Source organism: Budorcas taxicolor, chromosome 8, assembly GCF_023091745.1.
Source record: "Budorcas taxicolor isolate Tak-1 chromosome 8, Takin1.1, whole genome shotgun sequence".
NCBI lineage: Eukaryota > Metazoa > Chordata > Mammalia > Artiodactyla > Bovidae > Budorcas > Budorcas taxicolor.
The window spans coordinates 106,927,439-107,065,000 of NC_068917.1; the positions used below are offsets into that span (position 1 = coordinate 106,927,439).

Below are 137,562 nucleotides of genomic sequence, written 5' to 3' on the forward strand. Positions count from 1 at the left end.
AAACTTGCCCTCTTGCTACCTTCTCCTTCATCTAGCAGCAGATCCTGAAGTTGTCTAGCTTTACCTACCTGCTTCCCTCAGCTCTGACACTATGAGTAAAGACATTAGGGCCATAGACATATATGTGGCCAGATGGACCTCTGGCTCCTCACTCTGCCAATATCCAAGCTGCCTTAGTCCACTGTTTTGGGTCCCTTCAAAGGCAATAGGACATCTGCTTATTATCTTGGAGCTTCACATGGTGAACCTCAGGTAGCTGTGGGTCCAAATTTTTCCTCTACCACTTACTAGCTATGCAAATTTGAACAAGTAACTTGGCCTTTCTAAGCCCATTTACAAAGGTATGTTTTTAAGCTTAAAATTCCACTGGGAGGGGGAACCCTCACAACCAATGGCCTACAGTCCCGGAGTCAGACCCAGGAATTTCAGAACCAACAGTTCCAGAAACTCTTTCTTGTTCTTTTTCAGAGAACAAATTTGGGACCGCAGGCAGCAGTTGCCAGGAGTTCCCAGACCCCTGGGGTTGGACTGAGTGGGGAGATGGCTAGTTCAAGACACAAGAAGTCACAACCTGTCCTGGAGTTCGTAGAGCAGGCCAATCAGTTCAGTTCAGTTCAGTCACTCAGTCGTGTCCGACTCTTGGCGACCCCATGAATCACAGCGTGCCAGGCCTCCCTGTCCATCACCAACTCCCGGAGTTTATTCAAACTCACGTCTATCGAGTTGGTGATGCCATCCAGGCATCTCATCCTCTGTTGTCCCCTTCTCTTCCTGCCTTCAATCCCTCCCAGCATCAGAGTCTTTTCCAATGAGTCAACTCTTTGCATGAGGTGGCCAAAGTACTGGAGTTTCAGCTTTAGCATCAGTCCTTCCAATGAACACCCAGGACTGACTGGCCTGAAATTCATACCGCAAGTAGGTAAGAGACAAAAACCTCTGGATTCAGAACAGATCCACAAGGACTTGGGCCTAGAAAAGATGTGCTTTATAAGGTCAGAGGGCTCCTTCTTCACCATCATTCTGACTGCAGTCATCTCCCTGGGGCAGACTCTGAGCCTGGTACTCTGAGCCCACACACTGCATCCCAGCCTCCATCAGAAGCGAGTAGCAGTATCCCCATTGTATTTATTTCCTGTGGCTGTTGTAACAAATTACCACCAGTTCCTGGTTTAAGACAACACTAGGTCTTCCCTGGAGATCCAGTGGTTGAGACTCCATTCTTCCACTGCAAGGGGTGTGGGTTTGATCAGCGAAGTGAGATCCTGAATGCAATGCTGCTTGGCCAAAACAAAACACAACAAAACAAAACAAAACAAACAAACCTAAAATGACACTAACTTGTTCTTCCAAAGAGAGGTCAAAATCAGTCTCACCTCGCTAAAGTCAGAGTGTCGGCAGGGCAGGTTTCTTGGGCAGGCTCTCAGGGAGAATCCATTTCCTTGCCTTTTTTTCAGTTTCTAAATGGCCACCTGTGTTCCTGGGCTCATGGTCCTCTCCTCCATCTTCGAACTGCATCACTGCAACCTCTGCTTCCATCATCACACCTTTTCCTCTCCTATGTCAAATCTCCCTCTGCCTCCCTCTTACATGGACCCTTGCGATTACATGGGGCCCACCTAGATGATCGAGGATAACCTCTCCATTTAAATGCCCTAAATAAGCACATCTCTCTTTGCCACAGAAAGTAACATTTACACATAAATCAGAGTAACTCTGGGAGCCATTACTCAGCCTACCACACCCATAGACTGGGAACTTGGGTTCTGAAAGGTGAAATCACCTGCCCGTGACCACACAGGATGTGGAATTTGATGCCAGGAGATCTGGGGCCTGACAAAGCCCTCTTGCAGCCAGGCGAGTGTTATTCCTTGCAGGGGTACCAGGATTGGAGAGGGGCATACAGAGTCCCATGGGAAGGGCTGGGGTTTGGGGGGATACTGGCTGCTTCAGAGGTCAAGTGGAGGCCAGGGCTCTGGCCTCTGGACTCTTTAAGCTGGGGAGGGGACACAAGCAGCTAAGAGCAAGATCCAGTAAAAATCTGTAGACTCAACAGCCCCCAACCCATTTCTAGAAGATCCCTGGACATGGCTGGACAAAGCAGGACTTTTCAAACTCTTCTTTCTGCAGAGAAAGCCTGGGGATGGAGGAAGTGGGCACTGGGGCTGGTAGTGGGGCCCTCTCCTCTCTGCCCTCTTCATGTGTTTTTGCTTCTAATACCCACTGCCCTTGGCTCCTGCACCAGCCTCGTGTGCACAGGTAGGAAGCGACTGTGAAGTCACTGCCTTTTCCCTGTCCCCAGACCTTGTCTAAAGAGTGACAACTTGAAGGCCCTGTCCGCTTGCCCTGAGCGGAGACAACTCTAAGTGGAACTTACACTCCAGTGTCCCCGGTGGGATCAGGCTGCAGCTGTCCTCCTAGGACTCCGCCTGAAATCACCTCCTGCTTGTGTTCCTCACCTTTGCTTCTGATTCACCCGCTGCTTTACCAGCCTCCCTGCACACTGCTTCAATGAATCACCTGCACACACATCCTCGTCTCAGAGCCAGTTTCTGGGATCCGCCCTAAGATAGGCCACCTCTGTGCGCGCGCGCGTGTTTGTAATTTTATTTACTTATTTAGTTTTGGTCGCACTGGGTCTTCATTGCTGCTCAGGCTTTTCTCTAGTTTCAGCCAGCGGTGGCTACCCTTCGGGCCATGCGCAGGCTTCTCACTGTGGTGGTTTCCCTTATTGTGGAGCACGGGCTATAGGCTGCAAGGGCTCTGTAGTTGTGGTTCCTGGGCTCTAGAGCTCAGGCTCGATAGCTGTGGCTCACAGGCTCAGTTGCTCTGAGGCATGTGTCAACTTCCTAGACCAGGGATCGAACCCTTGCTTCCTGCACTGGTGGGCAGATTCTTTACCACTGAACCACCAGGGAAGCCCCCTCTCTGTGTTTTCAAACATTCATGCACGTTGTGCATTCTGTCTCATAACATACCTGCATATTTTAAATATTCTTATATAAGTTTCAGGGGTACAGCATTATTAAAACCTATATATACCTGTGCATTTTGATCTAAAGATGTTATCTATAACCTTCAGGGAAGGTGTTCCAAGACATGAGTGTGGCTCCAGTGCCCCTGCAACACGCTTTGTGTGACCCAGGTTGAGCCACGGGAGGCCAGGGAAGATGTGATGTCCTGGGTGCCTCCATCTGTCCCACCCAACCCTCTCTCCACATCAAGCCCAGCCACACAGGCAGGCCACATAGCACGCTGGATCCTAACCTTGTTCAGATCTCTTTATTGAAAAATTAAAGTCATAAGCTCTGTATATAAATACACTGACACCGCTGGTCACCTGCAAGGCCTCTGGGATAGGCTGGGGGTGCAGTGGGAAGCTGGGGTCTTGTGATCCCCAGGGGTGTGGGATGGAAATAAATAATAAATACCATGGAGGATGAGGAGCTAGGAGGAACAGGGGTGTGAATGGGGGTGCTCGATGCTTATTTGTGGCACTGAAGGTCCCGCAAGAGGCCCCCCGGGTTGGGGGCCGTGTCCACGAATTCTGTGACTTCATTCCAGACAAAGACTCCGGCATCGGGGGATAGGCCAGGTCCTAGCTGGCCAGGGAGCACTAAACCCAGAGTTACAGGCCCTGGGAGGCTTCAGGTGAAGACACAGGTGCTCCACCCTTCCCTTTTCTTTCTCCCCTTCCTGAGGTTTCACGCTTGTATTGAGCGCCCACTGTATACCAGGCATTGCATTATACCCTGACTTGACCTTCTGTTTGCCTCGCCCAGCTCTCTTCTCCCGGTTCTGGTCCAAAGGGCCAGTGTGGAATGGGGGGAGGGATGTCTTCCTGCTACCCTGGCCATGCAGCTCCAGCCCCCGAAGGAGCTCAATAGTGCCAGGAGGGAGGAGGGACCAGGGCTAGGGACTGGGCAGAGATGGGAGGCCCTCCGGCCTCGGCCCCTAGAGCAGCACGTTGAACTCGGTGACCAGAAAGTCGATGTAGTCGCGCTCCTTGGTCTTGAAGGCCTCCGCGATGATGCGCGCAGCCTCCCGGTGCTCCTTGCCCCGAAGCGTCACCCCGTTCACTTCCAGGATCACATGTCCCACCTTGAGCTGCCCGCAGTTGTGGGCTGAGCCGCCTCGCTGCAGGAGTGAGACACAGGACGTGTAACCTGGGACACCCCAGGGCTGGCCTGGACTGCCCCCCACTGCCAACCAGGGAGCCACAGTCTGTGTGTCCACGGCCCTGATGAGGAAAACTGAGGCTCGGCGAGAGCCAAGTGCTATGAGCCTGGGGCTGCCTGTGGGTGCCGGGTTGCCTCTGGGCATGGCAAACCCCTGGGGAGGCTGAGAGAGGGACCCTTGGGGTAGGGAGAGATGATCAAGCCGGTCCCTGGGGACGTACCTGAATTGTGACGATCCTAGGCAGAGGCTGGCGGGTGTTGGCACCACCCTCGATGGCAATGCCCAGGGTGGCCGCACTTTTCTTCACGCGGATGAGGGTGGACGTGGGCTCCAAGAGCCCGGGCTGCAGGTATGAGGAAGGAAAGTAGCGGCAGGCCTTCTTGTGGGGTGGGCCTGGCCTGGGGGCTGGCCTGGCTATGACAGGCCCCTAGGTCAGCCAGACGCAGACTCCAGCCCTTTGCTGGGAGCGTGCTGTGTGCTAGCACTGAGCACAGAGCTTGGTGCGCCCAGCTGTCTAATTCTGAGGCTCAGGAGGGTAAGCAGCTGCCCCAAGGCTGCTAGAGGTGGCCTCAGGACTTGAATCTGGCCTGATTGCCTCACCTCCACCCTACACTGGAAGGGAGCGTAACGATCCGTGAGAACAACCATCAGCACCTGGCCTGTCTGCATCAATGGCAGAACGGCGGCCTTCAGACTCTGAACACAGAGGTCTCTCCGGACACCCACATCCGCCCAGTGACGGGGGTGCTCAGCACCTCCCTTGCGGTCACTTGCCAAGCTGAACCCTGGTCGGGACTTCCTGTTGTTCACCCCCAACCAGACTTCCCCCCGCCTGCCTTCTGCACACCCCCCGTCTCACTTACAGGTTTGGTGGCCCCCTCGGCGGGCCTCTCGTTCCGAGGTGTCTCCTTGCCACTCCTGCTCCTGGCGGGCGCCGTCTGTCTGCCTCGGCCGGGGGCGCTGGCCTCGGCCTCACCGGCGTCCACGCCACTGTCCTCGCTCAGGGTCTGCCCGCTATCTGAGAGCTGGGAGAGCGTGGAGGCGGCTGTGGTGGGGACAGGAGGAGAGGGATGTGTAGAGCTGGGGTCAGTAAGGGCTTCCTGGAGGAGCTGAGGGGCAAGTCAGAAGGCTGGGCGGGGGATTCCCTGGGCAGAGCATCCTGCCACCCTCCACCTATTGAGACCTGCCCTTCCAACGGGGTCTGGCTCCAAGGCTGCCAATTCCAGGATGTCTGCCTTGACAGCCTCTGGCAAAATGGTTAAAAAAAAAAAAGTCAGGAGGCAAATCCAGCCCACAGATACGGGTTTTTTTGTTTGTTTTAACTCTTAGTGTTGTCAATATTTAATGATGGACCAACACATTCAAATTTCACATAAAAATGGAATTTTAAGCTTCTTGGGGGGAAAAAAAGGAAGGTCTGGAAAAAAAAAAAAGGAAGGTCTGCCATGCCTGGTCTGTGCCCTGGCTGACCCCACCTGGCCTGAGCTAAGGGGTGGGCACATGCCCTCTGGTGCGACAGTCAAACCCAATCCACTCCTCTAGGTATGTAACGGCTTGGCCCCTGAGTCTGAGACACTCTGGGGTCTGGCAGGTGGGGTCTGAATCCCCTCTGACCAGCTGGGCAATCCTGGGTGAGTTACACAGCCTCTCTGAACCCCAGTGTTCTGGTTCCAACCCAGGGGCAATGATGCCTATCCCATGGATTATCATAAACACTAACAGACAGGACATATGGGGTGAACAGGCTTATGCTAGCCTGCCTGGCTCCACAATCACTGCGTCTCCATCTCTTTCGTCTGTAAAATGGGGGTGATAACAGTACCAGCCTCACAGAGCTGTTGAGAGAACTGAGTGAGTTACTAACACAGGCACGTTCCCAAGAACAGTGTCCTTGGCTCACGGAGAGTGTGGCACACCTGCCAGCTTTATCATCATGTGTGTGCGGCTCAGTGCCAGGTCCAGGGCCATCTATCTGACATGACAGCTTGGGTTTCCCACCCCCCACCCCCCCGCCACCTTCTGCCTTAGCAGCCTTCCCTCAATGAGCTACTAAATGCAGGCACCCCGCCTTCCGCATCCTAGTCCGTCCCTTACTGGCATACCACAGGCGCTCAGCAAATGTCCCCTGACCTGGCTGGCCACCCACCCTCCTTGGCCACGGCAGTCCTACGTGTCACCTTAGCCACGAGATGGCAGCAGAATCCAACAAAACGGACCCAACTCACGACCAGGAGGGAGGGGACGCAGGCCTCGCGGTGGGCTCAGGCTCACAGGGTGGAAACCAGCTCTCCCTTCCTGCCACCTCCCCAGTTGGACATCCTCTGAAAACCCCGGGGCTACAGCCCCGGGCTGGCCTCCCAGGTGTCTGGAAGGTGGACCCTGCACTCTGACCCTGCATCCCCGAGCCAGGAGACCTCCAGGGGTCCAGAGGTGACAATTTCAATGTCCACCTGTCCCTCGGCACCAGCTCTGGGGGACAGAGATCACAAAGCCACTCCTGCCATGAACAGGCTCCGTCTTCTTGGGGAGACCGGTAGGTCGGTGCAGGGTGACCAGGTCCTAGACGAGAAATCCCACCCTCACAGCCAGCTGGCAGAAGCAACAGTTACAGAACTGTTCCAGCCCCCATGGGACAGCCCAGCAGCCCACCCACAGTCAGACAGCCAGTGACAGCAGAGCTGGGACTCACATTCCAGCCTCTGCCTCCAAAGCCCCTCCGGGTGGGCTCGGGGCCCTGTTCCCCGGCTCCCCTGACCTTTAATGGGGGAGGACTGGGTTCGAAGGCCTCCCACTGGGAGAGCACCTGGCCCCACCTGAGCTGTGTCAATGAGCAGATCAATCCCCCAGTGGGACACCCCTAAGGTGACGCAGCGGCCCCCCGAGCCCAGCCCACCGGGGCCTGCGGTACTCACTGCGTGTTTGGGGCAGCGCCCTCACTTCATTCACGTCTGGCTCACTGTCCGGGCGGTGCACCTCCACCAGGACAAAATGCTGGTTCGTGCCCGCCTGGTCTGGGCGGCTGGAGGGGGAGGGTGGGGAAAGGCCACCGCCAGCCAACGTGGCCTCTGCGGGGGCGCTTTTCAGGTGCGGGGGTGACTGGACCCGCGGGAAGGGGCCGATGGGGTGCTGGTTGACCAGGGCCAGGTGGGTGTCCAGCGGCCTCTTGGAGCCGGGGTTGGCCGGGGAGATGGAGGCGTAGACAGGGGAGGAGGGCGAGTCCTGTGCTGTGGGGGCCTCCGGCACAGGAGCGGTACCCGCGGGCGGGCTCCTGTTCCGCGGAGCTGAGAAGATGATGCCCGAGTGGGAAGACGCGGAGGAAGGCGGCTGGCGGTCCTCTCTGTCTGGCTTCCTCGGCTGGATGAGGAGGTGGTCGTGGCCTTGGGTCAGAGGGGGCGGGGGAGGCGGCGGCTTGTAGCTAGGCAGCCCCTTGGAGGTGGACTTGACATCATCCTGCCAAAAGACCCAACAGGAATAGAAGGAGTCAGAGCCCATTGTGGCCGTTAGAGGGGAGACCTGAGCGCCCCAGTGCACCGGACCCCGGCTGGAATTCTGTCCTTGCTCTATCAGCTCCTGGCCACGCTGCTCTGAATAATGCAACACCTGAGTGGAAAACTTCTCCTAGCATCTGAGCAGCTGATAAGCATCGGGATCTTGTCTCTGGGGATGGCATCGTTACCTTCGGGAACTGAAGTTCTTGGCATCGGCCAGGGCTTGTCACAGGGAACCGGACTTAATTAGAGGTGGGATGCAAAGATGAAAACAGAAGAGGCCTCTCTGGCTTTTCTCTCTAGGGGATTAGCATGGCTCCTGGAGCCTGGAGATGGGACAGGACTGATGGGAGAGGATGGGTAGAAGGTGGACAGAGGTGGGCCAGGCTGCTGTGTGGCCCTGGGCAGGGCACAGCACTTCTCTGAGTGCACCTCGGGGCCATGGAGGAAACGACCTACTCAGCAGAGTCGTGGGGAGGTGAGCAGTAGCGCGTGTGCTGCACTAGCAAGGGGCTTGAGATCCAGCAGGTGCATGGTGAGCGGAAGACTCTGTCGTCACTGTGCCCCTCCCTGTGCCAGCATCCAGCACTGGCATGGCTCTGTTCCCAATGTTTTACTTAGAATAATTGATTTTCCCCTTGTTGCGGGCTTAGGGGTGGTACACTATTATTACACCCCATTTTACAGATGGGGAAGCTGAGGCACAGAGCAGTTGAGAAAGTTGCCCAAAGTCACACAGTCAGCGGCACAGGGTGGGATTTGGACCCGGCAGTCTGGCTTCAGAGCCCAGGCCATTCGAAAGCCACGTGAGTCAGATCACAAAGCAGACTCTCCGGATTGCTGCTGAGTGCGCATGGGCGTGAGATCACGTTTCACCCCCCCTTTCCCAGCGCAGTCACAGGGCCTTCTTGAGGAGAGCTCTCGTCACACACTTCATGCTTCAGTCCTTGCTATGATAACGTTCAGATAACGTATCAAAAGTAACACCAACTCAGCAAACAGTCAAACAGCCTGACAGCCCTGCCTCAAAATCCTGGAACTCGCTGAGAGCTGAGGGCTTCAGTCCCCTCCATGTGGTCTCACCAGGGAGCCAGCCCCCAGGGGCCTGAAAATACAGCGAGACCCAGGAGGGGGAAAATACAATGACAGGGTCTTCCCAGAGGGGGGTCTCACCAGGGAAACGTCTGAGAGGGTGTTCACATTGCCCTGGACGGCCTCCCCGGTCTCCTCCAGGTCCAGAGTGTTCTAGAACAGAGAAGAAAGCCCCGTGAGCAAATACACATTGAGGGGGAAAACCACTTTGCTGTCTAGGACACAGAACTCTGCAGGCCCTAAGACACCTTCGTGGGGCTTCTGTGTTTCCTGACAAGCCCCACTCCGTGGGAACTTACATGGTAAAACGAATGATGATTTTCCTGCCTTTCACTTTGAAATCAATTTCAAGCAGTTCAATTTCTTGGAGACTTTCCAGGCCTCCCCGGAACTACGTAGAAACGCTGCGGGGTGGCTTTGGCCTTGACTGGCAATCCCTGAAGCTCAGCCCACGCTCAACAGGCTCAACTCCTCAACCCGAGGGTTCTCTCTCCACGATTCCCCAGGGAGGTGTGAAAACGGCAAGTGAGGGGCGGATGGGGAAGGTCTCTAGCTCTTTTTAATTAATCAGTTACTCGCTTATTTTGGCTGCACTGGGTCTTAGCTGTCGCATGCGGGATCTTTCATTGTTGTGCCCAGGCTTCCTTCTAGTTGTGGCTGGCGGGCTTAGTTGCTCCCTAGCAGGCATGTAACATTTTAGTTCCCCGAACAGGGATTGAACCCGTGTCCCCTACACTGGAAGGTGGATTCTTAACCACTGGACGACCAGGGAAGTCCTTCTCTCTCTGTTTTAATTTCAAGGGTTTTCATGGTGTATCCTGGGGGAGGGGGGAAGGGTTATGGTTTCAGTGGCGCTTATTTTGCAAAGATGCTCATTTCTTCCTTCTTTTCCTAACTAACCAGATGCCTAATGCTTCCTCAAGTGACACTGAGCTGCCGTAAGGCCATGGATAGACACCCCACACCAGGAGGTTGAGCAGAGCTCTTCTTTAAACTCCTGAGGGGGCTCCTGAGGGCTCCGCAGTCACTTCTCTCCACACCACAGGACTCAGGATGACAACAAACTTCCCTGACCATCACCCAGGTCAAGTCTCAAGTTTAGGGATTAATCCTGAGCAGTCTCAGTGCTCCTGACTGAGGGCCTGGGGACTTAGAGGAAGTGAGACACCTCCCCTGCCTTCAGTAGCTTAGAGATGGTGTGTGTGCTCAGTTGCTCAGTCGTGCATGACTCTTTGTGACCCCAGGGACTGTAACTCGCCAGGTTCCTCTGTCCATAGGATTTTCCAGGCAAGAATACTGGAGTGGGTTGCTGTGTCCTACTCCAGAGGATCTTCCCAACTCAGGGATCAAACTCGAGTCTCTTGTATCTCCTGCACTGGCAGGCAGATTCTTTACCACTGCCCCACCTGGGAAGCCCTAGAGACAGCAGAGTCGACAAAAATAAGCCAGGAGGAGGCTGCACAGGGTGAGGAAACACAGTTATATAATGCAGCTAAGGAAGGGTCATCCAGGAAGTCTTCCTGGAGGAAGGAGCACAGGTTAAAGCTGGGCAAAGGAAAGAATGATGGGTGTTTCAGAGGGAGGGATGTGCATAAAGCTGGGAGGACAGAGGATGCTTGAGAATCTTCAGGGGTTCTACAGCAGTCAAGAGCTGCTTAGACCTAAGCCTGAGGACAGTGGGTTGCCATGGAGATGTAGTCAGGTCTGCCTTGGAAGAAGATCCCCTTTGCTCACTTCCTTTCGAGTCATGCTAGAGCTGTGCAGGCATGTCAGGGTTTTTATACTGGCTCTTCCTTCTGTCTGGAACATTCTTCCCCAGAACTATCTGCAAAGCGAGCTCTGTTTGTTCACCTCCTTCAAGACCTTACTCAAATATCACCTCCACAAAAAGATCTACTCCGACAGTTCAGTTCAGTTCAGTCGCTCAGTCATGTCTGACTCTTTGCAACCCCATGAATCGCAGCACGCCAGGCCTCCCTGTCCCACCTAAAATCACAACCTTCACCCCTGCCCTGCTTTATTTTTCTCCTTTGCACTGATCACACTGTTCCTTACCAGCAGCCAGGATGTAATCTTGAAACACAAGTCAGATGATGTCTCACGCCAGCTCATAACCCTCCAGGCTCTTTCCATCTTAAGTGGAGGAAATTCCAAACTGCATTCACTGGGTGCAATGAATTCTGGGCCCTTTCTCGCTACTCTTGCAGCAGGATGGGATGGTTCCTGCCTCAGGGCCTTCGCACTCGCTGCTCTGCCAGCACAGCGCTCCTGGTTCACTCCCTCATTTTAGGCCTTGGTGAGGCTTTCTTTGACCAGCCCTGTTTCAAACAGCACCCCCTCCACCCCCACAACTCTGTCTAACCCTTGACCCTGCTTCATTTTTCTGTGTAAGATTTAGCACCACCTGATGGGGTACTATTGATTTGCTCATTGTATGTCTTCCTACTAGTTTAACTCCTCAGAGGCAGGACTTGTGACCACCTGGTCCCTACTGTATTCAGGATAGTGTATTCAGGATAGTGACTGCTTGATAAATATTTATTGAGCAAACTAATTAATCCATGAATGAATTGATGGGTGAATGAATTAATCAATGACTCTGGCTGTTATGGGGAGGAGGCCTGAGTAGACATAGAATCGAGCTAGGCTGCTACCATAGGTCATGGAGAGCAGCGATGATGGTTTGAATGCAAGTGAAGGTATAATGAGAGTGAAGGTGTAGAGGGATGGGAGGAGCCCCCTGACTCCATACCCCCAGAGCAGAGGCTGCCAGGTCACTCCATACTGATCCTTGTCTCAAATAAGCCTCCTGAAGCCTTGAGTACTCTGGGCAGGCACCATGGGAACCCACCGGCCAGCAAGACGCTCTGCCCTCCCAAGCATGAGCCTTTCTCACCCAGGACGCCTCATCTGGTCTTGTGACGCCTCTGGGGCAGTGTCAGGCCAGGTCAACTGCCTTTTACCAGCAAACCTGAGCTTGTGCAAACATCCTGACATCTCCTGCCCACCCCACTCTGATCTCTCACATACCACTTCACAGGAAGATGTTCTTGACGGCCTCGGTGATACAAGGACAGGGGGCACCCTTGAGGAGGGGAGAGCTGCTCCTTCCCACCTTGATCAGAGGCACCAGTTCTGGCTTCTCTGAGATCACTCCCAGCTCTGCCACTCAGCTGAGTGACGGTGGACAACCCACTGGACTGCTCTGTGCCTCAGTGTCCTCATCTGTAAGGCGGGGAAACAGCAGTCCCTCCCTCATGGAGTTGATTCATTAACACTTGAAAAGTGCTCAAACAGAGCCTGGCACAGTATCTGAAGGGAAGTGACTGTCACACTAGAACCCTGGGGTCTTATAAATCTGCCCCAGGAACTGAATGGCTGCACATGCCCTGGCCTAGGTGAACACTTCGATGGAAGGAAACAGTGGTCCTCCGATACACCCCCTCCCCCAAAACCGTAATGTGTCCAGTGCTCCCAGGAATCAGTCCGCCTGGGCAAACAGGCCATCTAGGGTGAAGGTGAATGGCAAGGCAGGCAGGTTACATGCAAAGACTTCCCAAGACTGGGCAGTCATTGCCTTGGCCTCAGCAGGAGGCCCCGAGGAGGTCAGAGACCTGGGAGGTGTCTATAGCAAGGATGAGAGGGGCCTCCATCACCTGAAATGTAACTAGCTACTGCCGCCTGCCCCCAAAACTCAGCCTGCAGACACCCTGGGGGCTTAGATGACAGTCCATGGTTGGACCAAAGATATGGGATTCTGTCCTGTTCTGGTATCAGGAGCTTTGAACATTCATTTAGTTGATCAACAAGCATTTAACAGGCAGCCTTGACTTATGAGGAAAGCTCATGGGGATAAAAGATGAGCAGGTCCCCGTGTTCCCAACACCCACCAGAGGGCCACGCACACAGGAGCTGCACACAAACTCTTGTTCGGAATCACTGATGGAAGCTGGCGTTGTGATAGGGCCAAAGGGAGGGAGCAAGGAAAGGACCCGGAGTCTGATAACACAAGCACGTCTTCGCCCAGCACTACAGGGCGGGTGTGACTTTTTCTTAGAAAGGGCATGGGAGAACTCCAAACTGTGGCAGGCCTTGCTGCATGCTAGACCCCTGCTGGGCATTTTATTTACATGGTCTCACTGATTCTCCTTATGACCCTGTAAGGTAGGCACTCTGATTGTCCCGGCTCACAATTTTTACACTTAAGCTCAGAGAGAGCAGTGACTTGTCCAAGGCAACAGGACTATTCTACAGCAGATTAGGTTTCTAACCCACATCAGGGTGACCCCAAAGCCCATGCAACCTTAGCGGGACCCCAGAATTAGATGCTGTAAGAACCAAGGGACTCCAGGAGGAGGACCCTCTCTGAAACAAGAAAGAACAAGGCCATCGCTGGCCCCAGACCTCAGCCACTCCCTGTTATTAATGACATCCTGGAGCCAAGATGGAAGGCAGGGATAGACGGGCGGGAGGGTGAGGGTGGAGTGTGGACAGGCGTCCAGCCCTGGGAGGAAGGCCTGAAGTGGAGCAAACGGCAGACGGGTTGGAGCCTAGCCTTGCCAGACTCCATCTGCCGAATCCAGACGCTCAGGAGCCCCGAGTCCCCGAGCCACGTTCCTTGTGCGTCTGAAATAGCTGCAGACAGCAGGCTAAGAACCTGGGGGATGCGTCAGCAGAAACGCTTCCGGGACAGGCTTCGAGAAGAGGATCAAGGTCAGAGCTCACGCAGGAGCCGGCCGGAGCATCTTGGCCTTCTTCCCATCCCCCTCTCAGCCCCAGCTGCTCAGTGGTTGGGGGTTGGGGGGGCTCCTCCTGCACCCACGGAGGCCAGAGACGAGCTGAGGGTTTAGATCTGGCAGCTCAGTTAATCCTGCCCGGTGGGACTCTTTTTCATCAGTTCTACAGCTGAGGTGACTGAGGCCCAGAAACGGAAGGCCACTTGCCCAAGGTCACACAGCAATGACAGAGCAGAAAGCTGAACCCTATTCAAGGTCTGAGTCTGTCATCCAGAGGACTTCCCACAAGAGCCGGGATGCCCTCAGGACCTGCGGCGGTGGCTCCCTCACCCCCTTCTTCCTCAAATCTGTGGCGGTTCAGGAAATCTCCCTTTCAGAGAGAACTCGTTATTTTTATTTTTTTGTCTGAGTTGGCCCAATCAGGGTTCTAGATATTCCAGGGTCTGGTTTGGGGGCACTGTGGGGCAAAAATGAAATGAAATCACGAGGGGCCATCACCCGAGCTGGCCTCTGCCAGATGGACTCATGGTTCTGGAAACAGAGGCCCAAAAGGCCTTGGGTGGCCCAGGTACCACCCCCAGCAGAAGGAGGCTCTCTGCTCCCCGCCCCCTCCTCCCCTCTCTCTCCCCTCCCCACTCAGCCCCTTTCCTGGGCTCCGCTGCCCCACCCTCTCATTACAAGGGGAGGGCTCTTACATAAAGAGCTCTTTGTTCAGCTCTTTGTTCCTCTGGCTTCTTTACTCTGAAGTCTGGACAACAGGCTCCCCAACACCTCTGCCCCCCACCCCTGCCGAATGCACCGGAGGCCCAAGGCTGGGAGTGCCCTCCTCTCTCTGTCTCTGGAAAATTGAGGCAGGGAGTCCCAGCGGCTTCTGGAAGGTCGCAGCAGGGCGGGGCGGGTGGGGGGGGGGCTGCTGAGCGGAAGAGGGCCATGGGAGAGAGACAAACTACAGAGGGGGGTGAGCATCAGAGAGGACAAAGAAGGGAGGAGACGGGGAGAAAAGACCAAGAAGAGGAGGCCAAAGGGAGGAAGAGGAGGAAAAGCCAGAGGCGGTCGCCCTGCCGGAGCTGGAGAAGAGGAGCTTGTCGGCCCAGCCACGATGTGGGCAGTGGGGGCAGGAGTGGCCGCAGCCGGCGGAGCCAGAGAGTCCTGGCATTCTTGGGGGGCAGAGGAGGGGGCTGCCCAGAGTGAAGGGGACAGGTCTGGGGATCCAAAAGGATCGAGGGGTGGACCCCGGGCGCTGGCTGTGCTGATGGAGACCCATCGATCGAACAGCCCCCAGCCTCTCTGAGCACTGGCCTGGGTGGAAGTCTGGATGCTGGAGGGAAGGGCAGAGATAGGGCAGGGAGAGGACCGGTCCCCACACTCACAGAGGGCTGGGAGCCCGCGCTCACCAACCAGGCTGAGGCCGTGGGGACCGGCATGGGGTCTTTGAGCAGCTGGCCCACTGCTGCTACCATGTTCGGCCACCAAAGCACAGAAGCAGAAAGGGCCCAGGGAAGCCAGTGCACAAAGTCCTCCTGAGACGAGGGTGTCCCTCGTCCCAGCACAGCCCAGGCTTCCTTCTACCCCTTTGCATCTCCCTCCCAACGCTCTTAAGAAAAGGATGTCATTCAGCGGACAGAGGGCATGAAGCAAGAGTCTCCAGGTCAGGCCCAGAAATGGAAAGCAGGGCTTCAGGAAGGAGTCTGAACTTGCTTGGAGGAAAACCCTGGATCCTTTATTTTCATTAACCTCTAACTGAAATGTAGCATCTCCTTCCATTATGAGTGGAGGCAACACAGCCTTGTGGAATCAGCAGTGCCTGGGACACTGTCACAGCTCTTTCGTATCCCACTGCAGATGCCGGAAAGTCCCATTTATGTTCATCACGTCCTCATAATTGCAGCTGTTACCGACGTGCCATCAGACCTTGTCATGGGGCATACTAAGAAAAAACCACACCTTTCAATATTTCTTCCCATCTTTGAAAACAGCATTTTATGATGTTTCCTTTGTCATTCTACATGTGTTCTTTTTAAACATTTAAAACTGTTACTGTGAGAAAGGTCCCCAGGGCTTTGCCAGCCTGCCAGAGGGGTCCATGGCACAGAAAAGGTGAACCGCCCTCCACCAGTCCTAAAGCAGCGTTTAGTCTATCTCTCCTAGGTGGTAGCTGGAAAAACGCAGGCTCCGAGGGGAGCAGGGGCTGGCCACGTTCCAGCAGGCTCTGACCTCCATGGACCTGGTTTTGTTTTCTGGAAGCAGTTCCCAGCACCCCCAGTCCCCACACAGAGGGGAGGATGCGCCTCAATGCACCGGCTTGGAGGAAGGGTCCTTGTTTCACACACCGGCCCAGGCAAAGCTGCACCCACCCAGAGGGTTACTAACATCCTCTGCTGAATCTACGGTTCTGGGGAGGTAAGGGGCATTGCTGAGGTCTCTCGGAAGGGAATGGGATGTTCTACTCAAGGGAAAAGACTAATTCCAGCTTCACCGTGTCCCTGTCTGTGCACGGGGCAGCTTCCTTGGAGGGGGGCTATAGACAGCACGTCTGTGTGAATGAAAACATTGCTGCCGTAGCAGTAAACAAAGGATGCGGCGGCCACCAAGCCACCACACTAGAGCTGTGGGCCCCGAGGGAACTCAGGGTGAGAAAATACAGGATACTGGCCCCAGAGAGCTGAGGTGCATAGCCAAGGAATGGTTTCAGTGAGCCCAGACTCTTGCATCTTCCCATATACAGAAAAGCATCAAATTCCTTGAGATACCTGGTTTTCTTTAACGAACAGTAATCTCTTGAGGGTCTGACTGCCTGATTTTTGTTGCAAAAACTCCTATATATCCTGGCTCCTCTGGCCCTTGCCTCTTTGGAGCAGTCTCCTGAGTTTTCTGAGATGTTATGTCCTCAGTTCTCTCCACCAAGTAAAACACAACTCTCAACTTCTAGGCTGTGAATATTTTTAAAGTTGATATCATATAAATAAGGAGCAACAGTGACTGGGCTCCATAGATGGGCTCCTTCCTGCTCCTCCACTAGGGAGGGGTCTGCCTAGCAGAGGACCTAACCCAACGAGGTTGGACCAGAGGCCGATTGCACTAGGTGGGATGTCAACCTCTCATCACTTGCTCCCTCTTTCTGGGAAGGGGTGCTTTAACAGTCAGGGGTCTCTGCAGCAGGAGGCATCCCAAAACAGGCTGGAGCTTCTCCATCCTCCTCTGGCCCCAGCTGAGCAGGAAGGCATGGAGGCCAAGGGGAAGAGACTGGCGCTACCAAGGGCTGACAGCCACGCCCATACCTCCTTTATGCCTTATTGCAGGGGAGACGGCAATGGCCTTTAGAGGCAGTGACCCCAGCCCAAGCATCCTTTGACAAGATGGGGAGCCCCTTTCGAGACACATCAGGGGTCTGGAGGGCAAATCCAGGAGGAGGAAGGCTCTGGTTAAGGCTCTCAGCAGGGCAAGTTCCCCTGCGCCCTGACCTCAATGACATCTACCTGGTGGGCACAAGGTTGGCCTTGGCCTCTCAACCGCTTTCCCTCTGCAGTTCTCTGCAGTGCCCTTTGCCAACCCTAATTTCCTTCCTTCCTTCCTTCTTTTATTTTGCTGAGCTGGGTCTTAGTTGAGGCATGTGGGATCCTGACTTGCAGCACGCAAACTCTTAGTTGCAGCAATGTGGGATCTAGTTCCTTGACCAGGAGTCAAACCCAGGTCTGCTGCATTGGAAGCTTGGTGTCTTAGTCCGTGGACCACCAGGGAAGTCCTTGCTGGCCTTTAGAGTATCAACAGAACCAACTTCTGAGTATTCCACACCCTGGATCTCACTTGATCTCCACAGCAACCCACAGATGGCTGATCTTATCAGCCAACTGTACAGATGCAGGAGCTGAGGCTTCAAAAGCTTAAGTCACCTGCCCAAGGTGACGCGGCTACCAGTTGGGAGATCCAACCCTAGTGTGTGAGATTCCAGAGGCTGTTCATTTAAGCCCCTCTGCCTCAGGCCTCCTTGCACCAGATGAGGAATTCAAGAAATGTCAGGCAGCCCTTTCTTCTTTCACAAAGCTCTCCTGGCCGACATCTTTATGGGAGGGTGATGATACTGTCTGGAGGCAGCAGAAAACTCCCAGGGCTGACTATCTATTAGACAAATGGAAACTAAACACAATTTGTTGAAGCGGGAGGCTGCATCTGATTTCCTCTGATCGATTGTGTCTGGTTTGAGGGAAAACGGCTGCAGAAGGAGCCGTGTTGAACCTGGGATGGATAACCCGTGCAGCGCAACCCAGGGACTCTGGGCTAAATGGGAACTGGCTCCAACTGGGGCATCCGTCTGGGGCAACTGGGTCACAAGAGCCGGCGCCTGCCACCCTGCCCGTCTGAGCGCCAGAGCAGAGGACAGTTTCCTATGACAGAGGAGGTAACTGTTTAGGAGGCTGGAAAGGGAGACGGTGATCCTGAGTGACCAGGGAGTGAGGTTTCATTCCAGTTCCTGCTTCGCATTTCCTTGGCCTCCACCCTGTCCCAGGCCCTGGGCTGGCACTGGGGACACAGACAGGAGAAAGCTGAGGTCCCTGCTGGTGGACCCCACCAGCTCTCCTTGTGTGCCGAAGAAAACATTCAGCAAGAGGTTAAAGCAACGGGGTGGGCATTTTAATGGAGACATGAAAAATGCGTGTGTTTCCTGGGTGAAATAATTTTTGCGCATGAGCAAGAAATGTTGTGAGTTGATGTCCATCTAGATCGTGGGGGTTGTCTGTTACTCAGCATCTCTGCAGCAAAAGCTCACTCATACATGGTGGTTTTGTGGGCTAGTGCTGGGCACGTAGTAGGGAATAAGTGAATGTCATTTCGACCCCTTAGGAAGAGGTTCCTTAGGAGGAATGATGCAACCCTTGTTCAAAAACAGGGAAGCAGTGGGAACACAGGGCAGCCATTCCTTGTACTGCCTCCCCTGGAATATTTTCTAGACTCTCTCGACAGAGAGGACTCTCAGGGTTGGAGGAGCTTTGGGAGCCTACCTGGCTTGTACAGATGGGAAGACAGGCTGGTGGTGGGTGAGGGGCTTTCCCAAGGGTGCCACTGCATGGTGGGGACAGGGCAGAGGAAGGGTGTGGGCTCCTACCTCCAGGATGGGTCTGGTGCCCTGCATTCCCACACAGAGGGGCTTCCAGGAGGAGGTGTCTGTCCTGTGGCTTCGCATGCAGGCAGCGTGGGGCGTCTAGCCTGAGACCTGCTGTGTGTGTTTGGAGGGAGGGGGTTCCCAAGAGACACTGAGGCCACGGTTGACCAGGCAGCAGGAAGAGCTGGCCCCTGTAGAGCCTGTTATCACATCTCTTAGCAACTCGGGCTGCACAAGCTCCCCAGCACCTGCCTGGGGATGAACCTGTTTTTGGTTCAAACCCACACTCGTCCACTCTCCACCAGCAGCGGCATCCAGGTACAACTAAGGCAGACCAGTCAGACCATGTCGGCCCCTGTTCCAACTTGCCAACAGCTCCCATCACACTCAGACACAAACTCCAAGTCCGCAGCACTAATCCGCCACTGCCCCTCCCCTCACTTACTGCTCCAGTGGTTGGCTTCGTGGACTTTGCTCAGACACTCTGGGTACCACCTCAAAGCCTTTGCACTTGCTGTTCCTTCTACTAGAAATGCTCTTCCCCCAGCTGTGGGCAGGACCATCTTCCTTCCCTCTTTCAGGTCCCATTCAGGTGTCACTTCCTGACCACGCCCCTTTCCTGTTTCATATTCTCTCCTCAGCACTTCTCACCACTTGGCACGCTGCGTGTTTCAGTTCTTTATCTGGTTTAGTCTGTCACTCCTGCTCCACTCTAAATCCCACAATGGAAAGGATTTCTGTGTTGCTCACCACTGTATTCCCAGCACTGCAACTGTGCAGACCCTGGAGCAATCACTCAATCGAAATTTGCTAACAGAACAAAAGGGAGATAAGGAGGAAGAGAGTAGAAACAGAGATGGATCGATAGATTGATAGGCAGATGATGCTTAACAAGGATCCGGTTGAGCTCCTTCAGGGAAGAATCCCAACCAGAGTGCAGTGTTAACAGCACCAGCTCAGAGGTAAGCAGGCCCGGGTTGGAATCCACACTCTACCGTTCGCTAGCTTAGCAACCTTGAGAAAGTCACTTCTCCCTGAGCCTCAGTCCTCTTCTCTGTAAAATGGAAATCATGGCAGTACTTGCCACATCTAGTTACCGAGAGGACCAAAGAAGATATGCTTGGAAAGCATTATCACCATGCTATGGAGACTCCTGACATATGCCAGCTACCATTATTATTAAGAAAGGCCCAAATTATTAATGTGGACCAGGCTCTATGCAGAGCACTAGGGAATCAATGGTGACTTCAGACACAGTTGCGCCCTCAAGCAGCCCATGGTCGAGGGGGTAACTGACCAGGCTGGTAAATATTATTAAAATATAATGACACAGGAGCCATAAGAGCAGGAAGCCCTGGGGGCTGAAGGATCCAGACACTCAAAGTCACCCACCTCGAGAGGATCAGGGAAGTCTGCTTGGAAGAAGAGGGATGCAAGCGAAGGGCTGAAGCACACACAAGAGACAGCCATGCCATATGAAGTGGGAAGCACATTCCAGACAGACTGTGTGGCACAGGCAAAGGCCAAGAGGTCTCTTGACAGCTCCAGAGCACAGAGCTGTCATCCTCGTTTATAAAACTGAGCTCAGGGAGGTGCAATCATTTCCTGAGGTCACACAGCAAGGAACTGGCAGAGCTGGGGTCTGAACCACTGCAGAGCCTGAAAGCCCTGATGGACGGGCAACTAGGAGAGACAGAGAACACCAAGAAGAACCTGGTCTCCCCGCTGGGCTGGGTGTTGGCACAAAGGAGTGAGGGAAGGGCCACAGCCCCCTGCCTCCACCCCAGCTAAAGGATTCCCAGAGCCCCACTCGGCAAGAAGGACGGTACCTCCATCAGGTCTATAAGCCACAGCAGCCGCTCCTGGGGAGGAAGGGTGGGCAAAAGGCAAAAAGAAAAATACATCAAATAAACATAAGGGATGGACTGGGCACAGCAAACCCCCTTCACACACACACTCACACACTTACACTCACACTCACAGTCACACACACACACACACACACACACACACACAGCAAAACAAGCAAAAAACTTTTCTCTTCACGTGGACTGCTTTGGGCAGGAATAAAGGAGGGATGAGGAAGACCCCACAGGGACAGTCAGCATGGCTTCATTCTAACTGCTTCCTAGAAGGAAACCAAGAAAGAACACTGTCCTTGAGAAGGGCCCTCAGGAGATGGCCTGCCCCCTGGGGGCAACCCTGGGAGTCTCCAGCAGGTGAAGCTAGGATCATTATTCCCACTTGGCAGATGGGAAAACTGAGGATAAGCAAAGGGAAGTGGCTTGTCCAAGGTCACATCTGTGGTTGAAAGGCAGAGCCTGAAGGAGTATCTTGTTAGAAAGCCTCCATCAGAGAAGACCCGGATTCCAGGGAAGCCCAGGCCCCATGTTGGCAGAGAAACTCAGCGCCTGTGAACAGGAGCCCAGGGCTGTGCGTGTGGAAGATGCCCAGCGCGGGATGACGTTTGGAAGGGGAATGGCAGAACCTCAGCCCCGCGCTTTCCAGAAGACCTCAAGTGTCTGCAAGGCCCTGGATACAGGGTGGTTACCCCAGCCAGGCTGGGAAATGGGGAAGAACAGATGCTTCCTCTGCCCTCCGAGTGTGGGCAGCATGTCTGGGAGGTTGCTTGTCCTTTACTCTCCCAACAAGCTGGGGAAAGGAGCATTGCTGCCCCAGTGCAAGGAGGGAGAGCCAGGCGCCGTGGAGGGAGGTGCCTTTCCACGCCGCCTCTCCTGCCTGCACATGGCTCTCTTAGCACCCACCTCCCAGAGCTCGTCCTGACCTTGGTCAGTCCTGATTTGACATACCTGTGCTCTCCAGGAGGTCTCAGACTCATCAGTTCAGTTCACCCGCTCAATTGTATCTGACTCTCTGTGACCCCATGGACTGCAGCACGCCAGGCCTCCCTGTCCATCACCAACTCCCAGAGTTTACTCAGACTCATAGTTATTCACATTTCAGAAGCTGGGAGACCCTTTCCATCTGTCCTACAAACTTTCTGCTCAAAATCATCCTGTAGCTTTTAAGAGCTGTGCCTTTCCCAGGGTGTTCCAATCTGGAGGGAAGGTGTCTTTGACAAGGCAGGGTCAACTGCCACAGCGGGGCCTCAGATGGTCAGGGACAGTGCCTTCCAGGTACAGGAGAGACCCAGGCACTGAGCTGGGGCTGGGACCCCTGCCCTGAGCCCTTCCTGGGGATACACCTCCAAGTCCTGCAGCCTGGCCTGCCCTCGGGGCTTCGGGCTGCTGTGGCCAGAGTCACCAAGGACCTCAGGTCATTCTACCCACAGGGAAACCAAGGCCCAGAGAAGCTGGGCTTAAACCTAAGCCCCTTACCTCCCAGGCTAGAACACACCCCATCCCACCCACTGGATCTCTCATCCTCGCTTCTAAAGGGATCATCCCAGAATTGCAGTATGCAACCCCCTAAGTTTTAGAGCAGTGATTTGTGGCTCCTGAAGCCCCACGTGGACATGCTTAAGCCAATCTCAGTGGAGCTGGACGCAGAGAGAAATGAACCGTCGGGCCAGGGCTCCGCAGCCTGAAGCCAGCTCGTCACCCGTGTGTGCTGTGTGCCACATCAGAGCCAAACACGCAGCCCCAGGTGGGGACAGCCTCCTCCCTGCCCCAGAAATGGTCTGCAGCCGTGTCCAGAGCCTGGAGGAATGGGCAGCAGCTTCCTAGCCACCCCAGGAAGGATGAGGACTCGGGGGATGAAGGTGACTCAGGATGGTAGGGACAGGAGGTAGAGGAATAGAAGTTTCCCCAGAAGCTCAGATCCCCAGAGCTTTAAGAGAAAAAAAAAGCTACATTGGGAGCTGAAGCCCACAAAGCGGGCATGCTGCGGGGCTGTCTCCTGGTGCCTGTGAGCGCACCTGTGCCTGCTGACCACCTGTATCTGCAGGTGGCCATCATCGCATGTCCTCCTCCTCCGACAGGACAACCAACACTGTCTAATAGAGATTTCCCCTGTGAGAGCTCCCAGTTCAGTGTCGGAAGTCACGGTGGTTAGAGCACTAGACCTCCTCCTCCCCTTCCACAGGAGAGAGGTGCTGAATGACTGACCGGCATGGAAGCAGAGGACGGAGCCGAGCCGGCCCTCCTGACCTCCAGCTCTGACTTTTCCCACGGCACCGGTCTCGGTAACTGGCTGTGTCCTGTGATGGATAATAAGGCACTTCCGCTGCCCTTTCCTCCCCAAAGCCTCCCAGGGTTCATCTGCCTCTGAGCATCCTGGGGGCACAGTCACACCCTGAGGTGGCCCAGATGCCTTTCTGGGGGCTGGTGAGTCTGGGAGAAAGTCAGGCTGGGTTCCAGGGCCCCAGAGAATCAGGAGTGAGTGTCTCAGGGAAGATCCCAGTCACCACGACCATTACCGTGAATGAGACCACCAGCGTGATGTCTCATGGGATCCTCCCGCTACTGGTTCTGTTTGTCTTGTTAAGAAAAATGTTAGTTGCTCAGCCGTGTCCGACTCTTTTTGACCCCATGGACTACAGCCCAGCAGGCTACTCTGTCCTTGGAACTCTCCAGGCAAGAATATTGGAGTGGGTTGCTATTCCCTTCTCCAGGGGATTGAGCCTGGGTTTTACACATTGAAGGGAGATTCTCTACCATCTGAGCTACCAAGGAGGCCCATTTATCTCATTACCTGCATTTTCCGCCTTTCTTCCCCAGCCCACCCGCCTGCATCCCATCCCACAGCCTGCGAGCCCCTGAGGCAGGGTCAATCCATCTTGTTCCATTGTGTCTGAGAGCCCATGCCTAGCACACAGGAGGCACCCAGCAATCAGGAGGTTTTCACAGGTGAAGAAACCGAGGTTCTGAAAGGGAAGGCCCGGAGCTGGCCAGGAGTCCCGTCCCAGCAGAGACTCCCAGGGCTGGATTCAAACCCAGATGGGCCTTAACTCCCTTGCTGTCTGTAAGGTGAGGCATGGGGCAGGGGCTGCTCACCCTGGCCGAGCTGACGGTGGTGGAGGTGCCGTGGCTGCCTGTGGACGAGCCCGTGTCGCTGTAGGAGACCGTGGAGTAGGTGTCCCCGGCTGCAGGACCCGGGGGCTGCCGCGCCTTCATGGACTCAATCTCCCGTCTCAGCACCAGATGGTCGAAGCGGTCCAGGTCTTGGGGGGAGATGGTGCCTCTCACCTCAGAGAGGAGCGAGAACTGGAGGCCGGGACAAGCCGGGCACTCAGCAGGGAGCTCCACCGGCAGGCGCGACAGCCCTCTGCCACCCCAGATGCAGGCGTGCATGCTAAGTCGCTTTAGTCGTGTCCGACTCAATGGACTGTGGCCCACCAGGCTCCTCTGTCCATGGGATTCTCCAGGCATGAACACTGGAGTGGGTTGCCATGCCCTTCTCCAGGGGATCTTCTCAACCCAGGGATCGAACCCACATCTCCTGGGTCTCCTGCATTGGCAGGTGGGTTTTTTACCACTAGCACCGCCTGGGAAACCCCTGCTACCCCAAACAACCTTCGTGCAAACTTGGCCACTGCCCACCCCTCCTTAACCCTCCGTGGCTCACCACTGTCCTAGGACAAATTCCAAACCCCTAGATGCCGGGCCCAGCGTCATCAACCCCTGCTCCTTGCTCACTTCTTCTTCCCTAACATCTCACCCTTCATGTCCAGCTCCAAGTCCCTGAACAGGAAGCCCTTGCCTGTCCCTTCCTGTTTCTTCTTTTCAAACTGACTTCCCTCTGTTAAGTCTTCCCAAAGGTAACCACTCCCAGTGGATTTAATCACTTCTTCTTGGTGCAGCTTTTGAATCTCAAACAGGCTTCTCCACTAGAGCAGCGTTCTCAAAGAGGGTAGCATGGTTTGGTCACTTGGGGGCTTGTGAAATATGCGGAGTTATCCAGCCTGGGGTGTGGCCTGGGCATTGCTTTTTAAGAGCAATCCAGACGATTCTAAATCTACACCCAGCATAAAAAGCTGCTACAGTGGGACCCCAAACACAAGGCATGTGGACTGTTCCCTTGAGAGTCTGAGGGGTTCGGGGGTGGGGGCTGGGGGTGGGGGTCTGTCTCGGTTACCAGTCTCTGCCCAGGCTTCAGGCTGGGTCTGACTCTTTGTGGGTTCTCAGTAAAGGAGTGGGGTTCAGAGGGAGGCAGGGAAGGATGTAGAAGCCCCGGGGAGCTGAAGCCAGGCCCCTCCAGCCCCGCCTTGCCCGAGGAGACACGGGTCACCTTGGCGTGGGTGTTGAGCAGCTCGAACAGGGCCATGACTAGGGCTTCCACCGATACGTTGCCGCCGCGGTACTCCTCCAGGTAGTAGGCCATGGTGGCACGCTCCTGCTCGGTCAGCAGGTGCCGCGCCTGCTCCTCCAGCAGCACCCGTGTCTGGTTCCCCAGGCTGCTCAGGGTCACCTGGGAGCCGGCTGGCCCCTTGTAAAACCCCAGCTGAAAGACAGTGAGGCAGAGGCCCCGGGGGTGCCGGTCTGCTCTGGAAGCCGAGCCGGCTACCACCCTGCAGACAGGTGGGGGGGCCCCTCTGAGGTCTCTGCCCAAGGGTAAAGCCGCAGGTGTTCCTGGACGTTTCTCAGGGCACCGGGTCTCAGTTGCTTGTAGCTGCAAAGTGCTTTTCTGGCTCACGTGGCACTTTTACACGTGTTGTCTCATCAGAGCCCCATGACCATTCAGGGTCAGGCAGTATTATTATGGTTCCCATTTTACTGTTTAGGTTGCTGTCTCTCTCTGGGTACATTGGGGATAATAGTAATGTGATTTCTGAAATGTGGCTCAGACCTGCATGCACACCACGCCTCCCAGCATGGCCTCCACCACCATCAGCCGTGTCTAAGAGGCCACCCGGTCTCCCTGCTTGTCCCCTCTGCCTCTCCCTGTCGCCTATACAGAGCTGCTGAGGTGACCTCATGAAAACATAGATCTCATGTTGCACCCCTGGTGAAGACTTTCAGTGGCACCCCATCATTTCGGCTTAGCAGCCAAACCTCTTCCCCAGCCCACTAAGTCCTATGGGATCTGATGATCCCACCAACAAGTCGTGCGTGGCGCTGCCCCCGGGCCCTGGCACGTGCTGTGCCCTCTGACTGCATCCTCCCCTCCGGCTCCTGCCTAGACTCTGATCTCACTCACCTCCACTTCATGTTCAGCTTACAGCCCAGACACTGTGTTGCCACTTGGAGAGCCTTCGCCCTCTCCCTCTGCCCTCCCCGCACCTAAACATCTGCCCTTCTCTCTCCTAGGGCCCGCACCGCTCTTGGAAGGCATTGAACGCCTTTGATGATGAGATGCGCATGCAGGCTCGCTTTGCTTTGATGTGCCTCTCCGTCACTGGGCGTAACCCCCACCGGGGAGGGGACGTGATTTGTGCTGTTCGTACCGCTAACTCCGGGATCCAGGGTGCTGCCTGGAACATGGTGGCCTGGAATCTTCCCACAAGTGTGGGAAGGAGGCTACGCAGGCAGTTGGCAGGCTGCCCACCCTGCTGGGCCCAGAGCTCCCCACTCAGCACCAGTGAAGAAGCCAAAGATACCCGCAGACAGAGAGCAGCCTACCTTGTTGGTCCCTTCTGCTGTGAGATCCCCGGGAAACCTACGAAGAAAGACAAGCACATGTCTGAGCAGTTCAAGCAGGCATGGGCCAGGGGATGGCTGCTTTGCAGGGAGAGGAATGAAACTGGGAGAACCATGGGCTGTGCTCACCGGGGCCTCTCAAGGGAGTATCAGGCCCTGGACAGATGGGCAGTTTCTGAACTCCTGACCAACCATGTGGATGGCACTTCTAAAACCAGGCAAGGTGGTCTGCTGAGTTGTTTCACGCCCTATAGGGCCAAGTCAGGTGACACACAGAGGAGAGACTAAATAGTAAGTGCCACGTGGTCTCGGGGTCAGGCCAGCCCAGGGAGGGTGAGGACGGGGCACCTGGAGATGTTAAGAAACAGCTTGCAGGTGCAGCTCTCTTCCAGGCTGTTTCCATGGAAAATAATGTGGTCTCAGGCTTCCAGAATCCCTGATTTTCAAGAAGCAGCCAGAAATCCAGGTGTCCACCCCACCCCCACCCATGGGAAACCCGATGTCTTTTTAAATGTTGGTAACTAATTTTTAAAAATTACTGTACTGGGAAGGTGAAAGGAAGAGAGGAAGGAGGGGATGAAGAAAGGGAGAAAGAGACGCCCTGGGTGTGTTTGGCTTGGGGTCACCAGTCAGTCTGAGGTTTCAGATGGAAATCCAAAGGTGACACTTTACCTTATTAGCAGCTATGCAGCCACCTGGCAACTGTCTCACATTATGACTCCCAAGACCCTTTCACACAAGTCACTCATGGGATCCCCATCCACACATCTGGAATGGGGACCGCAGTTAGGATTCCCACTTTTCAGACAAAGCAAGTAAGGGCCAAAAAGGAAGTTATGAGATTTACTAAACAGCAAGTAAAGAGTGAGAGAACTGGCTGCTGCGGTCCAGCTCTCCAAGGAAAACCGAGGCCAGAAGAGCAAAGGGGATGCACCCCCGGTCAGGCCCCGCAAACAGGAGGGACCCTGGGGTGGGACTTCAGGCTCAGGGAACTGGGGCAGTCCTCACAGATCGCGCACAGAGCATGGTGCGGGGGTGAAAGGGGCTGTTACTGGCTTTCAGGGACGGCCCTGGGGTCCTGGGGCTCCGAGTGAGAGCGCAGCACGGCCGCACCCCGCGCAGTTGGCGGCAGCGTCTCCGATCCGGGAACTGGCGATCCACTTGGTCTCGTCCACGGTGGTGCGGGCGTGGGGCAGCCTCCCGACGTCCTTCACGGTCAGGATGAGATGCTGGGATGACTTGAGCAGCCTGACCGCCTCATCGTGCAGGATGTTGAGAAAGCTCCGCCCATTCACCTCCAGGATCTGGTCCCCAACCTGCCAAGCCCACAACACAACACAGTCACCTGGGCTGTCTGCGGGACACTGACTCATGCCAGGGGGTTCAGAGTCCAGATCGCAATTTTCCTCCTGGGTAGCCTAGGAAGGAGGTCACCAAGGCTCAGACAGGCTATGTGGGTGCTTGAGGGTCACACAGCAAGAGACTCAAAGAGGTTATGTGAATACCTGAGGGTCATACAGCAAATCAATGGCAGAACCAACCATCCAATCTGGATCCTCAGCCCATGACCCTGTCACTAGAAAGGGCCACCTCCCTCAACCGAACAAGGGCTTTGAGGGGTGGAGTTCCCGAGGGTGTCCTTATCTAGAAAACAAAAGCCATTTCAGAGGCCTGGATGCAGGTGGAATTAGGGGTAGATGAGATGTGAAGGTACTGTTCCCATAATTTTCCTTTTACACTTCTACACCATTAAGTTTGTTACCTTAAACATGCATTCTCACATTGCCTTAGTGTAAACATCATTTTAATTTACTTAAGAGAAATCAGTAAATGAGAAAACTAGCCTACTGATAAAGGAATAATATATTGCTTGGATTTTTAGGACAAGAAGGTGATTTTATTTGGTAATGGAAGAATATATTTTTTAATGAAAGGATGAAAAAATAGAAGAAGAAAAAACTAGCCTTCCAATAAACATAACTATGTGACAAGACCAGAAGGGGTTGTCCAGGAAGCTGTTGCAGGGTCAGCTGGGGCACTTTCAAACTCAGACGGTTTGGTGCTTTTTTTACGTTAATTGATGGGTGACCAGAGGGGGCTACCCAGGGTCACAGCCCACCGTGGTGTTGAAGGGCAGCCCTATAACACCAATTATTTCTGGCCCCTCTTCCTTCTTCCCTGCATCCCAGTCTGCTGATGGCACATGGTCACCCCTAGGGGTGTTTTCCAGCATTTTTAAAAGCAGAACTTGGAAAAGGTGAGCCAAACACTAATTTGGGGAAAAAAAAAGAGAAGAAAAGATATGGTGATGAGCCTAAGAATCAAAACCCTGGTCCCCAGTTTCCTGTTTTTTCTTTAACCCTTCACCTGCAACCGGGGAGTTTCCAGAATAGAAAGTGGTTATAAATTCAGTCTTTCCGTCTCTCCTCTGCTCCAGTGTTTATGTGTTCAGAGAAGGCCCTTTGCCTCCACGACCCATCCAACACTTCCTGCATACTTCCTGTGTGCCAGGCTCTGGGCTGGGACACGGAGCCAAGACAGACAGACCTCTCCTGCTCACATGCTGCTCAGCGGGCTCTACCTTGTGCGATGAGTGGATTTTCCCGCCAGCTTCTCCACACCTGGTCTCCAAGGCCCAGCACACACTGGGAATTCAATAAAAATTAATCCAATGAATGAAGAGTCAGATACCAGTCCCCCCCAGTCCTAGCTCCAGGACCATTTCTGCTGCAGCTCAGGGGGGGCCAACACATGACACCAGCCTGAAGCCCCAGATTTCAAGCCACTTCTGACCGGATGCTGACTGCATGCCAAGTACCTTGTTTGCCCCTTTACATAGCTTTCCCTATTTAATATCCTCCGCATTCGGCCAAGTAGGGATCATTTGCTCTGCATCTGACCAGAGAAAAGACAGAGACTCAGACAGGTTAAGGAAATAGTTTGTGGTTACTAGTGAAGAGGACAGCAGGGTAGAAACACAAGTCAGGCTCCAAGGTCCTAACGCTATCTGCTATTGGGCTGCTGTCAGGCTTCAAATCCAGCGTGCTCAAAGCCCCCACCCTGCTGTTCCTCCCTAGCTCTGCCTGCAGCATACAGCTCTGAAAATCCACCCTCATCATCAGCTCTGCCTTTGTCCCCCCAATACCAGAGACCCAGGTTTGATCCCTGGGATGGGAAGATCCCCAGTGGCAACCCACTCCAGTATTCTTGCCTGGAGAATTTCATGGACTGAGAATCTTGGCAAGCTACAGTTAATGGGATTGCAAAGAGACGGACATGACTGAGCGACTAACACACACACACACACACACACACACACACAAACACTCTCTCTCTCTCTCTCTCTCTCTCCAGGAAGTCTCACCTTCCTCCCCCTCCATCAGTTCCCTAACCTGCGCCCCCACCTGCTCACTCCTGGGGTCCTGGGCTGGCATTCTCCTCCGTGCATTAACTTCTAAACTGGCCCCAGACCTGGCACCGGGTTACTGTTTATTCCTCCTGGCTTAAAAACCTGAATGACCCCTGTAACCCAGCAGGTGGCATAACCCTATGGTTAAAGGTTTCAAAGACCATCAGACTTGGGTAGACACTCTGGCTTTGCTACTTTCATGCCACTTGAACTCAAGCAAATCCCCCAATAAACTTTTTTTTTTAATCAATTGAAAGAACACATTCATTTTATTAAGGTATTTTTCTGTTACTTTAGGAGAGGAAAAAAAAAAAAGCTTTCAAATAGTGGCCTGGTTTCAAAATTCATTGTTTTGGGTTTTATTTCACACTATTTCAGCCCTGCTTCTTGGGAATAAATCTATAGCAAAATCTCAGAAGATCTATTACCTCCTATGGAGGCAGAAAAAAAAGTAAAACTGTAGGTCAGGTTCGAGAGGAGTTTGGGTTATACCAGCTTATTATTAGAGGCTTATTTAAATTTTTCTCAGGAAATTACTTTCCAAATTACATGTAGGAGCACATTTTCCACTGTTACTAAGAACAGGGGACAAAAACCCATTAAACTTTTGTCGCTTAGTTTTCTTGCACATAAAGAGGGAATCCTAGCCCAGTCCTCCAAATTTCTATAGTCATCAGCGTCATCAGTCATCAGCGTCGGTTTTCAATGCCAGCAGCAATACTCACAATTTTCTCTCTTTCCATATCTTGGAGCTCCCCAGTCGAAAAATCCCTGAGAACTTGTGTGTCCTAAGTCACTTCAGTCGTGTCCGACTCTTTGCAACCCCACGGACTGTAGCCTGCTGGGCTCCTCTGTCTATGGAACTCTCCAGGCAAGAATACTGCAGTGGGTTGCCATTTCCTACTCCAGGGGATCTTCCCAACCCAGGGACTGAACCGGTGCCTCTTACACCTCCTGCTGGTGGGTTCTTCACCACTAGCGCTGCCTGGGAAGCTTAGGTAGCCTCAGTTGGTCTCCTTGTAAAGAGCTTAAGGGAAGACCCAATGTCTGATTTGAGGCTCGGCACACAGTAAGTGCTCAATAAGTGCTTATATACAGGAGGTGTGGGTTTTGCCTCTTCGCTCTGTGCTTCTCTCCCAGCTGGTGTTCCCTGATGCTGAGAAGCAAAGCTGTGTTAAAGAGGACCTTCGCAGGCAGGCACTAGGGCCTTACTGGGAGCGGACTGCAATGCCAGCCCCCTCCAGCCCACTGTTCTGGGTCCCCACGTTTCCCTGAGTAGCGGCTGCACCTCTCCCCTCTGCCCCCAGCTCCCCCTTCCCCACAGCTCTGAGCTGGAGCCAGGCTGCACTCTCCCCTCTGCCCCCAGCTCCCCCTTCCCCACAGCTCTGAGCTGGAGCCAGGCTGCACTCTCCCCTCTGCCCCCAGCTCCCCCTTCCCCACAGCTCTGAGCTGGAGCCAGGCTGTACTCTTCATCTGCTGAAGTGCTCTGTTTGCTTAAGTATCCCTCTCAATAGCTCTGGCTTTTGTTAAGCTAAGGGAATCAATTTTAATCTTTCCCACACACTTTATTTCATCTCAGCAGTTTAATTAAAGGAAGTAGCATCTGAGAGACCAGATATATGCGAGCATCCTTTGTGAGCAAACCCCTCCCTACAGGTCTAGGCCCCGGGGGCAAACAACTCAATTCCACAAACAGATACCTGGCCCTTTACAGTGAGGAATATCCCAGATATTGCATGGGACTTGAGTACACTAAATCAAGTATTCGTTGTTTAACTGGAACTCAGATTTACATAGTGGCATGTGTTTTTATTAGCTAAAACTGGCAGCGCTGGGTTGGTATCAGTCTCCTCTGGAGGCAATGCTTCTTGGTGGGGGCGGGGGTGAGCTGATTTAGTGCTATGGTTTCCAACTTCAGTTACCTTCCCTTGCCCTGGGCCGGGCACCTGTCATTTGTTCAGTCCTGTGAATCACCAGTGGACAGGTACTCCAGCTTCCTTGTAAGAATTAGTAGCCGGCAAATCGAAGGTCTGCTGTGGTAATCACATGCCTGTTGAATAAATCCCTACCCAGTCTGTGCGTCAGCATGGGGATCATGTGCGATCCACCGGGGAACAGATGTGAAGCAGGAGTCACTCTCTGCCGCTGCTGCTGCTAAGTCGCTTCAGTCGTGTCTGACTCTGTGCGACCCCATAGGTGGCAGCCCACCAGGCTCCACTGTCCCTGGGATTCTCCAGGCAAGAACACTGGAGTGGGTTGCCATTTCCTTCTCCCGTGCATAAAAGTGAAAAAAGTGAAAGTGAAGTCACTCAGTCATGTCTGACTCTTCGCGACCCCATGGACTGCAGCCCACCAGTCTCCTCCGCCCATGGGATCTTCCAGGCTAGAGTACTGGAGTGGGTTGCCATTGCCTTCTCCAGTCACTCTCTGAAAACCCTGATTTAACGGGGGTACATGAGCCTGTCCTTCCCATCTCTTCCTCTCTTCTCCTATCTTTCTTCAGTGAGTGAAAGTCACTCAGTCGTGTCTTACTCTTTGCAACCCCATAGAATAGTCCATGAAATTCTCCAGGCCAGAATACTGGAGTGGGGTGCCTTGCCCTCTTCCAGGGGATCTTCCAAACCCAGGGATCGAACCCAGGTCTCCAACATTGCAGGTGGATTCTTTACCATCTGGGTCACCAAACCAAAACTCTAGATGGGGCTGTCTCCACACAGCCCTTCTTGGCATCTGAGTTGGTCTGAGTGACTCCCATTTCTGTGTCCAGCTCTCTCTCATTCCTTGTACTTGTTGGAAAGCTTCCCAAGGCCTGCGAGCCCGTGTCAGAAGAGGCATCTGCATGTTAAATGCCATTTAAAGTTCACCAGCCACTTTCAAATAAATCCAGCGTCTCCCTGTTGACCCCAGCAGCCCCAGGCCAGCAGGCTCTGCAGTCTTGTCCCCGCGCTGCAGCCGAAAGATACCCGTCGCCCTGAAGCCAGGCAGCCAGGACTCAGTGGCCGTGTGGCCCTGCCCAGCTCAAGAACACTCCGAGTCTCTCTCCTGCTCTGTACAAGGCACACGAGACTGCCTGTAATCCCCAGGTCACTGAGAAGCAAGTGGGACCCCTTGGCATAGGGCCTGACATGAGAGAGGCTTTCGAGAGCTTTTCATCCGCTTTCTTTCCAAACGGCAGGGACAGGTCAACATGTCAGCTGGCTCAAGGTCACCGTCACGTGAACAGCGAGCCAGCATTTGGGCCCAGCCTCTCTTGTATTCTCCCTCAACCCCAAGGCACTTTTATCCCCACGCAGTGTCTGGCACACAGGAGATGTTTGTGGGGAAGGGATGGCAGAGACCCCTCCTCCCTATTCTCCCAGGCTTACTTCCACTCGTTTCCCCTTTTCCTTTGGTTTGTGCGATGTGAAGTACAGGTGGAGTGTTTAAAGGTCTTCACCTAGCGCTTCCCCTAAAGCCCACCCTTCCAGCCAACCCCCCGCCCAACCCCACACTGCCGCCCCAGGCAACAAAAATCCCAGCTAAGAGTTCTATATGTTCAGTCATTGGAATGTTCCTCTCCTTCCCACGAAAGCCAGCTCTGAGTTAGACAGCCGGGGGCTGGGGGGTGGAGGGGTGGGGTGGTAATCAAGGCAAAAGGTAAAGACAGGCAGTGACTGTCAGGCCTTCAGGGTCCCCTACAGATGGGGAGACTGCCCGGACAGGCAGCACGGGGACCTGTCTAGGGGACGCAGAGCGAGGCAACAGCCAAGCCCAGACCCTGAGGCTGATTAACCAAGGAAACAGCACCCACCCAGAGCTGTCAGGACACGACCCGTTAGAGGAGGGAGAGTGTGATCGAGTGTCTAATATTGCTCAGCTTGCAGACGGGCGCCGATGGGGAGGACGTGGAAGGATAAACGAATAAAGGAGGCTTTATTTTATTTGTCACCACGGGCGTCCTATTCATCACCAGTGACGGAGGAGTGGAGGGCGGACCGCGGGAGTGCCCTTCATTTTAAGGCAGAGCAAAGACTCCTCCATCATCCACAGCCCATCGAGTGACAGGCTCAGGTTCAGGACGCTCTGTGGAGAGTGGGAAGGGACTTTAACAAGGACAGGACACTGATTTTCCCTGAACTTGGCCAGCCAACCACCAGGAAGCAGGAATTCATTTCCCCTGGGTCTGCAGTTCTTGGAGCAGCAGAAAGTGCTCAAGTCAGGCTTGGGAGTGAGCCAGCCTTGGTAAACAGTTCCCTGTTACTCCCTGAGAGACCGGGAGAAAATAATGTTACATCTCCAAGCCTTTCTTCCCTTAAAACAAAAATAAGACCACCACTCACTAGAGTGTTACATCGTCTAAATGAGATGCCATCTGCTATGTGGTTACTGAACACAGATTCAGGAGTCTTGTCCTCCGGGTCTAATTCCAGCTGCCACTTCCTAGCTGTGTGACCTTGGGTGATTTCCCTACCCTCTCAGTGACTCAGTTACCTTCTCTGGAAAACGGGTTAAGCATCAGTGCCTACCTCATTGTCTGAGGGTTAAAAATGAGTCCATGCACTCTCCGCTGTAGCCCCAGCACCTAAAATAGCCCTTGGCACGTGCAAGGTCTCCAGTGAATATTCGTGGAATGAACGACTATAGAGCAAGTAACAGTGTCCAGGATGCAGCAAGTGCTCAATAAATGTTAGCTGCGTTCTTGAAAACCATGCTAACCCTTAAGGGACCCCCTGGTCACTCACCAACCAAATCTTGCAATTCTGCCTCCTCAGAGCCTCTTAAAGCCACACCACCTGCCTTTCCACCTGCCCTCTCCCTGGCCCTGCCCTCCATCTCAGCACTCACATGGACTGACCACACCCATGAGGCATACACTCATATCCCCATCTTACAGGTGAGGAGACTGAGGTCAGGAAGTGAAGTGAGACGAGCTGGCATTTGGCCGACGTTCTGCCAGCCTGCCAAGCCCCTGCTCTGACCAGTACTGGCTCCTCCTTGAAGAAAAGCCGGCCTACCCATCCACCTCTGATATGATCCTCAGCCCCGGGGCATCCTGCCATGCATACCGTCTGTGCTCTGTTCATGCTTGGTGAAGGGAACAAATGAGCCCACAGAACCCAGGGCAGGGTGGCAGCGGGGCTACGCTCCTGCATCAGAGGGAGTTGGGGCAGAGACCTGCCAACAGCTTGACCCCTGTGCTGAGCTGGGTGGGTGGGAATCTTCCCTCTCCGGACACGCACAGCCCTCGCTGGGCCAGGGCCCGAAAGGAAGCTGACTTCAGGCCCTTTTTCCCCACCTTCCCAAGGTTTTATTGAAATGGATTTTGCGGCTTCCAATGAGGACTCTGCTGATTGTACTATCACCGCAGTGAAAATTCAAATTCCACTGGAGAGTTTTATTGCAATTATGAATCTTTAATGGTCTTCCATATCAGGTATGAAACTTTAATGGGCTTGTTTTCTTTTTTTTTTTGGTACAAGTGAGCAATGCAGTTTTAATGAGACACCAGTAGCTTTTTCCAACAGTTCAGAAGTCAGTAAACCTTGCCTGTATTTAATAAAAAAGATCAAGGTAAATGCTCAGAAGGTTCCTGGAGGAACCAAGGTGGGGGTAAGAGCTGGGTTTGGGTGAGCTCAGCACACACCCTCTCGGGTTCAGGGTTAGGGTTGGGGCTCTCACAAGTCAGAACTCCCTCAGAGACGCCACGGATGGAACTGGCAGATGGTGCATCCTCACCTCCTTGTGGTTCCTCCTTCTTACACGGTGCATCCATTGTCAGTCCTTGCTTATTATTTTCAGGACACAAAATGAAATGTAAAACGCGCTGTGCTCAGTCGTGTCCAGCTCTTTGCGACCTCATGGTCTGCAGCCTGCCATGGGATTTTCCAACCCTTGCATATCCTGCATTGGCAGTGGACTCTTTACCACTGCGTCACCTGGGCTTCCCTTTCAGAACAAGAGCAGTCCTCAGGGAAGGGCTGTTCTAACCCCAGGTCATCAATGGAAAAACTGAGGCCCAGAGAGGGGAAAGGACATGCCCAAGATCACACTCTGAGTCCATGTCAGAGCAAGGGCAAAGAAGTCACTCCTGAGTCCTTCTCACAGGAGAGTCTGGCTTCCAGATAAACACATCAGAGCAATGACAAAGGTCAAACTCAGGAGAAAGAACAGCTACCAAAACCCCCTGAGCACCTCGCTTAGGCCAGCTACCTCGTACGATTTGACTCTGCACTTAGAAAGCACCAATCGAGGCATGCACGGGTATAGCCTGTTCTAAACCAGGGCCATGAAACTCAGAGAAATGAAGTCCCTTGCCCAGGGACACCCATCAGGATTTGAGTCCACAGCAGGATTTGAACCCGGTCCAACTGCTAGGCTGAGCCTGAGACTTATATTTGCCTGTGCAACATTTCAACTCAGATGACGCAAAGGCATTGGAAACCAGCACTGCCCAAGCCCTTTCTGCAATAGCAGCTCCACAGTCTTCATCGTGGTTTGAGCCCATGCTGGGCTGTGAGCATTGAGCTCTGAACCAGAGTACTGCATTCCGCTAGCATGGCACGTGCGAGGCACCATTCCAAGGCCTGACAGCATCAGTGACCTTGTGAATAAACAATCAAATCAATGGACAAGCAAATAAACAAACAGGCAAGCTAGTCCCCTTGCCCCTTCCAGCTTCTGCAGACGGGCAGGAGACATTTTCCATTTATGTAAAGGTCTGGTTTGACAAGGCCGGACTGTGTAGAGAGGCTGGGTACCTGCAGCCCAGCTCTGGGCATTGCAGTGGGGAAAGAATGTCCAATTTTTTCAATCACAAGGAAGGCAAAGAATTAAAAACACAAGGCGCAATTTACTTTTGGCTGGAGTTTCACTCTGGGGAATAGTGCACGTCTATCCAGCTCTTCATTTTGGAAGAGTAAAAACTGGGATGATGGGAAGAGGAGAGATGTTAGGAGTTGGAGGCTTCCTGGTAAATCAGGGTAAAGCTGGCCTGGGCTAGCTCGCCCATCTGCTTTGGGCTGCTCCACAGACCTGTAAGAATCAGTGAGTTCTCAAGTTCAAGAACACAGCCTTCACACACAGAGTGGCCAATCAGGAAATGAAATCTCATTTAAAATGGTGACAGAAGAGAGAAAATATTTAGGAAGAAACTTAACAGGAAATGTGCAACACATACGTGAAGAAAACTGTACATTCAAAATGACTCAACAAATAGGAAAAAAAAGATGCCCTGCTGTTGGAAAGGATTCGGCATCATTAAGATGTCAATTCTGTCTCGTTTGAAAATTCACCATTATCCCCTTAAAAACACCAACGGCTTTTGTTAGATAAGCTGACACAAAGGTCCATGTGGAAAACTAAAATCGCACATAGAGGAACCCCCTGTGTATATTGCTAAGTGGAGGAAGCCAATCGGAAAAGACTACATATTATATGATTCCAACTGCATGACATTCGGGAGGAGGTGAAACTATGGAGACAGCAAAAAGATCAGTGGTTGCCAGGGGTTTGGCGAAGGAGGGAGGGATGAGCAGGCAGAATGCAGAGGATGAAACTATCCCATATGATACTGTAATGGTGGGTACATTTCATTATACATTTGTCCAAACTCATAAAATGTACAAAACCAATGGTGAAACCTAATATAAACTATGGATTTTAGTTAATAATTATGTGGCTCATCAATGCAATAAATGCAATTTATGAACACTAATGAAAGATGTTAATAATAACAGGAAATCATGTGTGGAAAGGGTGAAGGGAGAAGGGATATATGAGAACTCTATATTTTCTGCCTGATTTTTTTATTAACCTAAAATCACTCTAAAATGAATCTATTAACTTTTTAATAATAGTTTTTAATTAAAATCAAACTGCAAGAATAGTTATGAAAACCCTGAGATCGAACTGCTGCAGGGAGAAGTCCTAGATACTAAATCCTGTTCTAAAGCCTCTATATGAACGATGGGGGACCGATCCATCAGAAAACAGATGGACATACAGGGGAACAGACTAGAAGTCAGTCCAAGGACACACAGAGAAGTGCAGTATATGATAGAGAAGCCATCACAAATCACTGTGGTAAAGACGTGCTTTGTAATACACAGCGTTTGGATAACTACGTAGCCATTTGGAAAGACATAAGATTGAATCCATATCATACACAGCACACAAGAATAAATCAGATCGACATTCGGCTCAGGGCCAACATGTTGATCAGAGATTTAAAAAGAAAAAATGTATTTACAGGTATTCAAAGAAAAAATGGATAAACTAACTGCTCTATATTAAAAAATATTTTCTAAGGAGAACTCAGATTCAACAGAAGGAAGAACTGGTAACCAAACTAAATGATAATCACAAACTTGGACATAGGGGGAAAAATACTCTGTAAGCAGTGTTGAAAGAAAATGACAATCGAGGAGAAAACATTTGTAATATTTTTCACCGATAAAGGGCTAGCAAGTCCTGATATATAAAGAGTTCTTCAGTTTAGGGGAAAAAATCCCAAATCTTGACAACAGAAGGATAATAAAAGACACGACCACAAAACCATTTTTATGTTACAAAAAGACATAACATGGCCCATAAACTTACTAAAAGATGTTCAGTTTCACTCATAAGAAGAAAATCACAGGTTAAGCTACATCAAGATACACTTTCTCACCTATCAGATTGGAAACAATAAGCAACTGGACAGCGCCTGTCGGTCATGCTTGGACAGGTCTGCTGGGAACTCAGGAGGGAGCAAGGCTTCCGTCCACTTCTACAGTGAACGAGATTTTGCAATATTGAGCAAACTATGTATGTATTTACCTGTTGACACAGAAATCTCACTTCTAGAAATTTACCCTGAAGATACACTTCCCAAAGTGATAAAATACATATGCACAGGCATTCACTGCATTATTGTTTGCAACTGGAAGATGCTGAAAGCAGCCTGAGTGCTCAGAGGACAGCGGGTGCATTAAAGCACAGCACAGCCACAGAAACAGAGTCCTACGCAGCTGTGTAAGAAAATGACGAAGATTTCTGCGCACTGACATGTAGTGATTCCCAGGATACTAAATTTTATAAATTAAGTGAAAAAGAGTATCTATTGCACACTGCCTTCTCTATAAGAAAGGCAAAAGAACGTATACATGTCCTTGCTTATTCTTAAAAAAAGAAACAGAAATAGGTCAGAAACTAGCTCATTTAGTTGTCTTGCAAGGCGTGGTGGGGCGGGGGTGGGCAGAAGGGATATGAGGGAGAGGTAATACTCTGAGTATGCTTTTTTGGTAAAGTTTTGATGTTTTTGTTACTCAAAAAGTAAAATTAAAACAATCAAGATGCCAGTATCTTCAGTCCAAATCCTTCTCATAGAGCCATCTTTCTTGTTCTCTCATGATTCTCTCCCCCACTTTTAGGACCTCTTGTGATTACACTGCCCCGCCCCCCAGAAAATCTAGAAATCTCCCCATGTCAAAGTCAGCTGATTAGCAACCTTAATTCCATCTGTAAGTTTAACTCCCCTTTGTTATGGAACCTAACATATTCACAGGTCCTGGGGATTAGGATGTAGACCTCTCTGGAACTCACTATCCTGCCTACCATATGTTGTTCAGTCGCTCAGTCGTGTCTGACTCTGTGTGACCCCATGGACTGTAGCACGCCAGGCTTCCCTGTCCTTCACCACCTCCCAGAGCTTGCTCAAAGTCATGTCGGTCAAACCATCCAACCATCTCTTCCTCTGTCACCCGCTTCTCCTCCTGCCTTCCATCTTTCTCAGCATCAGGGTCTTTTCTAATGAGTTGGCTCTTTGCATCAAGTACCCAAAGTATTGGAGCTTCAGCTTCAGCATCAGTCCTTCCAATGAATATTCAGAACTGATTTCCTTTAGGATTGGTTGACTTGATCTCCTTGCAGTCCAAGGGACTCTCAAGAGTCTTCTCCGACACCACAGTACAAAAGCATCAATTCTTCGATGCTCAGCCTTCTTTATAGTCCAACTCTCACATCCAAACATGACCACTGGAGAAACTATAGCCTTGACTAGATGGACCTTTGCCTACCACATGGGTGGCCCCAAATCTGGCGGCAATCACAGCTGTCCAGAAAGAACCACAGCACGCCACCTGTAAGCATAACACTCGGGGAGGACAGACCCACAACTGTCACTTGAGTTTTCCCCTTAGTGTGGATCTTCCGGCATTTTCTACAGTGAACATGCTTTACTTTCAAATTCAGGTTTTTAGATGATATCTTAAAATTGCCCATCTCACATGTCTTCCAGTGTGTTAAAGAGACTGGGAAGGAATATGCCAAAATGTTCACAGGTGCTGCCTCTGTGTGGTGAATTCCAAGCAATTTTAATTTCAAGCTCTTTAGGAATTTCCTGTGCCTTCTGGATTGCATGTGAAGACTATACTGTTGAGGCTAAAGAAAAAGTATTCTAAAAAGAAATGTAAAAATTTGCTGGGAGACATGATATAACGCTAACATCTCCCTCGACATTTGGTGGTTTGGGGAAGAACAGGCCTAGGCCCTTGGCAGATCTGCTGTGCCACCCTGGAGAAGAATGTTTTTTATACCAGCCAGTCCAATCCTTGTCTCTTAGTAATTCAGGATAAGTCATTCCTGTCCCCCACTGGGCTCAGCAGCTTGCTGACACCTATGGGCTGAGAGATGATTTAAGCTCTTCTGGAGGGATCCTCAGAGGTTTTTCTCAACTGATGCTCCTTTTAAAACATTATTTCAACTGGAAACAACTAAATGCCTGACTTCAAGGGAATGGTTAGGTGAATTATAATTCAGCCAGAAGACGGAGTATTATCATGCAGTTATTACAAACTGCACTTATGAGAAGTTTTTATTACGTGGAAAAACACAAGTGAAAATGTGGGATGCAAAATAGTATATATTGTATAATGTCAATCGTGTAATAGTGTACAGAGGAGGGGATGAAAGAAGCTACATCAAGGTGCTAACAGATGGAGACGACTCACACGTCTATCAACTCACAAGTGGACAAACAAAATATGGTATAGCCACACAGCAGAATATTGCACTATAAAGAGGAATTTACTGCTACATGTTACAACATTGTGCTGAGTGAAAGGAGCCAGACATCAAGGCCTCATATTCTACGATTCACTGATATGAGGTGTCCCAAACAGGCAAATCTATAGAGACAGAAATGGGGAGTGGCTGTTTAAAGGGTATAGGAATGTGGCCAGTGGGGGGAGTGTGAAGACATGTTTTGAAATTAGATGATGATGGCAGTTGTGCAATCTTATGAATATACTTCACTGATTTATGTACTTTAAAAGGGCAACTTTTATGATACATGAATTATATGTTAAAAAAAAAACAATGTTAACAAAGGTTGTCTTTGGAAGGTAGGATGTCCGAGTCCTTTTGAGTGTATATTATGGATTGAATCTATTACTTTAATAGCTGGAAAAAATGAAAAGAAACAAAGTCCCCCAAACGGTGTGAGTTAACAGCCCTGGTGCACAGTCCCACCCAGGCCGCTGGACTCCCCAGCCCCTGAAAGCTTTGGCCTCCCTCTGTCTGCCTTGACAGCAAACAGCTCCTTGATTCTGGAGTTAATGCAGTCAGTCCAAGGACTGTGTGTCCCTCTAGGTCTGTCAGCCACCAGTGCGGTCTGGGAAAAGCCAGGGCATCCTTCGCCACCCCAGGCCCCCTCGCCCTGCCTCTCCTCTTGATCAGCCCCCAGGTTCTCCTCTGCAGACCTGTGCCCCCAGCCCAAGCCTCTGTGTTCTAGCTTCTGCTCGGCCTGCCCTGAAGTTCTGTTCCTTCACTGCTATGCCTGGTATAACTGCCCACAGCCAACACCCCAGCCAGACTACACAAGGGCCGAAAGCACCTGTCTTTTGGTCCCTGCTTCCTGGTCAGGCACACACACACATGGGTAGCAAATCTCTAGTGAAGGCCCAGCTTAGGGAGCGACTTCCTCTCTGCAGCCACACTGACCCTCCTCCCCTGGGCTGATGGCTCCCTTCAGAGGTCCCAGCCCAGGCAGGGTGGTACAGTGGTTACTGCAAGGATTCTCAACCAGCCCTGTCTGGATTCAAGTCCTGGCTCTACCACTTCCTGGCTGCGTGACCTTGGCCAAGTCATTTAACCTCTCGGAGCCTCAAATCTGGGACCAAGGACAAAAACCCTTATTTCAAAGCTTAAATCCGATCATTGGCATCCGTAGAAGAGAAGAGAGATGGAGACATGTAGGGAAGAAGACCAAGTGAGGACGGAGGGAGACACTGGAGCAATGCTGCCACAAGCCAGGGAATGCTAGGGATGCCAGGAGCTGGCACAGGCAAGGAGAGATTTGCCCCTAGAGCCTTCAGAAGAAGCATGACCCTGTCGACACCTTGATTTGAGTTGTTTTAAGCCACTAAATGATCAGGGCTTCCCTCATAGTTCAGTTGGTAAAGAATCTGCCTGCAATGCAGGAGACCCCGATTCGGTTCCTGGGTCAGGAAGATCTGCTGGAGAAGGGATACGCTACCCACTCCAGTATTGTTGGTCTTCCCTGTGGCTCAGCTGGAAAAGAATCTGCCTGCAATGCGGGGGAGCTGGGTTCAAATCCTGGGTTGGGAAGATTCCCCTGGAGAAGGAAAAAGCTACCCACTCCAGTATTCTGGCCTGGAGAATTCCAAGGACTGAATAGTCCATGGGGACACAAAGAGTCGGACACGACTGAGCAACTTTCAGTTATCACTGATGAAGCCACTAAAGTTGACAATCATTCGCTATCACAGCCCTAGGAAATGAAAACAGGAAGTAAGCTATTCACCCTCCCTTGAACCTGCCTTCTGTTGTTGTTCAATCGCTAAGTCGTGTCTGGCTCTTTGGGACCCCCAGGGACTGCAGCATGCCACGCTTCCCTGTCCATCACTATCTCCTAGAGTTTGCTCAAACTCATGTCCATTGAGTCAGTAATGCCACCCAACCATCTCATCCTCTGTTGTCCCCCTTTCCTCCTGAGACTGGGTCATAAAAAGAATATAGCTCTACCTGCCTCTCTCTGGGACCCATGACTTCAGAAGCCCCTTCTAAGCCGCCATGCTTAGAAGAAGCCTGAGCTAGCTCTGTGAGAAGATGGCCCCAGCCAGCAGCCAATGTCAGCCTCCAGACACGAGACAAAACGAGCCTCCCAGTGGCTCCAGCTGCAGCCTGAAGGGTCATGGAGCCGAGACAAGCCGCCCTGCTTTGCCTGGTCCACTTCTTGACTTAGTGGACCCACAGCAAGGCAGAGTAGAATCCGGGGCTATTACATACATCTCGGTTCAGGAGTTGTTATGCAGCCATAATAATGGTATTAATAGCACTTGCGGAATCGTTATCTGCACTTGACAAGGTCCCTGACCATTCGTATGCACCGTCAAGTGCCGGAAGCACTGCCCAGCCATGTTTACTGACCTCTCTCAAAGTGTGTGTCCTATCCTACAGCAGGGAAATGCTGCTGAAATGCTCATTGATCACTGTTTCCCCTGCAAAAAGGGAGAATAGGCTGACCTTCGATCCAGCAACCCATGCACATCCGGGATTGTCGTTTAGCTGCTAAGTCGTGATGTCTGACTCTTTGTGACCCCATGGACTGTAGCCTGCCAGGCTCCTCTGTCCATGGGATTTCCCAGGCAAGAATAGTGGAGTGGGTTGCCGTTTCCTTCTCCAGGGGATCTGCCCAACCCAGGGAGCAAACCTGCATCTCCTGCATTGGCAGCAGATTCTTTACCACTGAGTCACCAGGGAGGCCCACACATCCTCAATATGCATCCTCGCTTGGCATGGCCACAGGTGGAGCCAGAGGGCAACTGCTGACCCCCTGTGCTGGTTAGTGACCACCCAGCGTCTCAGGCTCTTCCCTTGGCCACTTGGGATGAAGGATGAGAAGGAAAGCCAGCCCTTGCTGACCGTCTCCCTCCTGTGGACAGCGTGGTTCACAGGGCTGTGGGAGCCTGAATGAATGCTATCACCTTTTCCTGTGACCAGGGTAAATGACAGCTGGGCTCCTGCTCCAAGTGGCCTCCCTGTAGAAACTGTTACTCTTTTTGGCAGTAGCCTGCCTGGCAGCAATTACCACCCTGGCAGGGGCCCCTTTTAAAAGTCAGGCAGTAGGACTAAGCAACTTGAACACTTGCAATGTACTGAACCTCCACTCAGAGGCCAGTTCACAAGCTCGGCTAAGAGAACAACCACGGAAGGCCTGAGAATGTGGTCCAGCCGGCAGGGGTTGGGGCAAGTAGGGGTGGGCTGGGGGGACGCTTAAACCGGGCCCAGCCTGTGCTGGGATTCTCAGGAAAGAAACCATCTTCTGGCTTCTTGGAAAGGTGTTCATCATCAGGACAGGTTCCAGCTACTGGAGAGTTTCAGATGCTGTCAGGGACCAGTCTCGTCCACCAGCACACACACTGGTGTGGATACTGACGATCACTCACACAACCAGAGCCATCATTTGGGGAGGGCTTTTCCTGTGCCGGGCACTGGACTTTCTAGCACTAGCTCATTGTGTCCTGACAATATAGGACCCAGGGCACAGGTGGTGGCGGTACAGGTATCATTATTTTTAAAAAATGATTTTTAGAGAACCTGGAATCTATGGAAAGCACAACTTCTCTCCCACAGTCCTTGGAAGGGAAGCAAGATGCCAGTTCAGAAGTTCATGGCTCATGGACTCCTGGGCAGGGAGAGAGGTGGCCACTCCACCCCAGGGAGGGGCAGCCCCCAGGGACACAGAAGGCCCTGCTCCAGCGAGGGGCTCTGGGAAGGAGCCACAGCCAGTCTTCTAAGGTGGAGCTCGGCAGTGACGTGAGAGTGTGATCCCACCCTTCGCTGAAAGAGCGGGGGACTGTCCAGACCCCCAGCAACCAGGGGCTGCTCTGCCATGATTCCTCGCAAGCAGGCTCCGTGCCGGGCCAGGGCTGGCAGGTCAGCGAGGAACTGAAGGAACTGCCTGAGCTTATGCCATCCTGGAAGGGCAACACCCAATTGCCCCTTCACCCGGGAGACAGGCCCCACAGTGGAAACGCCATGGATGGGCATTAGAGCTGAGAGCCAGGCTCGTGACCTTGGCTGTCCCCTTCTGGACATACGACCTTGGGCAAATCACTCCCACTTTCTGATTCTCATTTTCTCATCCATATACAGAATCAAAGTTATTTATATTAAACAGTCTTATACTGAAACCAGACAGAATTTTCTTAAAAGCCAGCACATTGTGAATACCTTTATCTGTATGAAGTGTCTCTATAGAGATTCTCTGGCTACATCCTCACAAGTTCCTAAAGGTACTATTTTCCCAGTTTTACAGATGGGGAAACTGAGTCCGTGCAGATACAGCTGGTTATTTTGATTCCAAAATGTATGCGTTTAACCACCACGTGACACAGCCTGCTATGGCTCACAGGGCCTGGCACAGTGGGTATGAGAAGCGGCAGCCATCGTTATGAGCTTTCTCCAGATAATACTTTCTTGCCGGAGGACAGCTTTAGTCATAAATTCTTATTTAGATCATCTTAAAAGTTGAGCTGGGCCAGTGCTCTCACGTGGAGGTGGCACATGCCCAATCATCCGGGCCCCAGACCCCCCTTCCGCCCACAGCAGATGCTACTGCGAGAGCCTTAGCTAAGTCCTCTCTCTGGCACAGCCCAGTTGCTCACACAAGCACAAGCGCTTTTGCAACCACACTAAATTGGTGGTGCTGGCATACACAATGGAGATTATCTGCTGCCCTTGGGAGTGGAAAAAGCACTGAATGCAGAAGCACAGAAATATGGACAAAGCCTTTCTCAACATACAATTTTAAAAACCACGTTACCAATCGGAGACATTCACCCAGTTGGCAGCTGAGGTGAACACGTGACCTTGGAGAGCCCTGCATTTGAACCGCCAACTCTCTGCCAGCTAAGAACACACTTTGGGGCAAGCTGTTTAAACTCACTGAGCCTTAGTCTCTTCATCCATAAAATGGGGATGATGACAATCAATACCTCTGCGTGGGGCTGAGATGAGGACAGAACGAGATGATTCTCGCCGCCCCCCTCCCCACTCTCCCTCCGCCCCGGCTCCCAGACAGGACTGGGCTGGGAGTGGTCAGTGACTACTAGGGCTTTTGTGCTGTGGCAATTATGCAGATTTCAGGAATATCACTGGCAGTGTGTGGACATGACCACTCACAGCACATATACAACTTGGTTTATATATGTGGGGCTTCCCTGGAGGCTCAGTTGGTCAAGAATCCACCTGCAAGGCAGGAGACCTAGGTTCAATCCCTGGGTTGGGAAGGGAGGGCATGGAAACCCACTCAAGTATTCTTGCCTGGAAAACCCAATGGACAGAGGAGCCTGGCGGACAGCAGTCCATGGGGTCGCAAAGAGTCAGATACAACTGAGCAACTAAACACACTAATGACTCACCTCCAGGGGGCAGTAAGCTCAGGATGCCCAGTTGTGAGAAACGTTTTGCAAGGGGATGAACTTCTAAGCCTCGTAAGAGCCACTGGAGCTGGCCAGAGGAGGAGTTGTGAGGGGAGGAAGCGATGAGAACTGGATTTCTGTGACTAAGCTCCAGAGCCACCTGAGTCTTCAACCCCAGCTCCTCCACCTACCTAGCTGTGTGACCTCGGGCATATTGCTTAATCTCTTTGGGTCTTGGGTGCCCATCTCTAAAATGAGGATGATTCTGCTCCCTCCTCACAGGGTGCTGGGAGAATGAAATGACTCAAAGCAGGAGCAGCCTTCACTGAGCACCCTGGTTGACACAGAGGGAGCACTCCCCAAATGCTCATGATTCCTATGAGTATTACTGTCAATCAGAAATAGGAGACGACTCCTCTGCCCTAACTTATTTCCTTCTATGGTTATTTTCCCCTATCATTATCATTACTACCCTCACACTGCCATAGCTTCTGCTATTTCCACCACACTTCTACTTTAACATATTCTGAAATGCCAGGAGAATCCTCCAGGCTCCAAATTCAAAAGCAGAGTGTGCAGAAACCCCCAGCAGGTGTCACAACTGTGCTGACGGTAGAGAACCCGAACAGAAGCAGGGAAGACTGACGGCCTGGCTGCCAAGGATCGTCAGGCTGCTTGTTTCTTTCCATCACAGAAGCTCAGGGGTTTAGAATCTTGTGGCTAACGGGGGAGGCCTTAGAGCCAATCCCCACCCAGTTTCACCACTTCCTTGCTGTATGATCTTGAGCAAGTGATGACCTCTCTCAGCCTCAGTTTGCTCATCTTCAATTAATGGTACAGCATCTATGTCAAGAATTGTTTAGGGATTCATTAAGGTGGAACCAAAAAAGCTCTTAGCAGGGTGCCAGCCTGGAATGATCACTCAGTGGACGCACGCTGTCACCATTTCTGTCACCGATGCTCAGCCAGCTCATCACCTGGGGCACCAGGAGTCTTCACTGCCCTTTGTAGCCCACTCCCACCCTCCCCATTCAACACGAGTTCCATGCAGAGCACACAGGGGACACAGATCCAGGCTCTGCATCGCACACACCTCGTTCTGGCCCCCAGATCACCAGTATGTGATGCCCTCCTGAATGCCCACGGCGCTCTAACCACAGGAAAGACTCCGAGGGCCCTGGGGTGCCTGAGGAGGGACACGGCTGCCCACCCTCCCTGCCACTCAGCCGGCAAGTCTCTCTCCAAACTCCGGTCAAGGTGAGAAAATGGACACGCTCAGGAGGCATTCTGTCATTTCTCCTTTGTTTTGTCTCTCTCTAGCCGCATCAGGAGAACACTATAGGTACTAAATCGCAGTAGTGAAAAATGATCAGGAGATGGCCAAGACACATTTTTTTTTTGCTACATTTTGTGCTTCGACTTTTGAGGAAGGCTTTCTATGACACTCTGAAGTGGCAACAACTTAGTCCAAATCTTATTAATCAGAGATGAAAGGTTTTGAACTGAGAAAGGAAGCACTTTTCTAAAAAGTTGGTGGTTGGATCATAAAAGGAACAAAATGACCAAGGGCCCCCAAGTCACTGTGTGCACAACAGGTCAGGGAGAAAGGGGTCTGGAAGGACATGCCAGCTGCTGACAGTTGTCACATCCTGGGCTGGCAGGGGCAGGGGAGGAAGGAGGGTCACTGCAAACCCGAGTCTGCCTGCGTATCATCGGACTCCTTCACAACCAGCAAGTGTTACATTTACAATTAGAAACAAGTTAAGATTTTTTTCTCAATACTTATTACACTTGGCTAACTTGATATCTGCCAGGAATCTCCACTGTGAATGTAACAATTTTCCCCTTTATTATTACAAAATACATTGATAGAGGTACTTTGAAATCATGCAAAACATCCTGTTTCTGCTATTTAGCATCCTTTGGTGCACCTTGCCTACAGCACTGTAATAGAATGCTCTAACTGTGATTTTCTCTTCCTTTATTCCTGCTATGCTTTTTCATGGCAATGTGTCTTTAAGCAGGAGTTGTCACTTCTCCCCCCTTGTTTGATTTATCCTGTTCTTTACGTAATTACGTTAGTATGGATCCCTGGATATTTACTTCGCCTTTGGCTATGGGTGCTTTCAGGCTGACTCTGTACACATATGGTAGGCTGATTGACTGATTGATTGGGTAGTACATCTTTATTTTCTGGTCCTAAAAGATACCCCAGGGTGCTCTGCCCTAGACCTGGAATCAATGATTCCTACAAAGAGCCCTGGTTTGTTTCATTTGGAGAATAGTATTTAGAAACTAAGATCTCAGTACTAGCTGTACCCATTTTTATTGGGTACATCCCCCATCAATGGATCGAGTAAGGAATTATATGTACATGTATTAACTCATGCATACATACACAGCTGTATTGGTTTCTGCATCTATTTATCTGTGTATATACATATACAGATTTTTTTCTTTTTTGTGAATGAGTCCGAATTGACATCTCCGATAAGTCCAGCACCACGGGGTTTATTCTATTTGCAACCCTTTCCTTCCTTGTGACTTTCTTTAAAAGTAATAACCTGGCTCTCATTATCTAAAATGTACTAATTTTTAAAAACCTGTACAAATGAAGTAGTTTCAGAATTCCTAATCCATTCCCCTTCGAGGCAAAGAAATTTGCCAACTGGAATACAGTGTCTGAGGGCAGTTCTTCTTGTCTTTGCCTTATAGTATCAGTTGAAATGATGTTTCTCAAAATCACTTCGGTCAGCTTCCTCCTTCTCCACCCCCTTTCAGGGTGGCTACAGGAATCGTTTGTAATACAGTTAGATTTGTTTGTCTTCATTTGTCTCAGTCTGCACTCCATCTATCCTCCAATAACCAGGTTGAGTTTTTAAAAATTTTATATACAGCAACATCACTCTGTGTACAGTTCTATGGGTTTTGACAAGTGCACAGATTCATGTGTCCATCACTACATGCAACCAGTTTTCCATACAAAACCATTTCCCAGGTCTTCTGCCCATTTTGGAAGTTCTTTATACATTCTCAATGCAAGTCCTTTGTCAGGAATGTAATTAGAAAATACTGACTTCTCCAAGTCTGTGGTGTGTCTTTTCATTCTCTTAAGAATGTGTCTTTTGCAGAGCAATGTTTTTAACTTTCATAAAGCCCATTTTGTCAATTTTTTTCTTTTATGGCCCATGCTTTTGGTGTCTCATCTAAAAACTCTTTGCCTAATGCGAGGCCCCACAGATTTTCTCCTGTGTATTCCTGTAGCAGCAGTGCAGGGTTTATTTTACCTTTAGGGCCATGATGTATTTTGAGTTCATTTTCATAGAAGATGTGAGGTTGAGGCTCATTTGTTGGCGTGTAAATGCTCACCTGTTCCAGCACCATGTTGAAAGAACCTTCCTTCCTTTCTCCACTGAATCCCCTTTCCACTTTTGCCAGTCATCGGTTCAGTATGCAGAGGGGGGTTTATTTCTGAACGCTCTGCTCCGGTCCACCAGTCTACACGGACGTCCTTTCACGAGCACCGCACCTTCTTGCTTATTGTAGTTTCACAGTATGTCTTGACATCGGGTACGAAGTCCTCTAACTGCTCTTCAGCTTCAGGATTATTTTAGCTCCTCTAGTTTCTTTGCCTTTCCAGTACAAAATTTACAGTCAGTGTGTAAATATCTATAAACATTCCTGCTGGGATTGGAATTGGGGTTGCTTTGAGTCAAGATCAAACTAGGGAGACCTGGCATCGTAATAATACTGAGTCTTTGTATCCATGAACAAAGTATATACCCATTTATTTAGGTCTTTTTTTGGAGTTTTCAGCATACAAATAACTGTACATATTTTATTATTTATTTGTACCCAAAACTGTGTTTTTTTAAATTGATGCTAAATTTCAGTTGTTCATTGTTAGCATATTGAAATGCAGATGACTTGTGGAAACAGTGTCAGACTTTATTTTGGGGGGCTCCAAAATCACTGCAGATGGTGATTGCAGCCATGAAATTAAAAGACGCTTACTCCTTGGAAGGAAAGTTATGACCAACCTAGACAGCATATCGAAAAGCAGAGACATTACTTTGCCAACAAAGGTCCATCTAGTCAAGGCTATGGTTTTTCCAGTGGTCATGTATGGATTTGAGAGTTGGACTGTGAAGAAAGCTGAGCGCTGAAGAATTGATGCTTCTGATTTGTGGTGTTGGAGAAGACTCTTGAGAGTCCCTTGGACTGCAAAGAGGAGGTCCAACCAGTCCATCCTAAAGGAGATCAATCCTGGGTGTTCATTGGAAGGATGTTGAAGCTGAAACTCCAATACTTTGGCCATCTCATGCTAAGAGTTGACTCATTGGAAAAGACTCTGATGTTGGGAGGGATTGGGGGCAGGAGGAGAAGGGGACGACAGAGGATGAGATGGCTGGATGGCATCACTGACTTGATGAACATGAGTTTGAGTGAACTCTGGAGTTGGTGATGGACAGGGAGGCCTGGCGTGCTGCGATTCATGGGGTTGCAAAGAGTCAGACACGACTCAGCAACTGAACTGAACTGAACTGTGTATGCTAACTTTGTGTCCCTCCATCATGCTAAACTCATTATTTCTCGGAGTTTTTTTGTAGATTCTTTGGAATTTTCTATGCAGATGAGCAGTCTCTGTAAATAGAGTTTTATTTCTTCTTTTCAGATTTGTATGCCTTTTCTTTCTTTCTATAGACTTATTGCACTGACTACAGCTTCTAGTAGGATACTGAATAAGAGTGGTGAGGGAAGATATTTTTGCCTTATTTCAATCTTAGAAGAAACTGTATAGTTTTCACCATTAAATATGTTATCTATTGCTTTGTGAAGATGCTCTTCAATAGGTTAAGGAAGTCCCTTTTGACTCCTAATTTAATTAGAGTTTTAAAAAATCATAAATGGATATTGTGCTGTGCTTAGTCACTCAGTTGCGTCCGACTCTTTGTGATCTCATGGACCGTAGCCCGCCAGGCTCCTCTGTCCATGGGGATTCTCCAGGCAAGAATACTGGAGTGGGTTGCCATGCCCTCCTCCAGGGGCATGGTGGACACTGAATATTGTTAAATGCCTTTTCTGATTATATGGTTTTTCTCAGTAACATTAATTTTCAAATGTCGAACTAGCCTTGCGTTCCTCGGATAAAACTCATTTGGCCATGGTATATACATTTTTAATAGATTGTTGGGGTTGTTAAATTTCGCTGGGGCTTTTCACATCTAAGTTCATGAAGAATAGTGATCTGTAGTTTTCTTTTCCTGAAATGTGTTTGTTCTTGCTGTTATACTGGTTTCATAAAATGAGTTGGGAAGTATTCCCTCACTTTTTATGTTCAGAGAGAGATTGCGTAATAGTTCTTCCTTAACTATTTGCAAGAGATCATTAGTGAAAGCATCTGGGCTTGAGTTTTCCTTTTTCAGATGGTTTTTAACTACAAATTCAGTTTCTTTGACACACATATAAAATTTTCAGGTTATCTATTTTTCTTTCTTGAGTGTTAGCAATTTATATCTTTCAAGAGATTGGTTCATTCATCTAAGTTGTAAAATTTACAGGCAGAGAGTTGCTTGTAACACACCCTTATTATCTAAGGTTTTTTCTTATTGTTAGAAATATTAAGAGGTAATTTTTGTCATCTTCATTAGGACTGCTATAAAATCAGTCATAATCACAAGTAAAAATACTTTTTAAATATCTTTACTAAACAAGTATTATGTAGCAGCCACACCCTTTTTCCCCACTGAGAATACACAGAATGCATCCTTGGACAGTATGCCAGGCTCATTCTCTCCCAGCAGGACTATTTCAGGGACTCACGGAGACAGAGTCAGCAGGCAAAGTCACGCTGCATGATGATGAAGAGGCTCTGTTCAGGGCCCTGTGCTGGGGACTCAGACACCTGAATCCCCTTCTCTATGATCCTCAGCCAGTCCTTCCCCTCCCTCTGGTCTTCAGTCTCCCCAGGTGGGAAATGGGAAGCTTGGAGGCTGAGATCTATGCATATAGGTGGGTTCCTGCCACCACCTACCCTCCATCAGGGAAGAGCTGAAGGTGGTCCTGAATGTCCATCAGTACCTTTGATGAGCAAACCTCACTATGGGCCATGGCGCTATTCAGCTTTTTCATCATGAAGGCACGTGTCTCTAAAGAAAAGGGTCTGACTGCTCAGGTCCATCCCAGGTGGTTATAAAAACTACTAACGCCTCTTTGCAGGAGTCATTCCTCAATAGAAGTCCAGCGCTGTGCTGTGTTCAGACCAGGATGCACCATGAAGCAGTGGTCAAGACTGGAGCTTTGGAGTCAAAAAGACCTGGCTTGGGGCCTGCCTCAGCTGTAGCCACTCTCCCCTTCATTCAAGACATCCACCGTGTGCCAGGCACTGTCTGGACAATGTGTAAGAACATGCAGTCTCTGCTCCACGCTGCTGGGATCTCAGAGGAGAGACAGTCATTACTCTCTATGTGCTCAGCCGTTCAGTCATGTCTGACTCTGTGTGACCCCATGGACTGTAGCCTGCCAGCCTCCTCTGTCTATGGAATTTTCCAAGCAAGAACACTGGAATGGGTTGCCATTTCCTCCTCCAGGGGATCTTCCAGACCCAGGGATCGAACCCGGGTCTCCTGCGTCTCCTGCATTGGCAGGTGAGTTCTTAATCCATGAGCCACCTGGGAAGCTTATAAATAAGCCCAAATTATGATAGGATTCTAAGTTCCTATCTCACAGGGCTGCAGTGAGGGCCAGAGCTGACACGTGGAGATCACCAGCTCCTGGGTGAGTGCTCCATGAAGGATGCCATCCCAGGCTCAGGCCAGAGAGGACCAGTCAGCAGAACAGACCCTGGTAAAAGCCAGTCCACAGAGAGGTCAGCCCAACCCAGCTGACACACAGCACACGCGACAGAGCTGCAAATAGTGGTCCGTCCCCATTGTCACCGAGACACCCAATCAGCAGCAGGTGCCCCCTGGCCAGCCCCAAGGCCACAAGCAGCACAGTGGTGACCCCAAGAGTGCAGCATTCATGGGAACAGAGTTTCTGCCCCCACAAAACCCCAGCCAGGATGGAAGCCTGGCTCCCGTTGGCAGAAACCAGATGGGTCTTCCACCCTGGGATGACCTCAAGGGTGAAGGCCATGGAGCCTGGCAGGATAAGGGACAAGCACCCAGGGCTTCAGAAGCTCAGTGATTCATAAGAAGACTAAATGGCCTTTGTTTCCTCTTTCTGCATTCTTTTGATAGTTGACCAATACAGGGTCCTGTGGAGGTGGTGGAACAAAGCACATGGCTTCTAGAGGGCCTGAAGGGCTAGGGCTGGACCCCTGTGTGAGCCCAGGCAAGGTACTACGCCTCTCTGAGCCTCAGTGACACATCTATGAAGTGTCCACTTATTAAATGCCATCTATTAATGCCCAACAAAGGGCTACTGGGAGGATTAAATAAGCATGTATCTAAAGTGTTTAGCACAATGCCTGGTTCATAATAACTGGTTAATAAATGGCTCTATTATTATTAAATGCCAGTCAACTCTGGCTGTCCTTAAAGGAACAAACAAGGTTTTATGGTCCCTTCTCTGGTGGGGTTTGCTGGGGGCAGGTATAAAGGCACAAGAGAGGCCTAAGGTAAATGCCGAGGCAGGAGTCACCCCTGCCAGGAGGGTGGGACAGTTCCAAGTCCCAGGCGGCCACTCCCTGGGTGAAGGCTGGCAAGTGCAGGGCCTCCTCCTCTGAGCTCTCCTCCCAGCAGTGTTCGCCGGACTCACAGGGCCCCTCAGGCGTGAAGAGAGTGGCTGGAAGCCAGGCACTATCGCCCCAGGTGAGCTATTGCCCCAGGAAAGCTCTGCACAGTGGCAAGGAGCCCTATTTACAAATAAAGTTTGTTCTTGGCTCCACCACCCACACAGCCAAACCCCTTTATTCCATTTCAATATGCTTAATTACATGGAAAGTGCACTGGCAATAAAACAGAATTAATCAGTCCTGGATGTTCGAGTGAGTGTAGGCAGGTGTTAGCATATGTGAGGGCCCTGGGAGGGGAAAGTCCAATAATGCCAGGGAATATACTGATAAAATGTTTTACTACAGTGGGGATGGAAGGACCTTCACTGAAGGGAGGCATTTTAGGAGCAAATAAAGCTTCTGATTGCCTGCAACTGAGAAGCAGACTAAAGTAACTGAAAAACTTCTACGGGATATTTTTCTTCTGCCTTGTTTCAAAACGGAAATCATTTTCTTGTTGCTGCTTCCATGATTATAAAAGTAGCATTTGCTCCATTCCGACACTGTATAAGGATGTAAAGAATAAAATGAAAATCATCCATAATCTTATCACCTCAGGATAACCACTATTGACATCTTGGTGTGTGCTGCTGTAGATGGTTCTCTGGGTATGTTTTTGCATACGTATACAATATGCATGAGATCCTATAGACACGTGGTTTGGCAGCCTGTTTTCCATCGAATAACACACCGCGGACATCCTTCCATAGTAATAACTGAAGATCTCGAGCATCATCTTTTCATGGCTGCAGAGTCTTGTGTGCATTATATGACCTGTGTGATCTGGCTATTTGCCTCCTCAGCATGGTCTGGCACCTTCTCCCCGCCTGGCTTTCTGCATTCAGACAACACCAGTCTTCCTTTGCATCCTAGAATACTTCTTTCCGCTTCAGGGACTCAGCGTTAGGTGTCCTTTCTGCCCCAAATTCTCCTTTCTCCTTCATATAATTCGTCTTTTTCCTTTAAAATTTCCACTGAAATGTTTCTTTCTCCAGGAAGTCTTCCTGGATATCTACCCCCAGACACTCAGAGTTCCATGTGCTTTGCCATCTTGGTATTTATCACGTCTTGGTATTTACTGCAATTAAATACATAGTCGTGAAACTTATTCCCCCTCCCCCTTGTCTTCCCACTAGAAAATAAGCTCTTGGAGGGCAGGGGCTGTGTCTATCTTTCTCAGTTCAGAAGCCACAGGGCAAGTACAGTGTCTGGCATGCAGGAATCCTCAGTATATATGCGCTGATCACGTGGAAGGAAGCGAAGGAGGGGCAGCCAGGAATCCCCACTTCCTGCATTAATGCCTACTTCTTCCTGCCTGCCAAAGGATCTGCCAGCAGGTCACCTACTTTGGCATCTCTCTGTGGGTACCGGAGCCTGCAGGTGAAGGAGAATAGACCATGGTCCTGTGCCTGGGCACCCGCTGGTGCTCTCCGGCCAGAGATAGTCCCAGAGATCTGCCTGCCCAACTGTTCAACTGCTCACGGCCCAGGCTGGGAAACCAAGGCCCAGAGATGGTGACTGCAACCACGAAACTAAAAGATGCTTGCTCCTTGGAAGAAAAGCTATGACAAACCTAGACGGCATATTCAGAAGCAAAGACATCACTTTGTTGACAAAGGTCTGTTTAATCAAAGCTATGATAGTCATGTAAAGGATGTGAGAAGTGGACCATAAAGAAGGCTGAGTGCTGAAGAATTGATGCTTTCGAACAGTGGTGCTAGAGAAGACTCTTGAGAGTCCCTAGGACTGCAAGGAGATCAAACCAGTCAATTCTAAAGGAAATCAGTCCTGAATATTCATTGGAAGGACTGATGCTGAAGCTGAAGCTCCAATACCTTGGCCACCTGATGTGAAGAGCTGACTCATTGGAAAAGACCCTGATGCTGGGAAAGACTGAGGGCAGGAGGAGAAGGAGGTGACAGAGGATGAGATGGTTGGTGGGCATTACTGACTCAATGGGCATGAGCTTGAGCAAGCTCCGGGAGATAGTGAAGGACAGGGAAGCCTGGCGTGCTGCAGTCCACGGGGTCACAAAGAGTCAGACACGACTTAGCTAGCTACTGAACAACAGCAACAAATAACTGCTTTGTTACTGTTGTGTTAGTTTTGTTGTACAACAACATGAATCCACTATATGTATACATATATCCCTCCCTCTGAACCTCCTTCCCGCGCACCTGCTTCCCACCCCTCTAGGTCATCACAAAGCACCAAGCTGTTTCCTGTGCTATGCAGCAGCCTCCCACTAGCTATCTGTTTTACACATCGGTTCAGTTTAGTCTTCTCCAACACCACAGTTCAAAAGCATCAATTCTTCTGTGCTCAGCTTTCTTTATGGCCCAACTCTCACATCCATACATGACTACTCGAAAAACCATAGCTTTGACGAGATGGACCTTTGTCGGCAAAGTAATATCTCTGCTTTTTAGGTATGGTAGCATATATATGGGAGAAGGCAATGGTACCTCACTCCAGTACTCTTGCCTGGAAAATCCCACAGACGGAGAGGCCCGGTAGGCTGCAGTTCATGGGAGTTGCTAAAAGTCGGACATGACTGAGCGGCTTCGCTTTCACTTTTCACTTTCCTGCATTGGAGAAGGAAATGGCAACCCACTCCAGTGTTCTTGCCTGGAAAATCCCAGGGACGGGGGAGCCTGGTGGACTGCCGTCTATGGGGTCGCACAGAGTCAGACACAACTGAAGGGACTTAGCAGCAGTAGCAGCAGCATATATATGTCAATGCTACTCTAAATCCATCCATGGGGCTACACCTTTATAACCTAATCACCTTCCAAAGACCTCACTTTCTACTATCATCACTTTGGGAGCTAGAATTTCAAGGTATGATTTTGGGAGGAACACATTCAGTCTGTAACACAGACACACAATAATTTTAACCTTTATCATTAATGCCATCGAGTGTATTCCTCATTTTTTTCTGAGAAAGAGATGCTGTATATTATCATTATCTGGGAAGGGGAAGGGAAACTGAGGTGGAGGGATTCTCCAAGGTCACAGGCTACGACAACAAAAGCAGCAACGCTGGGGCCTGGACTCCAGACGCAGAGCTGGTCTCATCGTGTTGTTTCCTAAGAGAATCCCCCTGACCGACGTCATGGTGGAGGGAGTGGGGGCAGTCTCCTGACCCCCACTCTGACCCGCCGTGACCCTTCTTCTTATTCACATGGAGAACCAGCTTCCCCGGGTCAGTGGAGCACTCAGGCCCTTTGTTACGAAGACACAATCTCATCTCCTGCCTTCTTCCCCAGCCTCACATGTGATTAGTTGCCCATCGGGTCACACATGGTCAAACCACATGGCTCCTTCAGTCAGAAAGCCCCACAGTGCAGCCCCTTCACACACAGCATCTCGTCCACCGGACTTGGCCCAAATGCCACCCGTACTCAGGGTCACTGCCGCCACAGCACCCCTGGCCACAGGATTTAGCCACAAAGCATGCTGCTGTTTATCTAAGGGATCTGTGTCTGGGGTCCAGTGTAACACAGTCTCCACCTCACCAACCCCCCACCCCCCCACCCCTCCTCACTCCCATCCCCGCCACCCCCCCACCCCCCAAAGCCCTGGGGCAGTTCCTGGCTCTCCCCAGCGGGGCATACAGTGTAGCGGTTAAGCCCCAGGGCTTTGGAGCTAAGGCTGCTGGGCTCAAACCCTGCTCTGCACGCCATCAGCTGCATGACCTTGGACAAGTCTGTTTAACCTCTACAGCCTCAGTTTCCCCAACTGGACAACGTGGATAAGAACATCCCACCCCACAGGGCAGGATATGGTTCAGGGAGATGATATGTGTGACATCAAGGACAAATGCTGGGCACGCAGCCGGCCCTCTTCAAGATGAGAGCTAACTGTTGGTTGCCCTGGATTGAATGCCAGCCCTGAAGCTGCCCGATGCAACCCCATCCCAGCCCACAGCTGCCTCTCCTCTTCCCTCTTCAGGTGCCACAATAAACCCTGAAGTCAGGGCCATCACCGGTGTTTACAAAACAGCAGTCTCGAAGAGCCCAGGCTGGCCCGCTGCCCTCAGCGTGTGGGAGGGTGCCCTGTGGGAGGATCACTAGGAGAACTTGGGGCCTGGGAGCAGGAGGGTGAGGTGTCCTGAGCTGTGAGCTGTGAAGGAGAGTCGTGGAGCCAGGGGAGGGCTCCAGGCTGGGACAGGTCCTTGAGGCGGGGTGCTGACCGCTCTGCCGGACGTCACATTGCAATCAGCGGCCCAGAGTTCCACACATAGGAACCTTCCCTCCCTCTCTCCCAGGACTGCAGCATGGCGCTCCACCCCTCTCCCTGGAGTCAGGGGTCTCTCACCTTGAGCCCGCTGCTCTCTGCTTCAGAGCCCGGGTCCACGCCGGTGACGTAAATGCCCAGGCCGTACTCCGCTCCCCCGCGGATGGTGAGGCCCAGGGACCGGCCGTCCCCCAGCACCAGGTTCACCTGCGGGGGGAGAGGAGACAGCGTCGGAGGGCCTGGAGGGCACCGGGAACTTCGGGCGCGGGGGCGGCGGCCTGAAGAGCCCCCTCCCGTACTCTGAAGGGCACACCTACTTGGGCTTGCAAGGTGTCCTGGAATGTTCTGGTTTCTGCCCCATCTCTGCCCCCGACTCACTGAGCGATGTGGGGAAGTCTCTCTCCCTTCCTGGGTCACAGGCAAAGTGAAGTAAAGGGAAGGCCCTGAGGAAATGACCTCTAGGGACCCCCCAGTATTGACACCCCAGGTTTTCATGTTTCCCTCACACCAGGGGGGCCACGGACTCTCTCAGACCCTACTGGCCGCCCTTGAGTTCACACCCTTCAGTCAAGCAGTGCCTGTCAGGCCCAAGGCCTCCACCCAGCTCCCCCACCTCCTGTCCTCTGATCTGAAGATCCAGGCTGAGTCCAGGATCTGGGGCCCACCACCTGGCAGGCCACCCCCAGGGTGCCCCGCCTGCCAGGGGCCCGATCTCCTGCCTCCCTGGGGGTATGCTGCTCTGCCACCCATCCTCCAGGCCACGGCAGTGTCGCTTCAGCAGCCCTTCATTTCGCAAACATGGGGAGTGCCCACCGAATGCAGACCCAGTGCCAGGCCAGGGATGTGGAGATGACCCAGACACAGGTCTGCCCCAAGGGCGCCGAGTCCTGAGGGGCAGAGAGACCAGATCAGAGCCGGATGGGGCGACCTGGGGGCCATGTGGGTGCAGAGAAGGAGCAATGGCCCTGCCTGGAGATGGATGGCAGGGGAGCTTCCTGGAGAAGTGACATCCTTCACGAAGAACCGGAGAAGCGAGGCATGGTGGCTGCAGCAGGAAGCGCTGGGGGAGGCGGGGGAGGCTGAGGGGGTTTGGCAAGAGGCTGGCGCAGAAGCCTCAGGATCCAAGAGGGAGACTGGTGTGCTTGGCCACTTACAAAAAGAAGTGGCCAAACAGTTGAAAGTGCTAGTTGCTCAGTCCTGTCTGACTCTTTAGAACGCCATGGACTGTACCCTGCCCGGCTCCGCTGTCCATGGGATGCTCCAGGCAGGAATACTGGAGGGGGTTGCTATTCCCTTCTCTAGGGGATCTTCCTGACCCAGGGATCGAACCCAGGTCTCCCGCATTGCAGGCAGATTCTTTACTGTCTGAGCCACCGGAGAAGCAGAACAGCTGAAAACCTACCCCCCAAAAGGACAGAAAACACCCCAAAATAAGTTAAGACCCAGTGGCATGTAAGGGACCCAAAGAGAGTACAGTGTGACCGCTCACAGCAGGCGGAGGGCGAATGTCATGGAGTCAGTTGGGGAAGCCCTTCAACTGGCTATCTCTTTCCGAAAAGTCATTCACGTGACAGTTATCAGGGGCTCTGCATCCATCAGGTGTCCCTTACATCTGTTACCTCCCTTCATTCTTCAATCCCCTGTTCTGGAGATCAGGGGGGAAGGAACTTGCCCAGGGTCACATAGCCGGTCCCCTACTGGTCAGGGGGAGGTCCTGGAGAAGAAAGACTCAAGTCCAAACTGACCACGAAGACTGTGGGGGAGAGAGCAGAAAGGAACCCGGGGGCACACGGATGGCTGTGTTCCCCCTTTGAATACTAAAGATGAAAACAAAACCCACGGCTTGCCAGTCACTTCTCCATAAATCCTTTACATGGGAATAAGACAGAGTCTTCATCACAGGACTGTAATAACAGACCTGCCCATAGCAGGGTGTCTGCTTCAATCACCTGCTGGCAACCCCACCCGCGCTTGGCAGGAAACAGAACTCCTCTAAGGGAAGGGGCACTCACTATGTGAGAGGCAGCCTGGCACAGTGAAAAGGAGACCATGCAGGCCAATAATAAGAATATAAAAATGATAACGCATGAAACCAATTGGTTCCTGAATGTACTGCGTCTTTCCTGAATCCCTACTCAGCACTTCACACACCTTACCTCCTTTAGTTCTCTTTCCTCTTCTGCGGTTTCTCTTATCATCCCGTTTCCAGATAAGGAGACTGAGGCTGGAGAGGTCAAATGGCCTGGCCAAGATCAAAGAGCTGGCAGCTGGCAGAGCCCAGCCGTTTAACGAGCTCACGGCATTGCCTCCCAGAGGACTGAGTTCACATCCTGGTTCTGCCCTTTACTCCTGGGCAACTCTGGGGCAAGGCCCATTGCTTTTCTGATCTTCAGTTTCCCGATCAGTGAAATGAGAGCCACACAGCCTAGCTGGGGCAGGCACTGCCATCCTTCTTCCCAACACCCCCCAACCCAGCTTAGAACCCCAAGGAAGCAATGTGAACAGCCCGGGAAGATGACGTCCATAAATATTTGGGAGCCAAAAAAAGATATGAAAGGTATACTTGGCAGGTAGGCAGTGATGGATAAATGATGGTTGTTGCTGCCATGAATTACTGTGTCCCAGGCACCATCCCCTGTGCACATGATTTATTGATTCTTGAAACAGCCCCATGTGGCTCCTGTGATCACCCCCAAATCACGGCTAGGGAAGCTTAAGTGACTCACCCAAGGTCAGGTGACTCATCCAAGGTCACACAGTCAGGGAGTTCTGAAACCAGGGGTAATACTGTGATTTATACTACGAAATATATATTTTTTGTCTTTGTCCTCCGTCCTGGCAATAAGCTCCGGAAACTTTGTAGATTCCTAAGTGATAAGACCACTAGGAGCATCTTTTGTTCTCATAAGGCGACTCTGACTGGGTGCCTGGAGGCTGTCTGGTCACCAGAAAGACCCAGCCATGATCAGAAGCTTGGAATTTTCAACACCACCCCCATCTGCTTCAATTACCTGCTGGAAACTCTATCTTCCCCATTCTCCAGAGATGGAAGAAGCACTGGAAATGGAGTCAATAACTGGTCATGCCCATATGATGAAGGCTCCATAAGAATCCCAACTGTATGGGGTTCAGAGAGCTTCCGGCTCAGTGAACAGGTGGAGGTATGGGGAGTGTGGTACGTCCGGAAGGGGCGTGGGAGCTCTGAAACCCTCCCACATTCCCTGCCCTATGCATCCCTTCCGTCTGGATGTTCATCTTTATCATGTCCTTTATGATAAACTGGTAAACAGTAAGTAAACTATCTATCTGAGTTCCATGAGTCATTTTAGCAAATTAATCAAAGCTGAGACAGGGTCATGGAAGCCTCTGAGTTATGCCAATTGGTCAGATGCACGGGTGACAAACTAAACTTGCCACTGGCATCTGCAGTGGGGCGGGGGGTGGGGGGGGGTGTTCCGTCCTACTGAGTCTTTAACCTGTGCGACTGGACACTGTCTCCAGGAAGAGCGTGTCAGAATTGAGTTAAATTATAAGACACCCAGCTGGTGTTTCAGAGAATTACTTGGTGCAAAAAACCTGCACACATCTGGTGTCAGAGCACCGTGAGTGTGACGGTAAAGGAGGAGCACTGTAGGTTTTCCTTATACGGACTTCAGACCCAGTTCCAAACCCTCCTCTCCTTCCGCACCCAGCTGGTTCCCAGCCTGAACCAAAGGGGCAGGTCCCACCTTGTCTCTGCAGTTGCTGAAGGCATGAGCTTGGGGGAGGGAAGAGCTGCTGCTGCTTCAGAGGATCTTCCTGCTTAGCCCAGATTGGGGCCCTGGCTCAGTGACCCTGGTCAGGGGTGGGCAGTAGGGGACATTTGAGTCCTACATTTTAAAACAGTCACTCATGCAGTTAATACTTCTGACTAGTCAAGGCTATGGTTTTTCCAGCGGTCATGTATGGATGTGAGAGTTGGACTATAAAGAAAGCTGAGCACTAAAGAATTGATGCTTTTGAACTGTGGTGTTGGAGATGACTCTTGAGAGTCCCTTGGACTGCAAGGAGATCCAACCAGTCCATCCTAAAGGAGATCAGTCTTGGGTGTTCATTGGAAGGACTGATGTTGAAGCTGAAACTCCAATACTTTGGCCACCTGATGTGAAGAGCTGACTCATTTGAAAAGACCCTGATGCTGGGAAAGATTGAGGGCAGGAGGAGAAGAGGGCAACAAATGATGAGGTGGCTGGATGGTATCACTGACTCGATGGTCAGGGGTTTGGGTGGAATCTGGGAGTTGGTGATGGACAGAGAGGCCTGGCGTGCTCCGGTTCATGGGGTCACAAAGAGTTGAATACAATTGAACGACTGAACTGAACTGAACTGAAGCATGTACACTGTGCCAGGCCCTGATTCAGGCACAGTGAGTGCACCAAAGCACAGAAGCAGTGGTGGGGAGAGGAGGCCCTACCATTGTCTCCATTTTATAGAAGAGGAGGTTAAGGCTCAGAGAGGTTATGTAACTTCTCCAAGGTCACACAGCTGGCAAGTGGTGGGGTCAGGATTTGAAGCCAAGCAGTCTGGATCCAGTGTCTTACTCTTCCTGTCATGCCAACATGATCCCGTCTAACCCCCAAAACAGATCTGTCCTAGATGTCTTCATACAGAGACGACATCTGTACTATAGAGACGAGGGGTCAGCACAGAATGGGAAGCTGGAATGATGAACAACTCTGCCCCCCTATTCACCTCTGAGCATGTGACCGTGACTTGACAGCAGACAGGCCTGACTCTCGCGGGAGTTACCTGTGCTCTTCCCTTCTGCTCCTTCCTGCAGCCTCTGGGCTGGTTCTCACACTCCAGTGTAGAGAAGAGCCTTACTAGCAAGGGCTGAAAAATCAGAACTAGCTTCGGGGGACAGTTGAGCGGCAGTGACATTGTCACTGTTGCCCTGAGAACTTAATTTGCCTAGGAGGTGTGTCCCCACTTGGGTTGAGGTTAGGCGTTTTGAAGTTCGGCATGGGAAGTCCAGAGTCTGGGGTGGCTATCTGGAATACTGGATGAGACCAGGCCGCTGGAGAGAAGAGAACTGGGCCAAGGAGCCAAAAGTGAGGGCTCCGGAGACATTTCCCCTATGCCCGTCCTCAGTGGGAAGACAGGGGCTCCACACTGTACCAGCAGGAAGAGGAACGGGACAATGGAGAAGCTTCTCCGGTGTGGGTCAGGGCATTTCCTGCCTCCTGAACTGTCTGTGTTCCCGCTGGAGCCTGACTGTCTCAGCTTCTGCCTTGTGCACACACACGTTCGTGCACACTCAGTCACTTCAGTTGTGTTCGACTCTTTGCAACCCTATGGACTATAGTCTGCCAGGCTCCTCTTCTCCCGATAAGAATACTGGAGTAGGTTGCCATTTCCTCCTTCAGGGGATCTTCCTGACACAGGGATCAAACCCACGATGCTTGCATCTCCTGCACTGGCCTCTAGCGCCACCTGGGAAGCCCTTCTGCCTTCTACATTCCTATATAAGTTACTCCAAGACACGCACAGGGCACCTCACATCCTCCCAACCTTCCCACCCATTCAATCCCAGTGCCAGGGTCCTTTTCTCTAAGCCTTGAAGATGCCACATTTACTCCCACCTCAGGGCCTTTGCACATGCTGTCCTAGCCGCCTGGCATTTTCAGCGCTCAGAATGATACACAGCAGCTCCATCTTCCTCTCGGTCTCAGCTCAGAAGTCACCTCCTCAGAGCGACCCTCCCAGCCCACCTCATCTGAAACAGAGGCTCGCTCCCCGTCACTCTCCATCACCCTTCCTGATTTTATTTCCTTCCATCAAGCCTCACCATCTTAATTATCTTGTTCACATATGCCCATTTCTGGACTATCGTTTCATTCCTCCTATGACCTCCAAACTCACCAGTAGCTTCCCCAGGGCAGGGCTTCTTGTCTCCTGTCCATTTCTCCATTCCCACCTCCCGTTACAGCACCAGGTATACCACAGGTGCTCACTAAGCATGGGCTGACTCACTCAATGGATCCTAGTTGCCACGGCACCTGAGTCTTGGATTCTGCAACTCCAAAATGTTGCTAACGACACCTACCCCATAGAGCAACCACAAGGATTCAGGAAGATGCTGTAAGCACAAGCCAGCACATGGCGAGCTCTCCCCGATCATAATTACTACCCTAAGATCATGCGCTCCAGAGGGAAGGCTTGAGAAAAAGATACAACAAGTTCTCTGCCCAGCCCTGGAAGGCTGGCCTTGAAAATGACTCAGTGCCACAGGCTGTGCCGCTTTCTCGAGATGGACAACAGAGAACAACAGCGCCTGGCGGGGAAGTGGGCACGAGCTCCTTTCTGCGGCCAACCAGCCTTGGCCCCCTTGAAGAAGCCCAGGCAGGCGCTGGTGGTGCACACTAACTGGCTACCCCGCTGCCTCTCTGCCGGCAGAAACCCCCGCCACCTCTGCTGGACCCAGCATACTGATATTTGAGCAAAGAACACAAAACACATTAAATAAATGTTATGGTCTTATCGACAGGAAAGGAGAGCTAAGAAAGAGTCTCCAGAGGGAAGGCACTTGGCTCAGAGCCCCAAGCTGTGCCAAGGTCTTCAAACATCAGAGAGCTGCTTACAGGAAGGACTTCCTTGGTCCCAGCGGCAACGAAAGGGTGATGCAAACAGCACCCTGAATTAACCTTAAAAATCACAGGGGACCATCTCTCAGTCCTTTCTCAATTTTATTAAAGAAACAATCATGGTCTTGGGGAAGGAAGGTTCTGTAGAGGGCATTGAGGCCCCTGCCCTCTTCTTCGGGTTACAGCATCCCATGGTGCTTTGGGCTACAACCCATCCCCCACCAGCCACAGTACTGGTGTTTCTGTCCATCAAAGGCACCTTCCTGCCAGCCAATCAGGTGCTCCCTCCCCGATACACGAATCTTCAGTGAAAGGATGCAGAGAACGGAAAACACGGGTCCCCTTTCTCCCTGGGGGCTGCATCCTGAGCCTCAGCTTCCGTTCTGGGCCTGCCCACACACTGCCAGCCAATTCTGACTTTGTGGAAGGTGACCAGGACCAGTTTCCATTCCTTACAACCCGAGACCCACACTGCAAAAGGTGCCCCGTGAGGCTTGGAGTCCTGGCAGCTGCATGTGGCCACGCACCTGGATCTGGGGCACTGAGGAGTTAAACCATCGCTAGTGTAGACCATCTGAGCGTCCTCTCTTCCACTTCCAGAGACCTCTTCTGTCCACTCTCGGGGCTACATGAAGACTAGGCTTCAACCATAGGGGGCAATATCACAGAAGAGGGCAGAGGGAGAACGGAGCGGCCCCCCAAGCCTAGAGGGTTCCCTCTACTCTGCCATGGAGAACTGATGCTTTCCAACTGTGGTGCAGGACTCTTGAGAGTACCTTGGACTGCAAGGAGATCAAACCAGTCAACCCTAAAGGAAATCAACCCTGAATATACATTGGAAGGACTGATTGCTGAAGCTGAAACTCCAATACTTTGGCCACTTGATGCGAAGAGCTGACTCATTAGAAAAGACCCTGATGCTGGGAAAGACTGAAGGCAGGAGGAGAAGGGGACAACAGAGGATGAGATGGTGGGATGGCATCACTGACACAATGGACATGAATTTGAGCAAACTCCGGGAGATGGTGAAGGACAGGGGAAACCTGGCGTGCTGCAGTCCATGGGGTCACAAAGAGTTGGACACAACTGAGCAACTGAACAATAACAACAAGGGAATTGAGGGAGATGAAGACCAGAGCCCCTGCAAGGCCAAGGCCTTTCTTCCAGGCTCTAAGAAGTTTCCCTGTTCTGGGTTTGGCAAGGAGAATGGCAACTCAGTGGCCAGCTCCCCCACCCCGATTCCCACCAGCCCTCCATCTCCAGGAGGCCCTGCGAGGCCATGGCCAGAAGGCTCACCTTTTTCTCATCCCCGCCTTGCAGGAGGGGCAGGGTGCTCCTCCGGTCACCCTCATGCTGCCGCAGGGCGCTGCCATGGGGCTGGGGCAGGCCTGAAGGTGGGGAGATGCTGCGGCCCTGGGGGTCCACCCAGGTGTAGATGTGGTTGGTGACGTAGCCACCGGGGATGCGCCCCGCTGAGTACACCGACAGCACCAGCTTCTTGGAGCCCTTGAGAGCCTAGAGAGAGAGAGAGATACCTGTTAGCAGGAAAGAGGATAGTGAGAGATTGTTCAGAACTTGCTTCCTCTTAGGACCCTGCACACGGAGGAGGCAGCCAGCCCCTACATCTCTTCCCTTTCCCAGCCCTCAGTTTTGTCCTATGGAAATGAGGACATCTGTCCCACCCCACCCCACCCCACCCCTCACCTTGAAGTGGTCCAAACACAAGAAATAGGACCTCTCAGCAAATCTTTGCTGAAGAGTTAATGGAGCAGGCCTACAATTGTGTGCTTACGAAGGCCTGCTGGGCTGACCTCTGGGAACATGGAATCTGAATGTTCCCACCATTCCTTAGTTGGTATGGGAGGCTCACCGTGCCAGGACTATTTGTGCAAACAACGTAGTGGTCTGGAATGTGGGTACAGGCAGAGGTGCCTACATGACCAGCTCCCACATCAAAGCCCCCTGGTGTGAGTCTCTAAAGAGCGTCCCTGGAAGACATTTCACACGTGTTGTTGCGACTCAGTGCCGGCAGAATCAAGCCCACCCCGCGTGACTGTAGGGAGAGGGCGCGGGAGCGCGTGCCTGGCTTCCTGCCGTTCAGCCCTGGGTGCCGTTCTCCACGCTCACTGTGCTGGGTACCCTTTTGCTGTAACAAATCTTAGCCACTAGCACAACATATGCTGAACCCGCGAGCCCTTACGGAAACTGGGGAAGACCTCGACGCCCCCAATAGAAAGTTAAGAGATAAAAGTACTGATAATAATGACCATCACTTTATGGCAAAGAGAAGGGGAAAAAAATGGAAACAGTGGCAGATTTTATTTTCTTGGGCTCCAAAATCACTGCAGATGGTAACTGCAGCCATAAAATTAAAAGACTTGCTCCTTGGAAGAAAAGCTATGACAAACATAGACAGAGTGTTCAAAAGCAGAGACATCACTTTGCTAACAAAGGTGCATATAGTCAGAATTATGGTTTTTCCAGTAGTCATGTATGGATGTAAGAGTTGAACCATAAAGAAGGCTGAGCGCTGAAGAATTGATGCTTTCAAACTGTGGTGTTGAAGAAGACTCTTGAGAGTCCCTTGGACAGCAAAGAGATCAAATCAGTCAACCCTAAAGGAAATCAACCCTGAATGTTCATTACGACTGATGCTGAAGCTGAAGCTCCAATACTTTGGCCACCTGATGTGAAGAGTTGACTCATTGGAAAAGACCCTGATTCTGGGAAAGATTGAGGGCAAGAGGAGAGGGGGAAATAGAGGATGAGATGGTTGGATGGCATCATCGACACAACGGACATGAGTCTGAGCAAGCTCCGGGAGACAGTGAAGGACAGGGAAGCCTGGCATGCTACAGTCCATGGAGTTGCAAAGAGTCACACATGACTTAGTGATTGACCAACAGCAATAACGGTAGCTTAATAATGATAAAAGGCCTGTATGTATGAGACATTCTGCTGTGTACCTGATATGCTTTATCTCCTGAAATCCTTATGGAATCCAATCTTGGTGAGGAGGGATTCCATGATTCAGTTGAAGTAAGTTCAGTCGCTCAGTCGTGTCCGACTCTTTGCAACCCCATGAATCACAGCAGGCCAGGCCTCCCTGTCCATCACCATCTCCTGGAGTTCACTCAGACTCACATCCATCGAGTCCGTGATGCCATCCAGCCATCTCATCCTCGGTCGTCCCCTTCTCCTCCTGCCCCCAATTCCTCCCAGAATCAGAGTCTTTTCCAATGAGTCAACTCTTCGCATGAAGTGGCCAAAGTACTGGAGCTTCAGCTTCAGCATCATTCCTTCCAAGAAATCCCAGGGTTGATCTCCTTCAGAATGGATCGGTTGGATCTCCTTGCAGTCCAAGGGACTCTCAAGAGTCTTCTCCAACACCACACTTCAAAAGCATCAACTCTTCAGCGCTCAGCCTTCTTCACAGTCCAACTCTCACATCCATACATGACCACAGGAAAAACCATAGCCTTGACTAGACGGACCTTAGTCGGCAAAGTAATGTCTCTGCTTTTGAATATACTATCTAGGTTGCTCATAACTTTTCTTCCAAGGAGTAAGCGTCTTTTAATTTCATGGCTGCAGTCACCATCTGCAGTGATTTTGGAGCCCCCAAAAATAAAGTCTGACACTGTTTCTACTGTTTCCCCATTGATTTCCCATGAAGTGATGGGACCAGATGCCATGATCTTCGTTTTCTGAGTGTTGAGCTTTAGGCCAACTTTTCTGCTCTCCACTTTCACTTTCATCAAGAGGCTTTTTAGCTCCTCTTCACTTTCTACCATAAGGGTGGTGTCATCTGCATATCTGAGGTGATTGATATTTCTCCCGGCAATCTTGATTCCAGCTTGTGTTTATTCCAGTCCAGCGTTTCTCATGATGTACTCTGCATAGAAGTTAAATAAGCAGGGTGACAATATACAGCCTTGACGTACTCCTTTTCCTATTTGGAACCAGTCTGTTGTTCCATGTCCAGTTCTAACTGTTGCTTCCTGACCTGCATACAGATTTCTCAAGAGGCAGGTCAGGTGGTCTGGTATTCCCATCTTTTTCAGAATTTTCCACAATTCATTGTGATCCACACAGTCAAAGGCTTTGGCACAGTCAATAAAGCAGAAATAGATGTTTTTCTGGAAGTCTCTTGCTTTTTCCATGATCCAGCGGATGTTGGCAATTTGATCTCTGGTTCCTCTGCCTTTTCTAAAACCAGCTTGAACATCAGGGAGTTCACAGTTCACGTATTGCTGAAGCCTGGCTTGGGGAATTTTGAGCATTACTTTACTAGCATGTGAGATGTAAAGGAGGAGAAATGACCTGCCCACACAGCTAGTAAGGGATTCCTTTCCCACAGCAACTAATGTTGAGTGTAGATACCACCGTGACTTGACACTTTCTAGGCCGGGGATGGAAGGACCACAGGGAGAGGTGAACCCAAACTCTGCCCCCTGGGAGCAGCCATACCGCTTTCCCATGATGCACCTGTACTGACATGAAGCCCTTTATTCTGGGAGGTGGTCATTCAGCACTGGGATTAACAAGCAAACACACCCCAGAACCGGGGATTTTGTATCAATGATAGTGCCTACACATGGGTAAGTTCATACTGCCATTAAAATCACTTTTACAATCATTACAAAGCATTTTAATGTGATAGATTTTAATGTTAAGTGGGGTCAGAGGATATAAATCCTGTCTCACAGTGTGATCTCAGTTATGTTAAGAGAAAAATTACACAGGGGAAAGAAATTGAAACTGAGGGGTAATAATGTGCTAAGATGCCAGCAGGCTTTCTCTCTGGGGGGCAGGATTATGGGTGGTTGTTTTGTTCTTCCTGTTTTTCTATATCTTCCAAATGTTCCAGAAGGAAGGCGTAGTGCTTTCAATATCGGAAAATAGCAATATGCATAAAAGGGGGGGGGCGGCACTTAACTCTCTGAACCTGCAGAGCGCTGTGTAGTACTGACCCCCAGTTCTCTGCACGGACTAAAGGGGTCAAGGGCGGGGCTTTCAGAGACAGTGGAGAGCCCTGCTTGGGTAGAGTTTCCGGACAAGGACACTGGACCACAGGCCTGGACTGTCTGACACCTGAACCTCTTCCAGAGGAGGAAGGTCGGGCTGGGAGGGCCCCTCGATCCCACAGTTAAATGCCAGTCCTCGGGCAGAGGGATAACGAGCAGATGGCAGCTCTCCAAAATCCTGCTTGTAAAAAAGATTTCTGAGAAGATGAGCAAAGAAAGATTTACAGTGTTCTTTTCCCATTCCCCGGGACTCCCCTGACAGAACAATTGGGAAAATAAAATCTCTGTGAAGTTTAAGACGCAGGATGGAGGAAGTCTGAGACCAAGCAAGCTTTTGCTGGAATTTAGCGCACAGCATCCGCAGAAGCCGCTGTGGCCTTTGAGGGGTCTTCCTGATCCCTCTGCCCCGCCCCTGGCTCCCTCCTCCATGAAGGCGCTGCTGCAGCTCTGACACTGCTTCGAAGGGCTTGCCTCTTCTCTGCTTCCTCCCTGGGACAGACGGTGAGTCTGAGCCCTCACTCATTCCACAGGGCCTGGCCAAGAGCCTACCGTGTGCCGGGCCTGGAGAGAGCAATGTGAGCGTTATCTTCAGGGCACCTGGGCACCTGCGGCCTGAAGAGAGACAAGGCTTTGCTGGGCCCAGAATGTGTCCCTGCCTGTGAAGCCGCTTCAGCCGTGTCTGACTCTGTGATTCTGTGAACTGTAGCCCCCAGGCTCCCCTGTCCATGGGATTTTCCAGGCAAGAATACTGGAGTGGGTTGCCATGTCCTCCTCAAGCGATCTTCCTGATCCAGGGATCGAACTCGCATCTCCTGCAACACCCGCGTTGCAGGTGGATTCTTTATCCGCGGAGCCAGTAGTGAACCCCAGGCCCAGAGTAGGTCCTCAGAAAATCCTGCTTGCCCTGGCTGGGTGAGAAAGCAGATTTTTGGCCTCCAAAGGAACCATAACATGCACAGGCATCACCGTGCAGCCACCTTCCTCATCGGATCTGGAAGCCTGAGCTGGAATTTGGGACAGGGGAAGGCAAGTGGAAAGAATGGGACCTTGTGGATTTGGGCAGAACTGGATTTAAGTCACCTCTGACACTTGTGAGTCCAGGGTCACTGAGGCCGGCTGCTTCTGCTCTCAAAGCAGCACACGTTGGTGGGCGGGGCGGTGGGGGGCGCGCGGACAATGCCCACCTCTCAGAATCCTGTGGGTAAAATGGAACACCTAGCGGGTGGGCTTCTGCACACAGTGGGGGCGTCAGCATGTGGCGGAGCCCACTCCCCTCTTCTAGTAGTGACTCCGCATTGAGAAGGCAAACCAGGTGTAGAAAAGCATTATCCAAGGAGTTGGAAAAAAATAGAAGGTGTCTGAGAGAATGAAAATCAACGCCCAGTGCACAATTTGTATTCTGTATCACTGGCAATAGTGGCGTTTTCTTGGTCAGTTCTATAAATAGGCGAGCAGCAACCTTGAGAATGGAGAGGAGGTTAATGCCTTTGATGAGAACAAGAGGGAAGGCTGGCGCCGGAGAGGGCCTGGAAGGTCACCGAGTCTCCCATGCACCGCCGGCCCCCAGCGCACTGCAGAAGGGGACCCTGGCAACCCAAGATGGGAAGGGACACAGAGGCACAGCCCAGACACAGGAAACCAGCCCTGGGCAAGCGGCTTCCTCTGTGCACCTCGGTCTCCCCATCACCAGCCTGTGGGACTAGAAAATCTGAAGGCCACTCCAGCCTGGACCATTCCAGAACCCCTGATATTGGCTCTTTAGGGGCAGGGGGTAAATGTGGGCTTTCACTGGGTCTTGGAGAGCTTGAATATCATCATCGACTGCTGCCTTATTTTTCTGGCAAAACTGCAGAAAAACAGGATTCCTGAGACAGCACTTTCCACACCTAAACAGGCTCTGGGAACACGGTCCTGGTGCTGGGGCCATTAGAATGCAGTGAGGAGGGCTCCATCCATGGCGCCTTGACTTAACTGTGTGTGTCATGCAGGGAAGGTGGGGAGGAGGGGAAGGTCTAGGAGTGCAGTTTCTGCTTTTTCCTGGCTGTCTTATCTCTCTCTCTCTCTCTCTTTTTTTTTTTTAGAAACAACCATTTGCTTATTTTTAAAAGGTGTCCCTGGCAGGAGGCGAAGGGGACAACAGGGGATGAGATGGTTGGATGGCATCACTGACTTGATGGACATGAGTCTGAGCAAACTCCGGGAGCTGGTGAAGGACAGGGAAGCCTGGCATGCTGTAGTCCATGGGGTCGCAAAGAGGTGGGACACAACTGAGCAAATGAACTGACTGAATGGAAGGATTAATTCCTAAAGAGAGCTGGCTGGTGCTTTCTCGCCCTGAAAGCCCTTCCACCTGCCTGTCTCACTCACTCACCATTGCCACCTTGACCCCTGAGGCTCAGGCCATCTGGAGGATAATGTGGTTCTCGTTCCCAGTTAGGTGCCCAGGCCATTCATTTCACAGAACTGGTGGCTTCTCTCACAGGCAAGCCTCAGTAGCAAGCAGCCTTATATAGCAAGGCAAACTGGAAAGCACTCTGGGTGTGAAACAGACACTCAGGCATATCTCCATTGTGTTCTGCTGGGTGGTCAAGGGCTGTGCCCTTCTCTTGCTGGCCTCGGTTTTGCCAGCTGGCAATGAGCGGGTTCCTAGGTGGTGCTAGTGGTAAAGAACCCACCTGCCAATGCAGGAGACATAAGAGACGTGGGTTCCATCCCTGGGTAAGGAGATCCCCTGGAGGAGGGCATGGCAACCCACTCCAGTATTCTTACCTGGAGAATCCCATGGACAGAGGGCCGGGCGGGCTACAGTCCATGCGATCACAAAGAGTCAGGCACAACCGAAGTGACTTAGCAGCAGCAGTGAGCAGAAGGGAATCCCTGATTGCTAAGGCCCTGCCCCAAGTTAAATTTGAATGTCCTCTGGTTCACTGCTATATTTAGGAGAAATGAGGTTGCTACCAGGTCCTTGAACCAGATCTTGAACCTCGGGGCTCTGAGGTTCCATATCAGTTGGGAGGGACCAAAAGGGTTTAGAAAACACCAGAAGGGCAGATGAAGCATCTCAGGTGTGGCAGGATATGCACCCCAACTCAGCACTATCACAGCAGCAGAGGAACCTTCAAAGGGACCGGACGGCTGGGGAGACAGCCTCCAATGGGACTGCAACCATGTGTTTTTGTTCTTCATGGGCAGCTGCCTATGTGCGGTAGACAACATCCAAAAGCTGCCTAAAAGCAGTGTGCCAGTGCCTGCTGGCGACTGGCGACCACACCCCTCCCGCTGCAGCAGCCTGCAGAATGAGCCAGTTTCCTGAATCAAATGCTTATAAGCTGTGCCACTTCACGCAAGTGACCAACCCTCTCTGTTCATCTGCTTCCCTCCTGGAAAACGAAGATCTCCTTTCCCCACTCTCTAGGTAGAAGAAGCCCATTAGCACAGTGCCTCGTACCTAAGAATTCAATGAGCTAAGGCTAAACAAATCCCATGAGATCTGGGGAGAGTCCCCTGCAAGCAAGAGCCGTCATCACAGCCCCCTGCTCCCCTGCTTACTATCACATGTTTACTGGTGAAACTCCACCAGGGGGTTTGCCAGCATGCCACCAGGTCACATCACAGAGGAATCTCGATCTGCCCAGGCAGATGGCACGGCTGAGATATTACCCATCACCAGATGATGACGCAGGCAGCGTGCTGTGATTGAGGGGATGTAAATTATATGTGGATGTCTTCAAATTTAATAACTGGCTAGTTGGATTAATGCTCTCAGGAGGCAAATCTGCCTCACTCAGCTCTTCAAAGCTGACTCTAACACCCCAAAATCACAGACCAGGCGACAGAATTCTCTGCTCAGCAGAAGACTGAGAAATAGACTGGAGGTAGTTACAGTATGAAGGGACCGGGGGGTGGGGAGGGGTTGTGTTAACACAGCAGGTGCACACATGTTCCCGTGTTTAAAACCATGCACCAAAGTGCAAGCACAAGGTCACAAGACCATTAGACTACCGTCTGGAGAGGCAGGTATGAAAGCCTTCCGGAGAAGTCTTGAGTGAGGACACATAATGGTGAGTCATCCAGCTTATTTCAGGGCAAGGTCTTCTCTTCTGGGGAACAGATCACTCAGAACAGAAACTCAGGAGGGAGGGCTGGTCTAAGACCCAGCTTACTGATGGGGAAGAGAAGGAAGGATCGTGCTGGCCTGCTCTTCCTGATTCCACCTTGCCTAGCTGCGTTTTGGGTTCAGAGTCTCTGGGCCCCCATCCTGGCTCTGCTGTTGACTGACTGTGTGACACAGAGCAAATGACTTAACCTCTCTGTACCTGTGCCTGCATTCAAAATGCCGCTGTTTTAAGGATTATCCAGATAGTATAAACTACCTATACAGTACATATAGCGGCACGCCAGTAAAGAATCCACCTGGCAATTCAGGAGACAAGGGTTCGATCCCTGGGTTGGGAAGATCCCCTGGAGGAGGAAACGGCAACCCACTCCATTATTTTTGCCTGAGAAATCCCCTGGACAGAGGACCCTGGCAGGCTATAGTCCACTGGGTTGCAAAGCGTGGGACAGTACTGAGCGACTGAGGAACAACAATCTGGTACGCGCCACAGAGTTGGTACTAAAGGCATGTGAATTCCTTTCCTGGGCCTGCCAGCTCCTTCTCTAAACAGAAGCCCTAGAAACCTCTAACACTCTCATCTGTGTGGACACAAACACCTGAGCAACTCTAGCTTCTCCCTCCCAACTTTCCTCCTCTTCAGAAACGTCCTCTCTTTTGATCGATACTTCCTCATATCAGCCCTGACTTTGACACTCAGCCCCTTTCTCACCACCTCCAGGAAGCCTTCTTAGACAGTGACTGAGTTCCCTTTTCCGAGAGCAGCCGGCACACTTGTATGTTTTTGTTGCCATCTATAGTATAGCTTCTGTATCACCTTCATACATTCTGTCTCTAAGACTGCAAGAGAAGCTCCTTGAGGCACACTGATTATTCTGTTTTCTCTATCCCCTCTCCCTGCTCCTTCTCCTCCACTCACTACCCATTCATTCATTTCATTCATTTGCTCGTTCATTCAAGATATCCATTGGGCTTTCAAGATGCTAGGCAGCCCCAGGAATTTGTTAAAAGAGGCCACAGAAAGAGCAGTGCACTGGCCTGGGGCCCAGGTGCCCTGGATCACCATCGCATGCTTGTTCACACTCATGTGAGCATACATGTCTCAGACACACATGGAATTCAGAGAAGCAGAAGGGGTAGTGGTTTAGAGCCACAGCTCTGAAGCAAGACTTCAAGGATTCCGTTCCTGGCTCTGCTATTCACCAACGGCAACCCCAGGCAAGTTACTTAGCCAGCCTGTGTCCCAGTTTCCCAGGCATGAGATGGGATAATAGTAGTATTATCTCACAGGGCAGTGGTGAGGATTAAATTCGTTAACATGCATAAAGTGTTTAGTGTCTGGAAGATAGGTAAGAGGTACAGAAGGGTTAGGTGTTGTTATTGCTATGGAGAACCCAGAGTAGAAGTCGCAACCCGCATATCCATGGCAACCACAGCTACATTCTGGTGTCTGTCCTTCTCGGTTTGTTCTGTATATTTTACAAACACATGGATGTTCACATACAAAACTATTGTCGTCTGAGGTCTGCATAGGTTGACTCATGCTTAACATCTCATTGACATCTTTTTTTCAGCTAAAAAAAACGTATTTTGGGGATCTTTCCTTAAAAAGATCATCTCTTCCCATAATACACAGGATTCCCTGGCTGAGATGCACCACTACTGAATTCCAGCTCCCCTATTGCTGGAAATTTATGTTGCTTCTCAGTTTTGCCAGCACGAACAATGCTGCGATAACATATTTATACTTGCATCCAATTTTCTACACCAAAGAAAAGTGGAATCCCAGAGACTGTGTTTTTTCATATGCAAACCTGTCCCTCTCTGTGTAGTTCCTCTAACTACCTGCAGGGGGAAGCACTATGACACCTGAGTCTGTAAGAGGCATGAATTCGCCGCCACCCCCCACCCACCCCCATCCCCCGGCCATCTATGGGCACTGCGGATGGGACTGGATGAGGGCTTTCCAGTGATTTTTTTTCCCGAAGCAGAGTTCACTCTGGTGCAGGGATCCAGCCTCCTACATGCCTTCTTCCACAGGATCCAGAAATCTCCTAGTGTATGCAAATCTTTGGTCTATCTTCCAATTTCTTCTAGAGATGAAGTATTGTATTGCAAAACACCAAAATTAAAAGGTGGCTTGGGGGAAGACCCCTCAAGAGTTTTAAAGTAATAGATGTACTCACTAGAGAACTATTCCCAGACAGAGGACCACGTCGTCCTGGCTACGGGACTCCAGGCAAGTTCCTTAAGCCCTCCAGGCTGCACCGTTCTCACCTGTTTTGCTGTGGCTGCTTAGTCACTAAGTTGTGTCCAACTCTTTTGTGACCTCACGTTCTGTAGCTGGGCTCCCCCGTCCCTGGGATTCTCCAGGCAAGAACACTGGAGTGGGTTGCCATTTCCTTCTTCAGTGCATGAAAGTGAAAAGTGAAAGTGAAGTCGCTCAGTCATGTCTGACCCTCAGTGACCCCATGGACTGCAGCCTTCCAGGCTCCTCCATCCATGGGATTTTCCAGGCGAGAGTACTGGAGTGGGGTGCCATTGCGAACAAACATCTCCTTCACGCATCTCTGGCATTGCAGGCAAATTCTTTCACTGCTGAGCCACCAGGGAAGCCCTCTCACTTGTTAAGTGGGGTTATTCATGCCTACCATCACGGCGTTGAGTGGACAAAAGGAGGATAGACAAGATAACGGACACAAGGCTTCTTGCACTGGGCATGGTACATAGCAAGTGTCCATAAACGATGGTTAACATTATTGATCACAGCAAAATTACAGTGATGACTATGCGTTTTATTCTTCCCACTGCACCTAGGAAGAAAGACTGGGTGGTCAAGTGTCTTATGCAAGGTCAGAAAGAGGAAGAAAGGCAAGGCTTGAACTTGAATCTTGGATGTATCTTTTACCGGTAGTTCAAGAGGGTTCAGACAGGGACTTCCCTGGTGGTCCAGTGGTTAAGACTACAGGCTCCCAGTGCAGGGGACCCAGGTTCGATCCCTGGTCAGGGAAGTAGATCCCATATTCCACAACTAAAAGATTCCGCTTGCTGCAATTAAGACTTAGCACAGCCAGATAAATATATATATATTTTAAAGTAAGTTCAGATAACACAAGGCCAACCATATGTCAAAGCCATAGAAGATGGACAAGGAAAGGGCCTGAAAAGGGGGCTTGGACTTACAGGCTGCAAGTAAATGAGACACCTTGGCCTCTTGAACCCTGAGCTGGTCCCAGGTGCAGCCACAGACACTGGAAAGACCCTCCCCACTCAGCCCCACTTGGAGGGAGGGTGGAAACTGGCTTGTGGACTCTCTCTCTGTGGCATATTTTAATGTCATGAGAAAGTAAAGCCCTAATTAACACTCTGTCTTCAGAACTCCTTCCTCTGCACCACGTTTTATCTGTGTTAATTATCACCTCTTACAGGGACCACTAACTGCAACAGCTTTCCAGCCTCCTCTCCCAGCCTCCAAAATTAGTCTCTGCAGGGCAATCTGAACATCCTTTTAAAATGAAGTGGGCCCTGTCCCTGCCCTGCCCCAAACCATCACAGTGCCTCTCCAGCCTGCAAAGTCAGACCTGCTGCCCAGCCGGCCTCCTCTCCTGCCCAGCCGGCCTCCTTTCCTGCCCAGCCGGCCTCCTCTCCTGCCCTGCCACCTGGCCTTTTTATAGTATCAAGAGCTCCAAGCTACTTACATGTGCTGCTCCCTGTCCCTGAATGTTCATATCTCAACGTGCATGCATGCTCCCTCGCTTCAGTCATGTCTGACTTTTTGCGACCTTATGGACTATAGCCCACCAGACTCTTCTGTCCATGGGATTCTCCAGGCAAGAATACTGGAGTGGGTTGCCATGCCCTCCTCCAGGGGATCTTCCTGACCCAGGGATTGAACCCGAGTCTCCTGCATCTCCTGTACTGCAGGCAGATTCTTTATGCTGAGCCACAGGGGAAGCCCTACCTCAACATACTCAACTTACATATAAGTGATTATTTTATGAACATCTTTCACAACAGAGAAGACAGCAGATTCTGATTTGGTCACAGATGTGACCAAATGTATCAGTGACCAGATGTATCAGTAAATAGGTAAAGATAGGAGACTGTGGGTGATCCCACAGAAAATGAGAGACACTGAAAAATGCAACTAAAATTGCTTTCGTCCTGAAACTGACTTCTTGAAATTGAGTGCCAATGAGGAATTTTTACCTCTGCTGAGGTACCGGTGAGTTTTCTATAGAATCTGAAAGAATGTATTAATTTCTCTTTTTGCTTTGGTACTAGGAAGTTCAGAATTCCATTTGAATATGTAATATCAATCCTATAAGGGCAACACCTTGCACATGCCTATGTGTGTTAACATACACACACACAGTACACTTTCCAATATTGTTTCTGATCTCTCTGCCTCTTTCACGATATGCTTTTTAGTTAATTCACTCAGTTATTTTTGAAATAGGATGTAATATTAATTACAAATATATTAACAAATAAGTAAATGGGATACATGGCTTCCCACGTGGCTCAGCAGTAAAGAATCCTCCTGCCAATGTAGGAGATACAGTTTCGATCCCTGGGTCAGGAAGGTCCCCTGGAGAAGGGAATGGACCCCACTCCAGTATTCTTGCCTGGAAAATCCCAGGGACAGAGGAGCCTGGCGGACGACAGTCCATGGAGTCTCAAAGAGTCAGACATGACTGAGTGCACACATGCACACAAATAGGATACAAAGAGTTAAAAGAAAGTGTTAACCATTTCTTTGTTCAGTTCTACTTCTTGCATCCCCAGTCTCAATCCTGGAAATTCATCTTCTATTATTCCTTCATGAAGATAATAGATTCTCTCAATTTTTAAAAATAAATAAACAGGGAGTTTGGAGGAGAATGGATACATGTATATGTATGGCTGAGTCCCTTCGCTGTTCACTTGAAACCATCACAACGTTGTTAACTGGCTATACCCCAACACAAAATAAAAAGTTTAAAATAAATAAAGAGGATGTTCAGTCACACCAGTCACATAGGAGGTGCTCAATAAAACAACTGCCGAGCGGATTAATGAATGCTAAAGGCCATCTCGACGATTAGATCTCCTCCACATGCAGCTGGAAGCAGAGATACTTTTCACAGACGCTTGGGCAGTAACTGCGCTTTCTCATCCTACCTCTCTATCTCCCTCCACTTCTCAGAAATCTTTTGCTGCTGCTGACTTTGGTCTAAGAATGCACGTCATTTACAAACAGAAGTCCAAACATCGTCAGCCTAAATTCTTACGGAATGTCGACATCGATCGGGTGGCAGTGTGCTAAGAATTCACTCTGTCTCCAAGAAGGGCAGCTTCATTGTCACGTACCTAACATCTGCATGCCCACTGGGGGCTAGATCGAGACCAAGATGAGCCCTGACAGGGCCCATCCGTTCTGGCTCTTTGAGGCCACTTCACCACCTTGAGCTGCTGCACCCAGGGAAGATCAACTGAACTGCAGAGCAGCAGTGCGAGCCCAACCAAACTACCTCCCAGAAACGCAGCTCCACATAAAGGTCAGGAGGCACCATGACCGCACACGTAGGAAGCGAACATGAAAGGAGGAAGGTAATTAACCCACTGGGAAAATGTGACTGCGTAGAGATACAGGCCAGGGGAGGTGGTAGAGGACTGATCACTAGTTGCCATCTTCTTTCCCCCTTTGCAGTTTTCTTAATGATGTTTAGATTTGCCTTGGAACCTAAGTAGATTTTCCAAAATCAACTGTGCATCCCCCTCCTTCTCTTTTCTTGTTTGACCTTCTCCAAAGGCTCCAGTGTGAAGATACAGAAGCAAATCTTTGCTCCAGTGCTGAGAATGCCAGGATCCCAAAGGCTGGAACGGGCACCTGACATTTCAAAGCCCCTGCTCTCCAGCGTCTTTGCTCCTAAATGTCTGAGTGAGCCAAGGCTGGGCAAAAAGGAAAAACATGGAGGATCAAAGAGAGGGAAAAAAGTGCTGTCCTTGGAGATAATGCCATGAGAAATTTACAAGAAGATAGTGACAGAATGACCCTCCCTTTGCAAAACATCTCATAAGATGAGGACAGAGCCGATTCCAGAAAGATATTGATTCCTTTTTAATGCAATTCTTCAATTATCCACTAAGCCTGGCTTTTAGTCTCTTATAATTTAAGTAAATTGCTTTACAAATGTTCTCTTAAATTTTGTCTCTATATTCTTTTCTTTTTTTCCTTTAAGGAAGAACTAACAAGTTTCTAGGAGTCATAGATATAATCATGAGATGCACCTCGATGGGTTTGCAATGGACTGTTTGTTGTCCAGAATCAATGTCCATAGCACATCCATCCATCAGGAAAATCAGTTTCTGTCAATATCATTTTCTCAGTGTACAAGTGGATACAGAGATGGGGAGTGGTCAAGAATCCTCCTGCCAGTACAGGAGATGCAGGTTCAATCTCTGGGTCTGGAATACTCCCTTGGAGGAGGCAATGGCAAACTACTCCAATATTCTTGCCTGGGAAATCCCACGGACAGAGGAGCCTGGCAGACTAGAGTCCATGGGGTCACAAAGAGTTCAACGAGACTTAGCAACTAAACAAACAGCAATTATCTATGTATATATGTATTTAATATATGATATATTCTATATGCCACTTATATGTACGTGTGTGTGTGTGTTCAGTGGCTCAGTCGCATTGGACTCTTTGTGACTCCACAGACTGTAGCCCACCAGGCTCCTCTGTCCACAAAATTTTTCAGCCAAGAATACTGGAGTGGGTTGCTGTTTCCTTCTCAAGGGGATCTTCCCGACCCAAGGATGGAACCCACATCTCCTGCATTGGCAGGCAGATTCTTTACCACTGAACCACTTTGGAAACCCCTATATACGTATATACAGCTATTCAAACACTAAATATGCAACGGGGTTCAACTTCACTATTTAAATTATATAAATTAGAGTAGGATACATTTTGTCTATCAGATTGGCAAAAATGGAAAAGGAATATGATATCCAGTGTTGGCAAGGCTGGGGAAAAATGAGGCATCATGAGATTAGTCCACTGCTAATGTTGGAGCAGGGACTGTAAAAAAACAAACTCTTCCCCAAGAGCACTTTGGCAACAGTTACCAAGCCTGAAAAATCTGCCTGTTCCTGGAGCCAACACCACCTCTAGAAAGACAGTCCAAAGAATTATTAGAGATGTGCTTCAATATTAATGTACAAGGATGTTTAAAGCAGAAATAAAGATAATGCTTTTAAAAAAAAAAACAGTCCAACAAGAAGAAATTGGTTAAATAAATCATGTATCTCTTTCTTGTGATATATTATGCAAGCATTAAAAATCATTTTGAAGAAATATTTATCAGAGTGGGGAAAAAAACAGTTGTGATACATTGTCTGGTGAAAGAGGCAGGCTTCATGACTATGTTCAGAATGGCAGTTTTCTAGGAGGTTCCCAGGGCAAATTTACAGGCACAGACACACAGGGGACTGGAGAGACAGGAATCAATTGTCCACAGTGATGGTTTAAGGGGGGATTATCAAGATTTGGGGTTTCTTCCTTTGTGTTTTTCTGGGTTTCTAAGTTTTCTAAATGGAACCTATCTCTCTTAGGTCATTAAAACACACACACTTGTGCACACACATACACGTTGGTATTTTAAAAGCTCAAACAGACTCCTCTGCTCCTCATGTTTCCTATGAGCTAAAGAAAATGGCCTTTGATTTGCCCAGTATGCAACAGCCCCCAGTCTTCTACACAAGGCCCGGCAGACTCTGTCCTCATCCTGTCCAGAGGGCAGACAGCAAGACAGATTCAAGCCTCCACCAGTCAGTGAGATGATTTCATAAGTTACGGGTTTATCTTGATGGGGGTGGAGTTGAGGTCACAGTTATCTACTTAAGGAATTTCCACAGACAACGTACAAAATAAAATCCTGACAAAGGCCAGGATATAGTGAGAGGGAAAAGAGAGGGGACAAGGAGAAGAAGCAGCGTGGACGTGCCACCTCCGTACCTGCCGTCTAGAAAATGACACGCATAGAGACTTCCTGGGAAGGGGTAGGGTGGCCACGGCCTGGGTTGTCTGGCTCCTTGTGGCTTTTCTTGCTAAGTGGAAAAAACTGGGGGAAAGATGTACATTTACTGACCCAGCTCTGACCAGCACCACGGCTCATGCACCCCGCTTCTCAGTTGTTAATAGAAGCTGTCGAGGGCAGTGGCTGTGAGCAATGCTTTGGAGGCAGAAAGACCTGGGTTCAAATCTTAGGCCTGCCAACCCCCATCTGTATGCAGGCGGCCAGTCACTTCCTATTCCAGACGCTGTTTCCTCTCCGTGGGGGCTGTGTGAAAAGTCAGTATGCGAAGCCCCGGCAGAGTTCCTGGAGCCACACAGACGACCCTCCATGTGGCCATAGGTATTAGTGTGCTCAGTATTGCCAGCTTGTAAGCATCTTGTGTTACGTATTTTATACCAAGTAGATCATTTGGCAGGAAAACAGACCCTAACACAGTGGGTAATCAATCAGTGTTTGAATGAAAAGATATGCACAGTACTTCAATACATTACCTGTAAGGCCATCAATATGGAGGAAATTGAACAGAGAAGGAACACAGAAGCTTAGTAACTTGTCTGCCATTTGACTACTCTTTCCATCACAATTTTATGGAAGAGGAGTTTGAAAATCAGAAAGATTAAGAAGTTTGTTCAAGACCCTACAGGTCCAAAGTGGCCGAGTTGAGCATGGAACCCAAAATGTCTGACTGCAGAGCCCAGATTCAAGCACAGTAGGATGCTCCCTCTCTCTGGTGTTGGGGTGATGGTCACAGTCCCTCAAGTTGACAAAACCTGGCTTTAAATCCTGGCTCTGCCACTTTCCATCTTGGTGACAACAGGCAAGTGACAAATTCGCGGCAGTTTTGCAAAAGGAAGTGAAAAACGTGGTACGTATTAATAAGGCTGTCGTGATGGTCAATGAATTTTATATATACAAAGGTTATTATTGTTCACAGAGCAACGCTAGGAAATACATACTCTGTGTAATGATGAGAGAAAAGGAGGCCACTACCTGGAGGAAGCAGAGGGGAGAAAAGAAGGTTTCCCGTAGGTGGAGTAGCTGCCTGTGGGCAGCAGGTCTGCTATGGGGAGGCACAGGGGCCGTAGGACCATGGGTGGAGAGAAACGGAGCCTTGCTGCTTGTCTGACCAAGTGTGGACTACACTCTGGCACAGCTGGGGAAAAGGACTGTCTGTGGGTAAAAAAGGATCGGATCATGAGCAGCCCGAACATCAGGGTCAGGAGCTCAGCCTCTGGCCCACAGGTTCCCAGCTCCACTGTGAGGCGTAGGCAGAGCACGGTGGCATCAGACCCAAGTTTCTAAAGTTCACTCTGCCTCCTGGACACAGAATGGACTGGCGAGTAGGTGAGCACGATGGGAGACAGACAGGCAGACAGCAGGGAGGCCTCTGCCACTGGCAGTGGTGATAGGGGTCAGGGGGAGCAGCCTGAGACCTGCTGGAGAGAGGTCAGGACGGGAGAGTGTAACTCACCACAGGCGGGCGCAATCCCCGACAGGGATCATGGAGAAGGTTTCGAGCTGTGGTGTTGGAGAAGACTCCTGAGACTGCAAGGAGATCAGATCAGTCCCTCCTAAAGGAAACCAACCCTGAATATTCATTGGAAGGGCTGATGCTGAAGCCACCTGATGCGAAGAGCCGACTCATTGGAAAAGACCTTGAGGCTGGGAAAGACTGAGGGCAGGAGGAGAAGGAGATGACAGGGTGAGATGGTTGGATGGCATCACCGACTTGGTGGACATGAGTTTGAGCAAGCTCCTGGAGACGGCGAAGGGCAGGGAAGCCTGGCGTGCTGCAGCCCACGGGGTCGCAAAGAGTCGGACACGACTGAGCGAATGAACAACAGCAGAGAGGTGCCATCAGAGGCTGAGAGATAAGCCAGAGCTTCCAGGGCAGATACAAGTTGCTCTTAATACTACAGAAGAGCTGAAAAAATAAGTGAAAATAAACACACGAAAGGGAGGAAGAGATCCTGTTCAGAGACAACACAGGTAGAAGATGGGTGAAGAGAGACATTTGGAGGGAAAGAGGAAGGAATTTGTGGGTGACCTGAACATTCTGACATGCCCTGTTGACTTAAAAAATCTCAGGACTTGGAGGAATTCTTGGAAGGGGGAGAGGGTTCAGGAGAGTTGGGGAAAAAAATCTGGGAGAGGGCTGGGAAACCCAAGAAGAAAGGGGAAGGAGGCAGAAGAGAGAAGGAAAGGATAAAGATGATGCTGGGTCCAGACACACCAAAGGACCCCACGCCCTCTATCTGGGCCCAGGAGGACAGAAATGGAAGAAGGAAAACCCATCCCCAGGGACTTCTGAGCAAAGCTTCTGATAGCTGGATTCTCTTATTAATCAGAAACCTCTTAGTGAAGTCTAGAACATCATTTCAGAAGTGGCTCAAATAAACTGCAGAGGGGTTTTTTTTGTTGTTTCTTTTAAGAGTGGCTGCCCATGTTGTCAAATTACCACTTTCACCTGTATTAACTGCTTAAATGGGTTCTGCAAACAGCTCTATCTTCTCTACCTCCTCATCAGGGCCCCTGGGGAGCCCATCAGGGAAGGATGCTGGGGAACAAGGTTGGGGATGCAGCTGACCAGGGGGGCTGTCACACACTGGCCTCTAGGCCACGCATCTATCTTGCCTCCCCACATTTTTAAGGGAAGTCGAGACATACAATTCCACTCAACCCCTGGGCCTGATGACTGCTGCAAAATGGAAACGCAGATGCTGACATCCAGATAGGAGCAATTACATTTTTAAAGAAACTCTGTCTACGTGGGAACATTGATTACATTTAGTAAATGACCCTGCAATTCAAACAGTTATAATGGAACATGAGAGCCTCAAGTTCCAATATTTTCTGCCAAATATATTTTTGCTTTTTTTTTAAAAAAAAAAAAAAACAAAAAACAGGCACAACAAAAAACTGTCAAAGCCAAGCAAATTCAGTCAATAACATTTTTCATTTCACTTCTTGCAGTGGGACCTCCATGGCCTTATTTCTCAAACTTTTGATGTGCAACAGCGTCAGTAACCTGTTCATGAGGACAGTGAAACGAGCTCACCGGTGGAGGAGTCTGAGTCACAGAGAGGCAAAGGGAGTTAGCTGCCCAAGGTCACAGCCAAGTACACTCTCAGATGAACCCAGGTCCATCTCCAAAACCTGCCTCTTGGGTACAGAGCTCCCTTCCCTTGATTTTCCAATTTATCAGCTGACCATGCGCATCTGGAATTGTGCTCTGAAATAGTCAAAGATGGGGACAGGGTGGATCCACGTCTTTGATCAAATCTTTATGTGGATAAGTGGGGGTGGGGAGGTGAGGAGGGATGGAATCCAAAAGAAGACAGGCTTTCCAAACTTCAGAGTGGTTAAGAATTGCCTACGGGGCTTGCTGGGCTTCCCTGCTGGCTCAGTGGTAAAGAATCTGTCCGCCAGTGCAGAAGATGTGGGTTCGATCCCTGGCCCGGGAAGCTCCCTTGGAGAAGGAAATGGCAACTCACTCCAGGACACTTGCTTGGAGAATTCCTTGGACAGAGGAGCCTGGTGGGGCTACAGTCTATGGGGTCACAAAAAAGTCAGACACGAATTAGCAACTAAACAATGGGGGCTTGTTAATTTGTGAATCACCTCTTTTAAGGCCCCCAACTCCTGGGTGTTTGAAAACACCATTTGATGTCACTGTACTCTCTTCTTCCCTGTGGCCTGCATCTTTTAAGTCCTATAAAGAGGACATCTTGGGACCTGTTTATGGGAGGCTGATGTATTTGCTTTGCATTTGAGAGGATGCTGATATTATGAAAACTCAGGTAGAGAGAAAAAATAACTATGAAACTGGCTGCCAGCTGAAGCAAAGCCACAGCCAATTTAGCAGCAGGAACACAAATTCTCAAAGGGGAAAGGAGGCAAAGGGGCTGGGACTAGAAAAGAAGAAGAAGGGGAAAAAAAAAAAGAAATTATGCATTCTCAGATAAAGCAGCTTTGAAACACACATGTGATTAAGAGAAACTTGCCCTTCACGTAAAATGCTGAGGTTTCTTGAAACCTGCCAGAACGGTGTTTCTTTCTCTTTTTTTTAATAACAAAAAACCAGAAGATACAGAAGATACATCTCACCCGAAATTGGTTCATTGATTGCTTCAGAATGCATAAATGGTTCTATTTTGGAAGCTCACACCGTCAGGCTGGGGAAATAACCCACTTTTGGGAATGTGATTTTAAAATTAAGAGCACAGTGACACATGAAATAACTGAAGGGGTCTCATGGGTAGACTTGGTGGGAAAAGGTATTGCCCACCCAGTCAGACTACACTTTTTTTAAGACTTTTCATTGAAACAGTTTCCTACTTACCAATGTTTTCACACTTGTTCAGTCATTTGATCCCTACAGCCCTGGGAAGGAGGCAGGTGGGAGACTGCTGTTGTTTAGTGGCTAAGGTGTGTCCAGCTCTTTTGTGGTAGCTATGCCCATTTCACAGTTGCAAAGCTGAGGTTCAGAGAGTCACATGACCTGCCCGAAGCCACACAGCCAACTTCCTGGCACACGACACACTAGAGTCGATGGCTTTCCTTGAGTTTTCTATTCAGCACCCACTACACTGCAACCCCTAGACTTCCTTAAGCTATCACACTCAAGAACTAAGGCATCCTGAACTCTCCAGCATGGCATTAGTAGTAAGAGCATTCCATTCATTCGGCGAATATTTATTTATGTATTAAAACACCTACTGTGCGCCAGTCACCGTGGAGGTATTGGGGTATGTGAGTGAGCAATGCAGATCAAATTTCTCACAGAGCTTACTCACAGTGGGGAAGGCAGATGATAAACAGTTAAAATGTCCTTCTAGTAGTGACAAGTGTGCTGAAGGAAATTAAAGCAGGTTATGAGGATGGATGCGGGGGAGTGTGGGAGCGGGAGATTCCTTTGGAGAGGGTGGCAGGGAGGCAGAGGCAGGCCGGTATCACAGCTCTTAAAACATTTGGTGTCCTGTGTCCATGAGTAGTTCCAAGTCTCCCTCATGACTCCCTGGGGGCATAGGCTGCATACATTCATCTCTGATTTCCAAGTACCAGCCAGTGGCCTGGGTGCAGTAAGCGCTGTTCAGAGCAGCTGTGGACAAATGACTGTGCCTGAAGCCAGGACTAAAACACGCTGCTTTCTCTGGATGTGTGAGCGTCAGGCTCCCCACTTGGTCGAATGAAGCCTTTGAAAGACCCCTGAACACAAAATGTGCCTTTTGCCTGCCTTCCAGCAGGGGGCTGGCACTGCCTTCTATGCGGATGGCTGTTTAACCCTAGGGCTGAGTTCCAGGGTAGGGAGGTAAGGCAAAAGGGCCACTGAAGTCCTGATCCCATTGGTGACTCCAGGCTAGTCAATTTTACCTCCTTGAGCACCAGCCTCCTGACTTCCCTGCCTCCCCTGGGAGGGAGAAAGCGTGAAGCAGACAGCAGCGGCACACACTAAGCCTCTTCTCTTCCCAACAGTGTTCCGGTGATGCAAGGCTAAAATACAAGTGCACCGGCCCCATGGGGGTGCCTCCTGCAGTGATGCCAGGAGTGCACGGGAGCAGAATGCAGAGTCTGTTTCCTGCTCCTTGCACCCTTTCCATCCGCCCTGCTGGAAAAGTAAAATGGCAACGTCTGCAGCCCAGGAATCTTCAAAAGGTGACCCCCACCTTGGGGGAGCGCAATTAGAAGTCCTCGTGAGCTCTACGTTAACATCGGATTCTTGGTTGAGGGTTTTTAAAGAAACAGATAAAAAGAATTGGCTTTGAAAGATCTGTATTGCAGCCTCCAGCTACCTCTAGCCATGAAATGCCATTCTTCCCAGCAGAGCCTCTGGTCTGGAGTCCCTAAACGGTGGAGACCAGACGCTGTCCTTCCAGGTCATCAAAGAACCTTGCAGGAAAGCCAGTTGGAGCCTAATCCCCATGGATGACTGCTTCAGTGCAAAGCCCTCTGAAGGACGGCGGGGGGATTACGACTCGAGAAGCCTGTGTGCGGTGAGCGCGAGCAGACAGGCAGGCGAGGGGCTGCGTGCGCTTGACAGGTGCATACAGGCTGTGTGCCGTGTGGCTGGAGGCAGGCGGAGGTGGGAGGCAACAACACGGACAGAATCCAGTTGGTTGAGGGTTAAAGGATCATACTTATCTTTGCAGCTCCATCCACATGATGAATCTGTGGCAGGTAATAAACATTGCCGTTGGTCGGGAGGGGGTGGGGTGACAGAGAAACAAGAAGCTAGCGCTGTAGTGATTCCTATATCTCTTTCCTGTCCAGCTTAAGTCAGGAGGCAGGAATCGTATACTATAAAAATAACAATTCCGAAAAAAAAAAAAGGTGTTCTCTTCTACCTTGCAAAATGTTTCTTTGATTTGAACAGTAAATAACCAGTTGAAAGGCACCATCATTTTTTTAAAACCTTCAGGATCTACTTGAGCCAAATAAATACCCAAGGTTAAATTAAAGAAATGGACTCTCTCAAGGTACTGCATCACACTCTGGATCCAGCAAGCAAACATCTATTCAATAAAGGTTTTATTAATAGTGAGCTTTCAACATGTTATGGCTGGCAGGACTCAGAGGACCCAAGAATGAATACAGGGCCAAAGGGAAGTCTGCGTGTCCCCATGAACACATCAGCCAGGGTTTTCCAAACTGAAAGACAGGAATGAGATAGGGAAGGAGGAGCTGCGTTTCAGACACCAAGTTGGAAGTGGTAATAATTGTCATGGCTTCAGCTAACCGTGTACAATGTGAAAATGACGAATGTGTCGTTTAGAATGTGCTGGACCAAATACAATAACATATTATTATGGGCAGATTCTCCCTGGGTTATTATGCAAAGGAAGGGAGGGTGTGATAACTCTAATTAAATGAAAGGGCCAGCCCCTGCTTTAAACTTCTGGAATATTTCAAATTCTAATATGCTCTTTGGATGTACCCAGTAGTGGTGGGGGGTGGAAATTCAGAGACTGTAATGAAGCTGTTTAATTTTTATCAAGATGAAACACGGGCATTCATACACACATCCCAGTAACACATAGATAGCTCTCCCTTTCTACTTCCCGATGAATCAGGGACTCAGAAAGCAAGCCAAGCAGGCGAGTGAACTTGATCTTGAATACTCCCAGGGTGGTGCTGTGCATGCCATAATCCTACTGTCACTTTCTCATGTACCCTGGAAAGTCACAAGGGCTAGTGTGTCTGGGCTGAGGGGAGCGGTCAAGTTCCTATCAGCACAGTGTGTAACCCACCAGTTTTTTGATTTTGTAGCAGGCTACCCAAGAGTGCCAAGATTCTTGTCTCCCAATCCTTAGCCAACTTCCTTTACTCTGCCTTAAACAAAAGCAATTCCAAAAGAGCACAGAAACCCCCACCGAATTAGACATATAAATACCTTCTGGGTAGTACATATGAAGCAAATCACAGATTGTCTGAGCTGGAAGGGACCTTGGGCAGTCCCTGGCTCATCCACCTGGGACCCAGAGAGGGTCCGTGACTGGCCCAAGGTCACACAGCAAATGTGCACCAGAGTCCAATACAGCATCCTTGGTCTGGGGACTTCTTGGCCAATTTATCAAGCATTTTTGGCTGAAAATCTTTGAAAGGTCTTCTTTTTTGTTAGTATTGGGTTGGCTCCTGTTCGTTCAAGACAGACTTTTCAAAAATCCAACGTTTCAACATAATTGCAAATAGTAAGTGGCTTGCCTTATCTGCGCCTGTCACTGCTGATTTAGCAAATAGGCTTCAAGAGAGGCCTGGGAGCTTCAGTAGACAGAGGATAAAGTCCTCCTTAAATTTGCTGTAACAATGGATACTTGATTTGTCAGACAGAGAAGTGGAAGAACCTTTGTATATTCAATCTCCTCTGTTCACTGAGAGGAGGTGACCCTCTCTGATTCATAAACTATTAAGTAACCTGATTTCTAAAATTTAATTTTCTTTTGACACACACACACACACATACAGGTGTGTGCGCGCTTGCACACGTGCAATCTCTCCTTTGAGAAGCTCAGAGGATCTTTTCCCCCTTTCTACCTGGAGAAGAAAAATAAAGATTTTTAAGACTGAAGCCATATTGCCTCAATAGCCAACTGTCTATTGACAGTGAACAGAGAAGGTAAAAGTGGCATATATTTACATACAATGGAATATTATTCAGCTACTAAAAAAGGAAATCTTGCCATTTGTGATGACACAGATGAACCTGGAGGACACTGTACTAAGTAAAATAAGCCAGACACAGAAAAATATTGTATGATTTCAATTATAAATGGAATATAAAAACATTGAGCTCACAAAAGCAGAGAGGAGGATGGTGGTTACCAGGGTTTAGGGTTGGTGGAAAAGGGGAGATATTGGTAGAAACTTCCAGTTATGAGTAGCTTCTAGGGATCTAATGCACAGCAAGGTGACCATATTTATTAATAATAATTCTAAATTGTATTCTTACCACAGAAATAAAATAACATGTAAAGTGATGGATATGTGAATTAGCTTAATTGTGGTCATCATTTTGCGATATAAAGGTCAAATATCCCATATTCCATTGTATACCTTAAATAACCCACTTCAGTATTCTTGCCTGGAGAATCCCATGGACAGAGAAGCCGGGCAGGCTATAGTCCATAGGGTCGCAAAGAGTCGGACACGACAGAAGCACCTTAGCATGCAGCAACACACCTTAAATATATACAGTTTTTACTTGCCAGTTAGTTACACTTCAATAAAACTGTGGGAGGAAGCAAAAAATAAATGAATACAATTGAAGAGGAAAAAGGAAAACATGTCTCCTACTAAAGGCAACGTGGTATCCTGGAACAGGAAAAGGACAGAAGCAGAAACACTGATGCCATTTGAATAAAACCCGAAGTTAAAAATCCCTACCCCATAGCTTTTAAAGAGAGGCTAGCAGTGCAGAAATCCTGGTTAAGGGCAATTTGTACCTAATGGAGAAGCTGGGGCCTCTTTGGACTTTCAGTTAAGGGGACTTGGCACCCTGAATTTTGTAAAAATGTGTCAATAGCTGCACGTTCTAAACTGTCCCTGAAACCCCCCCGCCCATCCTTCATGCCTAGGGCTCCGAGGCCTCGGAGATGAGGTTCCGCCTCCTCCGTTTTAAATTCCACCCATGGAAAGTCCTTCCCCCTCTCGTCCCTGGAGTTAAGGTGACACAGAGCTGCTCATTTGCCTGTTGCTTCTGAAGGGTCCAAAGGGGCGTGTTCCAGGCAGGTCACACGTCTGGCGTTGGCCGGGAGGAAGCGGGTCACCCGAGAGGATGGTGTTCCCCCAGCCTGGGCAGGAAAAGTGACAGGGACAAGGAACTGCCTGGCTCCCACTGGCTCTCACCTGTCCAAGGGCTGTTCTGCTCCGATCAAGCCCTCCCTCCGGCAAGGAGAGTTCTGGAGCTTCAAAAGCTATGCCCAGTAAGTTTAGGTCTGACTCCGGAGGCAACAAGAATAAACACACAAGCGAAGGCCTGGTGCCCGGGGGCAGCAGCACCTTGGTGTAGTGGAGGGAGGTTCGGGGAGAAGATGCAGGGCGCCATCGAGAGATGGGGAGGGCAGAACGGAAACTCTGGAGCGTCTCCAGCCTCAGAGGCGTGGCTGAGTCTGGGGTGGGAACTGAAGGGGCGCTTGGTGTTTTAATGCCCAGGTTTCCTGAGGCCTTTCCCAAGTCTATCACCTCCTGACGATTAAGCTACCCGAGTCCTTTTAAATTGCCACTAAAATTGAATCCACGTTTATAAATGACCATTTGGATCAAATATCTTTCAAGTAAAAATTTGTCATCTGGGAACTCCAGACCTTTCAGGATCAAAGGCTAATGGGCTATTTCTTTTTTTAAAATACATGGAATGTCAGATAATGGAAAGAGATGAACTGTTGAGGGGTGAGGAGGAGACAGGAGGATGTTTGACTGGAAACCCAGAGGGAGCTTTATCCTCTGCACCCCCAAGCAGTGTGAACTCGTCAACCTGTTTTCTGGGAGCAGCAGGGAAGTTTCTAAAATCCTCAGGGGCCTCCCTGAGGGGCAGACAGGTCAGGAAGCAGAGGGAAGCCAAGGTCAGAGGATGGTTGTGCCCCAGGTGAACAGTCAGGAAATGAGCTCTAGAGGCACTTGGTCACAGGTCACTAACAGACACGGGAAACAGCCCAGGGACCTCTGCTGCCTGAGTGTTTCCCAGCAGCCTGCGGTCCCTCCGCTGGAGTCCAAACACCTGCATGGAGGGGACCAGAGGCTGGGGTGAGGGATGGGTGGTGAGAAGCTGGGTCAGAAGCCTGCCCAATTCCCTGGGAAGCATTTTCCTTGCAGAAGCAAACGGTGTCACTGTTCCTTTTCCCCAAAATTCTTCACTTCTTGACACAGAGGTGGCGTGTGTGTGTGTGTGCGCGCGCGCGCGTGTGTGTGCGCACGCGCAGGACATGCACCTGCAAAGCATCGCTGAATCCACACATAAACGAAACACCGTCCCATCTCTTACTGATTTTCAATAGCCCTGGGCATGAGATTAGCAAACGCATACATTCCTTTAAAGAGCATGTTAAATTCCTAAGAGTTAGTTGTCAGGAGGTTTTTTTTCTCAACAGACACAAAAAGCACAACTACTCTCAAGGGGGTGGGAGATTTATTCTTGACATTCAGGCAAACACCCCCTTTCCATCAAGGTTAGGGACACTTATGGTCCAAATGGAGAACCAGAGGTTCTGAGGGACCTGTCCCAGGATACACAGCCTGGTCCATAAATAGCAAGGTCAGGCCAGACCTCTGTGGGTCACCAGCACAGCCTCCTTGGACTACTCTGGAGTTAACAAAACTTTCAGGAGCAAAAGCCTCCAGAATAATGAGAATAACAACAGCTGAAGGGGAGCTCACCCACTGATTACTAACCATATGCCAAGCAGACACAGTCCCTCTTCTAATGCTCATAAGAAGCCTTTTCCCACTTTGTGGGAATCATACCTTTGCAGGAGCGTTTGATAATGCCTGTCTCCCGCACACTAGCCTTTATGCCCCATGAAGGCAGGGTCCATGTCTTTTCGCCCATCACTATGTCCCAAGTGCCTGGTATCTATTTGCTCAAAAAACCTAGATGTTCGTGTTTTAAGGAAACACTTCTAAGAAAAACGGGGCCCAGAAAGGTCAAGAGATTTGGCTAAGGACACACAGCATGGAGTTACTACTAATATGAGGTGCTTCGCCACTCCGCCCCGAAGTCAACCCCAAGTCAGAGCCCTACCTTGACAGCTTCAGCGTGGGTCACTCGGGCCAGGGATTTGTCGTTGACACGCAGAATCTGGTCCCCGACTCTCAGCCCCTCCTTCTCGGCCAGAGAGCCCGGCTCCACCAGCGACACATAGATGCCCACGCCATGCTCCGAGCCCCCGCGGATGCTGAAGCCCAAGCCCTCGTGGGCCTTGGCGCGCCGCAGGCTCACCAGGCGCACCTCCCCGGGCCCCGCGCCGTCGGGGCCGCCCCAGACGGGTTGCCTGTAGGGGGTGGTGGCGGGCAGGTAGAGGCCCTCCGCCGTATACTGGTCGAAGAGCAGCTGGTCGGAGCGCGGGATGACCAGCCGCAGCATCGGCAGCAGGCGCCGCTTGACCGGGCTGTCCAGCAGCACGCGCAGGGTGCGCACCAGGTCGAAGACGTTGCGGCGCGCGTGGTAGGCGTTCAGGCAGTGCGTGAACTGCTCCCGCTCCGCCTCGCTCAGCAGCGCGGTCAGCGCCTGGTGCAGCTGGCGCACGTTGGCAGACAGCAGTCGCAGCCCCGCGCCCCCGCCGCCGCCCGCCCCGGCCGCCGAGCCCAGCGAGCCGGTGGAGGACGAGCCCACCGACAGGCCGTCCAGCTGCGCGTTCATCTCCCCGCCGAGGCCCGGGCGGAATCGGGGCGCGCGGTGGGACAGCCGCGGCACTCGCCGGCACTGGCGCGACAGCTGGATCCCGGGAGCGCGGAGATCGCGGCTGGAGTCTGGGTCTGAGAGCTGGGGATGGCGGGGTGGGCGGGCGGGCGCCGGGGGGGATGCCGAGACAGGGGCTGGATCCGGGAAGACCTGGAGAAGGCTGGAGTCTAGGTTTGGAGGGCACGGAAACGGTGCCTTAATCCTGGGGCGGGATCGCGGAGACCAATGCTGGATTCCCGGGCGCGCGAAGACCGAAGGGGTCGCGAAACTGGAGCCCGGAGGTCGCGGAGACAGCGGCTGGAGTCCCGGCAGGGCGGAGACGGCGGCGGGGTCCCCAGGGACAAGGAGTCGGCGGCTGGAGCCCGGAGGTCGCGGAGACTGCGGCTGGAGTCCGAGGGGACGAGGAGAGAGCAGCTACATTCTGAGGGGCACACAGACCACGAGTGGCCAGAGCCGGGAGCAGGGGCGCAGCAAAGCCGACCGCCCCGTCACACCATACCCGGGGCTCCCCCAGCCGGGACGCCTGCTCCTCTCGGGCTGGGGGACCCCGAAGTCATAAATTGGGGTGGGGGCGCTCTAGACCCTGAGTCTGCAGGACCGCAGCCGGTGGAGCCGCGCGGGCGTCCGGCAGGGGGTGCGAGGCATGTCCAAGGCAGCCCCGGGATGCAAACAGCCCGGGGACCCCTGCGCCCCTGCACCGCCCGCGCGCAGACGGAGCCGCGCGGCCGCGAGCCCAGACTTTGAGAACTGTTGAGCCGCCCGGGGCCGATCTTCCAGTGAGTTCCGAAGCCGTCGCTGTCGCCGTCGCCAGCCCAGTCTAGGCCCCGCCCCTTGCCCCTCCCCCTCCCTACCCCCCCACCTCGGCGCGGGCACTTCAGGAAATGACGTCCCGCCTCGCGCCTGGCGGTTGCCTGGAGACGGGGTGAAACAGTCTAGCCCCAGGGAAGAAAGGGGTGAAAGTGCGGGTTAGGGGTGGGAGGAGCTCCAGTGTGGATGAGAGTTACCCCCACTTCCCCAGCAGGTGGCCGGGAGGGAGGAGTGCACCTCAAAAACTGTTCTCTTCCACGATCGAGGCATGCTCATCGGGATCGCTTTGGAGCAACTGGCCAGTAAGCTAATTCACAACTCGGGGGGGAAAATAACCAACGTCTTGCCCCTAAAATGTTAATGCCTCAGGCTCAGTTTTCTACCTTAAAACCTTGCGGTCCCTTCTTGCACGCACTAACATTCAAGTTCATGTGTTTATACGGACGATTGTTGAGCACCTACTGTATGCAAGAGATCTGTCTATTCAAGCATATTCGGTATCTGTGGGGTCCAACTCCAGTGCAAGGCTAGATCAGACTGGACCCCTGCCCTATATTCAGTAGGTAGGAAAAACGTTTTCACAAATATAAAGTGGACACGACACACACACATGGGCATATGAAATATAAAAGTGTTAAAGTTTTATACAAAATATTAAAAGTTCCAAATAAGGTTGGTGGATTGTATCAATGTCAAGATCAGAGCTGTGATCTTGTCAGCATTAGGGGAAACTAGGGGAAGGGCACATGCGACGTCTGTGTATTATTCCTTACAACTGCGTGTGAATCTACAATTATCTCAAACACTTTTAAAAATGTGTTTGAAGAGTGTTGGGGAAAAACTATTCTGTTCCTTTCCATCCCAAGACAAATGGGAAGATTCTCCAAGGTACCCCCTCCCTCAAATATAATCTAAGGGCACTCATTCTGTCCTGACTCTTGTGCTGAGTGCTGGAGACTCCAGTTGAAAAGATGAAATCTTTTACCTCAAGGAGGTTATCGTCTAGCAGGGGAGAAAGCTCACATAAATAAATAAAGTTAAAAATCAGAATGATAAGTTGTTGCAGTGGCTGAGAGAGCCCAGGTTTAGGGGAAGAGGAAATGGCCAGGACTTAATCAGTCAAAGAGCTGACACCTGAATGAAGGGAACGGATTTTCTTTTCTGGACCACAGGGAACCATGGAGGGATTTTTCAGCCCTGTAGGTTTAGTGCATTTGCGAAACCAAGGCTAGGAACTGAAGCTATATTCAGTTCAGTTCAGTTCAGTCGCTCAGTCATGTCCGACTCTTTGCAGCCCCATGGATTGCAGCATGCCAGGGTTCCCTGTCCATCACCGACTCCCAGAGCTTACTCAAACTCATGTCCATCGAGTTGGTGATGTCACCCAACAATCTCATCCTCTGTTGTCCCCTTCTCCTCTCGCCTTCAATCTTTCCCAGCATCAGGGTCTTTTCCAATGAGTCAGTTCACGTCAGGTGTCCAAAGTATTGGAGTTTCAGCATCAGTCCTTCCAATGAACACCCAGGACTGATCTCTTTTAGGATGGACTGGTTGGATCTCCTTGCAGTCCAAGGGACTCTCAAGAGTCTTCTCCAACACCACAGTTCAAAAGTGTCAATTCTTTGGCGTTCAGCTTTCTTTATACATTATTCCTTTCAAATTGCCAATTCTCTTCTTTATTTCCCTAGAACAGGCCTCGATTAAATTAACACCCAGAGACCGTATGTGCAAGGGTGTCTGTTGAAAGATTTCTGTGTTTCTTTGTGTCTGGCTGCGCTGGGTCTTTGCTGCTGCGCGAATCCTCCTTCGGCTGTGGAGGGCAGGGGGTACCCTCCAGTTGCGGCGCGCAGTCTTGTCAGAGCAGCAGTTTCTCTTGCTGCAGATCACAGGCTCTCGGCGTGCGGTCTTCAGTAGTTTCCACTCATGGGTTCTAGAGTTCTGACTTAGTAGTTGTGGCACACAGGTTTAATTGCTCTGCGGCAGGTGGGATCTTCTCTAGGGATTGATCCCATATCCCCTGCACTGGCAGGCAGATTCTTTACCACCAAGCCACCAGGGAAGCCGAACTGGGTGTCTTAAACAGCCAGTTAAGCTACCTTGGACATCCATCAGACAGCTCTGTTAGAGCAGTTCATGATGTGCATTCTTCTTTCTCACTGAAGGCTTTGATGTAACTAGCCAAAGATATTTTTTAAAAAATCAATCTCGCTCATCCCTAAAATATATTAATGGCAAACCTCAAAATGCCACCAAGCAGGGCTTAATTGTATGCAGTTCAGGTTCTCTGCAAATGTATTTCATGCTAGGCTTTTACTTAGTTTGTGTTCTAATTATAATTACTGTGATTGGCTTGATAAATGCATCCCAGGAGCTAAGATCCCCATTCCCAACATTTTATTTCTGTGCAAAGGATATTTGCAAGAAGGTATTTTGCTTTAGGCAGCACAAACTACCGTTGCACACACGTTTGAGTAGGAAAAGCAACACCTTCTGCAAACATCAGAAACCCATCTGGGATGCTGGGCTATTGCTTCGTCATAGAGGCTGATTTGGGGGTGCGGGCAGACAAGTTCAAGGACATGGAAAAAGAATTCACTGGGTCTTCTTTCATCCATCTTGCAAAACCTCCTTCATATCAGTTTGCACTGTGTACTCTCGGATACAAGGCAGTGTGTAACTGTGTTCAAACCTCAAGAATCCTATTTCATGTCTGAAGATGTGTTTGTCGTTCAAAAATAAGCTCTTGGAAACCCAAGATGCCTGGGCTCCTGAGGGCTGCCCAGCCTCTGGCCTTGAAGACCTGGAATGAAATCCTGAGTACTTGAGCAGACCTGGCCTTGGTTACATACTGCCCTCTTCAGAAGGAAAATAAAATTTTCCGGTATCCGCTGCGGGTGTCCTTTGGCTGTCTTCACCAAAACACCTTTTTGTATAGTCCACTGTCATTCCCCAACTCTGGCAAATCACTGGCCTTCTCCTGGGGATGTTCCTGGAAACTCGGACACACTGGTGTGGTTGAAAAGGCAGAAGGAAGAAGGCTGAATTGTCTTCAACTGAGAAGTTGTTTGTGTGGAACTGAATTTTTGGTTGTTTATTTCTCATGTGTTTGTTTTAACCAAGAGACAACATATTCAATTGCACCCTAAATATTGGGCAGAAAATGTGATTTCAACTTCATGATGTCCCTTTGCTAGTTGAGTGACCCATGGCAAATGGCTTCCCTGCTCAATTGCAAAATGAAGTTTCTAACCCTTCCCTGTCTCTCCTGAGGGCAGCTGTAAATACCACATCCTGTGCGGTAAGTGAAAACAGGACGCAGTGCATAGGGAGGCCTGACATTGTCAGTTTCTCCTCTTCTCAATAGCAATTTTGAACATTCTTTTTCTATTTTACAGTCATTTGGCGCTTCCCCCCCTCTTCCCTCTTATCTACTGGAATATATCCTTAGAAGTCAGTAGAGATTAATTTCATTTGAGATGCATTTCCCAAGGGACATATAAAAAATAGAGCAAATGTTTATTGAGTGCCAGACACTGTTTTAAACACTTGTAAACATGTTAACTCACTGAATCTCCCAATTATTCTGTAAAAAACAAAACATACCGCTATCATCCTTGTAAAACAGACAGAAAACTGAGACATAGGGACATAGTTATCCCCAAGGTTACAGAGGTAGCTAATGAAAGAGTTGGGATTTGAACCCAGGCTATTTGGCTCTAGGGTTCTTCCTCAATCACTGTGCCACTCAGCCTGTCACCTGTCTGGTTCAAAGATGCTAAAAGGCCCCCAATGGGAATGGCATAAAGACCGCATCTTCTTGAAAGTAGGGCTGGGAATGTCAGAAGTTAAAAATAAGGCACATACTAATGATTCTTGGTTGGTAAGCTGACATTTTGTGGTGGAGAGAATAAGTGGGGAGTTGATAAAAAGATATTCTTGAGAGGACTTCCCTGGTGGTGCAGCAGATAAGAATCCACCTGCCAATGCAGGGGACATGGGTTCAATCTCTGGTTCGGGAGGATTCCACACGCCCCGGAGCAACTAAACCTCTGTGCCACAACTACTGAGCCTGCACTCTAGAGCCTGTGCTCTGCAACAGGAGAAGCTATGCAATGAGAATTCTGGGCACCACGATGCAAAGTAACCCCTGCTTGCCTGCTGCATCTAGAGAAAGCCCGTGCAAAGCAACGAAGACCCAATACAGCCAAACATAAATAAATAAATATTTTTAAAAAGTATCATTCAGACAGATGGAGATGGAGAGGTTTGGGGGACCCCTGGGGCTCTCAGCCTGGACACAGGAGGAGGATATTCAAAGCCATTCAGTTCAGGGTGTCCTAGGGAGCCCCTCCCAGCTCTGGGATCCGTAAAAAAAGGAGAGTAGCAACCCAAGTTATGAGTTCTGCTCCAAGACCACAGCCTGTCTCTTCCCTGCAGTGAGTGTGGAATCAGCAGAGAAAAGGGACACGTTCACCTCTGTGACTGGTAGATAATACAGACAATGTTGGTGGAAGTGCCAGGAGATAAGAGAGAGGTGAGAAATAGAGAAAGAACAAAAGCATCAGGAAAAGAAGAGATATAAGTCTTTATCTTAGCCTGGATATAATCTCCAGAGTCTGTCTCATGGTAACAGACAATCATGTGATGCTTGTGCTGGAAAGGCATTAGAGCACAAGGCTGATCTCCAGGTTCAAAGCTCATCTCTGATATTTGTTACCTGCGTGACCTTGGGCAAGTCATTGGAGGGCTTTTGCACCTGGGTGCCCTTTCCTGTAAAATGGGGTCAGTGACACAGCCATCAGTGTCATAATGAATATCGATGGAACTCAGGTATGCAAAGTACTTTCCACCCTGCCTGGCATGTAATAGACACTCCCACAAGGCTTGGCATGCATCTTGGTTAAAGCTCTTACCTCACAGGAGGCTCTCAAGAATAGGACCAAAGCTCGTTTACCTCTGTGTGCAGTGCTCAGCTAAAGGACAAGCGCATGGGAGGTGCTCAGAATTACTGTTGGATGCATCCTTAGTTCTCTCCCTCTGCCGCCGTTGGTTACAGACAGGACGGCTAAGGTCAGAGAAGGTCGTTGTCTTATCCACAGTCCCAGTGGCAGCTAGAGCCGTCTGTCCCAGGCTTTCTCATTTGTAACTAAAAGGAAAGTTTACTGAGTGCTTCCAGAGAGTTAAGCCCTTTACAAGCATTTCTTTCAATCCTCACGACGGATTCTGTGAAACGGATAATATTATTGTCCCCACTTAACAGATGAGGAAAACTGAGTGTCTGAGCTATGAAGTGGTTTCCCCAAGGGCTGTGCAGTGAGCCGCCCACCATGCTAGCCCACTACCTACTCTCACTGTACTCCGTATTAAGACAGATGAAACTGAGACTCACTTTTCTCACACAGCTTTGGGGAAACAGAGAACTGTGATGGCAATAATAAACGGCAGGGAGCTGATCTGTCGGCTGGAAAGAGACAGAACAGTGGAAGTGACCTCATCAGGAGTGCTGTGTGTAATCCGATTGCTATGAGGTCTGGAAGAGCTTCTTTAATCAGAGGATTATATATTGGTTAACACAGGGACACTCACTCCAAACATCAGCTTGGTTCAGATTGGAGGAGCCCCGAGAGAAAACATCCTTGCTATGCACACATCTCGTGTTAACTGGAGCATCCGGTTCATGCCTTCACTCTGTCCATTCATTCATCATTCAAACAACTGTTCTTAGCTCGTCCTCTGTTCTCCCAGGGAACTGTTCTGGGGGATCCAGTAGGAGCAATATCACCATGGTTCCTGCCCTCCTGGAGGAGACAGTCGAGAGCTGCTGTGTTTCGTGCACTAAATGTACTATTAGGTGGCTGGAGGGGGAGTGTGCTGAGCCCTGGCACGAGGGCCCCACCAGATTCCCCAGCTGGCAGCCCCTTCTCTGTACCTTCTTTTGGCATTACAGCGAAGGGTCAGTCCTGCAGACAGACTTAGTTCAGTTATTCCTGCTTATGCAACCCTGGAGGAATCACGTCACCTCTAGGAGCCTCAGTTTCTTCATTTATTAAAAAATAAAGAAAGAGCCATAAAAACAGCTTAAAAAGAAAAAAAGGAATAGTTGGAAGGCTGGTGGAGATAATGCATGTAAAGCAGATAGCTTGGTGCCTGGGATCAGTGCAGTTTGGGGCTTCTATAAGAATTGCTTTGAGAAAGTAATTCCTTAGCTTGCCTTATCTGTATTGCTCTCCTAAAGCTTTTTGTTTTTTAAAAGCTAGGTGCTTTGAATTTCTGGTTAACTGCCTCAGTTCCTCCCTCCTCCTCAAGGAAACTTTTTGCTTCCTGTGTTTCTAACTTCACAGTCTTCTGGGAATTCTGAAACAGAACACTGTTCTTAGGACCCTCTGTACCTTGTTGATCAAATCCTTTCTCTCCGTGCCTCAGTCTTTCCATCTGCACATTGAGGAGCTTGTAGGCAGGGATCAGCAGGTTTTTCTAGTTCTAAGAATTGTGTTTTTCTTTCTAGGGCAGAAGAAGAGAAGGGGAGGGGAAGACAAGGACAAGGGGGAGACTTGAAGAGTTTTCTGGAGGATCTGAGCAGATTTAGGTTTAGAATTCTGTCTCCATGACTGACTGATGACTCTTCCTCTGACTGATTTTCACCTTGCCTCCAGGTTTCAAATAGCAGCTAATGGTCTTAGCTGCCTTTCAGCAAGTTCTGTGATTCTTGCCTTTGACTTTGACCAGCTTCAAAGACACTCGACAGACATCATTATTACATTTACAGGGCCCAGTGCACCCAACTGCTTGGCAAATTGTGTCAGAGAATCTGTAACTGTTACAGAAGAATGCTTGCTCTCTGCATTCTTCTTTGTTTTTTGGAAATTTGATGTTCTTATTGACCTTCTATGAAGGTAACAGTACATGGAATTCCAGCATCCCAGAATTATAGTGATGTTTTAAAAATAAAATGGATCCTTAAAGATCACACTTATTCATTCATTCAACAAACATATATCAGGTACCTAGTATGTGCCAAGCACTGTGCAGGGCTGAAAGAGCTGAGCTCTAATCCTTGCTTTCTTGGCTCCCATCTACGTGGGAATAATACATAAAGAAAAACACTGGCCATGTGTGGTAATAGTGTATTAGCTATTATCTATTGCTCGACTGAAGTGACTTAGTATGCATGCATGCACTGGAGAAGGAAATGGCAGCCCACTCCAGTGTTCTTGCCTGGAGAATCTCAGGGACAGAGGAGCCTGGTGGGCTGCCGTCTATGGGGTCACACAGAGTTGGACACGACTGAAGTGACTTAGCATCAGCAACATGTAACAAATTATAACAAACTTGGGAGTTTAAACAATACACATTTGTTATCTCACAGTTCCCATGGATCAGGAGTCTGGTTTAGCTGGTTCCTCTGCTCAGGACCTCGAAAGACTGCAACCAAGGGGTTGTCAGGGCTGTGTTCTCATTCGAAGGCTTGATTAGGGAAGGAGCCACTTCCAAACTCACTCAGCTGATGACAGAGTTTATTTTTTGTGACCGTGCAACTGAAAAGGCCCCACCTTTTTGCTAACTGTTGGCTGGGGATTGCGCTCTGATTCTAGATATCAGTCACAGTTCCTTTGCCATGTGGCCCACTAGGGCAGCTGACATCTGCAAAGCTAGCAGAGAAATCTCTGTCTCTAGTCCACTAAGGCTAGGATAGAGTCTAGACTAAACCCTAGACTAGATAGAGTCTAGAGTCGAGGCTTTTACAGTGTCAGGTAATCTTAGGACTGCCAAACCATTATCTTTGTCATAAAAGGTAACCTAATCAGGGGAATGATTCCCTATCACTTTTGCCATATATTGTTGGTTAGAAGCCAGTCACTGTTTCTGAGCATAGCGATGGGGTGAGGAATGTAAAAGGGTGTAACTCACTGTGGGAGTCACCTTAGCAGGTGTCTGTCACAAAGAAAATGGACAAAGTGTAGCAAGTGTCCAGAGGAGAAGCCCTGATTCTTCCAGGTGAAGTCAAGAAGGCTTCCTGAAAGAGCAGAGATGTGACGGGCGACACTGGGAGAATGAATGAGGGGTCACCAGGTAGGCATGCTGGGAAGGACACTCTAAGAAGGAACAGCATGAAAAAAGACATGGAGACAGGAAAGAGTGCAGACTGTTCAGGAAACGACAAGGAAGTTCTGTATAGCTGGGTTCAGCAAGCATGTGGCCAGAGATTTGGCTGGAGACAGGGTGGGCAGAGGCGAATCATGACAAACAGGGAAGGCTAAGTTTGGCGATTTTGACAATATCCTGAAAGCAATAGAGAGCCATCAATTTGCAGGTGCAGATTCTGATTCTTCCTAGAGGAGCATCCCATATCTTCTCCAACAGCTCTCGAAGATTTATAGCAGCACTTGTATTTCATTAAGAATTCTCAGCGAAGGTGGCACTCTTTCAAGAGTATGATAGACAGTGGAGCTGGCTAAAAATATGTCTGCGCACCAAACCATAGACTGTTTACCTTGGAAGGGACTTTTAAAATTCATGCAGGCTAGTGCCTACCTTGTCTCCCCATCTCAAAATTTTATGCAGCAGTGGGTGGCAGGCAGCAAAGTCGGACTGGGCTGGATTCAAATCCTGGTTCTGCCACTCGCCTGCTGAGAAGGTCTTCAGCAAGTGACTAACCTCTCTGGTCTGTTTCCTTGTCCATTCAATGCAGATAGTAAAGAATGCAATGAGGATTCAATGTAATCATATTTGTCAGGCACTCATCTGCCGTATGACACGTGTATTAGTTTGCTGGGGCTGCCATAACAGAATGCCACAGGCTGAGCAGCTTAAACAGCAGAACTTTCTTTTCCTACAATTTTAGAGGTTAGACGTCTGAAATCAAGGTGTCAGCAGCGTTGCTTCTTCTGTGGTCTCTCTCTGTGGCTTGTAGATAGCTATTTTCTCCCTGTATCTTCACATTGTCGCCCCTCTGTGTCTATCGGCGTGTCTCTATTCAGATTTCCTCTTCTTGTTGTTCAGTTGCGAAGCCATGTCAGATTCTTTGCGACTTCATGAACTGCAGCACTCCTGCAGGCTTCCCTGTCCTATGCTATCTCCCAGAGTTTGCTCAGATTCGTGTCCATTGAGTTGGTATGCTATCTAACCGTAACCGTTTCACCCTCTGCCACCCTCTTCTCCTTTTGCCTTCAATCATTATCAGCATCGTCTTTTCCAGTGAGTCAGCGCTTCGCATCAGGTGGCCAAAGTATTGGAGCTTCAGCTTTAGCATCAGTCCTTCCAATGAATATTCAAGGCTGATTTCCTCTTCTTGCAAGGACACAAAGCATATTAGATTCAGGATTACCCTAAAGATCCCCTCTTAACTTATTCACTTCTTCAATGACCTTGTCTCCAAATATAGTCATGTTCTGAAGTTACGTTAGTTACCTCCTGGGGTTAAGACATCAGTGTATGAATTTGGGGGTACACATTTCAGCACACAAGAGTATATTCTTAACTCATGTTAGCTACTTCTTCCTCTACCTCTGATTGGTGAAAATCCTTATCTTCCAATTTCAGGCATGATTTCTCAGCCTCTCCTAACTATTCCATGAGAATTAGTCTCATCAATAATCTTTCAGAAGGATGTGTGTTCATGCCTCACTCTGTAAATAACAGTAACAGCCAGACAGTCCGTGATGCTATCCCACCACCACTGAGATATGCCTAACGAATCAGTTGAATAACCTTTCTTTAATTTAACTCGATGGCAGTCATTTTCTGGAACACACCATTACAAGGGAGCAGTATGATCTCCAGGGCTTTTTGATGCCTAATTAAAAGGCAGTGTAGCAGGAGATTGCAGTTACATCTCAGAATCACTTTGTCCTGATTTGGGAGTTGGAGGGAAGGAGTTTTTTACTGAATTGTAAGGAGGTTGGGCAGGGCGGCCTAGACAGACTGTGGCTGGGGGTGGCTCTGCTGGTCTCATTGAGAAGGCTCTGTGCTATTGTTTTTGCTTGTCAGAGTAAGCCAAGGTCATTCCTCATTCCTTTCAGGTGATGGGCCTGGAAGACCTTCTCACAGGCTGAGATGGTCATTGACTAAAAAATTTCAGGAGAGTTGAGCCATTTTTAAAACTAACTCATTCAGCAGCACCTCCTTATGGAGCATTTATTAGGTACTCCTTGGAAGGAAAGTTATGACCAACCTAGATAGCATATTAAAAAGCAGAGACATTACTCTGCCAACAAAGGTCCGTCTAGTCAAGGCTATGGTTTTTCCAGTAGTCATATATGGATGTGAGAGTTGGACTGTGAAGAAAGCTGAGTGCCGAAGAATTGACGCTTTTGAACTGTGGTGTTGGAGAAGACTCTTGAGAGTCCCTTGGACTGCAAGGAGATCCAACCAGTCCATCCTAAAGGAGATCAGTCCTGGGCGTTCATTGGATGGACTGATGTTGAAGCTGAAACTGCAATACTTTGGCCACCTGATGTAAAGCGCTGACTCATTGGAAAAGACCCTGATGCTGGGAAAGATTGAGGGCAGGAGGAGAAGGGGATGACAGAGGATGAGATGGTTGGATGGCATCATCGACTCGATGGACATGGGTTTGGGTAGACTCCGGGAGTTGGTGATGGACAGGGAGACCTGGCAGGCTGCGGTTCATGGCGTCGCAAAGAGTTAGACACGACTGAGCGACTGAACTGAACTGATAGTGGACATAATAAAAAAGACAACCGATAATTTCTGAAAGTCACTCAGTCATGTCTGACTCTTTGTGACCCCATGGACTATACAGTCCATGGAATTCTCCAGGTCAGAATACTGGAGTGGGTAGCCTTTCCCTTCTCCAGGTGATCTTCCCAACCCAGGGATGGAACTCAGGTCTTCCGCATTGCAGGCAGATTCTTTACCAGCTGAGACACCAGGGAAGCCAAATAATTTATAAATACTTCTAAACTATGGGCTGTTAACCTCGAGCTGGTGCTTCAGTGCATCTGTTAAATCCTTGGAACTGTGCACATATTTTTCCGCGTGTGGGTATTAATGTTTTGTTCCTCTAAATTCTGCGGTCCGTGACCCCCAAAGATTAAGACCTCCCTATTCCAAATAATGGGCTTCCTGGGTGGCTCATTGGTAAAGAAATTGCCTGCCAATGCAGGAGACGAAGGAGACTCGAGTTCTATCCTTGGGTCAGAAACATCCCCTGGAGTAGGAAATGGCAACCCACTCCAGTATTCTTGCCTGGAGAATTCCATGGACAGAGGAGCCTGGCGGGACACAGTCCATGGAGTCACAAAGAGTCAGACACAGCTGAGCAACTGAGCACACACGCAGGCACGCATGCATTCCAAATAATACTTCCTTCTCTTTGGAGCTTACTCCGTGTCGGTACATTATGTTGCTTTCTTCATTTAAAACTCAAGTCAGCTCTCCCATCTTTCTGCATTATCCCTGTTTAAGGACAAGAAAACAGGCCAGAAATCTAAACCTTCAAGAGACAGGGCCTGGATTTTGTCCATCCATGTAACAAACGCTAAGTACCATGCATTATTCTAAGAAGAGGGGATGTGGTGGAAAATAAAATAGAAAAAGTCTTTGTTCTCCTGAAATTTGCATAGTAGGGAGGTTTGAATCATCTATTGAGATTACAACTACTGGGCTGAAACTTGCTGTTATACTGTTTTACTTGTAAAATTTATATGTCATGTAACAATTATCAATTGCCGCGATAATATTGCATAACAAAGAGCCACAGAGTTTCAGTGGCATGCAATAATAAACACTTATGGGGCCTCGGCTGAGCGGTTCTGCTGATCTCAGCCTGCTTGCCTGCTTTTGGCTAGGCTCGCATACGCATCTCTGGCCAGCTGGCCCATCAGCTAGGGTCTGGCTGGCTGTACTGACCTCAGCCAAGATGCCTCTTCTCTCCGCCATGTGGACTGCTCATCCTCCAGTCAGCTAACTTGACCTGACTCTTATGTTGGAGACAGCAATCCAAGAGGGAGAGAACAGAACCACATGTCTACCACATTCTGTGGCAAAGCAAGTCACAAGGCCTGTCTATGTTGCAAGGGGCGCGGATCCAGGGACGGGAACAACTGGGACTATTTTGGCAATTCATCTACACATAACAAGTTGCGGTGGGTTGAATGGTGTCCCCCCATCCACAAATTTATGTGTACCCAGAACTTCAGAATACGACCTTATTTGGAATAAGGGTCTTTGAAGGAAATGGTAACCCACTCCAGCATTCTTGCCTGGAGAATCTCATGGTCGAAGGAGCCTGATAGGTTACAATCCATGGGGTTGCAAAGAGTTGGACACGACTAAGCGACTTCACTTTCACTTTCCGGTAAGAATCCACCTGCCAAAGCAGGAGACACAAAAGACGCAAGTTTAAGCCCTGGGTCAGGAAGATTCCTGGAGAAGGAGATGACAACCCACTCCAATACTCTTGCCTGGAAAATCCCACGGACAGAGGTGCCTGGTGGGCTACAGTCCTTGGGGCTGCAGAGAGTCAGACGTGACTGAGTGACTAACACACAAAGTTAAAGATCCTGCTGCTGCTGCTAAGTTGCGTCAGTCGTGTCCGACTCTGTGCGACCCCATAGACGGCAGCCCACCAGGCTCTGCTGTCCCTGGGATTCTCCAGGCAAGAACACTGGAGTGGGGTGCCATTGCCTTCTGCAAAAATCCTGAGATGAGATCAACCTGAAGGTGAGCCCTAAATCCAATGACTGGTGTCCTAATAAGAGAGAAAAGAGGGAGACTTGACACACAGGGACACAAAAGGAGGGCCAGTGGGGACTAAAGCAGAGGCTGAATGTAAGCTGCCAGCAGCCAAGAACACCGCGGGTCGCCAGCAGCCACCAGAGCTGGGAGACGGGATGGAATGGATCCTCTCTCAGAGCATCTAGCAGGAGCCCACCCAGTCAACGGCTTGATCTGGGGCTTCTGGCCTCCAGCCTGGGAAAGAATACATTGATGTCCTCTTAAGCCACTCATCTGTCATTGTCACTGCGGTCGTCTGTTACAGCAGGCCTGGAGGACGGATGCCCGTGGTTAATCACAATTGTTTAAAGTAGCTGTGTTTCAAGTGTTACAGTATTTGACTCTCCCCATTTTAGGGATGGGCCTCCGAAGTTGAAAGAGTATGATGACTTGCTCAGGGTCCTTCCCTCAGATGGGTGGCGGAGGGACTCAAATTCAAGCAGCCTGGTTGGGCAGGGCTTCTCACATACACGCGCAGGAATCTCCCAGGCACCTGTTACAATGTAGACCTCAGATGGAGATCCGAGATGGGACCTGGCGTTCTAAGCTTCTCACAGGCTCCCGGGTGATTCCAGTGCTGTGGTGCCTGGACCCTCACCTGGGTCTTCACCGGGACCCTTTGCAAAGATGTAGTGGTGGACAGGTCCCAAGCACTGAAGATCCAGATCCGGGATGCCCATCTTGAGTCCTAGCTTCCCCATCACTTCACCGTGCAACCAGGGGCAAGTGACTGAATCACTTCAGTTTTCACAGTGGGAGTAAACTAAGGATGATCAATCCCACCTCCCTCAGCTTAAACGGGATGAGGGGACGATGAAGGGTGAGCTTTGGAAACTCATGGAAGGTTTCCAGGGATAACTTTTTTGTGCGTCTTGATCTCAGGTTCGTGATGCAATATGGCTCTATGACTAAGCAAAACACAGGCTGTAGAGTCAGACTGACCTTGGATTAAATCCAGATTCAGCGACCTCCGAGAGCCTCATTTTCTGGGCCTATAAAATGGGATAAACATTGTACCTGTCTTCTTTATGTGGTCTCTGAGAATTCAGTCATATAATGAGTGCAATATGCTAAGCCCAGTGCCCCTCACACGGCTAGTCTTCATTAAATGCCACAAACATAATAACAATTAATTTATTTAGCAATATTAGTATTGCTAAGTCAAAGTGAGGTGATGAACTTGCTACCCCTCTTTCAACCATCAAGACAACAAACAAAGGTTAAGATATGGTCTCAGGGTTTGTGAGGTTCATTCACATTTGCCTGTTTGAGCCCTCCCCATGGAGAGCTGTTTGGGACAGAGCCCACCCAGGGCTCCGCGCTGAGCTGAGAGGGCAGGTCCTGGAGAGAACACTGATTCCCTGGTTCCCTGCCCTCTGCTGAAGGAGGGGAGGTAGTTATACTGCGGTGAGGTGGGTGCTCAGAGAGAAGGAGCCGAGCCTGGCACAGAAGGGCCTGATCCAACGGAGGCGCTGGAAGTCAGGAAAGGCTTCTTAGAGAGAGTGCCTGAGCTGAAGCTTAAGGGAGAAGGGAGTGGAAGAGAGTTGGTTGGAGAGGGTACTCCGGAATTGAAGCCTTACTTCATGTGTCTTAAGGAATGAGTGGGGATCTTTTCCATAGCAGGTGGAAAAATGCAGAAACCCTATCCAACCAATAAATGTCAGGGAAGACGTTCCAGCTCATTTGTGAGCAGGAAATTGCAGATTAAAACAATAAGACATTATTTCACACCCATCAGATTGGCAAAAATCAAAATATCTGACATTACTGAGTATTAACAAGAGGATGGTACAAGAGGTACCACCTACAGGGCTGGTGGGAGTGTAAATTGGCACAGCTACTGTGGAAAACTACTTGGCAATCTTTAATAGGCTTGAAGACATGCCCAAGCTGTAACCCAGCAGCTGCACAGCTTGATACATTCTCTGAAGGATCTCGAACTTTTGTATGAAAAGTGTGTCAGTTTCTGCTGCATAACAAACTACCCTTAGACAGCATTTATTTAGCTCATACCTCTGTGGGTCAGCTGGACAGTTCTTCTGGTCTGGTTAAGCATAACTGATCTCTGCTGGGCTCTGTCATTAGCAGGATTGGCTGCTGGAAGAACTAGGGTGGCTTTGCTCACATACCTGCTGACTGTTGGCTGGGGCAAAAGGAGTGACTGGGCAACATGTCTTTTGCCCTCCAGCTCCATGCATGATCAACACCCTTGACTGTTACAGGGGTGCCCTTAAGAAATGGGAGCTGCCATCACACTTGCCTAAAAGATAAACTGATAAACTAGTTTGGGGAAGACTCTTGAGAGTCCCTTGGTTGGACTGCAAGGAGATCCAACCAGTCCATTCTAAAGGAGATCAGTCCTGGGTGTTCACTGGAAGGACAGATGTTGAAGCCAAAACTCCAGGAATTTGGCCATCTGATGCAAAGAGCTGACTCATTTGAAAAGACCCTGATGTTGGGAAATATTGAGGGCAGGAGGAGAAGGGGACGACAGAGGATGAGATGGTTGGATGGCATCACCGACTCAACGGACATGAGTTTGGGTGGGCTCCGGGAGTTGGTGTTGGACAGGGAAGCTTGGCGTGCTATAGTCCATGGGGTCACAAAGAGTAGGACATGACTGAGCAACTGAACTGTACTGAACTAATTTGGGGAAAGGCAGCCTTAGAGGTTTTATTCTTTTTCTTTCTTACTTTAGCAACAGCTTTATTAAAGTATTATTCATGTACCATACAATATACCCATTTAAACAATTCAATAGTTTAGAATATAGTCCCAGAATTGTGAAAACATCACCATAATCAGTTTTAGAACATATCCAACCACCCTAAAAAGAAACTCCATACCCTTTGGTCCCCAGACCTTCTGGTCCACTATCCCCCTGATTCCTAGGCAACCACCAATCTACTTTCTCTAGAGATTTGCTTATTCTAGACATTTCATATAAATACCACCAAACAATATGTAGCACTTTGTGACTGGCTTCTCTCACTTAGCACAAAGTTTTCAGGGCTCCTCCATGTGACAGCATATAGTAGTACTGCATTCCTTTTTAAAATTTTGTTTAAAACTTTTTATTTTATAGTGGGGTATAGTCAATTAACCATATTGTGATAATTTCAGGAGGGCAGCAAAGTGACTCAGCCGTATATATCCTTGTATCCATTCTCCCCAAACACCCCTCCTATCCAGGCTGCCAAATAACATTAAGCCGAGTTCCCTGTGCTCTCTTATACAGTAGGTCCTTGTTGGTTATTCATTTTATATATTTACTTTATTTTTTAATTACAGGATAATTGTTTTACAAAGTTGTGTTGGTTTCTGCCCTAAGTATACATCTATCCCCCTCTCTTGAAACTCCCTCCCACCCCCACCCCATCCCACTGCCCTAGGTCATCACAGAGCAAGTTCCCATTGTATGGACAGACTGTGTTTTGTTTATCCATGCATCCATTGAGGTACATTTGGATTGTTTCTACCTTTCGGCTAATATGAATGGTGCTGTTTGGAACACTGATGTACAGGTTTTTGTGTGAATATGCATTTTCATTTCTCTTAGGAGTAGAGCTCCTGGGTGTTATGGAAGCTCCATGTTTAACCATTTGAAGAACTACTAGTTTATTTTTGTTGGTGTTGTTTTTCCATAGTGGCTGCAGTAAGCCTTAGAGAGATTTATAGCTCTCAGCAGTCAGTCTTTGGGTTCTTCTAAGCTAACCTCTGTTGGTTTAACTTTTAGTTCCTTTTTGCTATTCTTGTTTGTTTGGTTTCTCTGCTGGCTTTTTACAAACCAGGATTCAGGTGTGATGTGACTTCAGGCCCAGTTAAGCTGACAGTGTTTGGGCAGCTCTGACGTGCCTCGTACTGGTCTCTGAGGCCCCAGCAGGATTTACAGTCAAAGGTTCCCTCACCCACGTGCTTTCACTGAGCTCCTGAGGGATCTTTCTGTCCCCAGTTCTGTTTCATTCCTGTTCCCTCTTCTACAGAGCCTTTCACACCCAACTCCTCCACCAGACCACTGAAAGGGCGTGGAGGTCATCAAACCAACCCTCACTTCTTGCTGGGGACAGAGGCAGGGTGAGGGGAAGAGGGAAGTTATGATTTAAAAAAATAAATTGATAGCAGAATGGAAATAGACACCCAAGGGTTTTTGTTTTTTTCTTTCTTTTTCTCTTAGTATAGATGTAACACGTGCTTATTATGTAAAAATGAGAAAATAGATATCATTTAAAAACAATAAAAGCGCATTTAAGAAAAAGATCACCCATAGTTTCACCACCTACAGAAAACTAGTGTCAACATTTTAGTTTATAACTCTTTTTTTTAAGTTTATAACTCTTATTCATGATTCATTAATTTATTCAGTAAATGGTTATTGGGTATCTACTAATTGCCATGGGCTTCCCAGGTGGCGCTAGTGATAAAGAACCCTCCTGCCAATGCAGGGCGTGTAAGAGATGTGGGTTCAATCCCTGGGTTGGGAAGATCCCCTGGAGAAGGAAGGGGTAAGCCAGTCCAGTATTCTCACCTGGAGAATCCTGTGGACAGAGGAAGCTGGCAGGCTGTAGTTCATAGGGTCGCACAGAGTCGGACACGACTGAAGTGACTTAGCACACACGCACACTAACTGCCAAGTACTTTACTAAACCCTGGAGACATTTTTCTTTGCACATGTATATGTGTAAATATATATGTCTTTCCCTACAAAAAACAATATCATCCTATATATGTACTTCATCATTTAAATTTCTCTAGCATTCCTACAACGTTATAAATCCTTTTCTGGGGCAGTATATTATATTATTTTATATTAATGAATGCATAGAATATACTATGATTTATTTAAGTAATCACTTATTTTGTACATATAGATTATTTTATAACTTCCCCTATTATCAGTGTAGCTGTAATCATCTTTTTATTTTCTTAGTTCTCCAGATAAATTTGTAGAAATATACCTGCTGGATCAAAAATTATATGTGTATTTTAAGGCTGTTAAATTGATACACTTTATCAATTCATTCATCAAAAAACCTGTCCAAGCACAGTCTCCCATCAGCAGTGCATAAGAGTGCCTATTCCTCGCCCCTCGGGAACAGTCTACTAAACCCTGGGGACCTTATTCTCCTCCAGTGTGAAAAGTGAAAAGTGGTTTTCTTAGTTTCCTAGGGTTGTTCTTACCACAAACCATGTGACTGAAAATACCAGAAGCTTATTGTCTTCTGGTTCTGGAGGCTAATGTCCAAAATCAAGGTGTTGGCAGGACCACGCTCCTTCTGGAAACTGCAGGGGAATCCTTCCTGCTTTTCCTAGTTTTGGCTGATTTGCTGGTAATCTCTGGTGTTCCTTGACTTTACAGCCTAACTCCAGTCTCTGCCCTCATCATCAAGGGGCTTTCTCCCTCTGTCTCTGTCTTCGCATGGCTGTCTTATTGTAAGGACACCCATCATATTGGATTAGGAACCTCCCTGCTCCATTGTGACCTTAACTGCCTACAACTGCAAAGACCTTATTTCCAAATAAGATCACATTCTGAATATTAGGGGTTAAGACCTTCTGGTTTTTCATTTTACATGATTTCTTTTTTTTAATTGAAGTATAGTGAATTTACAACGCTGCATTTGTTTCAAGTGTACAGCAAACGGATTCGATTAAACAGACACACACATACATGTACATACATACAAATGAATCTCTCAGACTCTTTTCTAAGATATTCAGTATAGTTCCCTGTGCCAGGCAATAAGTCCTTGTTGGTTACCTATTTTATATATAGTAGTGTGTGTATATTAATCCTAATTTATCTAATTTATTTCTCCTTCATCACATACAAAATTATGTGTTGGGTTGCTGTTTTTTAATTACTGGTAAAATTGAGCATTTTTTCATGTATACCTTAGGTCGTTTTTCTACAAAGAGGTTTGTCTTTTTCCTATCTATAAAACTGTTTTTATAAAACTATGAAACTATTTTATTTATACAATTAAAATATTAATGCATAAATCACAGGTTTTTCTTTTTTACCCAATGTGAAACACAGAAAGATCTATCCAGACTCTGGAGTATTTGTCAAGCAGCTAGGGGATGTGTCTTGCTCTGGGCGCAGCTCTCTGCCCACCAGCACGGTGCAACAATCCTCTGGATATAGTTCCAGCCGGAAGACAATGAGACTTAATGGCTTCTGTATTAATCAAGAGAAGTTAGATTGTGCCCCATCCAAAACACTAACCTCAGGAAACTTGTTGGGTCACAGCAAAAATGTGTGTGTGTATTTCTTGCTCAGACTACATGTCCACTACTGAAGCCTGCATTCCTGGAGCCCCTGCTCCACGAGAGAAGCCACCGCAACGAAGAGCTTGCACACTGCAATGAAGAGCAGCCACTGCTCACTGCAGTTCAAGAAAGCCCACACAAAGCAACAAAGACCCAGCGCAGCCATAAATAATTTTTTTAAAGGAACTATTTCCATATAAAGTCACATTCTGAGGTTCCAGGTAGACATGGATTTAGGGGGAATCTGTTTAACACATGTATGTGCTGCGGGAGCAGGTCTCTGGGACATACTCCAAGTGCAAAATCCCTTTATAGGCTCCATGATTTCTTTTCGGAACGCTTCAGAGCACCCTGGCCTCATACCTCACCTACAGCGAGGCCCCGAGGTGACAAGGGATAAGTGTCTTTCCTGCAGGTGGGATTGTACTAAACCTCAAATGCAAATACTGTAAGGTAATTAAGAACAAATCCCTTTGTCTCTACGGCATGCAAATCCATGGATGTCTTCCGCAATTAACTGTTCAGTTCTGTTGTTCAGTCGAGTCCATCTCTGCGTGACCCTATGAACTGCAGTACCCTAGGCCTCCCTGTCCATCACTAACTCCCGGAGCTTGCTCAAACTCATGTCTATCAAGTTGGTGATGCCATCAAACCAGCTCATCCTCTGTCACCCCCTTCTCCTCCTGTCTTCAAACTTTTCCAGCATCAGGGGCTTTTCCAATGAGTCAGTTATTCACATCAGGTGGCCAAAATATTGGAGTTTCAGCTTCAGCATCAGTCCTTCCAATGAATATTCAGGACTGATCTCCTTTAGGATGGACTTGTTGGATCTCCTTGCAGTTCAAGGGACTCTCAAGAGTCTCCTCCAAACCGCAGTTCAAAAGCGTCAATGCTTTGGTGCTCAGCTTTCTTTATAGTCCAACTCTCACATTCATACATGACTACTGGGAAAATCATAGCATTGACTAGACATACCTTTGTCGGCAAAGTAATGTCTGCAAAGCCAATTATTTTTAAAACTCCTCTTAATTTTCCATGTGTTGTGGATTCTCCTCAAAGTGGCAGTCTTGGGTAGCTTTGAGGAACAAGGCAGTTGGGGCGGGTCAGTTGAGCACTTGGGTAGCTGCTCTGTTGCCCGAACTACACCCAGAGGGAGCATGGTTATTTGCAGACAGAGGGCCCAGACCTATGTAGTCCCACCAGACTGTAAGCTCTTAAAAGGTAGAGGATATGTCTTAGTCCTTTCTGTGTTCACATGACAGTTTCTAACACGAGGCACTTACTCAGTTGACGTCGATCAGATCTTCCATAAACAGACCTTGAGATGAAGATTTGTGGGCACGTGGATAGTTCTGGAAGAACTGCCAGGAGAACCCTGTAAAAGAGTAGGGGAAGGAGATAGGAAAGAGGAGGAAGGCCAGCAAGCAGGCTGCAGGGCTGGGGGAGCCGAGTGAGGCCCCCAGGGTGCAAAACACACGGAGGTTTGTGCATGAACCTGGGAATAAATGTCCTCATAAATTTTGCACCCCATTGCCTCACTTGCTTCACCCTAGTCCCAGCCCTCTGGGCCCAAATGCAATTTCAGACAAAATCCCTCAGAGGGCAGCTTCAGCCTGATCCTTTGGGGGACCCTAGAGTATAAATTGTACCTGTTTTCTTGATTAGAGGTTTCCCTTGTGGCTCAGCTGGTAAAGAATCCACCTGCACTGTGGGAGATCTGGATTTGATCCCTGGGTTGGGAAGGTCCCCTGGAGAAGGGGAAGGCTACCCACTCCAGTACTCTGACCTGGAGAATTCCATGGACTGTATAGTGGACACGACTATCCATATAGTCGCGATTGAGCCGCTTTCACTTTTCCTGATTAGAGGCCAGCAGTCTGGGACTTTCTGAATCCTGCACTCCATAGTCACTGGTAAAATCACCCTGGGGGTTTCCAGGATGTAAATTCCCCAAAAGAGCCACAGATGTTTGCTGTTGGAAGAGAACACACAGCTAAGGAGAGGGAATGGGCACAGAAACAGCAAGAAGGGATCTGGGCAGGTAATTAACCGTATGGCTTGCCTATGTTTGTTGAAAGAATGAATGAATGAAAGAAGGAGATCATTTATGAGTGAATTAACAGTTGAGGAAATGAATGAATGCACTATAAGTTGAGAATGCTCATAAAAATCCTGTCCTTCAACCACCTCTGAGCTCCTACCTGACTCAGTGTGTGGACTGCATGGAGCTAGTGTCTATTTAAAGCTGAGTGGCAAGCATGGGGGTGGGGGGGTGGACATTTTTACAGCAAAGATCAGGGCATTTCCCATCACTGGTGGAAGCACAGCGGGCCCAGTGACAGGATCCAAATGCTGTGGACATAACAGCCCCAAAGAGAGCGGGTTAGGGTATCCGTCCTTTCCCTGGGAGATTCCCCTGAGGGAGAGGAAGGGAACAAGGAATGCGGTCACTGGCTGATTAGTGTCCTGGATGCTGGCCTCTTGTTCTCCCAACTTTTCCATCCTGCTCATTACTAGGCCCTGCCAAAGCAGCCCAGCATCACTGTTTAAATCCCATCACATCTCCCTGATGACTCTCATTCCTAAATATTTATTCATCTGACAGCTCAGAATAATTGCCTGAGTCCCCAGCCTGTGAGGCTGGCAGTGCTAAGCGGCAGATAATTCCCATCTTTACCTGGCTATCTTGCTGCCAGGGGATCAGTGGTGGCACCAACAGCTCTGGGGCAACATGAGACACTCAAGACATCTGCCCAGCACAGTCCCTTCACTCTAGAACCCCTTTTCCTATCCACACTCTCACTTTTTGTCAGGGACATCCTCATTGTTCTATTGACCCAGACTTAAGACTGAGGGTCGTCTATTAATTCACTCAAACACATATTCAGTACCTAGTTCGGACCAAGCCCTGATCCTGCCTTTTAGCTATATGATAGGTGATCTATACATGAGTGCCTGTACAGTGCCAAGCATAGAAAAAGCTTTAACTAAATGCTTGTTAGATAGAAAAGTGGACAGATGATGGATAGCTGGATGGAAGGGTAGATGGATGGATGGATGCATGGAAGGGTTAAATGGTAGGATCTGTTTGCTATGTCTCTTCAATATACTGTACACATTCCTTGAGATTAGATGGGGCTGAACTTGACCACTCATACTCTCCAACATGGCCCTGTGTCCCAGGCCAAACTAATCAGACTGTTCCAAACTTCCGGCTACATAAATTGGTTTTAGGCAAGCACATGTAACAGGAACCACATCGGAGTTTTCCTTGGGATTTTTCAGCTGGGGTGAGCAACAGACAGTCTGTTCCCCGGATTACTAAAAGATGTTTACTTACAGCTCCTGGAGCCTCTTTTACTTGCTGTAAGGAGAGGACCTGGCTAAAGGAGGGGAAGATGAGAGGTGGGAGAAGGTGAAAAGGAAAGGAGAGAAAGAGGAGGAAGAAGTCAGACACTTGGGGACATAAGTGTGGGAAGCCAGTTGAACTCTTGGACTTCCCAGGTACATGAGCCAATGAATTCCTTTTCTCTGGCTGAAGACAGCTTGATCTGTGTTTCTTTTACTTGTAACCAAGAGAATCTTGCCAGTGCAGAGCCGGGAAGTGAATAAATGAATAAACGCTTGGTTGAATGACTGAATGAACTCCATAAAATATCCAACTAGACAATGTTATTTTCATCCCTTGAGAGCTAGACCTGAAAATGTAGAGATTTAATTAGATGTTACTGGTTTCCATGGGGCCTATTTGATTGTTTCTATTACGCCTGGTGTTGGTGCTAACTCTTGAAATGTAAATGAAAAGTGAAAAGGGAAAACAGCCCACTAAAATTAGTCAAGTTCTGCGGTGGACTTTCAGCTCTGGCCTCAGATCCCAAACTCTAGAAATTGTAATAAAAGGAGGAAAGTAAAAGGGTTAGTTGCTCAGTCATGTCCGACTCTATGCGACTCTATGGACTATAGCCTGCCAGGCTCCTCTGTCCACGGAATTCTCCAGGCAAGAGTACTGGAATGGGTAGCCATTCCCTTCACCCAGAGATCTTCCCAACCCAGGGACTGAACCCGGGTCTCCTGCATTGCAGGCAGATTCTTTCGCATCTGAGCCACCAGGGAAGCCCATAAAAAGAGAACTGAAACTAAAACCAAAAAATTTAAAAATTCTTCCCAAATCTTCTTCCCCATCCTCCCACCTCTTTTCAAACCAAAGAAGTGGGAACGGATGGGCAGGCAGATCTGCCCATACGTACATTTTGTTCCTCCTTCCCTGCCCCCATCTTCCAGAACTTTATCTCCATCCAGAACTTTTCAAGGGCTCCTCAATGACTGACAACAAGCACAGCCTGAGGGTTCATGGAAGGGTTTCCAGGGTGAGAGCATGACTGAGCTGCATCTTGGGGGCTGGGAAGGATCCAGGTAGGTCCAGAAAGGTGGGAAGAGCTTCATAGAAATGGAAACAGCACAAGTCAAGTCACCGAATGGTAAGCAACAGGTAGTGAGTGGCCAGAGATGGCACTGGAGAAGTGGCAGAGGCCAACTCACAAAATCCCTCATAAATTCAGAATTTGCATGTTTCCTTAACCAATCGTATGGAGAAGGACATGGCAACCCACTCCAGTATTCTTGCCTGGAGAAACCCATGGACGAAGGAGCCTGGTAGGCTACAGTCCACGGGGATGCAAAGAGTCGGACACGACTGAGCGACTTCACCTTTCACCTTTCACCTTAACCAATCGTAATTTTTAGAATTTGGTATTTCTCTAATTCTCTTACACGGAATATCTATAATAGGAGCTCCTGGGAGCGTCTGGGGTTCTTTTATATAATGCTGGTCCCAAGGCCCCACTGCAGATCTACTTAGGAGAGAGTCCATCGGGTGAAGTCCCCACTGAGAGTTTGTGTCAAGAACCGCACTGGTTTGGACACTTACTGAAGTTTACAAACTGCTTCTGTAGTTGATGGGAGAGTCTATCAGTTAAGACTGAATCTAACTTCAGTAACAGAAACCAAGATTCAATTACTTAACCTAATAGACATTTATCTTCCTTGTGTAGGAATGGAAGTCTGGAGTTTGACAGTCCTAGGTTACCACTCCTGCTCCAGGAAGTCATCAAGAAAAACAGGCTTTTTGTAGCTTCCTGCTTCACTAAATTGATTTATAACATTCATCCCCCTGGTATCAAGATGATTCCTCCTTCTCCAGTCATCAATCTGTGTGTCAGACAAAAACAGGGAAGAGAAAAAGGTGATGTGTACCTCTTGAAGCCATCCCTTTTTAATCAAGAAAATCACGGCTTCCCTAGAAACACCACTCCATAGACTTCTGCTTACATCTCTTGGAACAGAACATGCCAGAACCTGGCTGTAGCCGGATGTCAATCATCCTCTCTGCAGAGTAGAGATTGAGTTGACAGTGGACAAGGCAGAAGCAGGGGGCTCAGGATGGAGGTGGAGCAGGGGGCAGGGGGGGATGTGGAGTGGCTCTGATGCAGCCCATCAGGTGAAAGCTGACAGTGATCTGCATGGGGTCATGGCTGTGTTGAATTCAGGAAACAGCAGATAAGACTTGACTGTACAAGATCGGAATGAGGGGATGGGCAGAATGGCAGATGATACCAGGTAAAGGAAAGGAGGAAAAGGAAATATCAAGGATGTCAACAAGGTTTTTGGCTTCAATCCCTGAGAGGATGATGCCACTTATAAACAAGTTTGCAACCACAGAGAGGGGAATATTTTGTCTGAGACAAACTGCATCGTCCAGAAATGCAAAATCTTAGCATCTTGGGTGGGAATTCAAACTCCTGGGGTTTATGTGATTGTCAAGGAACACAAGCTAAAGAAAAGCAGTGGAGGAAGACTTCCCTGGTGGCTCAGTGGATGAGAATCTGCCTGCCAATGCAGGGGACACAGGTTCGACCCCTGGCCTGGGAAGATTCCACATGCCGCAGGGCAACTAGTCCCGAGTGCCTAGAGCCTGTGCTCCACAACCAAGAGAAGCCACCATGATGAGAAGTCTAAAAACTGGAGCAAAGAGTAGCCCCCATTCACTGCAATGAAAGCTCACGTGTAGCGACGAAGACCCAGTGCAGCAACGAAGACCTGGTGCAGCCAAAAATAAAGGAAATAAAATTATTCTTAAAATATTTTAAAATAATTTGAGTGTTTTTTGAACCCTTGGGCCAATGATGAGCAGAAATATTTGAGGTTTTTTGAAACCTTGGGCCAACAGGGAGCAGAAATATTTGAGTTTTTCAAAAGCTTGCGCCAACAGGGAGCAGAAGTAGAATGCTACAGCGTCCACTCTCTCCCAGGTCCAGGGAGCCACCAGATAGCTGCTACTGCTTATGGGGAACCATCTAAGATCCTTTCCTCTGGACTGGAAAAAAACACAACAACAACCAATGAATAGTAATAGCTGACTTGGAGTGATGTACTAAGTACGTTACTTACCTTGTTTGAGTCACACAACTGCTCTCTCTCCATTTTAAAAAACAGGAAACAAATGAGGAATAAAATGGCTCAGATAATCAAATGACTTGCCCAAAGACACACAGTCAGTCAAGGTCAAAACAAGTCTGACTCTAAAGTTCAAAATCTTAACCACTATGCCATCCAACTTTTTAACATGAAGTATTTTCTACAATGAGTTTCAATAATTTTCGTCCTTGTTTTATATTCCTATTGAACTACAGCCATCTGAGACTATGAGGTTATCTTAGACCTTTTCTTTCTAACTGTTGAGTAAAGGTATCAATGCAGGTTCCCAGTGATGGCCCAAGTTTAAGTACAGACATGCTCCCTGAGTATCATGGATTCTTTTGTACCCCATCAACCCTAAAACAGCCCTCAGAACCATACTTAACCCTTTTTTACAGATAATTGTGAAAATTCTGTTTCTGATTATCTTGCTTTCAGAGACGAAAATAGGGAAAATGACTTTTTATTAACGAACCGCAGATACCATTATGCAAAACCATTGTACTAGTGGTCACTGCTGATTTGAGCATAAGAATTTTAGTTCTTAATGACAAAATGACTTTTCTTAAACAGTATAAAGCAAGACAAGGGCTCCTGCTTCTAAAGAAATTGTGTGGGGCATTATAAGCCCTTGAAGCATAAGTCTCTGTACCACTAGGGCAGGATGAGACAGTGGGGAACAGACTCTATTCAGATGACTGAACCAGGTGGGAAGAGTCTTACAGAAGACTGAACTGAGGGCTGTCTGAGGCTGTCATAGAATACATCCTACTTGTTCAGGTGACACATTTGTGTCTTGCCTCAAAACTGGCTTTCCTCAGGCCTCCTGAAGGATGCAGGCAGATGTCTGGTCCATAAAGAGTTATAAATATTGCATTTGACAGCACCCGCATCAACACTGACGGAAGATGTCTGAAGGTGAGGAGCTGGAAATTAAGGAGATTGAGGAGCTGAACCACTATTTCCTTCATTTCCACTGCATATCCCGAAGAGGTTTCTCTCTTTTTTTCCTTTGTTTTAAATATTTATTTAGCTGTGCTGGGTCTTAGTCGTGGCATGTGGGATCTTCCATCTTCATTGCAGAATGTGGAATATAATTCCCTGATCAGGGACTGAACCCAGGCCCCCTGCATTAGGAGCACAGAGTCTCCTCTCCTTTTTTAAAGAGCTGAGTTCTCTATCTTATTTGCCCATACGACTAGCCTGGGAAGGATCAGAATAAGCTTTTTCTTTCCTGCCCTGAATTCCTCTCGCTAACTCAGAGACTGACCTCCAGACTCATATGAATTAAACCCTGGTTTGCTCTTCTGAATACCCTTGTTACATTAACTTAGGGGGCATAATAAATCTGGAGTGAAATATGTTTGCTGCAAATGCTAATTTGCTCCATGAGAATATCAATTAGATCTCTGAGGCATAGAAATGATGGCTGTTAAAGATCTCAAAGGTCATTCTTGGCCTGCTCCAAAGTAGGAGGCTCAGTAGCTATCTACTGCAGAGGTCTGGGATAGAGCAGTAAAGGTACAAATATTTAATACCTCGGAAGTGTCAGGGACTGTGTTTGGAACTGAAAATTCAGGAGGTTTGCAGATCCCAGAAACGCATCCATAGATAATAATAACAATAATAGTATGACAGCAATAACAATTAAAACAAAAATGATAACTTCCACTTATTGAGCAATTACCAGGTGTTAGATTCAAGTGTTAAAGCATTTAATTGTTGCAACAATTAAATGTTGCAAAGCTCTGTGACATTGCCACTATTTTCATTTGCATTTTATAGGTAAGGAAATGGAGTCTTAGAGAGTTTTAAAATTTTCCTGGCTTCTGCTTCTGGCCAAACTGGAGAAACAGGTATCAGATGCACTTTCCTCCTTGAATAACTGAGAAACCAAACAGCACTCTCAATAAAGGGGCCTCCCTGGTGGCTCAGACGGTAAAGAATCCACCTGCAGTGCAGGAGACTCTGGATTGATTCCTGGGTCAGGAAGACCCCCTGGAGAAGGGAATGACTTTCCACGCCAATGTTCTTGCCTGGAAAATTCCATGGACAGAGGAGTCTGGCAGGCTACAGTCCATGGGCTCGCAGAGTTAGACACAACTGAGCAACTAATACTTTCACTTTCAGCAAAGGACAGTGATCCCTGAGAGATGGGAAATGAATGAAGTGTCTCACCACCCTCCAGCTTTCTACCTGGAGAAAGTTCCCAGTCTACAGTGCTGATAGGAGAATCGGGTCAAGCCCAGTAGGCTCCTTGAGTTGAGGATGCAGACCTGGGAGTTTGAGAAAGTCAAGGTGGCTTGCGCTTGCAGGGCAGAGTACCAGAGGGAAGAGAGCTGAACAAAGAGAGAGCTCTGGCTGTCGGCACAGGGTCACTCACAAGTATTCCGCTTACTGACACGCGCCTGTGTGTGTGCAAATCACCAAGACCGAGGGAAGAGTAACCCGAAAAAACTAGAGGGAATGTTACTGAGTATGCACACAGCACTGGGAGCAGCCAGAGCGGAAACCTCTCATAATACGTGAAGCATCAGCAAGAAGCCTAAAAGGGGGATTGCCTCATTAGCCAAGAAAATTAACACTAGACTAAATATTTCTCTGGTCATGCTTAATAAAATACAGAGTAAAGCCATGAAAGCATGAAACTGCTGCCAAGTAACTGAACCACATCTCAGAAAAACAGCTCAAAATATTTTTTAGCAGTAAGTAACTGTGACCTGGCCAGATAAAGTGCTAAGTGGATGGGCTAAATGTGTACAAAGTTTAAAAGTTATGCGCTTTTTCATTTCTGATTTCAAGTGTACTAAATTAAAATGGTCACGATTCAGATTTGCTTGTTTAATAAAACAATGTCCAGTATACAGCATGGTAAAATTTACAATGTCTGGCATTCAATAAAAAGTGACTAGGTGGGCTACCCAGGTGGAGGTAGTGGTAAATAACCTGTCTGCAAATGCAGGAGACGTAAGAAACGGGAGTTTGATCCCTGGGTCGGGAGGATCCTCTGGAGGAGAGCAGGGCAACCCACTCCAGTATTCTTGCCTGGAGAATCCCATGCACAGTGGAGCCTGGTGGGCTACAGTCTCAAGAGTCGGGTCTCTTGATAGGGTCTCAAAGAGTCGGACACGACTGAACTGACTTAGCACGCACACATGCAAAAGCAGTAAAATAGGGAGAAAAATCAATTAAACCTGACCCAAAATTAGTGAACTTAAAGATTAGCGGTAGAAACTATCCAAAAGGAAACAGAGAAAATGCACATCAATCTATTGTGACAGAAATCAGGTCAGTGGTTTTCTGGGAATGAGGACAACTGGGAGGGTGGGTAGGGCAGGAGGGAACGTCCAGAGGTGGAGGATATGTTCACTATCTTGGTGGTGGTGACGGTTTCACACGTGTTCACATGTGTTGAAACTTGTAAAACTGCATGCTTTGAACATATGCAGTTTATTTTATGTCAATCACGCCTTCATAAATCTGTTTTACAAAACAGGTTTACAAAGGCCATACAGCTAATGAATTGCAGTCTGGCTCCAGATGCTAAACACTTAAACACTACTTTATACCTCAAGGTGGATAATATTATTCCCATTTTGTAGATGAAAGAGTAAGACTCAGAAATGATATGACTTCTCCAGGGTCACACAGCTGGTAACTGACAGATCTGGAAGTTAGCCCCCTGTCTGTTTTAGTCCAAATCAAGTGCTCTCTGTGTCCCATCCTCTGTTTCTGGTGTTTGACATCTATAGACACCCTACACACAGCCTCTGTGCTCTCCTGAGACTCTGGGTCGCCTCCTCCTCACTCTATGCCTCTTCCTGCAGATACAAAGCCCCCCCATGGACTCCTAGTCCTCACCCGTGCATCATTACTCGGCTGCTTCCTTTCTCCACCTGAAAACATGGGAACAAATCAATTTGTAAATGCCTAGAAGAGAACAGACTCTGAGTAATTGCCAATGCATCTTTGTGAAAGCAAGAGCTTGCTGGGCACTTGGAAAGCCGCCCCTGCCTGGTTTAAAGAAACAGGCACTCTGAATCGAGACAAATAGACCAGCATGTATGCAGCACTTAGCATCAAGAGAATCCTTTCTCCTCTCTTGTGTCTTTACAACAGCTCAGTAAGCTCTGTTTTCTCACTCCCCTTTTCTTTTTTTCTAAAATGAGGCAACGGATGGTAAAATTGGTTACAAGGCATAGAAAAACATAAGTAGCTAAGCTTGCCCTGAAAGTCATCCTTGTTATGGGAGGGAGTTTGCTTTAAATCCTAGATCTTATTTAGGTCAGGGCAGAGTGAACATCCGGCCACTTTTTTTTCAGTATAAGCTTCAACTTATATAGTCAGTGTTAAAAACAAAAAGAAACAAAACAAAACAGTAAAAGGAAGACCTCTAATCACCTGGTTCCTGCAGTGCGTGCCCACGCGCGCGCTCAGTTGTGTCCGACTCTTTGTGGCCCCATGGACTGCCCGCCAGCTCCTCTGTCCATGGGGATTTTCCAGGCAAGACTACTGGAGTGGGTTGCTGTTTCCTTCTCAAGGGGATCTTCTCAATCCAAGGACCAAACCCGTGTCTCTTGTGTCTCCTGCATTGGAAGGCGGATTCTTTACCTGCCAAGTCACCGGAGAAGCTCTTGGAGCGGGAGAGAGCTTTCTGTTCCAAGTGGGGATTTCCAGTGAATGACTCCTATCCAGAATTACACTAAGGAGCCCCTGCACAGACTGGATCCAGTCCCGAAAACTTCTGAGGTCCCCTCCTTAGCTGGTGGTCTCTGAATAACAAGGGTGCTAAGCTCACACTTAAAACACCAGTACTGTTTGTATATGAGATTAGGGGTTAAAGGAAAATGTCTGCCTGTCTTCTATCCTCTTCCCTGTTCCTGACTAATTCAGCATTTCTCAACACCAGACTGTCTCTGCATGTGTAATGCAAAGCTTTAATCATTACATTAAAAATATTTGTAATAACTAAGAAAAGATACCATTGCGTATTGTCTGTTGGATGTAATGTTGAGTGGTTACGATAGGCAGGGCAGAGCAGGGCAAGCCTCACCCCTCCAAGGACACATCTTATGTACATCTGAATTTTATGAACTACAAATGTCGTCATGTAAACTGTGTAATTAAGCTTGCATTCTGTGGGCAAAATTGGAAACAAGGCAAATTCCCCTAAATCAGGGAGCGGGGAGAAGTTCATCAAGTAAAGAATGATTTTCAAACTGGAAAGAGGTTGGGATGATATATCCTGGTTCTGTGCTATTGATTCATGGCCGTACCTCTTTGGCAGGTAAAGATTCTGACCACTTCCCTTGACCAGGATCTGTCTTGAATCAGGTACCACTTTCAGGAGCTATGTTCCTTGCCCTGTCCTGTTAAAAAGTAAGAAGCAACATCAAGCCAGCTCTGACGCGGTGCTGTACATTTTCTGGAACGTGAGGAAACTTGGTCTCCAGAGCAGCTTGGTCCAATGGAAAGATAATGCTAACTGCATACATAATTTTATCTTTTCTAGTGGCCACATTAAAAGACGTTAAGACAAACAGATGAAATTAATTTTAATGATACATTTAACCCAATGTATATACCCAGATTGTTATCTTAACATGGAGTCAATAGAAAAAATTAATTTTGACATATTTTACATTCTCTCTTTCATACTAAATTTTCAAATCATATGTGTATTTTACAATGACAGTGCATCTCAGCTCTGAACGAGCACATTTCAGATGCTCAGTAGTCACGTGTAAACAATGACTACTGTGTTGGACTAGAATATGTGAGGGGTGGGGTCAGAGCGCTAAAGACGTTTACTTGGTGAGGGGACTAGCTGTGGGTATGATTCCTTTCAGAATACAGTATGGTACCTGCCTCCCTTAATGATGCTTTAAAACGTTCTCTGACTCTGGCTGCCATTGTACCACGATTACTGCTCCCTTCATCTTGCGTGTGTGCGTGCTAAGTCACTGCAGTCGTGTCCTACTCCGTGCGATGACGAGTGCTGTGGACTGTAGCACACCAGGCTTCTCTCTCCATGGGGATCCTCCAGGCAAGAATACTGGAGTGGGTTGCCATGCCCTCCTCCAGGGGATCTTCCCAATGCAGGGATCAAACCTGTGTCTCTTATGTCTCCTGCGTTGGCAGGGGTGTTCTTTAAAACTAGTACCGCCTGGGAAGACCACATCCTCCCCACCGCTTTATCTTAGTATGTCTTAAAGTCCTGCCAAGTGACCTGCTCCAAACTCTGGTATTCAAAGGAATCTTCTCACTCAAGAAGACTGAGAACCACTGGATATGATATTGGACAAACCACAAGTCAGTTAACTACTTTTTACGATAAACTCCCCATCTGTAGAATGATGATAGACAAGAATACAAGAGAATAAAATGAGGCAGCTGATATGAGTGTACAATTTAATTTTTATTATGGATGGTTAAAGTTATACTTGAAGAAGAAAATGGCAACCCACTCCAGTGTTCTTGCCAGGAGAATTCCAGGGATGGAGGAGCCTGGTGGGCTGCTGTCTATGGGGTCGCATGGAGTTGGACACGACTGAAGCGACTTAGCAGCAGCAAAGTTATACTCCTTGGCCATATTGCTGTGTTCATATCCCTGTATAATTTTATATTTCACCTTACCTTCAAAGCAGGTATTTGAACTTAAACACAAATCTAAACAAATAAAAACCAAATGAATTGCATGTGTTTGTTGAACCTCTAACAAACCAAATCCAATTTCTAAAAAAAACTGGAGGACTTCCCTGATGGTACAGTGGATAAGAATCTGCCTGCCAATGCAGGGGACATGGGTTCAGTCCCTGATTTGGAAAGATCCCATGTGCTACCGAGCAACTAAGCCATGTGCCACAACTACTGAGCTAGTGCTCCAGAGCCGGCGAGCTGAGATTACCAAGCCCATGAGCCACGACTGCTGAAGCCTTCACCCTAGAGCCTGTGCTCCACAGCAAGGGAAGCCACTGCAACGAGAAGCCACAGCCAGAAAAAAGTCCATGTGCAGCAACAAAGACTCAGTGCAATCAAAGATAAAGTAAATAGACATTTTAAAAAATACATATTTTTTTTTTAAAGTTTGAGAACTGAACCAATCTCCCCCAAACAATAACAACAATAAAACAAACAAGACCTAGTGAGTCACTTCTAAGTGGTCTGATGTGCTTTTGGTCTTTCCTGCTGCTGCCCAACCTGTTTCATAGAGCCCAGTCCAGGCCCGAGACACCAGTACATGTGGCTCTGGGGAAGGCACAGAGGCATTATCAAGATAATCATTCTTTTCTTATGATGTGATGAAAATGCATCAGCCTTTATCTGCTGATTTTATGGCATGTGTAAAAAAAAAAAAAAGATCACTTCAGAGGAACTTCCACGCTGCCAGGACAGGGCACTCTGTTCCAAGTCAATTATTCCAACATGTCTGGGTACCCTGATTGAGTACTCACTGAAAGGAAATTGCCCTGAGTGAGAATCCATTCAGGAGCCCGTTCCACTCTGCCCTGCTCAGAATCAGATTATTTTCCTTCCATTTGAATGATAGGTTGTTATTATGTACCCAAGAAAAGATCTGAGGCTACTGAATGTGGGTGTTGTACGATATTTCACTCAATGCAGTTTAATGAAGAACAACCAGAATGAATGTGTTTAGTCTTCTTTGCTTAAACAACCAGTGGCACATCCGAGTGCTAAGTCATAAAGAGCTCATCTACCATGCTCCAGTGGAAAATCAATGGGTTTTAGAGTGGGGCATACCTGGTACGTATCGTTATTTTCCTCCTTACACTGTATTTTTTTTTTCCATGAGTAAACTAGAGATAATGCTGGCTACCCATCAAGAGATAAAATGAGGTCATAGAAGTAACTTCTTGGCACACAGAAGGTGCTCAATAAATACTTTCCTTTCCAGTTGCCAAGCCCAGAATTCCCCTCCCAAACTGATCTTTCAAGTGATCATTGGACGTCTTTCAACAAGAACAGCAGGTGATGAATTTGTGGACCCTGCATAAATCCTAATCAGTTTTATTACAGCAACTTACTAAAGGCTTCCCACTGGCTAGTAACCAATAATCAAACCACTACCCCACTAGAGGATTTTTCTGCTCTTGTCCCTAAATTAGTGGTTAGACACTATCAGCCCCATGACTGTAGTATTGGTCTGTTCTTAGAGGTGGAGAGATCAATCAAACAGTCGTGAGAAACTAATGGGAGCTCTATGTGAAGATGTGTGTGTATTGCTGTTTAATTCCTTGGAATACAAATTCTAGAACTGGAATAGTTGGTTAACAGAGCCTGCATATTTAGAAGAGTTTTAGAACATATTGTCAAAATACGAGCTCAGGAGGGACTTCGCTGGTTGTTCAGTGATGAAGACTTCTCCTCCCAATGCAGGGGATATGGGTTTGATCCCTGGGCAAGCAACTAAGGCCCCACACGCCTCCAAGCCCAAAAAACTACAACATAAAACAGAAGCTATATTGTAACAAATTTAATAAAGACTTTATTAACCCACTCTAATATTCTTGCCTGGAAAATTCCATGGACAGAGGAACCTGGCAGGCTACAGTCCATGGGGTTGCAAAGAGTCAGACATGACTGAACACATGGCACGTAAAAAAAAAAAAGAGCTTGGGAATATTCTGCCAGCAGTGGAAGAGAGTCTTCCTTTTCTTTCAACCTCATTAAAACCAAGTATTGCCATTTTTCACATTTACCAATATGAAACATGAAAACGGTATAGCGCTTAATGTGTAAGGCTTTATTGGACTTTTTTTCCCCAAATGTTTATTGGCCATTTGTGTTTATTTTATGTTCATGTTTTTAGCCTCATGCTCTTTGGAGGTTAAGTTTTCCTTATTGGTTCATAAAAGATCTTTGTAATATAGATATATTAACTATTTATCATATATAAAACAACTGTTTTTCCCCCAGTGTGTTATTTGACTTTTAAGATTTATTATTCTACTTTTCAAAATTGTCTACAAAGTAATGAGCAAGCCATTTATCCATCCGATAAACATTTTCTGTGCCAGGCATTGGTATTATAAGAGAAAAAAAGCTCAAATCTCTGCCCTCTGAAAGACCACAGTCTAGAGGGGGACAGACATTTTTGTTTAAGTGCCATCAGCCCAGTATAATGGTTGCTGTGGCCCAGAGAAGCACTAAGGTCCACAGGAGCAGTGTAAGGGCATGCTAACCCAGTTGGGAGAGGAGGAAGGGAATGAGGGAAGGCTTCATGGAGGTGGTGACATTAGAGCCGAGACTCAATTAGATACAGTGAAGAGGACATTCCTGGAAGAGGAAAGAGCACGGACAAAGGGCCCAAGGCATTGAAGAGGTCTGATCTTTTCAGAGATTTCAAGTGCTTCAGAGTGACATGATACAATGGGATACGGGAATGCTCGTTTATGGAGACAGACTTGACAGCAGTGGAGCTGGACAAGTATGCAAGAGCCAGATTATGAAGTTCCCTGGACATCAGGACGAGAAGCTTAAATGTGATTCCAAGGAACATGGGTTGCCACTGAAGTGTTCTGGGCTGGGAAGGGACCAGGTCAGAGTTATGTATAAATGTTAAGGCACAAACTAGAAGCAAAAATCCAGTTAGCTGGGGAAACAAACCAAGTCAAGAAGGAAACTTGATTTCTAATGGGGCGGGCAATTACTCAGTTTCCTCTGGGATAAGCTGAAGTTGGACCCTGTTTACATGCATAAGCCTTTCCTGGAAAGATTAGCTGCTTTTGCTAATAGCCTGGAATCACAATCAAGAGACCCAAGAGGAAGACTCCTAAGCCAGGGAAGTTGCAGTCTTAGTTCCTGGGATTGCTCATACTGTGGAAGCAAGACAGAGGGGTGAGGAGGCGGCAGAAGTTCATATTTCTGTTGGTTTCCATTCACCAGGCTCTTTGCAAGCACTCTCTTGGAAGCCAAGAGACCAAGCCATAGGGGGACCATAAGTTATGGCCCCTGAAGGCAGGAATAGAGACGTGGACATAGAGAACGGACACGTGGACGCAGGGTGGGAAAGGGCAGCTGGGATGAACTGGGAGAGTTGGCACTGCCATGTATACTGTCATGTGCAAAGTCAGTAGCTAGTGGGAAGCTGCTGTATACCACAGGGAGCTCAGCTTCCTGCTCTGCGATGACCTAGAGGGGTGGGATGTGGGGGCAGGAAGGGAGGTCAAGAGGGAAGGGGTATATGTATACACACAGCTGATTCACTTTGTTTACAGCAGAAACGAACACAACATTGTAACGCAATGATACTCCAATAATAAAATAAAAAATAAAATTATGGTCCCTATATATAGTCCAGGGATAAGAAAAGCGCATAGGAGAACATCTAAGCTTCCCACCAGGTAATAAAAGCCATACAATTGGGGTCTAAGCCACCTGATGCTAAGAACTGAGTCATTTGAAAAGACCCTGTTGCTGGGAAAGATTGAAGGCAGGAAGAGAAGGGGACGACAGAGGATGAGCTGGTTGGATGGCATCACCGACTCAATGGACATGACTTTGAGTAAACTCTGGGAGTTGGTGATGGACAGGGAGGCCTGGCGTGCTGCAGTCCATGGGATCACAAAGAGTCGGACACGACTGAGCGACTGAACGGAACTGAACTGAGAGTCTAAGAATTAGGAAAAGCATCAAGGGGCTTTTGGAGGCTGGCCCTAAATGCCTTGGTTACATTTCATTGTAAGAGAGATAGGAGAGATAATTAAACATTTCAGACAGACGACGTTCCTTTTCAGCCTGAAAGAAGTATTCCAAAGTCAGAAAGAAAAAGAAAACAAAAACAAAGTCAGAAAGAAAGTGGAGCCAACTTGGCAGCGGGAAGTCACTGACGGTTTTGCCTAGGGAGCGTTAGAGAGCTGTTTAGGAGGGTGACTTTGGAAGCATATGTGGATAGAATGGGAGCCAAGAGACTGGGTCAGAGGCCACTGTGACATTCAGGCTGCTCTACGCAGTGGTGGTGGGCACGGAGAAAGGGAGAAATTGTAGGACACTATAAAGGTCGAGGGATCTGAGGGATTCAGGTACAGGTTACCTGAGGCTCTCTTACAGGGTCAGTTTAAGGAATTAGACAATTGCTCCTGGAATCCAAGGCCAGACTGTTGAGTCTTTGAACCAGGAGACATCTGAACTAGCAGAGCCCTTGGAGGTCATTGCAATAGGCTGTATGTGGCTGCAAATTCTTTGACATTTTCTATTGCGAGGTGGAAACTTTGTCTCCTCTGCTTGGATCTGAGCGGGCTCTGTGACTGCTTGACCAATAATAGCAGAGGGTGGAAGTTGCCTTGTCCCAATTTTTAGACTCAGACCTTGAGACGCTGGCAGTTTCCACTTCTCATCTGTTGGAATACATGCTCTTAGAACACAGCTGCCTCCCATACTGCAGGAAGCACAAGCAGCCCTGTGCAAAAGTCCACATGAAGACGCATCATTTTCTTTCCTCTTTTCTTTTTCAAAAAAGATATCTGTATGAGATGACAGATGTTATAATAATCTTATTGCAGTAATCATTTCATGATATCTATGTTATTTTTTTGCTAAGTCATTCTATGTCTGACTCTTTGAGACCCCATGGACTGTAGTCCCCCAGGCTCCTCTGTCCATGGTATTTCCCAGGCAAGAATACTGGAGTGGGTTGCCATTTCCTTCTCTATAGGACATCTATCAACCATTATGCTCTACACCTTAAATTTATGCAAGGCTCTGTGCCAATTATATGTCAATAAAACTGGGGGAAAAAAGGATCAAGCCTCTTGCTGGCAGCCCCAGATGAGTTCCCAGCTGATGGTGAGCACCAGCTTGCCCACCAGGTGAGTGAAATATCTTGAAAGCAGATCATCCCATTTCAGTTATGCTTCCCCCGCTGACATTGCCTGGATGAAGCAGAGATAAGCCAAATTTGACAAGTCTCTTAAATTGCATATTCACAAGCAAAATAACTGCTTCCTATGGTTTTAGGCTGCTACAGTTCTGAGAGTGACCTGTCACACAGCAATAGATAAAGGGAATGGCCATCCACTAGAGGAGCGGCAAACACTGGCTACACTGCCAAATTTGGGCCATCGTGCATTAAAAAAAATTTTTTTTTATTATGGTAAAAATCACATAATATAAGACAGACTGTTTTAACCGTAGTTAACTGTACAGTTCAGTGGTACAAAGTACATTCACATTGTCCTGCAGCTCTCACCTTCATCCATCTCCTGAATTCTTCACCTTCCTAAACTGAAACTCGGTCCCCATTAAATACTAACTCCTCATCCCCCACATTCCACACCCCACACCCCAGCCCCTGGCATCTATCAGTGTAGTTTCTGACTCTATGAATTTGACTATTCTAGCTACCTTGTGGCCTCACTTGTTTTTGTATAAAATGTTACTGAAACACAGCAATGCCCACTTGGTTCACAGATTTTCTGTCTCCTTTCATGCTGCCGCTGCAGAGCTGAGTATTTGTGACAGAGACCCATGGCTCTAGAAGCATAAAGTATTTACTGTCTGGCCCTCAATGGACAAAGTTTGGAGACCCCTCATCTAGTATATTAGAAAGAGGCCCAAAGGGAAGAAGGCATTGCTCATTTAACATACAAGTTAGGGACAGAAATCAAGACCCAAACTCAGGATTCTCTAATCCCACTTCTGTGCTAGTTACATCATTCCAGTCAGATTTATTAAGCACCTACTATATGGTAGGCTTTAAGATGCTAGTGTCCAGATGATAAGGATCATAACTGTACCCTTTAAGCATATGAGCAGGTAAAGAAATAATCACCTAGAGAAACCTATGGTAGAAGCGACACAGGCAGGGCAAGCACTTTTCATTCCTGTTGTGGGGACAGGACTGAATGGATTTAGCGTGCACGTAGCGACTAGAAAGAGCTCCTGGGTTCCTCCCCAGCATCTGGTCCCCCTTCTTCCAACAGCAGCACCCTAGTTTTCCCTTAAATGCCATTGTCATCCTGTCAGTTCACATGGTTTGGGGGGTGGGGGTTGCTGACCTTGCCTTTTGCCTCCAGGCCTGGCTGCTGTGCTTTGCTCTGTTCTGGGAATCCAGATGACACCCCTGCCAATGAAAGTCTACCCTCAGACTTTGGCTGCAGCTTTCAGACAAAGAGGAATTCTTTCCCTGCTGTGGCCTGGAGCCACTGGGGACCACCTCTGCCACCACAATGGGAAGATCTGGCCAGGACTGAAGCCCCCATAAGATGAAAGCAGAACCAGAAGCTAAAGAAAGGTTCCTTATGACACTGATCAGATATAACTCTGGGCTCTTCGGTAGATGGTAATAAGTTTCCTTTTTTTCTTAAACCACATAGAATCTGTCATTGTAACTAAAGAATTCCAGCCACTATCGGTGTTTTCCCTAGGCAACCACCACCCGGCACATGTCTGAATGTTTCCCTTCCCTACCCCATCTCAGCCACGGGCTATGTACATCCCCATCTTCCATCTAGGAATGCAAATTTCAGAAACCAATGGTGCCAAGGGCACATCAGAGAGGAGCGGGGCCAAGTCTGATAATGAATTCCCATGCACTCTGTGAGCCATTTGGTGGTTATTCAGAAACCCATTCAATGTGTTTCTCCAGCGATGATAAGTACACTGTTCTTGGTATTGTGTCTGTCACCAGCTGAATGATACTGATATTTCCACTTAGGATCTTAGTAGACTTGTGGCTCTGAAAATGATGTTTCTCAGAGGAGACTGGCAGTGCAACGGATGTGTGTGAGCAGAATGCCCCCAGCCCCACCCAGCTGAGCAGCTGGCTGCCCGAGATTCGCTGCCCTCAGATTCGCTGAGGTCTGGACCCTATTATTTTCAGAGATTCCTGGCTTCAGAAGGCTTTTTCTTTCCCTTTGAAATGGGGGCTGCCTCCTGAAATTGGTGTCTCCCACGTGGGCAGTACAGCAGCTGGGAAGGAAGTAGTTAGCAGTGCCATGGGGGACTTCCCTGGTAGCCCAGTAGCTAAGACTCCATGGTCCCAATGCAGAGGGCCCAGGTTCGATCCCTGATCAGGGAACTAGGATCCCACGTGCCACAACTAAGAATTTGCATGCCTGAACAAAGATGGGAGATCCCACATGCTGCAACTAAGACCTGGTGTAGCCAATAATAAAGAAATCCAGTATTCTTGCCCGAAAAACACCATGGACTGAAGAGTCTGATGGGCTACAGTCCAAACGGTCACAAAGAGTCCAACACAACTGAGCGACTAAGCCCACATACACACACACACACACACACACACACACACACACACACAAATATTAAGCAACATGATGGGTTGGCTCAGATCTTGGATCTCCAACACGTGCTGCTTCAGAATTTCCTGGGGAGCTTTCTGAAACTGCCTGTTCCAGTCCCCATTCCCTGCAAGATTCTGAGCCAGTAGGTCTGGGAGCTATCCTGATATTTACCAGGGTGTCTGATTCTAAAGGGCAGCCTTGATGCAGAATCGTAGGTATGAGATGTCCAGAGGCCAGCGTCCATCTGTTTCCTTTCTGGGGGGCCTCTTCTTCCAGCCTTTAAGGTCCCTCATGGGAACCCTCCCAGAGTAACTTTTGTGAGATCAAATGCTGTTGGGAGCAATAGTAGAGACCATTGATATAGTGCAACCCTGTAACTTCCAAATAAGAACCAGAAAGGCCAATTGAATTTCCCAAGATAACACAGCAAGTCTACGGATTAACCAGGGTACAAACCAGGGAAGCTGAGCATAGAAAGCTCTGCTGGGCCTGGTTTCCCACACTGAATTATGGATGGGGTGATATCCCCGATTGGGCTTCCCAGGTGTTTCAGAGGTTAAAGAATCCATCTGCCAATGCAGGAGATGCAGGAGATGTGGGTTCGATCCCTGGGACTGGAAGATCCCCTGGAGGAAGAAATGGCAACCCGCTCCAGTATTCTTGCCAGGAAAATCCCATGGACAGAGGAACCTGGGAGTCCATGGAGTCGCAAAGAGTTGGACACCACTGAGCAACTGAGCACACAGACATGCTATCCTCTGACTAGCACACTCAGCCTCCAGAGCAGACTCAGCAGCCTTTTTCTCCATCCTCGTAAGTGAGAGGAAGCTGCCCACTGAGGCAGGGGAGGAGAGGGGCTTCTCTCAGTTCCTCACTCCCAAGAACAAGCTTTGGGCTCTGCAGAAGCTGCTTGGAGTTTAACATGCATCTCACCAGCATCTATAAGTAAACTTTCCTTTCCTCTTCCAGCCTGGAGTGGCTCTGTATTGTGGATATGCCCCTCTACCTCCATCCCTCCTCCTTTCTTAAGCTGCTACCCCTAGTACTCCATAAAGCCACACAACCACTTAGAATCGGCTCTTTGCAGGCCAGTGTGTCAGCAAGCATGAGTGATGGAGCCCACAGACCATTGTTCAGAGGAGGATGTTAGTGAGTCAGCAGGGGAGACATTCCAGGCTGGCTGGGAGGTAGAATAATGACACCTTTGCTCTGGCTTCCTAAAAATAGAACAGATGGAGAAGGTGATCATCCAGGGATAAGTCCTAGGAATCCAGTGCCCTGGGCACTTGATCAATTAGGTTATAATTCACCATAGGACTCTAGCTTCTGGTTTGCCCTCTGGTAATTGAAGAGTTGTTTCAGGCCATTCGCGGTGGAGCTTCTAAACCTTTGGGGGGTTTCAGGAACTTTCAGGATCCAATACAAACCACAGAACACTCCGTACCCAAGATTCATATACATATTTATTCAAACATTCCTTAGAGTTTCAGGGATTCATGGAATCCTGGACACTCAGTCATGGGCTCTGGCAAAGAATTCCTTATCTACAGACTCTAATGTTCAGGAAGTCTATGGAACACATTTCTTCCAAATTCTCCCTACCTTCTCTTCATAAAACCAAATCTTTTCTTCTTTTTTTGTGTCACTTATTCATAAAACACATATCAAGTGCTCTCCAGCTGCCTGGGGGGACTTTGAGCATTCCTGGGACTGGGGGAGAGGAGGGCTGTTCCTTGCAGTGTTTGCAAGAAAGGCCCAGGTATTGGAGATGCAGAGACACTGAGGAAGTGAAGGCTAAGGGGAAACAGATGGTCAGAGTTGGCTGGCTTCAAAGCTCAGAAGCCATTCTCCATTCTCCACCCTCCATCCCTTCCCCTGGGATGTTGTAAGGGCAGAGATCCCTCTTCCAGCCCTAGGAAGAGTCATGGCTTGTCTTAGGCAGCCCTGGCAACCCCATCCCTCTATGTGAGTATTCCTGGCCCCAGTACTGGTCAAAGAGATGTGTGTGTGTGTGTGTGTGTGTGCGTGTGTGTGTGTATAAAACTGATCCACATTTCTGTACATTGTAAATCAACTAATTTTCATTAAAAGAATACACATCGAATTTTTTAAAATTGCTTTGGGAGGTTGGTATGAGGATTTCTGCCTAATTGCTATGACCATCTTGTGACTTCAAGATGACAAGAGTGAAAATGAAAAAAACTAACAGTTTATGAAGGAGGAACAAAAAGGTAAGAAAAGACTGGGCTCCTGAAGGATCTCATTGCACCTCTGACTGGCCTCAGACCTGGATCCTCAGACTCTGAGTCTTCTTATGAAGTGAGATAATAAGTGTGTACTTAATTTAAGGTACTACTGGATGAGTTTTAACAGAAAACATTCCTGATGCAAGTGAACAATCGGGGTCTTCAGTAGGTGTATGAACCTGGTCAACCACCAGGGCTCAGAGAAGGAAGTGATCTACTCTAGTTGGAGGTGAAGGAGCGGATTAAGGAAGACTCGAAGCAGGTGGCAGCTTTGGGTCAAGTCAAAAAGGATTGCTTCTTCTTTCTCTTTTTTTGGATGAGGTTGAAATGACTAGTGCCAGATGAAAAGGTGGGTAAGAGAGGAGAAGAGTCCAGAGTGCGGTTGCCTCTCTCCCCATGGAGATGGGATGAGCCACTCTCTTAGCACATAGAAATGTTCACCAACTGAGAAGATCCCCCAAACCCCCTATTTCGGGCTTTAATGGATGTTTCACTGTGTAGGCATGATTGATAAATTGTTGTCCATTGGTGATTGAACTCAACTGGCAGCCCCTCTCCCTTCCCCTGAAATGAAGTGAGACTGAAAATTCCAGTCCTGTAGTCACAGGATTCGTCCCTCTGAGAACTAGTCTCCATCCTAAGTTATCTAAGGGCCCACCAAGAGTAACCTCATTAGCGTAAGCTCATAGCTCATTACAAATAATAAAAGACATTCCTATATCTTAGGAAATTCCAAGGGTTTTAGAACCTAGCATCACGGTGTCAGGAACCAGGCACAGAGACCAAATGTATATTTTTATTATACCACAGGTTGTTTAACCAACTATTTATAAGGAGTCTCAACTTTTAGAATATAAATAGGGTGAGCAGGTCCCTTTTGAAAATAAAGGGGGCACAGGGTACGTTAACCAAGACTGTCCTGGGTACACTGGGATGTGTGGCTACCGGAGTACAGAACTAGCTTCCATTCTCCGGTTGATGCTTCTGCTAGCACCTATCTCTTCTTCCCCTGCCCTTTTCCTATTGAGCTTTGGTTTTGATCTTCAGTTGCTCAGTCATCTCTGACTCTTTGCTACCCTTTGGA

The 137,562-nt window shown here is 48.9% G+C and overlaps 1 protein-coding gene across 1 annotated transcript; it reads right to left on the reverse strand.

The window, feature by feature from the left end:
• Positions 1-3,951: 3,951 nt before the first annotated feature.
• On the reverse strand, positions 3,952-93,637 carry WHRN (whirlin). Its single transcript, XM_052645121.1, has 13 exons — positions 93,020-93,637; positions 65,876-66,094; positions 58,038-58,163; positions 27,242-27,444; positions 26,111-26,147; positions 24,780-24,992; positions 23,546-23,755; positions 20,420-20,452; positions 8,838-8,909; positions 7,089-7,626; positions 5,040-5,221; positions 4,397-4,519; positions 3,952-4,134 (listed from the first exon to the last, which is right to left on the reverse strand). The coding sequence occupies exons 1-13, from the start codon at positions 93,635-93,637 to the stop codon at positions 3,952-3,954; spliced, it is 2,757 nt and encodes a 918-aa protein (XP_052501081.1).
• Positions 93,638-137,562: the final 43,925 nt, after the last annotated feature.

Coding starts and splice junctions, on each gene's coding strand:
- WHRN (XM_052645121.1), bottom strand. CDS start 93,637: ATGAACGCGCAGCTGGACGGCCTGTCGGTGGGCTCGTCCTCCACCGGC. Junction 24,993..26,110: donor CAGCAGAAGGGACCAACAAG/GTAGGCTGCTCT, acceptor ACTGTCTTTCAG/CTGGGGTTTTACAAGGGGCC. Junction 4,520..5,039: donor CCGAGGGGGCCACCAAACCT/GTAAGTGAGACG, acceptor TCATACCTGCAG/CCCGGGCTCTTGGAGCCCAC.